This window comes from Wolffia australiana, chromosome 13 (assembly GCF_029677425.1).
Source record: "Wolffia australiana isolate 7733 chromosome 13, ASM2967742v1".
In the NCBI taxonomy this organism is placed as follows: domain Eukaryota; kingdom Viridiplantae; phylum Streptophyta; class Magnoliopsida; order Alismatales; family Araceae; genus Wolffia; species Wolffia australiana.
In genome coordinates this window covers 11,964,547-12,108,725 of record NC_135847.1, presented here as the reverse complement: position 1 = coordinate 12,108,725, position 144,179 = coordinate 11,964,547, and the positions used below count along the sequence as shown (strand labels likewise).

General features: G+C 39.0%; 7 protein-coding genes across 12 annotated transcripts in view; 6 read left to right on the top strand and 1 right to left on the bottom strand.

Moving 5' to 3' along the window:
• The window catches only part of BIO2 (Radical SAM superfamily protein), a 5,272-nt gene extending 673 nt beyond the window's left edge, over window positions 1-4,599 (top strand). Inside the window, exons 2-6 of the mRNA XM_078585061.1 lie at window positions 784-963; window positions 2,244-2,350; window positions 2,444-2,649; window positions 2,768-2,907; window positions 4,132-4,599. Of these exons, the coding sequence (XP_078441187.1) occupies window positions 784-963; window positions 2,244-2,350; window positions 2,444-2,649; window positions 2,768-2,907; window positions 4,132-4,440 (942 nt within the window). The 3' untranslated portion in view covers window positions 4,441-4,599. The remainder of the gene's footprint in view (window positions 1-783; window positions 964-2,243; window positions 2,351-2,443; window positions 2,650-2,767; window positions 2,908-4,131) is intronic.
• A 31,107-nt stretch (window positions 4,600-35,706) lies between these two features.
• Window positions 35,707-38,176, top strand: GPX3 (glutathione peroxidase 3). The gene is made up of 6 exons (XM_078585227.1): window positions 35,707-35,896; window positions 36,561-36,637; window positions 36,865-36,926; window positions 37,024-37,142; window positions 37,387-37,554; window positions 37,962-38,176. Exons 1-6 carry the CDS (start codon window positions 35,753-35,755, stop codon window positions 37,992-37,994), a joined length of 603 nt encoding a protein of 200 aa, XP_078441353.1. The 5' UTR covers window positions 35,707-35,752; the 3' UTR covers window positions 37,995-38,176.
• A 32,787-nt stretch (window positions 38,177-70,963) lies between these two features.
• Window positions 70,964-75,879, bottom strand: LOC144711409 (sister chromatid cohesion 1 protein 2-like). 2 transcript variants are annotated; one of them, XM_078585395.1, is made up of 12 exons: window positions 75,679-75,879; window positions 74,475-74,802; window positions 74,361-74,386; window positions 74,128-74,165; window positions 73,910-74,016; window positions 73,561-73,826; window positions 72,932-73,040; window positions 72,657-72,793; window positions 72,343-72,545; window positions 72,178-72,248; window positions 71,955-72,075; window positions 70,964-71,360 (listed from the first exon to the last, which is right to left on the bottom strand). In XM_078585395.1, the coding sequence occupies exons 1-12, from the start codon at window positions 75,800-75,802 to the stop codon at window positions 71,202-71,204; spliced, it is 1,689 nt and encodes a 562-aa protein (XP_078441521.1). In that variant the 5' UTR covers window positions 75,803-75,879; the 3' UTR covers window positions 70,964-71,201. The 2 variants fall into 2 exon arrangements, with proteins under 2 accessions (XP_078441521.1, XP_078441522.1); XM_078585396.1 differs by having other exon boundaries at window positions 72,343-72,539.
• Window positions 75,880-82,828: 6,949 nt separating this feature from the next.
• Window positions 82,829-85,741, top strand: LOC144711430 (Ribosome recycling factor). The gene is made up of 8 exons (XM_078585436.1): window positions 82,829-83,081; window positions 83,747-83,890; window positions 84,002-84,117; window positions 84,873-84,964; window positions 85,111-85,132; window positions 85,214-85,282; window positions 85,377-85,445; window positions 85,508-85,741. The coding sequence occupies exons 1-8, from the start codon at window positions 82,856-82,858 to the stop codon at window positions 85,586-85,588; spliced, it is 819 nt and encodes a 272-aa protein (XP_078441562.1). The 5' UTR covers window positions 82,829-82,855; the 3' UTR covers window positions 85,589-85,741.
• Window positions 85,742-98,111: 12,370 nt separating this feature from the next.
• LOC144711517 (proteasome subunit beta type-5-like) lies at window positions 98,112-103,047 on the top strand. The gene is made up of 8 exons (XM_078585541.1): window positions 98,112-98,262; window positions 98,489-98,614; window positions 98,702-98,831; window positions 100,950-101,056; window positions 101,742-101,876; window positions 101,940-102,043; window positions 102,120-102,220; window positions 102,764-103,047. Exons 2-8 carry the CDS (start codon window positions 98,498-98,500, stop codon window positions 102,889-102,891), a joined length of 822 nt encoding a protein of 273 aa, XP_078441667.1. The 5' UTR covers window positions 98,112-98,262; window positions 98,489-98,497; the 3' UTR covers window positions 102,892-103,047.
• A 595-nt stretch (window positions 103,048-103,642) lies between these two features.
• On the top strand, window positions 103,643-107,381 carry LOC144711516 (putative inactive leucine-rich repeat receptor-like protein kinase At1g66830). Its single transcript, XM_078585540.1, has 2 exons — window positions 103,643-104,980; window positions 106,607-107,381. The coding sequence occupies exons 1-2, from the start codon at window positions 103,672-103,674 to the stop codon at window positions 107,173-107,175; spliced, it is 1,878 nt and encodes a 625-aa protein (XP_078441666.1). The 5' UTR covers window positions 103,643-103,671; the 3' UTR covers window positions 107,176-107,381.
• A 4,440-nt stretch (window positions 107,382-111,821) lies between these two features.
• LOC144711024 (lipase class 3 family protein) lies at window positions 111,822-137,101 on the top strand. 5 transcript variants are annotated; one of them, XR_013583446.1, is made up of 14 exons: window positions 111,823-112,363; window positions 114,513-114,651; window positions 115,250-115,466; window positions 115,554-115,654; window positions 116,423-116,544; window positions 116,615-116,706; window positions 117,489-117,594; window positions 118,592-118,746; window positions 119,557-119,684; window positions 133,645-133,775; window positions 134,297-134,394; window positions 134,476-135,270; window positions 136,200-136,390; window positions 136,857-137,101. XR_013583446.1 is itself a non-coding variant. In XM_078584932.1 (14 exons), exons 1-14 carry the CDS (start codon window positions 111,968-111,970, stop codon window positions 136,285-136,287), a joined length of 2,427 nt encoding a protein of 808 aa, XP_078441058.1. In that variant the 5' UTR covers window positions 111,824-111,967; the 3' UTR covers window positions 136,288-136,518. The 5 variants fall into 5 exon arrangements, 4 of the variants coding, with proteins under 4 accessions (XP_078441057.1, XP_078441056.1, XP_078441058.1 ...); XM_078584932.1 differs by lacking the exon at window positions 136,857-137,101 and having other exon boundaries at window positions 111,824-112,363; window positions 134,476-134,753; window positions 134,895-135,270; window positions 136,200-136,518; XM_078584931.1 differs by lacking the exon at window positions 136,857-137,101 and having other exon boundaries at window positions 111,822-112,363; window positions 119,560-119,684; window positions 136,200-136,518.
• Window positions 137,102-144,179: the final 7,078 nt, after the last annotated feature.

The following is a 144,179-nucleotide window of genomic DNA, read 5'->3' as shown; positions in this document are numbered from 1 at the left end:
ATCTTATCTGTCACTCGGAATTCTCTTAGCACATTATCTCAAAAAGGTTATGCAGTGGCAGGAAGATGATGCCAACACCCTGAAATGTTGATCCTTGTACCCTACCAGGTGAATTTTGCCAAAGACCGTGATACTCCTTGTCGCCTGTTTGATCGTTAATATCTCGCAAACCACTGTAGAATGTAGCATTTTCAGAAGGAATAATAAAATACTCTTCTATGTGATATAGATTTTCAGATCGCCTGCTCCTTTCTTGTTCAATATTCTATCGATGTCAAAATGATTAAACCAAAATTTGTCTGAATTTCGTCTTAGCGGATCTTGATGACATAGAATGGATAAGAAATTTTATAAGGATGGTGCGATTACGGTCATTGAGAGGTTGTGTGTTGACTCTTTTGCATTCTCCCTTTTCATCGGCCGGGGCCTGGAGTTTTGATCAGTTATTTATAAAAAAGATTGAATTAAATAAAAAAACACGTGTGGGTGATTGATCAACAGGTTCAGTCTGTGAGTCAAGGTCACGAGTTCAGAACCTGTTCAGATCAACAGGTTCAGAATCTGATCATCCAGTATTTGAGTGGATATACATCGTTGACTAGAGTTTTCTAACTAGGAAAGCTAGTTCCACATTTGAAAGGGTCACTGGTTTTGTGCGATATCTCCTATCTTTCTTAAAAAAAAGCTAGTTCCACATGGAATTTGATTTTTGTTTCCGTTGAAACTGCATTTTCTTCTTTGACATTTCCCTATCTTTGATGTATATTACTGTTGCTTTTTTAGGCTCAAGTTCATAGACACACACACAGGTTTAGGGAAGTGCAACAGTGTACTCTTCTATCTATCAAGACTGGTGGCTGCAGTGAAGACTGTTCATACTGCCCACAGTCTTCTCGCTACAACACAGGGTTGAAAGCGCAAAAGCTCATGACCAAGGATGATGTTATTGAAGCAGCAAAACAGGTATTTTTTCCTGGATAGAAAATAGATCTTCCTTGTGCCAGAGTAATGGTTCAAGTTTATTCCTAAGAGGGAGCTGTTTATGTCTGACTGGATCCTAAACATGTACGTTTCATTAGTTTATTTCCTTGCGTTTAGGTGTGCCTCTGGGCCTTATCCAACTCACATAAGTTCAATTTTTACGCAAATGAAAGTCGACACTTCAAAACCCAGCTTAGGAAAACTAAATTTATCTCCCACGAGGTTTTCTTCCTCACAGAAAACATATCCGCTCCACTTTATTATTTATATTGGACAAGCAAGAGAAGATGATCACCTTTTCTTGGAACACCTGGCTTAGCTCTGGCCAAGGACTTCTTTTAATGCAACAACTCTTTCAGGAATTTGAGAAGGAGGAGAAAGGGTGAAAGGTGAGGATAGAAAGAAGAACCAGGTCTAGAGAAGAGAGATCGGACAAGAGGGGAAAAGAGATGAGGATAAGGAGAGGAGAATAGAAGAGAGAAATTAATCTCAATCCATTACAATCTTCTTCATGAATATAATGTGATGGCCCTGTTTAGAACTCATGATGTCACCAAAATCAAGAAAGAAAGAAATAAAAAAAAAAAGACTCGTGGAGTATGATTTCTCTCTGTTTTAATTTTTTACTCATATTTCTTTGTAAGAAAAATTCAATTTCCGAGTTAGATTTGTCTTTTGAATGTATAAAAATGTTTTATTTTTCTCATTCCTCTGTTTTCATCGTTTTCCATGCTTACTCAGCATCCTTTTTTTCCACATAGATGCGTTACTATCCATCTAAGTAATATTCAGACAGATACAGGCTGCATAGAGTAAGAAGATACATTACTTTGCCATATATCTAGCATCATAGTTCATTTCGAGGGAGATATTTCTGTAGTGTGCCAACCTCGCGGTGCTGCCCTTAATGTTGCTTTTTTTTTTATTTTACAGCATCGTTTATGCAGAATCAACATGAAAACAAGGCCCTGTAGTCCTTACCCTTGAGAAATGAAACATAATTCTTTTGTTGTTTGTGGGAAATCAAATCCTAACTCATCGACGAAGGATTAATGAAATAAATATTCCTCCCATTTGGTTGTGCAGTTGTTGATCATATGAGGTATAGAGTTTTTTATGAGAAACATTGCACTAGCCCACTGCCTAGCATCAACTAGAGCATAAATTCGTTTTTCTTTTGATAGTTGCCCTAGGCTTCAATGTCCGTTTTCACTATTATTTTCAGAACCGTAATATCAGAGTTATGCCTTGACTTTCCCTAGGCAAAAGATGCTGGTAGCACACGTTTTTGTATGGGGGCTGCTTGGCGGGATACAATAGGCCGGAAAACAAATTTCAATCAGATTCTAGAATACGTCAAAGAAATAAGGTCTGCTCTTTGGATTAAATTCAGTATAGTCCTAGCTACATTTACGGTTTCTATAATTATACCATTACCGTTAAGTCCAAAAAAATGATGCAGGGGGATGGGCATGGAGGTTTGTTGTACTTTGGGCATGCTAGAGAAGCAGCAAGCTGAGGAGCTCAAGAAAGCAGGACTTACAGCATATAATCACAATCTTGACACTTCTAGAGAGTACTATCCAAACATCATAACCACAAGATCGTACGATGAGAGGCTGGAAACCCTCCAACATGTCCGGGAGGCGGGCATTAGTGTCTGTTCTGGTAATTTTCTCTTAAAATTCGAATAATTCATCCTTGCTTTAATTTAAAGTCTTTCAATTGTTTGACACTTGGCACTGTGGTTTGATCCGCTGTTCAATATAACCTGGCCCTTTGGCAGGGGGGATAATTGGGTTGGGTGAAGCAGAGGAGGACCGTGTTGGACTCCTGCACACATTGGCCACCCTACCGTCTCATCCGGAGAGCGTTCCAATCAATGCTCTTGTGCCAGTTAAGGGCACTCCCCTTCAAGATCAAAAGGTTAGTTTGATCGTCGAAAAATACATCCCTTTCTCTCTGAGCCCCTTTTTATGGGAATCTTTTTTCTTCATCATGTTTTCATCTCTTAGCCTCCACATTTCTCTATCTGTATGATCCTCATTTCTGTATGATCTCTCCTTTCTATCTGTCTCTCTCACAAAGCCTTTTTCTGGGCATATTTTTTTCTGTTTTGTTCTTTCTCTCTCCCTCCCCATGTGTCCACATTTTGGGAAAACTATCCTCTCTCTCTCTCTCTCTATAAGCAACTTCATGGCTGGGAAACTCTTATTTTCACCTTTCTAACCCCCTGAACTCTGGGCAACTTTTCTGCTCACCTCTGTCTTTTCTATCTTTTTATCCCCCTCATCTCTGGGAAGCTTTTCTTCTAACCTCTCTCTCTCTTTTAGCTTTCTAACCCGCTCGTCTCTGGGCAACCTTTCTTCTCAAATTCTTTCTTTCACGCTCTACCTTTACTCTTTTTTTCCTCATTCTCTCTCTAAGGCTTCTTCCTCTGGGAATGCTTTCTTTTCTCCCTCTCAGTCTCTCGAGGCCTCAAAAGACATTTCTATTGTGTCTTCTTTCTCTTTCTTCTTCCCCTCCCTCTATTATATCAAAGCCCATTTGTCACGCGGCTAAACTTGCGGAGACCCAGGCGCGTGTCTGCTGGGGCACAGATTGGGGGCCTCATGCCATTCTTCTGCAATTTTTTCTCTCTCTTCCTGAGCAACTCATTTCTGGGCAACCTATCTTCTCTGACTTTTTTCTTCTCCCTCTCTCTCTCTTTTTCTCTCTCTCAGTGACCTCATGTCTGGCAACTGTTCTTGTAAAACGTTTCTCTCTCTCTCTCTCTCTCCCTATTTCTCACTCCAAGCCCACCTCATGTTTACAATCTCTCCCCTCTCTCTCTTTTTCTCTCTAAACGCACCTAATGCTCTTGTCAAACTCTTTTCTCTCTCTGGCACCAAAGATTTTTTACTCTGTAATAATTTTTTTTCTTCTCTCGAAACTCCTCATCTCTGGTCAAATGTTCTTCTCAAACTTTTCTCTCTCTGCCCCCTCTTCTGGGAATGCTTTATTCTATCTCTTTCTCTTTATTCCCTCAAAATGCAATCCTCACTATATATAAGCCCCTGAACCCCACATACACCTGTACTTCACCATCATCACTGTCATCTTCATCTCTTTATGCATCTCTAATAATCAAAGTTTGGCATTTCATAACAGCCAGTGGAGATTTGGGAAATGATCCGGATGATTGCAACTGCACGCATCGTGATGCCCCAAGCGATGGTGCGGCTCTCTGCCGGGCGGGTGAAGTTCTCCATGCCAGAGCAGGCCCTCTGCTTCCTCGCTGGCGCTAACTCAATCTTCACAGGGGATAAGCTCCTCACCACACCCAACAACGACTTCGACGCTGACCAGCTCATGTTCAAGCTCCTCGGACTCGTTCCGAAGCCTCCAACATTTTCTCACCACCTACCAGAAACGACAGCAGAGGCCCCCGCTCTTGAAGCAGCCTCAAGCTGTGGTTGAACCCATTAAGGTAGCATCTTTTTCCTCCTTTGTCCCCTCGTTTTCCGTTGACTTTCTGAACCCATGCTTGACGATGGTTAAATTGGTGGGGATAAGGTGGTATTTTTTGTAGTTGCACTCAAGTCCTCCAAGTTAGCATAATTTGTTCTTCTTTCTTCATTTTCTTTTTTGACTATGAAAACCCATAAGACAAATATATCAACTCTTGTGAAGTCGGGTTTCCGCAGCCTTCAATGTATTAATACACTGGTGTCTGATGCAACATTAAAACACTGGAGAATTGTGGTTGAATCCATAGACCCACTCGACAGAATCGGTTTCCCTGTTCTTTTCTTGTTTTAGATATTTTTTTTTGTAAATTAAATGCTGGTCTTTTTTTGGATGGCCTCGGTCGTCGCTCCACACCGGCAAAATTTCTGTTTTCCCCTTATTTTAATAATAAAAACCTTAAGATACATTTAATGTTGCATCAGACACCAGTGTATTAATTCTTTGGAAGCTGCGGATTTCATTAAAAAATTTTGTTTGAATCCACAAAATCGCCCCTTTTTCTTGTACTGTTTGAACTTTAGAAGTAAAGGAATCCACAAAGAAAGCATCTTTTTCCTTATTCTCTTCTCTTTTTTGGAGAAAAAGTGGGTAAGATGTCCCGAGATAGGTGATCCTCCATATATGATTAATTGGGATAAAATGATAAATACACCGTTGACCCATGGGATTCCTGCAAAGTCTGTTCACCTCTCTCTACACCAAACAGAGATCTAAACATGAATACATTATTACAATGTCGCCACATTGTGTACTATGTCGACCTGCGACACATTGCGGTGCAGCCATAAGAATATAATATCATATGTACAAATAAATGAAAAGATTTGGGTAAAAATAAATTTGATTATATCATCAAAAATTGAATTAAAAGCACTTTTCTTCCATTTAACAATCTAACTCAGAAAAATGAAAGAATAAATTAACTACTTCTGGATATGTTGCTCAAATTATGAAGGTAAAAAATAAATTAAATTTCTCTGTATCATTCCATTGTTCTGAAAATTGAAAAGGGACCTATCAGTTGCTATTTCTGTTAATTAAATTCTGAAAACTGAAACTAGATTGATATATTACTGTCGATATGGATTTCCAAATTTCAATTCGAATTTTGTATCTTAAAATTCTTTTGTAAAATTTATTTTGTAATAATGTATTCATGTTTCTATGAATATAACTACCGAAATAAAATCAAAGTTTTCTGCTTTTGTATCTGTTTGTCGAAATAGGAGAATATATAATTAAATTACTGCGGATTAAATTCATAAAATCTGATTATGAGGTTGAGTTCACCATTTCTATGTTTTTAGTTGAATTGATTAAATGTTATAATGAGTTCTTGGTTTGTCTTCTTCCTGTAAAATGAAAATTAAAAATCTAATTCAATTTTTTTCTTCTGTCATTTAAAGAAACAGTTAATATTTTAGTTTTATTATCATAAATAATAAAGTGCATTCTAAGAAATGGAGTTATTGTATCTGAATTATAAAGTTTTTAAAATCAGAATATGAAGTTTCCCAATTTCATTACCAATGATATATCAGAACAAATATGAAGAATTCATAGTCTACCACTTGGAATTTTGCCATATCAATTTAAGTAGAAATTGGTAAAATTATTTGGTGTTTTTTTTATCTTATGAATTTGGCCATATATTCTCACACTAGGGAAGAAAATAAGACATGAAGTTGGATTTTGCTACTCTGTCTCATCTTCGCACATTTAAGTTACTTATATTCACATACCTCTGAAATATTGATGTAATATCAAATCCCACAAAGCTAATCATTAGTTAACGGTATAGGTTGATGCTCTGGTAATTGATGTCCTTTGATTCATGAATGGTCATCTCAAAAATTAAGTATAAGGTATAACCCCAGATATTTTGAAAAAATGTTGGAACATGAGATGGGTCCATCATTCCCTGTATGGGTGTTATAATATTGTTCTAACTTGGTTTATTTTTTTGAGGTATAATCCTTTCAATCTTGATATACTTTTATTTCTTGCATTTCTCATTGATTTATCCACTTATTGAGATTAATGAAGACTAATAAAAATGACAGAATGAAATGTAAATAACTTTATTAAAACATTAAAAATTATATCTGGTAATCAAAATTATATTCAAAATGAAATTGGGGTTTTTTGTAGTGACTAACCTGAAGCTGAATATTTATCAAAGATATTTTAGTGAGAGAAATAGCTGAAGAACTGAGATAAAAAATGGACAAATGAATCCAACGTATCATGGGAATTATAACATAACTCACCATCTGGACTTGAAAAATTGTCAAGCCTCAAAAAGTGGAAACGTAGCACCACTTTATTGTGGAGGTGTGATTTGCAATGTTGAGTGAGAGGACTAGAGATATCAACACCAATTTCAAAAGTGAGAAAACATGCACCAGCTGTCACACCTATGGATACCATTAATATTGTACAAACATTGATATTGCGTGCTGTTACGACTGGGATAAATGTCGTTAGAATACCAAGTGTGTTTCTAACAACGTTGTTAGGGTGTTTTTAAAGGCTAGTTAATCTACATGAGAAATTTGGGGCCTATTAGTATGATATGCGTGGACTATGAGTATCTAGGTAATAGGAGTAATCTATATAAGATCTAGGGGTCTTCTCAAATCTGTATAAAATATATTTCAACTATTTTCAAACTCTTTATATAGATGGGAATATATTGGTTCATGAAATAAAATAAAAAAACTAAAAAATAAAAAGTAAAAATAAACATACATATCCTATTTCAACCTGTGTTCTTTGCCTATCCTTTGACCACTAAACTGATAAATACAAATTTTAATGTTAAATAAGGCTATTCTATTTATATGGATTTCAATGTTGAACTAAATGCATATTCTATATTTTTTTGAGCTCTTATTTTTAAATTTATTTATTTACCAAATATTATGTGAATTTAAAATTTGAAGTAGTTATAAAAGACGAAAAATTTAATTAATTAATAAAAAATATGTGAAAATGGTTAAAAACACATGAAATAGATTTTACAATTTTTCAAGAAATAGTGATTAAAATTTAATATGATCATTTACCAAATCATAAGATTAGCTTTGGATAAATATCTTGGACCAAAGTCTCAGAAATGCGTGACATTCTCTCTACTAGATGTGGCCCACAGATTATCGAATATATATATATGAGAGAAGATATACAGGTACTTTTTAATAAAATATTCTCTTTGCCTCTCTAATTTCTAGTTTGTTCCTCTAAAGATATCTTAAAGTGTATTTCTTATCCTACTTGGGTGGAAAACCGTTTTACAAAAAAAGAAACTTTTAATGCCACCAAAATTATATGAATTTGTATGTTAATAAGTGAGGCAGTTCTCCCCTATTATAAACAAATGATGGATTGAAAAAAACTATACAAGCATAGTTTGACTTATTTCCAATATATGTGATATGAAGTTTCCTTTCCTTAATTATACAGATATATTTATGTGCACCTAGACTACATTGTGTATCACGTGTGATCTGAATAATTTTGAAGCAAATATGAATAAAGGGAGATGAATGACTGTATTTAGACTTGTATTAGAATTAGTTTTAGGTATTTTGATATTATTCGATAATCTTAAATACAACACTTTATAATTGAAAGGTGCCTAATTTTATCAATGGAAAATTTTGGGATTTTGGCAAAAAAAGAGTATGCATACTCTATGGGACGAAGTTCAGGTGATTCCACAAATACACTTTATTACAGTACATTAGGAAGACGCCTCCAACTTTTACCCTTACAAGAACATAAACTATTGATAAGTATAATGTTTTTATGCTTTCATAAATTTAATGTTTCATGAACTATTGATAAAGAGATTCAGTTATCCTTCTGATGGTTAAAAATTTTAACAATTAAAGATCTCAAGTGTAATTAATTTCGATTATATTTCGTTTAGAATCCTCTATGATTATTTGCATGCAACTAAATTGAAGACATAACATAAATAATGGCAAGTATTCAACTTAAAGTTGTGATTTAATACTTCTAAGTTTTCTTACAAAAGTTAGATCCATGTCTCATCTTGATCTCACTTCTAGATATGCTTTCATTATAGGGGTTGAATGAGAATTTTAATCTACATTATCATTTGGTTTGAACTTATTTTCTACAAAAACTCTAGCTAGTTTCACAGAAATTTCACTTTTGTACAATTTAGAAGGTGTAAGAACAAAGATAAATAACTAATTTATTAATTTCAAAATGAATAACTTTACTTTCAGGACATTAATAGGTCAATTTATTAACATTTATGTGACATACATACCAAAATTAAATCATGCATCCAAGCTCATTTTACTAGTTTTTATGTATTTTTTAGACTCAGCATGATTACTAGATGGTATTGAATCATCATTTGTCATGAAAAGTCAATATTGCTATTTTTATGAATTCTCATTGCATTTCCATGTTAATGCTAAAGCTTTTTGTTTAAGTTTATGAGACTTTAAATTTTTATTTTACAAGGGAAGGTGTTGATAAATAAAGTTTTGGACATTTTTAAAAAGAAATAAAGCAGAGCCCTAAGTCTTTTGAGTTTTCCATATACCTCCATTTCCATGTTATTGTAACATTTGAGGTGATGTTTGTGAGGATTTTGATGTTTCTTGAAGCCTTTTAAGAGGGCACATATTTGAAATAAATTTTTTTGGCAAACTAATTTTTTTAAAATAGTGGCAATCAACAGTCACAACAGTCAAAAGCCTGCGAAATTTGTAGGCCAGGTGCAACCAAGTGTGATAGCAACTGCAGACCAAGAAGAACCAACCCCATCAGCAGTCACAAGATAAGTGTAGCCAGACATAGCAACATCCACGGCTGAATCATAGCAAAGCACAATAGCAGCAGCAACTGCTGTAACAGAAGAAACTAGTTACATGTATAGCCAAAGACCATGGGACAGCATACCATACCTTGAAGAGATAGTTTGAACACATTTTTTATATAGTTGTTATTTTTTAAAATTCTTTTATTTGGAGTTAACTACTTTTAGATTTTCGTGAAATGTGAGCTGGGATGCAGGCAAATAGAATAGAGACTAATCATGGCCCGTGGATTGCATCTTTTAGGGAATAAAAAATGAGACCTTTTTGAAATGATACATTTTCATCTTGACCTTTAGTCTTCTTAAAAAATATTTCACCAAGAGCAATGTCTGTACTTGATTGCCTATTCCTTTTTATTTCAGGCAGAAAATCAGTGGTGTTAGATGCTGATACAAACAAATCTGAAGGCAACAGCTGACACCGGCGGTGGACAGGGTAACACTATGAGGATGGAGGACCACCTCTAGTTAAGAGGGTCCACAGTTATGAATTAATCACAACTATTGAAGCCTCTATAATGGAAATGGGAAAAACCATCCATTTTCTCTCCTGGCCATCATCTTTGTCGCCAGTGAGCCTTTCTAGTGATTGAGAGACAAATCTATGCATTTGCCTGCTGAAAAGAACAAGAAAGGGTCCCACATTGCCACTCAATAATCATAGCTCACTCCCTTCCTTTGAAACAAGAATTTTTCTTTCCCTTTGATAATCCTATGGGGCCAAAATGAAAATCATAGAGATATAGCTACATCCTTGGGTAATATTAAGAACTCATTCTTTCTCTATTCACTTTAAATAGTCTAATTTTAGCTTAAAAACCTAGATAACGACTTCTGTTCTCCTTTTAAAAAATAAAAAACACTGATTTAAGTTAAAAAATTCTTGTAAAAATTGCAAAATATTTTAGGGATTTTATTAAACAGTTTGAGGATGGCTGATTTATTATCATTATTTTTGCTTATGTTATCTGAAAATTTAATTCATTAAAAATCGTAGAGATATAGCTACTTCATTAAAAAGCCCATGAATGCTCACAATGACTTTGTGAATTATGATATGATCATAATACAATGATCAGTAGTCTTTAGTCGAGTATTCTACAAATTCCTATTCATTTAATACCTGAGACGGACATTGAGTTATCCGGAATAGCACTATATGGTTCTATTAAGATGATAATTATGGCTGGTCCTGTGGCCATTAACATGTAGATACAAAGGACAGATAGTGGTTCTCTTTTGAAAAAGAGTTCATTGAAGTGACCATATGAATGATGCCGTGGTTGAGGTTGATATTGATGAGGTATTCTACCTAACTATCAATGAGCTTGATTCATGTCATGGTTATATCAATGGTCTGTTAACATGAGTCACCAATGATATCTTATGTATGGATGTCCATGTTATGACTTAGACGTATGAGTCTATAAACATGGAATTTAAATTTAGCTCATACATTGGAAGAAATACACGAAGGTGGTTGAGTGATCAAGATGGGATCATCCACTCTCAATATAAGAGGAGATTGTTTGAGATATCAGTGAAGGTATTCTCCAATGTTCACCATTATGCATCAGTAAAAAATGAATGACGGATTAGTATTTGATGATTAACCATACTCTAAGTCATTTAGACTACATGTTAATGTCAAAATTCATGGCACCACATGCCTTGAGATGACTCATTCAAGAACATAATGATTCTAATTTCAACTCCACGCAATGTGATTCAATGATTGAAATGCTTTGGTTTTATTCTTAAAAGTTTGATATAGCTCATATCTCTTTGGCAGTGCAAATATGATATCAGACAATTGATTGTGAACAAATATAAAAATAAATCCATCACCCAGTCTTTCCTATAGTGTGATGCTCACTACCCACATGTGAGGCTCTCTGAACCTGGGGCATCCTGGCTCCTTTGACCCACATCACTACTTGGCTACATATTGTCCATTGGCAGCCATCACAAATGGTGTCTCTCAAGCTCAATGTGGATGGTGAGATAAAAGGGAATCCAGACCCCTTTGGTGGAGGTGGTACCCTTTGAGATCACACGAGTATAATCTTTTTTTTTTCCATATTTTATGGAGTTCAAAATGATACATCAACCGAGGCTATGGCGATACATGAAGGCTCGCTCCTTTGTGAGGAGTGAAACCTCTGCAATATCATTGTAAAATCCGACTCCCATTTGTTAATTGATATGCCTCATGTAGGATCATGCTCCCGGTGGTGTCCCTAGAGTGTAAGAAAAGACATCGTGCAATGTCAAGTGCCTTACCAGAATTCTCCACCAGTCCCAAGAGGGGAACCATACGGCCAATGCACTTGTCACCAATGTAGTATAGTATTGCACCTGTCACTCTATAATACTTGGTAGGACCTTCCCTGGGAGGCCCATCATAGCCATAATGTGGAGAGACTCATAATGCCAGCTCTCTCCGTATGCTGGGTCCTAGTGCCCGACAATCCTCTCAAGTGGTGTATAGCGTGGAGCACTAGAAGTAGGAGTGCATGACGTCCTGCCTAGGTGATGTGTCCTTCACAGAAGTCTATGATAAAACTCAATGAGTGTGAATACGGCATCTGCTCCATGTGGTGCTAACTTTAGAGAACATGAATGAGCTACTAGAACCTAAGGACTCATCCGTGACCTGCAATGGTATCATCATTTTATCTTTATGCTTTGTGTCATGGGTGTAGGCAAGTCAGTCTGTGTGTCAGTAGGATATTTATGCTCATCCCATACCAATAAAGTCTTCCAAAAACTTAACATTTACATTTATAAAATCCCATGGGTGGCATCTAGGGCACGATTGGCTTGACCTCTGAGCACAACTCCTAGGCTAGGTTGTTGATGAACTCAAATTTTTAGTGTTTTAATTACGTCGTTGTTGTGATTGGAGCGTCATGCAATTCACATATATAATCTCATGTAGTATAGTATGTAAGGGTCATGATCCCACAAAACCTAGGTAATGAGGTTAAGTAAGTTCTGAGTGAAGAGATAACAATATCTTCTAACTATATGAAGGTAATTGAAGGTGAGAGATGAATACTTATGGAAGTTGAGAGGGTGTCAGAGAATAAGAGAGTGTAATTACTATGTAAATAAATATTAGTGGTGGCATTTAAAAGGTTTTGGAGAGAATTTGAAGGTAGAAATGAGAAATGAAAGAGAGATGAGGAAGAGAGACAAGAAGTAATGATTTCAGATGTCGAATTGAATTGAAATGATGATTTACACTAATTCAAAAGAGGAATAACACCTAAATTATCCATGGAAGTTAATTAAATGAAAAACCAGATCCAAACCTGCACACAAACCCATTTTGCACCATTCCTATGCTGGGTGATGCTAGGCATGCTCCTCTCGCAATCCTTCACTTGCTCTTGCTTCCACGACACTCTCTATGCATGAAAAAATTAAGATAATGGGCCTTGCACCTCTCCTTCACCTTCTGGTAGCCTGCTTATATGGGGAGAACAAAAGGCCACAAGGAGAGAGAAAATATGGGTTCTTATTGGAGTTACTTAGGGTTAGAGGTCATTTTTAAAGTTCATAAAATATTTTTAGCTCAAAATCATAATTTTAGCATTTAAAATTAAAGCTGCCATTAAAAATTTCAACCCAATCAGAGCTGTGGATAAAAAATTTATTAACGTTTCAAGTTGAAGAATTTTGGGCCGTTTAATCAAATGCTCCACCCGATGTGACAAATGTCTCACCCTAATTGAGCTTGACAATGTCCTGTATTTTATAATTACAGGGCACATTTTAAAATCCATTGGATATTGGTATGTACCTTGGACATTTTGCGGGGCACTCTATTATCCATTGGATAATACCATGTACCTTCAATACCTTGCGGAGCACTCTATTATCGATCAGATGATGCCATGTGCCTTCCAGACTTTGTGGTGCACTCCATTATCCATGGATAATACAATGTACCATCGTTTCATGTAATCTTTTGTAGAAGAAATATGGGAAATTCTCTCCAAAACTTAAATCCTCACATCTCTCTTATTCCAAGTCTTTTTTACTCCAACTTTTCTCCATTATATCAAGAAATCAGTCCTCTATATTCCTAAATATGTAAAATCATGAAGAAGAATAGAGGTTTAATCAGATTGAACTTAACCTTTGCTTGGAGTAGACTCGGATCTCACCACGATTCCCTACTGACAGGGAATTGAAGGGTTTGACTTCCTAGATTCCTGGATCATCATAAATTGACATCGATGACCCTTTAAACACTTGCAAGCCTGATTTTGCTCTAGACTAAAGTAGAGGGTGCGTCTGGCCCTCCTCATCTTTACATCGTATCCACACTGCGATCTCTTTCTTATTCTGTTGCATCCAAATACTCACCAAAAATGTGGGAAATAACCATTTGACTTCAGAAAAGTAAAAAGGGGTTAGTATCCGAAAATAAACACATTAAACCCATAAAATGATGCATGATGGGATTACAATGCATAACTCATGTAAATGCGGTATTTCATCATAAATAGAAGCATAATTGCACAATTTCATAATGAATTATCAACTAAAATAACATTTTGATACATGGAGGCAATAGCAGTTTTATGCTCATCCGTCGTACCCGGCACCATGTTTGTGCTATTGAAAAAGAACTTTTCTTTGCATAAAAAGGGGGTTTCCTAGCATCTAATCAAGGTTTATAACCCAAAATCATTAATATATCTGCAAGGAAGTATGGACTTAAGAATCAGGAAGGACTATATTGGTGATCATAATAGAGATTTATCAATCCTAATATTCACACACACTTCTTAGTATCCTCTTAAATTTTCAAATGGAAGCTTATACACACCCAGTAATGGGCCCAATGGGATGGAATGAAAAACTCTGAACCTAGAACCAAAAATTATGTCCTAAACATATGAATCATATATGAAGTATATATGCTTAGGATTAGGGTTGGACATTTAGGACTGAGGACCGGTGAGAATACCGAACCGGGTCTGTTGGTCCTCCATTTGAGAGTGAACCAATTGGTCGGGCAGGTTTATGGTGGCGTGGATGCCAACGCATCATCACCTGACGCGCCGCCACCATCAACCGAAGATAATGTCTCCGCTACGGACACACCGCAACAGTCAACCGAAGTCAACACCTCTGCCACATACACGCCGCAACCGTCATCTGACAAATTCAACATACCGGCATCACACATGTCTCCACGCACGCACACTCCTTCACGCATCATGACACGTCACCAACGACAAATCCACAATTGCCCCTTGGCGTGACATGAAGCACGTCTTGCATCTTTAATTTCTCATCTTTGATTTCTCATCTTTAAGTTGTATTTTCTTTTTCCTCCAAGGCCTATATGTATAGGCCAGTGTTTCAAGAAAAAGTAAGGCAATCATTATTGAAGAATTGAGTTTTTGTTTAACTCTTCTTGGAGGACTGCCCAGCCTCCCCTATCCTTCCTCTCACCCTACCACCGCCGCCGCCGCCTCGCGTCGCTGGCCTTCCACCCCTTCGTCCCTCCTCCCTCTCTCCTCTCTTCCCATTCTCTCTCTCTCTCTCTCTCCATCGCCCTCCCAAGGTTGCCCTAGGGTCCCCAGGCCGCCCCTACCAAGGCCGCCCAAGGCTGCCCCCAGGCTGCTTAGGCTGCCCGCCAAGGGCCGCCCAAGCCGCCCCCAGGCTGCCCGCTTGGGGCCGCCCAAAGGCCACCTAGGCTGCCCCAACCAGGGCAACCAAGGCCGCCCCAACCAGGGCAGCCAAGGCCGCCCCCAGGCCACCCCAGGCCGCCTGCCCAGGGCCGCCCAAGGGCCGCCTAGGCTGCCCGCCAAGGGTTGCCCAAGGGCCACCCAGGCCGATCCTGCCAGGGCCGCCCAAGGCCGCCCCCAGGCTGCCCGCTTGGGGCCATCTAGGCCGCCCCAACCAGGCTGCCAAGGCCGCCCCTAGGCCTCCCCAGGCCGCTTGCCTAGGGCCGCCCAAGGGCCGCCCAAAGGCCGCCCAGCCAGGGCTGCCCAAGGCCGCCCCCAAGCCGCCCCAGGCCGCCTGCCCAGGGCCATCCCAGGGCTGCTCTAGGAATGGCCCGTGCCCTGTCAGTCTGTGCGTGCCTGTCTTGCCCGTGTCTGCACTCATCGGTCTCGCTCTCTACCAGGGCCGTTCAACGCCTAGAACGCCCAGACTTTCTTGTCCAGTGGGCCTCTCAACTCCCAGATTCACCCAGCTTCGTCACGATCAGAATTCCCCGTAGCCTCTTCACGCACTACAGTGCCGAGGTACACCTGAACTCTTTGGTGTCGAAGTGTTCTCCGTCCAGTATTCCACGAGAAGTCTCCACCGCCGTCAGATTTGATTTGATTTGGATTCTCCTACAATCCTCTTCGAGAGTTTCTTTTGTGACGTGAATTCGGATATTGATTTTGGTGCTTCGGCATCATTGCGGTGGGTGAAGACAATACTCCCGCCCTCGACGAGGATCGGAGTTGCACCACTAGTATTTCACCGGTTTTAAACTCCGAACTAGACTGTGTGGATTTCTGTGGTCTGTTTTATCCCTCCCTTACCCAATCCATCCATTGCCTTCCATCCGTCCTTATCATTTCTCCATCCCTCCAGTCGCCCTTCTCCATAGCTGTCCTGCATTAGTTTAGGTCCAAGAGTCAAAATGAACCAGAATTAAACTATTAAATACTTCTTATATATTATTTTGTAAAATTTAGGAATGAACAGAGGAGATGAGGCATAAGTTCTAAACCTTGATTATGTTGATATAAGTTTCCTACCTAACTGTCAACATAAAATTCTATTTTGTCATTGAGATTGACTAGTCAACCTGACCAGACCAGACCGAACAGGGACCAAACATGAACAGACTGGAACCGGACCGAACTTGAGGTAAGGTTTAAGTCTTTGCTTAAAACCCAGACCAAGCTGGGACTGTTAAACCCTACTTAGGATATTGGTATTTATAAAAGCAAAATTTTCATGCAAGAAAAAAAAAGATCCTGGTTCAAAATTATGTGGGATTTCTATGACATATCTTTTAAACCTGGTATCCCAAATTCCACCATTTTTTAGTGTCATAAATTGTGTAACCTTTCTATATTTAACTGGGAACTTAAGATTCCATGATAAGAAATTTAAGAATCTCGATTATTAGTAATATAACTTTCCCTATGAGAAATCCTAGCCGTTTATCCTTCGGAAAGCATATCAGTAGGGATTTGTGGGACCTTGTTAAAAAAAGCTATATCTTGTTTTTATAAAACACCTTTATTTATAACCAAAGTAGAGTCTGAATAATTAAAATTTAATTTATGCTACAAAAAGGTATTGGACATGATACAATTTAATTGCTAGTCGACTTATGATTAGCAATAAAATGAGGTTAGTGGTCGTTACCTCATTTCCCTCCATAAATATGAATACTGAATTCTAAGAATAAATATTTATTCACAATATTGATACTGGAGATCATCATTATGAAACCCTCATACACTTCAAATAATCCACATTTATCTGCATACAATCATTACCATATATTATTGTCTCCATATTTCTTGATATATTTACTCAAACTATTCTTATTACTATTTCATTATATCTCCTAGTACCCATTTGTAATATTACTCTCCTCTTGTACTAAAAAATTATTATTGTTATGTAATTAAAGTAAACTACACAAATAGTGATAACATGCCACATGGTTTTTGACATCTAAAGCATTAATCTGCCATGTTAACAAATAAATTATATGAATATACTTGATTTTTAGTTAACTAAAATTTCCCCCATATTATGACCTTGGTAGGTTAGTGAAATAGTTAATATAAACTAAGAATAGAAAAATAAAATCCTCAAACTATTTTGACTCACGCTATAAATTTCTATAATGTCACCAGGGATTTTCAATATGGATGACACTGACTTTGTCCAGCTCCTCCCATCAATTTCCCTCATCTGCTCTTATTGTCTTCATATGGTTTATTTATGAAACTTCAACTTTATCATACTTTAATTTTTTCAGTAATTTCAAGTTTTATGACAATTATGTTTTTTTTAAGTACCCCAACCTAAAATAACCAGATCCTATTCCCAATATGATAACTTGTCTTACATTTTTTTCCATGATATCCATTAATGAAAATATTTAAATGCTAAAATAAGTCATTTCGAGTTAAGTATTTAAAGAGAAAATCTAGATAAGTAGAGCATAATTCCTTCATAAGTAGAGTATTTACATTGGTTTGATGATCATCAGTAAAAAATATTTAAAAATTTCCATATGAAAATTAACATTATGTATATTAAGCCATGAAAAGGCCAAAATTTACATATTTTTAAAATAAATTAAAATTGAATTATCATTCGGGTGCACATCTCCATTAAAATTTTCATTCTATATAAGATGAAGTCTCCTTATGAAAATTTCTTAAAATTTCACCAGAAGGATGCAAATGAACTATTCAAAAGCTATTCTATCAGATGCAAACTTTCTAATCAACCTAATATTTCTGCAATGAGGAATACAATTCAGCACCCATCAAATACAGTCAGGTCACATCTGCATGCCTATTTACTTTAAATCAGATATTGTTGAATTATCCATAAGACTTACAGCTGCATTTAAATCTGATGCTGAACATTTGGCTCTGCATGGAAGGACGTAGTTGATGTTTTTGCATGACCTTCGAATAGTTGAATTTTGAAGAAGTTGGAATACCATTGAAATAACTTTCATGTGGCGGGATGATTTCAGAGATTTAACTTGAAAGAAGGTTCTAGAACAACTATGCTAACCATTTGGCTACCTTAAAACTAATATCTTGGAAGATGGGTGCAAGTAGTTCGATTGGTGGTAAAACCTCTTGCTCTAATACCATTTTGAAAAACTAGAAAAAGCTTGTATACAGAAGCTAAGAACAAATACCCCAAGTTTTGAGGAAAAATATAGAGTCTTCTAATAAGCATAATTAACGCCACACAACAGAAATGTATAGAAAAATTCATAAATAAAGTCAAAAAGGAAAATGTATAATATTTACACACATATCAATCATAACTGAAAAGAGAAAATATCTATGTGCAGAGGGTGATAAACATTAATATTATGATTTTTAATTGTAATATCATGTATTTTATCTGATTATTTTCATTAAAATGATCATTAATCCATGTTATAATCAATTTTAGAATTTTACATTTTTAGAATGCTCTGGTTTTTCTTAATTATATGACATTGTAATGGAATTTTATGAATTTAATTTGAACATAGACTGAGAAAAGTTTTCAGCACCTTGTTGGAAAATGCACTACAATGTGGCTTACAATGCATAATTTACAAGATTTCCAATTAATGCATGGCACGCTGGGGATCCACAACAAGGAGAGAAAAAATATTATATATGATTATATTAAAAGTTGATGTATTTAAGGAGAGATATTATGATCAAGTCACACCGACAAAAATCACCACTTGACATGTTTGCAATATGATGATGAGGTTAGTGTTATCTTCATTTTTTATTACTCACGTCTTCATCATTTTTCTTAGGCTATTATTCTTTATAGCCTAGGCTTTCACCATCAGGAATGCATCTACCAACTCTGATACTTGTCGTCATGTATCCGCCTCAATGTCTTTTGCTATCCATCATGATTAAATCTTTACCACTCACCATGCTCCGCCACTCATCAAAATGTATCTGCAGCCATCTCCATAGTACTCGGCGATGGTAAGTCTCATCGACTCACCCTATTCATGATACCGCTATAAATGTTTCCCACTGATGTCATAGATCCACGTAAGGTATTTAATTTGAATGGATTAGGATTTATCACCAGGAAAATCCGAAAACTATTCTATAATTTATAAATTAGGCTAAAAAGGATTAATAGAGAATTCAAGCAATGACTCTATTTTCTAGTACCTTTTGAAGTAATAAGTCTTCTCATGATGGTATGAAATATGGATTTTGTAAGTATGATGGAAAGTATACAGGCAAAATAATTTCTAAAGGAATAATATCTCTAAAATAATTCAACTAGATGTATGGATGTATCTTGCACAGATAATTTAATTCGAATCGTGCATACTGTGAGTGAATCCCATATAATTTGTAAATGACATTTAAATTTATTTATTTTTTCCAAAAATAGCTAAAATGGGCTGGAGTTAATTATTTTCAGAAATACATTACAAATAAATGCTTGTGTACGAACTTATCATTATATTTTTATGGAGCACTCTTGATTATTAAAATGTGTATTCATAGCACTATCTGATAGTATCATTAATAAAATATAGAAATATTGATAAATCTCTATTATCTATGAAAATAAACTCATAAATATGGAACCAAGCTCAAATTTTCTTTGCTTGAGAAATTTTTTGGTATACATGTATAAAAGTAGGAATTTGTTTACATAATACTTGACTTCCTTATTTTTAGGAAAATTTCTGAGAGCAAGGAAAAGCAGCTGTCCAAAGTATGTAACGGGCCATCTCAAGGCTCATGGGACCCATCAAATGAAGTGCATCATCATAGGAAACAAATCAGGTAGCCTCAAAAGAGGGGAGAAGAGATCTCCATCTCTCTTATTTTGCCTTCCTCAACTTTTTCTCTCTACCTCTATAATTCTAGACTTCCCTCTCTTTCTCTCTTGCTGGATATGTCTCTTTTTCATTTTTTGGAGGTTTTTATTTTTAGTTTCTCTCTCAATTCCATTTTTCTCTCTCTTCCCCTTCTCTCACTTTTGATTTCTTGATCTCTTTCTTGCCATCCCTTTCTAAGTTTTCTTCGGCCTCTATCCCCATCTCTCTCTCTTTCACTTCTGTCATTCCCTCTTTTCTATTTTCCATAATCTCTCAGTTCTCTTCCTTCTGTCTTCTCCTCTTCCATGCTATCTCTCTCACTCTAATTTTTCCAATTTATTATTATCTCTGGTTCTTGGTGTCACTCGTTTTCTCTCATGTTTTTTATCTCCTTTTTTCTCTCTTGATTTTTCAGTTGTCTCTCTTTCTCCCCCTCTTTTTCTCTCTATTTCAATCCTCCTCTTCATTATCTCTCAGTTTTTCTCCATCTCATTGTCTCTGTCTCAGATGTCCTTGTTCTTTTTCTTCTTCCCTTCTTTGTCCCACTCCATCTTGATTTCTTTCCCTCTCTTTCTCTTTTCCAATCTCCCTATTCCTCTTTTCTTTTTCTTAGATTTCCGTATTTTATTTCTCTCTCTCTTTCTCCTTCTCTCTGTTTCTCGTTTCCACATTTTGATTTTGCTTCCTCTTTCCCTCTCTCTTCCATTCTCTCGTTCTCTCTCCTAAGATTGTTGGACGAATATATGGAAAAGGATTTTAGATGGATGGAACTGGTTTGAACATTCTTCCATTTAGTCATTTACGCACAACATTTCATTTCGTCTTTTTCATCATTTATCCGTCAGAGAAAATGGAACTGATGACAAATGGATAAAATATGAAATGCATTATATTTAACTAAAAATATAATTTGTCTTTTCTATCTATCTATCTCACTCTTTGTTTCTCATTTCTGTATTTTGATTTTGCTTCCTCTCTTCCTTTGTCTTTTGTTTGCTCTCTCTCTCTCTCTCTCTCTCTCTCTTTCTCCATCTTGCTATCCTAGGATTGTTGGACGAATATATGGAAAATGATTTTAGATGGAAGGAACTGGATTGAACATTCTTCCGTTTAGTCATCTGTCCAGAACATTTCATTTTATTTGTTTCATCATCCGTTCGTGTTTCTTCATCATGGCAACTCCATTATTAGTCTAGTTTGATCATTCATCCATCAGAGAAAATGGAACTGATGACAAATGGATAAAATATGAAATACATTATATTTAACTAAAAATATAATTTGTCTTTTCTATTTCATCCCACTCTCCCTCAGTCTCCTCTCACTCTCTCTTTGGTTCACTTCTTTTCTGCTTGTCTCTTTTTTTCTCTTTCCACTATATGTCTCATTCAGTTTATAATGGTATCAAGATTGTACACTGTCTCTGAGATTGAGGTACTTATAAACCCATGTTTGTATTATGCAAGGTGGGTGGTTCGAATAAGCTCAATACTTAAATATTTCAAGATGATACCTTTCTTTCTCTCTCTAGTTGTGTGTCATTCTTTTGGGTAATGGTCACTATATAGGAGTAAATTGGATTCTATATCTCAGTCTCTCTCTGATGGCCACTCTCTCTCTCTCTATCTATCTATCTATCTATCTATCTATCTATCTATCTATCTATCGATAGATTGGTATGCCCTATCCTTCTCTCCCACCCTCTTCCCCTCTCCATCTATCTTCATTTTATTCCACTCTTGGATATCTTCCAGTCTTTTATGACCTTTATCTAAGTCCAACTCTCATCCTACCTCTCTTTCTTATTAATAGCTTCCAGTAATTGATGGAAATATATGTGGCCGGCAAGCCAATCACACATTCCACATCTCGTTTCATATTCATTAATAGAACATATTCATTATAGGGCACGTGTGATGCGTATAATGAAGTCCATGAATACATGATCGAACTTAGTGAATTACGATGAGATCGTAATATAGAGATCACTAGTCTTTAAGCATATGTTCTAAACATTCCTATTCAAAGGATACGCGAGAAGGACATCGAAGTATCTGGATAGAATAGCACTATCTAGCCTCACTCATATGATGAGTATGGCCGGTCCCGTAGCCATTAGTGTGCCGACACTAAGGATAGATAGTGGGTGCTCTTTAGTGGAAAGAGTTCACTGAATTGATCCGTACGAATCCCTGAATGGTATTATACCGAACTGTCAATCAGGTTGATTCAGGTCACGATTGTGTAAGTGGTCCTTAGACCTGAGACTCCAAAGACGTCTTGTGGACAGACGGTTGTACTTTGGCTATGGCCAATGAGTCTCTAGTCATGGGATTCTAAACGGTCTCAGTTAGGGTGCATCAAGAAGTACACGAAGTCGATTGAGTGGTCAAGATGGGATTTTCCACCCTCGGTATAAGGGGGGTGAAAGCTCAAGGAAGATGATGCAACGAAGTCCTTGGCCAAGGCAGTGAAATATTGGAGAAGAATTCTCCGATGATTTCCAAATGCATCAGTACTAACTCGGATGACCGATTAGGGTTTGACAGTTGACCATACCCTAAGTTGTCCAAGGAGCATCAAGTGGATGATGGATTATACATACACGGTAACCGATGATGAACAGGTTCCATGAGTGAGTCGATACACACTCCTTTGTATCTTCTAGGACACGAGGTGTAGCTTGCCACCCCATGTGTCGGAGTCTCGACCTATCGATTGGGTTAAATCGATCCGACATTAATTAATCTATATGATGATATAGTTAATTAATTTGGAAGGCCAATAAAGGTTATTGGATCGCTGGAGTCGTTAACTAGACTGATACATGGGCCTAGAGGGTCACACGCAAATGGTCTTTTGGACGTTGGAAGATATACTTAAGTTTTGGGGGTTTTATGAAAAATACCCACTTAGTATAAATAGGGGAAGGCCCTGAACGAAATTCACCCAGGCCAGAATTGTTCAGGGGCCTTTCCCCTTCTTCTCCACTCTCCCCACACCCCCTCTCCATCCCTGATGTGATCGGGATTACTTAATGATGCTGATGGAGAAAGAACGGGGCTCATCAATGAGAAGGAGGAGATCCGACGTGCCGAGGACCGCGTGGATACGTCTAGAGGCTGCACACTTGAGCAGCTCTACTCCTCTCGCTCCGGGATCGAATAAATCACGAATGAGATTCGTGCAAAGGGACATTATTTCAATGTTTTTGTTGATGCCGTTCGATTCGCAAAAGACTTCCGCTGCGCATCGTTTTAGATTTATTCATCCAAGTCAAGGCCCCTAGAACCCAACAAGTACAATAGACACCACTATAGGCCATCACCTTTTGAGGTTTCCCTCAGTCAAGGATCTGTGGGACTGAGTACATCAAATGCACTCTAAAGAAATGATAACTCCCACATTACAAACCTATTGATGAAGTCCATCAGTCTTACTCATGAGTGTAGTCAAATATGTCTCTAACTTGGAGTCAATATGGAATGAGTTAGACTATTATCACCCCATCAAAAACCCAGATTCTGAGGAGTGGGCTCATGTGCTAGAAGACTGAGTTCATAAATTCATTGCTGGGCCCAACTCCCAATTCGATACTTTGAAGACCACGGTGCTGAACAAAGATATTACACCTACCTTTTCAGAAGCAATCAAGATGGCTTTACGAGAGGAGAGTCAACTGAAATCATTAGGAGGACATGATCTCAACATGAAGACCACTACTTCTAGATCCCAGTCCATTAGTCAGAATACTACCAATCTGGCTTAGACTTTATCTAATGGAGGGGAACATACCAAGCTCATCAAAGTGCTACGGGAACCATCAGCCCAATAGATGATCCCATGGCAAAACTTTGGTGTTCATATTGCAAAAACCCAGACATGTTCGGCATACATGTTGGAAACTACATGGGAAACCTCAATTGAACCCAAGGAAGGCCTTCATAAGCCAAATTGGTGATAATCCAGCTTGGCAGTTTGCTCACAACCAAGGCTTACTTCCAAGGTCTATCTCTGGTGAAACAACTTCAATACAAGGTATCTCAACTACTCCTTTTGTTGCTGGACCACCCTCAACTGCATCAATAGAAGTGGACAAATTGTGCTGGGAACTGGAACATCTTCAACAACTTTTGACTGATACGTCCATTACAACTCCATCTGAAGCTCCATATGGTAAACCCTCTACTTGCCTTCCTATTTCATCTATTGAAATACCTGTGCATAATTAAAATAAGTGCTCATTGCAAGTCAAGCAAACCAATCAATGCACTAAAATTGTCGCCTTTACAAGTTTCAATTCTATATATCCTGGGGCTAATAGTGGTTAGTGGATCCTAGATTCAGGTGCAACTGACCATATGACACCCACATACAGTTATACATTGATTATAAACTATTTCCCTTAGATAAGAGTGTCCTCACAGTTAATGGGAATTTAGTTCCTATTGCCGGTTTAGGTACCATACTTACTTCATGTTTGAAAGTGTACTTCATGTACAATGTTTATCTGCTAACCTCATCTCTCTTAGTTGCTTATGGAAGTTCCTTACACATGATTTACTCATCACAAAGCATGGGTGTTTTCTGGTGAATAAGATGACAGGGTGGCAAATTGAACTCCTCACTAAAGAATGACATGGCTCATACTATATTGTGGATCAACCGTTGGAGAAAGCTATTCATGTAATTCCGACAGCTCTCCACAGCAACACAACACCAACACAAAAGGCCATTTTACTTCATCGTCGTCTGGGGCATCCCGGAGTGTCCACTTTGTGACTTCTATTTCCCTAATAAGCTCATGTACTCAATAGACTTCATTTGGTTTGTGATGCATGTTAGAAGGCTAAGCATACACATGCTTGTTACCCACTCTACTTCTCATCGATCTCCTACACCTTTCATGTTAATTCATAATGATGTTTAAGGCCCATATCCAACCTCTATTTGTGAAGGGAAGCACTAGTACATCACTTTTATCGATGATTGTACGAGGATGACCTGGGTATATCTAACGGCCCATAAGGCAGAATCAACCCAAATTTTCATTAATTGCTTCTAGATGATTAAACTTCAGTTTAACAAAGTGATGTAGGACAGATAGGGAAAAGGGTGACTGAGGGGATGAAGGGGACAACGACGGAAGGAGGGGATAGACAGGTTTGGAGGGATGGATAAAACAGACCACATAAATTCACACGATCGATTTCGGAGTTTAAAACTGCTGAAATGCTGGTGGTGCAGCCCCGTTCCTCATCGAGGGCGGGAGTAATGTCTTCAACCACCACGACGATGCCGAAGCACCAAAATTGATGCTCGAATTCACGTCACGAGGAAACTCACGAAAGAGAGAGATTTTGGGGAATTCCAAATCAAATCAAATCTATTGGCAGTGGAGACTTCTCGCGGAATACTAGATGAAGAACACGTCAACACCAAAGAGTTCAGGCGTACCTCGGCACCGTAGTGCGTGAAGAGGATGTGGGGAATTTCGACTCGTGACGAGATTGGACGATTCCGGGTGTTGACCGGCCCAGTGGGCGAGAGAGTCTGGGCGTTCCGGGTGTTGTACGGCCCTGGCATAAAACGAGACGGATGGTTGCAGACACAAGCAAGACAGGCGCGCACGTGCCGGCCAAGGATGGATAGTCCTAGGTCAGTCTCGGGGTGGCCCCTTTGGGCAGTCCTGGTTGGGCGTCCTGGGCGGCCTTGGGGCGGCCATGGGCAGGCAGCCTAGGGTGACCTTTGGGCAGCCTTGGGCGGGCGTCCTGGGGCAGCTTTGGGCGGCCCTGGGCAGCGGCCTGGGGCGGCCCTGGGCGGGCGGCCTAGGGGCGGCCTTGGGCAGCCCTAGGTGGGCGGCCTGGGGCGGCCCTTGGGCGGCCCTGGACGGGCGGCCTTTGGCAGCCTTGGGCGGCCTTGGGCGTGCGGCCTGGGTCGGCCTAGGGCGGCCCTGGGCTGGCGGCATGTGGTAGCGTAGGGCAGCCCTGGGGGGGCGGCTTGGGGGCGGCCTTAGGCAGCCCTGGGTGGGCGGCCTGGGGCGGTCCTTGGGCAGTCCTGAGCGGCAACCCTGGGTGGCCAAGGGCGAGCAGCCTTGGCAGTCTTGGGCGATGGAAAGAGAGAAGAGAGACAAGAGAGAAGGAGAGAAAGAGAAGAGAGAGATGGAGAGGAAGGTGGCCGGCGACGTGAGATGGCGGCGGTGGCGGCGAAGGCGGCGGCGGTAGGGTTGGAGAAGGGGTAAGGGAGGCTGGGCAGTCCTCCAAGAAGACTTAGAAACAAACTCAATTCCTGTATAATGACTGCCTAACTGTTTCTTGAAACAATGGCCTATATATATAGGCCTTGGAGGAAAGAGAAACTACAACTTAACGATGAGAAATTAAAGATGAGAGACGTGCTTCGTGTCACGTCAAGGGGCAGTTGTTGATCTACCATTGGCGACATGTCATGATGTGTGAAGGGGCATGCGTGCGTGGAGACGTGCGTGATGTCAGAGTGTTGACTTCGTCCGATGATGGTGGTGGCGTGTCTATAGCAGTGGCATTGACTTCGGTTGACGGTGGTGGAGTGTCCGTAGCGGCGGCGTTGACTTCGGTTGACGGTGGTGACGCGTCCAATCTCAATGCGTTGGCGTCCTCGCCATCACAAAGGAATATGCTTATTTAGATCAGACAATGCAAAGGATTATATTTATAGCAATCTTAAATCATTTTTTTCCACGCATGGAGTAATCAAAGATATGTCTTGTGTCAACACACCCCAGCAGAACGAGGTGGTAGAGAGAAAAAATTGCCACCTTGTAGACTTAACTAGGGCTCTGATACTTCAAGGTAATGTACCAGAACTCTTATGGGGAGAAGCCTTATTGACCGGTACTCACTTAATTAACTAGTGGCCTACTAAGGTCCTCGAGGGGGGAAGTCCCATTCAGGAACTTGGGAAACATGTTCCCATGGTCCGAATACAATTCAAATTATCTCTCAGGGTATTTGGTTTTGTGGCATACATAAACTATTTTGCTGCCTTGAAACTATCTCCATGTGCACTGAGGTGTAATTTTCTAGGTTACTCACTAACTCAGAGAGGTTATAAGTGTTATGATCCCCTCGGGAAGAAATATTATGTTACGAAAGATGTCATGGTCTATGAACAACATTATTACTATGGATTTACTGGACATAAAAATGGGGATTCCACTAAGATTGGAGCAATTGAGGGCAACTCATCAATTGAGGGGGAGCATGGCTTGGATCACATTCTTTCTACACTATAGAGTGCCCCTTGTGATATAGGGAGAATCCTAAAACCCTTGAACTCACCTGATAAGCCAAAGATAGGGGTGAATTTTGCAAAATTTTTAGTCCCTTGTCGTTGTTAATTTTAGCTTATATAATAAAATTTATAAAACCTTAACTTAAGATGTATAGAGGTATCGTCCAAGGGAAGCTAGTAAGGTAATTCAATTGTGATCTGCGTGAGTAATTTGACCCTAAATAGAGTTAATTTGATCTTCAATAAGATCATATCACCCCAATTAGAGGAAGAATTTACAAAGGGAGGTAGAAGAGATGGGAAGAATAGAAGAAATAGGGAGCTCTAAATTGAATTCTTTGATCCAATTAAAAGGATCAAAGGAGTCAAGTAGACGGATTAAGAAGGAAATTTGATTTGATGTTGGTTGGTTTTGGGCATTTGGTAATTCAAAAATGTACTAACTATTAGATCATTAAGGGAAATTTAATATCTCCAAGAAATTAAACTTTTTTTGCAATTTTTTAATGGTGCACTTGGAATATCCAGGTAAATCTCACAATCTCCTCTCAATCCCAGTAAGGGCTTGTACATTTCGCTCAAGCCTAGCGATTTAGAAGTTCAGAACAAGATTGACAAGAACGATAAAAAAATTCTCTAACAGATCATCCAAATTACACTAAAATTCAAATACAATGAAGAAAAAAAGTACCAAACAGGGTTGATCCAGGATGGAGCTCTTCTTTGTCTTGCAGTGGTGAAAGAACCACCTCCAGAATGACCTCCTCCTCTCAAAATTTGACTTTTATACTTAGGTTATATGGTAAAAATTACCTTTGTACTCTCATTTAGTAATTAATTTTTATCAACCTGTGTTTTATTGATCTGACTAATCCAACCATATAGATAGAAAGAGGAGGTCAAGATGAACAAATCCTTAAAAAATCATTTCAATCAGACTTCAGGATCAAAAGTTATTAATAAATGAATTTTGACCAATCATAGCCATTGGATCGAAACTTATTTTTTTAATAATTTTTTTCTTCATACACAATGATGTGTTGATGTCCCATTGGCTGGAGAAATTTGAATTCCAATTTTTGAGTTGATTCCATTAGCGCCACGTACCCCCTGGCGAAAATAAGAATAAAGAAGAAAGATAAAAAAAACCACTGGTTGTACATTAAAAATGCACTCAGCTGTGCGCCTTCAAAGCGTGACCCAATAGAAGAGAGCCACATCACCGCCCGTGCGTGAGCTTTGTATGTGTAGCGCGGGCGGTGAGCTTACCGCCAGGGAATGATTCCTCGAGGGCCGTCGGATTCTCATCCAACGGCTGCGATTCTGCCATGTGGGTCACCTGAAAATCCCCTTGTTATTTTGCATTTAGGTCCTTTCTAAAACATGCCACTTGACGCGGCCCAAAAGTATTCTCTCTCCGCATTTCTGCATTCTCTCTCCTCCAGTTTTTTCTTGAAATCATTTAAAAAATTCCTAATGAATTGCAATTAAACCATGTACTTGTTTTAATCATATTTTTACGCCTGCAGTTATGACTGAGAGCTGTTTTTAAGGGCCTAATTGCAATAAAATGTTAAGAAAAAACCTTCCAAGTATAGAAATTGCTTTAAAACTCATATTCCCCTTATAAATATATCCTTTTCCTCTTTAAAAATTCATTCCTTACTCGAATAAATTCCCAAAAAATCCAATAAAAATCCTAGAAAATTCAGTAATTCGTCCCCACATTGATTAGAATTAATTTTTTAAACTGCCATTTTCATTTGAAAAATTTTATTCAAAGCTTAAATAAATTCCATAAAATTCATAAATTAATAGAAAATTAGGGAAAAATCAGAATTCTCTTGGGAAAATTAATTAACATGTAATATATGATAACAACCTAATTTTAAACTCTTTAAGTGCATAAAATTGTTCTAATTGCTTGAAATAAATACCAAATTTAGGGTGTTATCATATACCCCCTACTTAAACATTGCTAGTCGCTGAGCAACATCTATGTGGTTTGCTAAATTTTCAATTTTCATCCTGTAAGTGAAAGAAAACAAGTGTGGAAGTGGTAGACATATCAATCACAAACTGAGACAAAACATGAAGTGACAATTTGAGCGTTGACCTTTTCAGGAATGTGGGATTCCTGACTCCATGGTTTGGATGCCTAAGTAGATGAAAAGGGAGTATACTTGTCTTTAGGTATGACGCTATACTCCTAAGGTAATCTCACTTTACTCAGCTGATGGCCTCACATCTCTCACAAGCAAGATCACTCTCTCCCGGGGTGGCGGCCACCTAGTACTCGTCTCTCTATTAGCTTTCCTCCTACCCAAGAATAGAAGAAGCCAGTTTCCTCCTCCTGTTGAGCACAGGATATGGAAGATAACAAGAAGAATATATGGCAGAATTGTCGGGACTGTGATAGGAAAGATGGAAGTCTCATGAAGGGGGTGGGGTAGGTGTTAACAATGGGATGAATTTATCATCAAATGGATGTGGTGCTACCTAAGATAACCTAACTTGTGGATGACCGAGGTAAGTCCCCCTATCCCCTTTACAAGCATGTTTCTCTGCAGAACCCGTCTGTTCTGTATCAAGCATACATTTCTAAAGTGGGTTCCATTAGGATTCCTACAAATGTTTCAGAGGAGGTTCAGAACCCTAATTGGAAGGCTGCAATGAACACATAAATGCAAGCTCTAAATAGGAATGGAACGTGGACCTTAGTTCCATTATATGGGGGAAATAAACCTCTATAATGGAGACATAGAACGGAGACATAGAACAGTACAAAGCCTGCTTGGTAGCTAAAGGGTATACACAATAATATCGGATTGACTAGGAGGAAACCTTTGCACCTGTGGCCAAAATAACTGCAGTATGAGTCCTCCTATCTCTGGCAGCAATTAAGGGATGGACCCTGCACCAGCTTGACATTAATAAAGTCTTTCTCCATGGACATCTAGAGGAGGACATCTATATGCAAATCCCACCGGAATTCAAGAATGACCAAAAGCAGAATTTAGTCAGTAAATTGAACAAGCTCTGTACGGGCTTAAACAATGTACGCGAGGCTGGTTTGGCAAATTAACAAAAAACATGAAATCCATGAATTATCAACCCAGTAATGGAGGCCATTCACTATTTAGAAAACATAATCCTAAGGGCATTGCTTTACTACTTATACATGTGGACGACATGATCTTGACAAGAGATGACACTAAAGAAATTCAACAACTAGATGAATGACTCTCCAAGGATTTTGAGGTCAAGAGACTAGGTGGATTAAAGTAATTCTTAGGAATGAATGATGCTTACTATGCACATGGCATTGTGCTCTCCTAGTTAAACTATACATTAGATCTATTACAAGAAACTGGTTTGTTGGGGTGTAAACCAGCCTTTACACCAATTGACCCCAATCATAAACTTGATCTGGCAAAGGACAGTCCACCTATAGATCCAGAAAACTATCAAATAATGGTCGGTAAACCACTCTACATAATCCACCCTCGACCAGATATTTCATTTGTGGTCGGATTAGTTAGTCACTTTAAGCAAGATCCAAGGGAAGTCCATGACAGAGTTATTTGTCACAAACTTAGATACCTGAAGAGTTTCCTGGGACTTCTCATATTTTTCAAGTCAAATACTACTTCTGACATTGAAGTTAACATTGATGTTGACTATGCAGGTAACATTGTGGATCGATGATCCACATCAGGTTATTGTGCTTTCCTTGGGGGTAATCTGATCTCATGGAAAAGCAAAAAGCAAGTGATCGTCTCCAGATCAAGTGTAGAAGCAGAACTTCGGGCCTTAGCCATGGGCATTTGTGAAACATTGGGGATCAAACATGTACTTAATGATCTTCAGATTATCAGACCAAACCCATGATGTTGATGTGTGACAATCAGTCAGCAATAGTGATTTCTCACAATCCAGTTCATTGTGCACGCACCTAGCATGTCGACGTCAACTGACACTTTATCCAAGAGAAGTTAGAAGGGATACATAGCATCTTCAGCACTTATCATGTCTAGTCTACATAACAATGTGATGATCTTCTTACAAAAGGGATACATAGCATGTTGACCAAGAAACTTATTTTCAATCTCAGAATGATAAACATTCATTCACAGCTTGAGGGGTAGAGTAAGATTTCAGAAGCTGACTCTACTGTTTTTCTTTTTTTTGCATATGTAACTTTCTTGTCGGAGTATTTAGAAATATGCCCTTCAATAACATCTATTATTTTTTACCGTTGTAAATGGATTCCATTTAATGACCCGAACCCAATATGTAACTCTATAAAAGGGGTCTCTAGCTTATCAAATACAATAGCATGATTTTTCTCAATCCTCCTCTTTTCTCCCATTATTCCTCGTTCCTCCTCTTGTTCATTGATACCCTAACCAAACATGCTCGAGAGAACTTCAGGAGGACCGTACATTGAACATGGGAAGAAACTAAAATTTCCTATAGCAATTTAATTTCTTTGGATTCAGATAATTATTTTTCCTTCAACATCTAGGTCAGCATCATTTTTAGATTATCACCAAAAATTGGATCACGTATCTAAGTTCAGCCATGGTGGCCTTGTTGATGAATATATAATTCTAATAACTTCATCTGCCATTCTGTGTCCATAAACCTTAACAAACCAGAAATACACCGTAATTTTGATGAACACTTCAATGTCGCCAAAAAAACTCCATCCACCTTAATCTCCAAACATTCAAACTGTGTCAGTGTATGTTGTCAATTAACGATGATGGTTCTAATGCCAAGATCCTCTCATCTCTTGGTGTTATAGGGTATCAACGAAAATGAGAATAGTTTAGTTCTGTTAAATGTACCTCAAATGTACTAGGATACATACCAATAAAATAAATCCCATAAATGTATGGAATCCAATGCCCATTTTTATGTTCAAATCATCACTGAATTGGCATAAGGTTTAAAATATTGAAATTTCTGTGTGACTAGGAGGTTAGTGCCACAATAAATTTGCATATCACTATTTCATGTTATCTCACTACAAGGAAAACCTCCAACCAAGAGTCTTTCAATGTCAATAAAGAGAGAAATTACAATATGATATATGGAAACATATTAAAATGGATTGACAAAAAATATAAACTAAGTCATTCTTAAGAAGAACCACAGCCATAATAACCACTGTGACCTGGAGAATAAGGGAATAGAAATGGCAAAAAGCACTTCACGCCTGACTAAATATTAGTCCAATTGCAGAAAACCATTCACAAGGGATAAAATTCACATAGTTTTTAAAGGGTTGTGGCCTTTAGCACCTATGGGGTTCACATAAGCAAAGACAAAAAGGGGAGATGAATGGCTAGCACAACAAACTCCACCTTAGTAGCTGTCCCACCCAAACATATCCCCTATCTCTATCAAACTTCTCTAACCAAACAATTTATATCATTCAAAGATGGCATTTCAGCATTAGTTTTTCTACACCATGTCATCCCAATTCCCAGTTGAAACCTTCCACATTGGACGCCGCTGCTGCCATCACTTAAACTGCCAACAGTGCCACTTGCACCATCATTTACATCTACACCACTCCCAAACACTGAGACACTATCAACTATGTTACCATTGTCAATGTCAAATTCGCCACTCCTAAATCCTAGATCACTATTGGCCTATTCACAGTTTCCAACTGTGCCACTATCATTAATGTAACCTACACCACCACCAAGACAACCTACATCATCACTGATTTTATCAATGCCATCATTGTTGCCATCAATGTTTTCAATAAGGCCGTTAAAATCATCTCCAATGCCAATGATGCTCTCATTAATGCTACCAATCCAAAACACATTTACATAGAACAATACAGCCTTTAAGTTGATAAATATTTCATCCTATGTTTTTCCTTATTTGAAGATGAAAGATCTTTCATAGACCATAGTAATACCATTAATTACTATGTATGGAAAACCATTGGATCTCAAAATTCCTAATGCAATCAAGTGTTGAGACAAATACCGACCATGATGAGCATACACAGATGTTCAAATCCAGTCGTCTTATTTATAGAACTTCATATAACCAATATTAAAAGCATGCAAGTAGCATTTCTCCCATAAAAAAGATCTCGTATCATAGTGGTGATTATAAAACCAATCAGCAAGTGAGCAGGTGTGGAAATGACACACAAAATATATAATCCAATAGTCCACCAACTCTTTTGGCACAAGAAAGAGTACGCATCTCCCTCATCAGTGTTCTCCAATGGAACATTGTTTTTAGAATTTGATGCACCATTCTTGGCCTATTTTTTGAAATTTGGATAAATACAAAAAAAATAGATTTTTTTGGCACTAGGGTTGTTGTGTTTGGTGATTGTGAGGACTAACTACTATGGTTGGTGTTGGTAAGTGACAATGAAATGCTGTGGAATATTTTGGACCTAACTTTTCCTCAAGGTGGAATTTTGAATGTGATTTTGGTGATGGAAAACTTAGCACCTTTGTTATTCATAGAACTGATAACCTAGTAAAACAATTGATAATATCAGGTTAAAAAGAATGGATGCTCACAAGCTCATCTCAATCAACTACTCTAATGGGAGTTTTGTTCTTTCCTCAAATAAATTTTCAGCCTCTCTGAAAATCTTTAACCCTCACTCTTGATCTCAAGAAATGACCCAAGGACTCTTGTTTAGCCGAATCACTTTGGGCCAACAGTAGTTGGGAGCAAAGTCCAAGGATGAAAAATTAAATGAGAGAAAGGGGTTTAAATAGAGGTATTACAATTATCCTAGCCTTTGATTTTAATGAATTCAAATAGGAGGGTCAGGATGTCTTAATTTGTAGCCCTATAACCGTCCCTGGAAATATGTCTCCAGATATATAAAATAAAATCCAGATCAGAAATTGGCTCACATGAAAAAAATATGCCTCCCTTTAATGTAGTTTCGAAACATAATTGATTTTGGCTTTAACTGATTTTTGTGTATGGGGACTAATCTTCTGATCAAAGTTGTGGCTTGGGCTTCCTTCTTTAGCCCAGATTGTGGTGTGGGCCTCCCCGTTTCTATCACTTGACTTCATTAATACTCCTCAAAGTTCACCTAAATCATTACATTTAAATATGCTCAAGTGAATATGAGAACATTACAGCTAGACATCAAGTGGGGTCAGTCTCAAAACATCAATAATTACATTAAATAATCAAAATGAATACATATAAATGGTTTTTTCATCTATTTCAATTGTTATTGATAAATAATGCAAAATATATATTTTTGTGGATAAAATTTTGGCACAATCTTTCTATGCAGCAAAATCATCACAATGTGCTAACATGACTCGAGGAGAGATAAAGAATTGGCACAAATCTTCTAGCATTATCAAGACATTAACAAACACATGGTGTTGTAGTTGATCCAGGTATCAATCTTCTTCACATTAAATATTTGGTCTGAGAAAACCCTATTCTGATACCATTTTCCGGAGAATATCAGCAGATGTAGCATGATACTACTACTTAACCCAATAACTTCCCTAAAATTAAGGTTTTCGTTGCATCTTGTACACCTCCAAATCATCATTGCTGATGTACAATGCAAGCCAAATAAATCTTATCATGGGTCCAAGAGATCGCAATCAAAATAAAGGAGGATCCCACAACTTCAACAAATTTCTCTACGAGAAAACCCCCAACCAATATTCATTCAATGTGGGTAAATGAAGAAAAAACTATGGAGATAAGCATTACTAGAACAATCAGCATTACCATTCTCTTACAAAGGGGAGAGAATCAGCAGCTGAAAAACTCTTCAAATTTGCAGTACCATTCAATAGAAAGTGGTGAATTTTTGTGGGCCCCACAAATTGTTGTGGGCCCATGTGGTAAACTCCAGATATAGTGCAGGGACCAAAAAATCATCCCGTCCGTAAGGTTGGATGAAATCCGAGAGGGGAATTCATCCGGGGACGAATGGACAGGACGGTTTTCGTCCAGTCGGAAGAAAAAACCGTCCCGTCTGGAGGTCTCGGACAATGGACGGTAAGGGATGGACGAAAATCTGTCGGCTTCGGTTCTGACGGTTGAGATCTTGCCACGTGGCATCGCTATATCAATTCCTTGACATTTTGCATTAAAGTCACTACTTTTTTTCTGCGTCCCCCAAACTGACGCCGCCCAAAAATAATTGTACGCATGTCCCTCTGCTTTCTCTCTCCTCCATATTTCCCTAAAAAACTTAGAAAAATCCATATTAATTCAATCAGACCTTGGAACTATTTTTATTGGATATTTCGTCCGGGATGAGGGACGGGATGAAACTGGAATGGACGGGATGTGGACAAACTATTTCGTCCGGAGACGAATTATTAGACCGGACGAAATTCGTCCCGTCCAGTTCATCGTCCACGTCACCGATAATAGGGGCTAATGGAACCCTCGTTTATAATAAAGTCCATTTAACGCCATTTAATTTGTCTACGTCTCCTTTTGTTCTTCCACAAATAGGCAGCTGATTTGCAGTCGTAGTGCCCATACAAATGTCCAGATTCTACGGTGGGATTTATTCCTTGTTCTTCCTAGCTCTCTCTCTTCTCCTCGCCTACAAGCAGGGTCTGATCTCGCTTTCCGGGAGTGAAATGGCGGAGGGCCTTCCCAGCAGCATCTACGATATCTCTGTCAAGGTTCTGATTTTGACCTGGGTGGATTTTATTCTTAATTGGGTGTTCTTTTTTTTGACTTCCAGCGATTCCCTGTTTGAGTTTTCGCGTGATGAATTTGATTTCGGATGTGGGTTTAAGATGTTAGTCGGATTGGAAGATTTTGCGGATTCCAGTGCAAGATTTTGTTTTTGACGTGATTATTTTAATTTGGGTGTTTTTTCTTTCAGCGACCCCTGTTTGGGTATTCTCAGGACGAATTTGATTTCGGATGTGGGTTTAGATTCTTGATTGAATCAAAATATTTAGTGGATATCCGTGCCAAGGTTTTCCTTTTCGCAGGATTGTTTTAATTTGGTTCTTTTTCTTTCCAGCGATTTCCTGTTTGAGTTTACTCGTGATGAATTTGATAACGGGTGTGGGTTTAAATTCGTAATCCTATCAAAATATTTTACCGATATCACTGTCGAGACTTTTTTTGGCAGGATCGTTGTTTATTTTGGTTCTTGATTATTCTTCCGGCGACTCCCTATTTAATTTTTCTCATCATGAATTCGCTTTCGGATTTGGGTTTATAGTTTTTGATTGGATCGAAAATTTTTTGAGAATTTAGTCTAGTATCCAAAATACGCTTTATTGATGAATTGGGGATTCTTTTGGATGAAAATTGAGATGTGTCTCTTCGCAGGATATCAACGGCGAGGATGTGAATCTACGTGCATACGAGGGGAAAGTTCTTCTCGTCGTCAACGTTGCATCCCAATGGTACTTTATTTCTGAGATAGAATTTCTGGTTTGTAGTCCCTAAATATAATTTTGTCGAGAAATCCACTCAGTTTTTGTAGTTCTTATTGGATTTCAATCTTCACTAAGCTTTTTGGTCTCGTCATCATCACTCATACTAATTTTGATGCGGATAATTTATTTTTGAGATACATATTACAGACTAGTATTGAGTCTTTCAAAGTCTTACTTTCTTTTTTTGTTTTCAGTGGATTTACACATTCCAACTACAAAGATATGAACACCTTATATGAGAAATACAAAAATCAAGGTCAGTGTCATCCACATCATATTTCTTACAAGAGAAATGCTTCTTCTGTTTTTTTTTATTCAAATTTAATACCAGCTGAACATATTTTCCGCCTTAGGTTTTGAGATATTGGCGTTCCCTTGCAACCAATTCATGAGCCAGGAACCCGGAACCAGTGACGAAATCAAGGAAACTGCCTGCTCGAGGTTCAAAGCAGAATTCCCCATTTTTGACAAAGTGAGTAAGAATTGACGGCATTAAACAATTACTTTAATGAAATTCTCTACCATTTTCTCTCTAAATTATTTTCCTTTGAATTTTTTGAGTCTTGTAATTATTGCAGTTTTGCATACCATTAAAATCATATGGTGTGATCACTGTTGACTTGATCAATCATGAATCTTGTTATTTTGTTTCTTTTTCTTCTCCACACTCGAGAACAAAATTGGAAGTTCTGATGCTAGTCATCTGACATGTGCAGGTTGAAGTTAACGGCAAGAACGCCACTCCCTTGTACAAGTTCTTGAAAGCCCAAAAGGGTGGTCTTTTCGGCGATGGGATTAAATGGAACTTCACCAAATTCTTGGTGGACAAGACTGGCAAAGTTGTGGCGAGATATGCCCCCGTCACTGCTCCTTTGAAGATAGAGGTCCTCTCTTTCTTTCTCTCTAAAATTCTCTCGTTCCGTACATACTTTCCGCCTTTATATATCTATTCATCCATCCGTTCATTCATCCATTTGTCTTTTTGTTTCTCAGAATAGTTGTATTTTGTCTCTATCAATCTATTCAACTCTCTATTCCTCCATCCTTAAAAACGTCCATCTATCTATAAACCTATCACTTTCCCTTTTGGAGACAGAGGTACAACTACTCTCTTTCTCGCACTGTATTTTGCCTCTAGCATACAATCAGCTCATCCATCATCTTCCTCTATGAATATAGTGGTACAAGTCTCTCTGTCTTACTCTGTTTGTATATCTATCTTTCAATTCATTTATGTATATAAGCAAACTCATACCTAAGTGGATAGCTTAATACATTCTTCCTCTTGCAGAAGGATATCAAGAAACTTTTGGAGGCAGCATAATAATAAGGATTTCATCTGGTGAAGTGATATGGAGCCAAATGTTCTCTTTCCACTATAACAAACAACCTTTTCTTTCCCATGAACTAAATTTACTGAGGTCAAAAAAGGAGCCTTTTCTGTAATTGCTTGTAACTGTTCTCAGGACTTCTTTGTCCAAGCTTTACCTGCTCATGATTGAAAAATCTGCCTCTTTTCGCTTTCTAAAAGAAATGCAGGGAAATTTGAAGATCTGAAGATCCTTATTTTACCTCTTCATGATTCTCTCTCAAGGTCGCATACAGGTTTTACCTGAGTATAATAAATGGGGTGGTAAAGATAAAATCTTCCAAGAATTTAGTAGCTCCTTAGAGACTACATTTGTCAGATACATGTGAAATATTTTTATCAAGTTGTTCCTTTCTGCTTACAGGCTAAAGGTAGTCTCAAACTGTTACTTTGGCACATTTTCAGTAGAGGTTTTGCCACACCATATTAAAGTCAAATTATTTAATCCGTTTTTGTGTTGATGTTTATGCGATCATGGGATTTGTGAACCATAGAAAGATCATTAACTTAGTGAAGAAGAAGCAGATGGGAACCCACGAGTTCCGATTGAGGAGAGGACAGGGAAAGAGGGAGAATATGCCAGAGTGGTCAAAATAACTAAACTAGTGCTGGATACAATATGGAGAGGGGATTGTATTAGATGCCAATGTTCATTTATGTATATGAAAGGTGAGATACAAAAACATATTTATAGAGATAGAGAGTAAGAGGGTAAAAAGGGGGATGCTGAAAGAACTTGCTAACTCCTGGTGAGGACCTTGAGTTGGCAAGTGGGGAAGATGCAGTAGTAGAGAGAGAAGCCCATGTAGTGGCGGGCCTAACTTGCACTCCCCTCAAGCTGGAGCTTAAATGTCATGCAAGTCCAGCTTGATGTAGAGAGTAATGTGATTGTATTGTGATTTTAATTCTGTGATTTTCAGTTAAGTCGTAATTTTCAATCTAGATCGTAATTATTGTATTTTTTAATTTAAGTACATTTTCTAAAGAATTCAATTGTTAGTCTTTTTATAGAATTTAATTGTTATTGTTTTTATAGACTTCAAATGTTAGTCTTTTTATAGAATTCAATTGTTAGTATTTGTATAGAACTCAATAGTTAGTCTTTTTATAAAATTCAATCGTTAGTCTTACGATAAATCTTCAAGTTTAAATTATGTGTTGGACTTGGGTATGCTGTTAAATATCAAGTAATGCTACAAAGGAAGGATATGGGCTCTTATTGGAGCTGATTTCAAGGTCTGACAGACCTCGTAGAGAGCTGAGCCAAGAGCCAAATTTTGGTTCGAGGTTGAGTGGAAAATTTTTAGTTCCCTTGCATGAAATTCTCCAATGTCTCTCCTAAAAGGTGGCACAGAACTTCAGCTTAAAGATATACTGGTTTAGGGGTAATTTTGGATGTAGGAAATGGAATTTTAAGGAAATGTAAGCTCTATACAGAAAAAGCTTCTTTATTTAGTCTCTCATTGTTTTTGGAGCCTTCCCCTGGCAGCGGTTGAATGAATTAAAAAGGCTCTTCTCAATTCTTTTGAATATTTTTGTGGCTCCTTTCCTCCCAGCTCATTGTTGCTTCTTGGAGTAAGTGCCATGTCTAGGTGGAAGATACAGACAATGGTGAGTGTGTTTTAGTTTTAATGTATTCACAACATTTTTAATACATATTAAATACGCAAAACATGTTTCCTTACCTAGCTATGTTTTTTTATTCATCATATTTAATTTTCCTTGCTTATCTCACACTCATGAACCCTTATGACTCCATTTCCATTCAATCATTGCTCTCATGTCACTAAGCCAAATCCACTAATTTGACTCTTGATGTTTTGTCCCGTTGAATTAACATATAAAGTGTAACTATGGCAAAAAATGTATTAACTTCTTTTGCAAGTTAAAAAATGGTTTTTATATATTCTTCTACAGTCAACTATCTGATACCATACTCGTAGTTTAAATAGGTATGAATAAAACAAAAATACTTCAATCATTGAATCACATTGCACAGTGTTGAACTTACAACCATTTGGTTCTTGAATGAGTCATTTCAAGGTATGCAATGCCATGGGTTTGGACATGTCCTTACCACATCATATCTTTTCATCTTTGAGTCAAATTGGTAATTCTATCCCCAACCAGACAGAGGAGATTACCAAAGGAAAACTTTTATGGGCATGTCTCAGGACATTGGATCCTTTTATACCTAAGATAGTTTTTATAAAAAATTTCACCCTTATATATACCTTCCAGCATCCAATTAAACTTATTGGCACAAACTTCTAGGCCAATGTAGTGGTATAGTTGATGAATCCATTAGCCATATGACTCTCTATTGGTTAGTCTGATTAACTAACAAAAAAGGACACATAGATTTATCAATCACATATCAAAATAACTCAATCAGTATGTTGAGTCATCAACACAAGAGCTCCAAAGCTAGGCCACATTTTTGAAATGTAAAAATAAATTCATCAAATCTTCCATGAAATATGTCTGTCATTTAGTTTTAGCGCAGAGAATTTCCTCTTTCGTGCAACATCCATAGAATGATTTAGGTAATGTCAACTATCAAACCCTAAAAAATATTCATTTTTTTATTCTTCCAAACATTTGTTGTGTTCTTGTCCATGATTAAACGCTTGGAAAACAATTCTTCCACACAACGGAAGATGAAATAAATTCAGAATTGATCTTTATAATATATCTAGCTTTAAGCAACTTGTGGGGAGCTTGTTCCACCCTTGGCCAGTTCCATGGAAGAGTGCTTTCAAGCCATTAATGTGCCTGTCATCTTCACGTATCCACATGATCAAGGGACTATTGGATTGTCTAATTTTCTTGTCCAACTCTCCTTCAAGATCTATTTGATCTTCCCACCAAATAACACATAATTTATAAGATTTTCATTGCTCTTTCTCTAATGAACACCCACCATTTTGTTGGGTTATGTGCCTTGGTTCATCCTTGGAAAACATGATTCCATGGATGCACAAGCGTGTTAATCGATTTGTAATCAATCTTTAAAACATGCATCAAATGCACCTTGTGGGGAACTTATTCCACCCATGACTTTTCTGCTTTGAGATCGTTATGAAGCCGTTCACACTTCTGGCTTCTAGACGTATCCACACAATCACTTGGCGCTTGGATCTCCACCTCATCTTCTTCTACTCTTCTTGAAAATATTTAAGATCTTCTCACCATGAAGACACTCCCCTTGGTTGAGTGGAGAAGAGGATGGAGAAAGGGGACTCTAAATTCTAGCTGGCCTGGGTGCTTGAAATGAGGGCCCCTTCCCTATTTATATCTTACTTTAGTTTTTTTCTCAAAAACCCTACAAAGTAAAATGTATCCACCAATGCTCTTATGACCTTATGTGTGTGAGTCTCTAGGCCCATGTATCATTCTAATTAATAATTTTAGTCACCCAATAACAATTATTTGACAACTTTATTAATTAACGATATCAGCATAAATATTAATTAACTAAGGATTGATTTAACCCATTCGATAGGTTACTTTCCACCTCGTGGGGTTCAAGCTACACCTTGTGCTCAAGAAGATACTTAGTAGTCTTGAACTCTCATAGAATCTTTACCGTCATCGAACAACTTAGGGTATGGTTTACCATCAAACCCTAATCCGTCATTCGATTAGTACTGTTGTGCAATGACAATCATTGGAGAACGCCTTCTCCAATGTCCTCACTACCCTGGCCAGGGATTTTTCTGCATCGCCTTTCTTGAGTCAATCTCCTCTTATATTGAGGGCAGATGATCCCATCTTGACCACTCAATCATCTCCGTAAGCTTCTTACTAGATCCGACCTATAACTTGTAAGTCATAGTCAAAATGTAGCCGTAAGTCATAGTCATGATTTGAATCCCATGATTAGAGGATCGTAAGTCATAGTCAAAATGTAGTCGTCCACTCACGAGATGTCCTTAGCATCTCAGGTCAGTGGATCACTTATACAACAGTGACATGAATCAACCTGATTGACATTTATGTATAATACCATTCAAGAATTCATAAGGAATAATTTTCAGTGAACTCTTTCTCCAAAGAGCGCCCACTATCTGTCCTAAGTGTTGCCACACTAATAGTTGCAGGATCAGTTATACTTGTAGTATAAGTAGGATCAGTTAGTAATATACTATCAGGATAATTTGATGTCCATCTAGACTATCCATCGAATAGGAATATTTAGAATACATGTTAAAAGACTAGTGATCATTTTATTATCATCTCATCATAATTCACTAGGTCATCACACGTATTCATGGACTTTATAATAAATATCACATTGGAATAATAATGACGATAATATTTTATTCAATGAAATTAAATAAGCATGATGATGTTATTGGCTTGACGACCACATAATATTCATCACATTTTTCCTTATAGTCTTCTATGAGATAAATCAATGTCCATTTCAAGTATTTAACAAATAGGAAGATTTAGCATACAGGCTTCAAGACTAGATTCCCAATGTCCTTTATCCCAATCTTCCTGAATCAGATTCCCAAAAAAAAAACAAGATCCAGGAGCTCGTTTCATTACATGTGAGATAGGAGGCATGATGTTTTCTAGATCGTTACTAGATTCTGGTACTACTGTAAACATCATGCCTAAATCTCTTTACAATTCCAGTTTGGAGACTTAGAACCTATATTTTTAGAATTATAGCTTGCTGATGGATATATCGACAGCCGTATAGAAAATTAGAAGATATCATTGTGAAGGTTGAGAATTGTCAGTTTCCTGTAGACTTTATTGTGGCAGATACAAAGGAGACTCAAAATGTAAGTCATTCTCCAATCATTTGTGTCGACCTTTCCTTCCATAGTAAAAGCTACAACAGATTGGGATAAAGGAATTGTGGAACTTAAAGCAGGAAATGAGAAGGTAGAGGTCAATATAGCTAGACTTATGAAGTATCCTCATGTTGACCAAGAGGAACTTCACTTGTGTGACTTTGTGGGAGGAAGTGATGATAGTTTTATGTAAATATTCTTGGTCTTAGAGAAAATGATAAAGAGAGAATTATCTTTGAGCCTTTTGAACTTTCTTCCAACCAAAATCCTGAATTAAAACCTTTACCTTATTCACTTAAATATGCTTTTCTAGGTCCTAATGAAACTTTACCTGTCATTATTTCAGCTAAATTAACTAATAAACAGGAACAAGATTTAATGGATGTGTTGGAGAAGAATAAATCAGCTATAACATGGACATTTGATGACCTTAAAGGAATTCCATCTCATATATGCGAACATAGGATTTTTGTTGAATAAAATTCCAGGCCATCTAGAGAGATTCAAAGGAGGTTAAAACCTCACATGCTAGATGTTTTAAAAGCAGAAATTCTTAAATGGTTGAAAGCTGATATTAGTTATGCTATTTCAGATAGTTCTTGGGTTAGTCCAGTGCACATGGTACCCAAGAAGTATGGAATCACTGTTAAAACAAATGAAAGAGGAGAACACGTTCAAACACGGTTACTTTCAAGATGGAGAGTATGCATAGACGATAGAAAACTTAACTTAGTTACAAAGAAATACCATTATCCTTTACCCTTTATAGATCAGACTCTAGAAAAACTTTCTGGACAAAACTATTTTTGTTTTCTTCATAAAATAAGCCGGTGGCCATATACTATGCTAGTAAGACCTTACAAGATGCTAAGATCAATTACTCCACTACAGAAAATGAATTACTAGCTATTATTTTTGCACTAGAAAATTTTAGATCTTATTTGCTCGGTAATAAGGTTATAGTTTTTTCAGATCATGCTGCTTTAAAATTTTTTATTTAAAAAGAAGGAGGCTAAACCAAGACTAATTAGGTGGATATTACTTTTGCAAGAGTTTGATATTGAAATTATAGATAAAAAAGGATGTGAGAATTTGTTGCTGATCATTTTTCTAGAATTAATGTAACCGATTTCCCCCCTATTGACGATCGATTTCTTGCTGAGCAGTTACTAACCATTAATGGTAAGAAACTTCCTTGGTATGCACATATTGTGAATTTCCATGTGACAGATAAGATGCCTCAAGAGTGGACATCCATTCAGAAGAAGTTCCTTAAGGATTGCCGCTTCTATTTTTGGGAGGGGCTAGAACTTTTTTACCATGGAGTGGACCAAATTTTAAGGAGATGTATTCCAGAGGAAGAGCAAAATAATATCTTAGATTTCTATCATTCACAGTTAGCAGGTGGTCATTATTCAGAAAAGGTAACAGCTCATAAGGTATCTTAAATGCCTATCTTGTCAAGCATCTTTAAACTTGAATAAGAAAGATCACATGCCCTTAAATCCCATCATAGAAGTTGAAATTTTCGATTTATGGGGAGTTGATTTTATGGGGCCATTCCCTAACTCTCATGGATTTGAGTATATTTTTGTGGCTTTTGACTATGTTTCTAAATGGGTAGAAGCTATAGCTACTATGACAAATGATAGTAACATGGTAAAAAGTGTGTTGATAAATATATTTTTGCCAAGTTTGGTTGTCCTAGAGCTATTATTAGCGGTGGAACTCATCTTACTAACTTTCAATTTAGAGCCTTCTTAAATAAATTTGGTATGCAACACTGAGTCACTACACCCTACCATCCCCAATCAAATGGACAGGTTGAGCTTTGCAACAGAGAAATTAAGAAAATCCTTGAAAAAGTAGTAAGGTTGGATGGTAAAGATTGGTCAAAAAAGTTAGATGAAGCTTTATGGTCATACAGAACAGCTTATAAAACTCCTTAGGGTATGTCTCCTTTTAGATTATTTTTTGGCAAACCATGTCATTTGCCTGTAGAGTTGGAGCATAAAGCATATTGGGCAATTAAAAGGTTAAATGTTTCCTTATATGATGCAGGAAAAACTTGTTTGCTCCAACTCCATGAATTACAGGAAATCAGAAATGAAGCCTATGAAAATTCATGGATATATAAAGAAAGGATGAAGGCCTTCCATGATAAGAGCTTGAGAAGAAGAAATTTTGAAGAAAATCAAAAGGTATGGCTTTATAATTCCATGTTAAAATTATTTCCTGGTAATTAAAATCTGGATGGGATGGATTGTTCATTGTTACTAAAGTGTTAGAAAGTGGATCTGTGATTATTATGAATCCAAAGACAGGGCAGGATTTTACAGTAAATGGACAAAGACTGAAGCCTTATCTAGAATCTGAATCACTTCAGGATCATATCTCCATCCACCTTTAAGAACATCTCGAAGAACCCAAACAATCACTTAGCAAGTCTTTATAACTTCTTCACTTAGTTATTCCCTCATTTACTTTCATTTCCATTTATTTGGGTGGGGTTTATTTTTATTTTTTTTCAGATATTGGACTCATAGAACCTATGATGCACTAGGATCCACGACTACAAGTAAAGGTTGCATGAAGAAGAAGATTGCCCCTTGGTATGCATGCTTAAGATAATTTTATTTATTAAGGCATTAGGGACGATGCTTATATTCAACTTGGGGGTGAAATTCATATGATATATTTTTAACAAAAGTAGTTTTATTCATGCATCATTTTTAGTAGGGAGAGATTTATTCTATTATAAAAAAGATAAACAGGGAGCCCCATCTTGAGGAATTTATTCCATCTTTGATCCAAAAAGAGTGAGTTGATAAGTTAAACTCTTTGAGTGCATCATGAGCTTTTCGCAATGATACCAACATTCATTTTAGACAGCATTTATGATACTTTCTAAATAGTAAGGATAACTAGTGGACTGAGTTGGGGGGTTGAAAAATCAAAGAGTAGAAATTTTATGGGTATGAGTGATGGGAGTGAGTGAAAGTAGTATAGGAACACCTCCACCTCATGTGATGTACAGCCAAATCTACTTCAAGTGTCTAATTCCTTCATGAAATGGAATATTGAGTAGGGAAGGGGTTGGTACTTATTCAATTATTGAGCACAAAATCCCTTTTTCTTAATTCACCAAAATATAACTTTGAAACCTTTATATATATCCTCTTCACCCATATCCTAGCCTACCTAAAACCATCCCCTATATGATTTTATTACCTATAGGAAACCATCTCTAAACCTTTGAGATATCCTTGTGATATTTTTCCTTGCTATCCCTCTTTCTAATTTCACTCTTCGTATTCTCAATCTTATTCTTCTCTCTAATTTTTCTTCTTTGACATTACATTCTCACTAAGAATATATGCTTGATAGTCATGCATAAATTACATGGATTAACTTATGACTTTGGGCGTGTCTTTAGAATTTCAGTTTTTGATGTACCCCTTTAAAAAAATTCTTAAAAAAAAGTCTTCAAAAAAATAAAAAGGAAAAAAAATTACTACTGGGGTTTTAATACTGAAACTTTAATTGATCATGATTAACTATCCATCCAATTCTGGTGACAAGTATTCTGAACATTTTCCTCAATATTTTTTCTACCTCCCCTCCTTTCATCTAAAACCATCCCCTATATGATTTTATTACCTATAGGAAACCATCTCTAAACCTTTGAGATATCCTTGTGATATTTTTCCTTGCTATCCCTCTTTCTAATTTCACTCTTCGTATTCTCAATCTTATTCTTCTCTCTAATTTTTCTTCTTTGACATTACATTCTCACTAAGAATATATGCTTGATAGTCATGCATAAATTACATGGATTAACTTATGACTTTGGGCGTGTCTTTAGAATTTCAGTTTTTGATGTACCCCTTTAAAAAAATTCTTAAAAAAAAGTCTTCAAAAAAATAAAAAGGAAAAAAAATTACTACTGGGGTTTTAATACTGAAACTTTAATTGATCATGATTAACTATCCATCCAATTCTGGTGACAAGTATTCTGAACATTTTCCTCAATATTTTTTCTACCTCCCCTCCTTTCATCTAAAATCTTGGGAGTAAAGCTATCCAAGTAATATTTCCCTCTGCACATGTTATCATTCATCTTACCTTTCCCCTTTCTTTCGAGCCGTCCATCATTTTCTTCTCACTTTACCTATAGCTACCATACATAACCATATCCTCACCACCTCACTTCATTGGCAGCCACTTGACATTTTGTGCTCAACAGGAGGAGAGAAGTATCCTATCCCTAACTAGGTTGGGATAAATATATCAGAGGTATCTAGCACCAAGTAGCAACCTATTGAGAGAGTGTGTGTCCATAACCTTGAGAGATGTGAGAGTCACCTATTCGTTGAGCATTGTAAGATCATTGTTATCTATAGCATCATACCTGGAGAAAAGTAGATTCCCTTTCTCATCATCATCAGCTCTTTCCAAGCTACAAGGGGGTTGACTTACATGTCTTTTACAGGTTTATGTCTAAATTTTCAACTGAGGTAGCATGTAATGATATGTGTTTGCTATTTTTAACATTCTACTCTCTCTCTCTTTGTTTTCAAGGATGATAAAAAACCTCAAGAAAACAATGTTATGGACATTGTTAAGGGACTGACAATGATTTAGTTGGGGGGGTATTTGATAACGTAAAATTATATCAGTAAAACAATGGTTTTATACTTAATTTTTACCTCATATTTTTAGATTTGTACTAGCATTATTCACCGTTTAAGGATAAATGAGAAATTTATTATTTATTTTCCTAAGTTCTATTTTTATATATTTTATTGAAGATGTGAGAAATCCACTTGACTCTTTAGAGTCAAGTGGGGTTAGTCTCAAAAATCAATAAAATATATAAAAATAGAACTTAGGAAAATAAATAATAAATTTCTCATTTATCCTTAAACGGTGAATAATGCTAGTACAAATCTAAAAATATGAGGTAAAAATTAAGTATAAAACCATTGTTTTACTGATATAATTTTACGTTATCAAATACCCCCCCAACTAAATCATTGTCAGTCCCTTAACAATGTCCATAACATTGTTTTCTTGAGGTTTTTTATCATCCTTGAAAACAAAGAGAGAGAGAGTAGAATGTTAAAAATAGCAAACACATATCATTACATGCTACCTCAGTTGAAAATTTAGACATAAACCTGTAAAAGACATGTAAGTCAACCCCCTTGTAGCTTGGAAAGAGCTGATGATGATGAGAAAGGGAATCTACTTTTCTCCAGGTATGATGCTATAGATAACAATGATCTTACAATGCTCAACGAATAGGTGACTCTCACATCTCTCAAGGTTATGGACACACACTCTCTCAATAGGTTGCTACTTGGTGCTAGATACCTCTGATATATTTATCCCAACCTAGTTAGGGATAGGATACTTCTCTCCTCCTGTTGAGCACAAAATGTCAAGTGGCTGCCAATGAAGTGAGGTGGTGAGGATATGGTTATGTATGGTAGCTATAGGTAAAGTGAGAAGAAAATGATGGACGGCTCGAAAGAAAGGGGAAAGGTAAGATGAATGATAACATATGTAGAGGGAAATATTACTTGGGAGTAAATGAGAAATTTATTATTTATTTTCCTAAGTTCTATTTTTATATATTTTATTGATTTTTGAGACTAACCCCACTTGACTCTTTAGAGTCAAGTGGATTTCTCAGATCTTCGTGGAATTTTATTTGATAGACAGGACTTAGGTTAATGTACTGGTGAATTTGAAATACAAATGGGAGGAAATTAGAAATAAAATAGATTATGAGAGGAGGCCCAATACACAAGAAGCCCATTCTAGAAGTACATTCAAACCTCCTTAAAGACTGGGTCAACTAAAGGCAAGAATTGTGGAACTAACCCACAAGTTGAGTTTTAATGATCTATTTTTAAATCCGAGAAGGAGGGCACGTGGGTCCAGGTTGGAAATCAAGAAATCTTAGCCCTCCAATCCCTTGGAATTAAATACGATAGCTGCGAGAGTTAGGTCACTTCTATTTATTCTCTTCTCCCCTTTTTTGTATCTCATCTTGGATTTCTGCTCCCAACATGTTGATGGAGGCCTAGTGCATCAGATTTCTTTGATCCATTCTTGTTCTACAAGATTGTGGGAGAGAGAGTTCACGGGTGATCAAGATTCTTGGAGAAAGAGCATCACTTGGCCCTTGGGGGATGTGACAACAAGGTTCGTGTGATCTCCTGAAGTTTGATTTGAATTTTCTCAACATTTTTTCTAACATTCTAAGGACATCCTAGACTTCAAGCTTTCCAACGCATCAAACGGCACTAAAAAATTCCTCCTGTAGCAAAAGTTATAGCAATTTTCGTCCACTACTATTTCTAACACAATTTCACTGCGGGAAATGCAGCCTAAGGTTCTAGTTATCTTTAAAGTTTTTCTTGCCCTAGAAATTTTTTAAAAATCATAATAAATTATTATAAGTTAAAATAAACAACACAAATACTGATTTTACTTATTTAAAATAGTTTTGACTAGTTTTCTATCATTTAGTTAATTTTCTCTTTACAAAATAGATAAAAATCCAAAAATATATAAAATCACCAAAGAAAGTTATTTCAAATATATATTTGAATTACAATTTAGTTTCTCATTACTTGCTCATTGAGGATTCAACCCTTACTTACCCTATTCTAAGTAAGGAAAATTTTATAAATATTTTTTGCATAAATCAAAGCCTTAAATCACTTATTTAACGCAAATTCTGGTTTATCGATAGGGATTGACGAAACCATACTCTCTGAGATCTCAATAACTTGGAAAAATGAGAAGACATATAGAATTACTCAGTACGTGTCTCTTTCATATATGATGGGTTATGATTATACACTACAGGGAGGGATGCATAATCAGATCTAGAAAGGTGAGTAGTTGAGGGATGAATACTCAATTTCTTAGAACAATAGATCTCCTCCTGTTGAATGAACTCGTCTAGCTGAGCACCCATTTGCACCCAATGTTGCCAAGTGGAATCTGTCCAACGAGCTTGGAATAGTATGTCAATATCCATAATCTCCTTCTCTAGTGTCTCAACCTTGGCATGTATATCCTTGAATATAAGCTGATTCTACCCCTTGAGCTGGAGTTTGAGATTCCTGAGCCCATAGATGAGGTCCCTCAAAGGAGAGTCATAAATATTTCCTCCCCACATGTTTCACACAAAACCAAAAATTCCTTGTTCTGGAGTCTCATACTTGGAATCTGAGAGGAGGCCTAGATGTACTAGTACTTTGATCTGTCAATATGAGAAGGCATGAACGATCAGAGCAATATCTAGCAATGATCTTGACCAAAACTTGGTAGTTTAGTAAGGAAATGGTCAGTATGCAGTGGTCGTGAAGCAATGGTCAATAAGGTCATGAGGCAATAGGGGTTCCAAAAGAGCCATTCAGAAGATAGAATCATTAGACACATCCATGTTATTGGCTTGGGGTATCCACCTTCTAAATTTTACTAACGAAGCATGCATAGTTGAAGTCTCCGGCTAGAAATCAGGGAGTGTGAACTGAGGGGAGTCTCTTGTATATTGGACAAGTTCCTGCCAAAAGGTTTTAAGATCTTGGTGTTTATCCAAGGTATACATAAAATAAATTGTAAAATCTTAGTTAAGACCTTGTACATCAGCATGATGTGCTAGGACCCCTTCAAGAGCAGTTGTGGAGTATATGCTCTTGTTGATAAGGCTATTATAGAATTTGAATGAAATTGATCCATATAAAATAGGTAAAGGAGTAGTTGGATATGTAAAGAAGGGATTATGAGTTCAATAAGCCTGATGGAGACATTGATATGGATGAATAACTAAAAAGCACCATTCTTCTTGGAGGAGGCTTGGATTTGTTGGGTTATAAAGACCTAGATTTGGATGAAGACGAGGATTCCACGCATTGGAAGAGATGTAATGGAATCGATTGGCATCATTAAAAATATTAAACTAAGAACCTGTGAACTGATCACATCCGTGATTCTGCTGATCCCTGACCGAGTTACATGGAGCTAGTCATGTGTGTAGCATCAAGAAGTATCAACATGGTCCTTTGCATATTGTATCTCCTCCTTCTCATTGACAGCCTCATTCATGCTCCGTCATCATCGTTATGTCATTCCAATTGCATCAGAAGTGGAGAAGAAGTGTGAGGAGAAAGGAGAAGAAGGGGAAGGCCCTTGAACAATTTTGGCTAGGTGAAGTTTTTTCAGAGCCTTCCACTATTTATACTAAGTGGGATTTTTTCATAAAACTTCCAAAACTTAAGTATATATTTTGACGTCCAAAAGACCATTTACATGTGACCCTCTAAGCCCATGTATTAGTCTAGTTAATGACTCCAGTGGCACAATAACATTTATTGGCCTTTCAAATTAATAAAATTTATCATTATATAGTTTAATTAACATTGGATCAATTTAACCCAATTGATAGTTCGAGTCTCTAACATGTGGGGTCCCAAGCTATGCCTTGTGCTCTAGAAGATACAAAAGAGTTTGTATCGAGTCACCCATAGAACTTGTTCGTCATCAGTTATTGTGTATGTATAATCCCTCTTCTACTTGACGCTCCTAGGAAGACTTTGGGTATGGTCAATTATAAAACCCTAATCGGGCATCCGCATTAGTACTAATGCATTCGAAAATCCTCGGAGAACTCTTCACCACTACCTTGGCCAAGGACTTGATCGCATCGTCTTCCTTGAGCTGTCACCTCTTATACCAAGGGTGGATGATCCTATCTTGACCACTCAATCATCTTCTTGAACTTCTTGATGCACCTGAACTAGCATTATTTAGAATCCCATGATCACGGACACATAGGTCATAGACAAAGTACAACGATCCGTTCACAAGACGTCTTTGGTGTCTCAGCTCTAAAGACCACTTACACAACTGTGATGTAAATCAATTTAAATTGATAGTTTGGTATAATACCATTCAGGGATTTGTACGAATCAATTCGATGAACTATTTCCTCTAAAGAGAACCCATTATCTATTCTTAGTGTCTCCACACTAATGGCTATGGGACTGGCCATAATCATCATATGGGTGAGGCTAGATAATGCTATTTTATCCTGGTATTTTGATGTCCTTCTTGAGTATCATTTCAATAAGAATATTTAGAACACATGCTTAAAGACTAGTGATCTTTGTATTATGATTGATGGCCTTCATTATAAGCATCACACATGCACTATAATGAATATGTTCTATTAATGAACATGGAACAAGATATGGAATGTTTAATTGGCTTGTTACACACATACATTTCCATCAGGATTGCCCAGGTACCATGGCACCTTTCACTTATCCATGGGACCATTTGCTTATTCATGGCACCATTCTTCTTGGAGGAGGGTCGGATTGCGCAGGTACCATGGCACCTTTCGCATCCACAGCAAAAGACTTATATAAAATCGTAATGGAATCACTAACATATAAAACAAAAAACCTCGACATGTATCATATTCATGATTTCTTCAATCCTCAAGTGACTCATATGGAGCTGCTCATGTGCATAGCCTCTAGACATATCCATGTGATCCTCAGCATGCCAAAATATCTTCCATCTTGATAAGCTCTATTCAACCTCCGTCTCTATCGTTATGGCGTCCCAATCACATTTAGAATGGAGTGGAGCTATGAGAGAAGGAAGAAGAAGGGTAAGGCACCTGAAAAATTCTGGCCTGCATGATATTCGTTCAAAGCCTTCCCCTATTTATACTTAGTGGGTATTTTTTATAAAAACCCTAATGCCGGACGTCGTCTAGAAGGTCATCTTGTTGGTACCGAGACGGAGCGCGGTTACCTAGATAGTGGTGTCGGATGTCGTTAATGATGTCGTCTGACAGATAAACCCTAAAGGGTATGTAACTATGAATGATATGATGCATCCTACGTGGTCGTACTTGTATGAATGATAGATGCGTGCCGAACTTCGAGCTCTAAAGGGGTCGTCGGGTGACGGCGATGGTGGCCTCCTGAACCTTGTCAAAGGGACGACGACATCTATGGTACCTGACGAAATCAATTCGTAGGGGCTCGCACGTAACGGACGGGCTTGATTCGTAACTGTGAGACGCTCAATTCTCCTAGTTCTCTCAATTCTCTCACCTATATCTGGCCTAAGCACGGAGGAGGCAATCGAAAATATCCTACAGAAGATGATGTAACTGGCGAGCGGGAGGACGATGTACCTCATCAGTGAGTGCTCATCATTAAGATCTTCGTCGAATGCAGCCGGTGCAGATCGCAAGCAAAGTGGAGAAAAGAGACGCACCCAAGAAGGACCTGGTGTAGCTCAATTGGCCATGGTGGCACGACACGTCAGCATCATTGGAGGTTGGAGGCGAGGCGAGGAGAGGGAGGACAGCATCCACATAGTTCAAGCAAGGTGTAGATCGACAACAAGAGTGCAATTACAAGTGGTACCGAGTCACTACACCCAGCGACGGCGGCATTGAAGGACGCCACAAGGCTTGATGCCACCTGGCGGAGCACCCCACGGCGATGCTCTAGGTCGGGAGCTCACAAGCATGATGACCAGTGGCAGAGGCTACAGCTCACGAGACCGGCGTGGCGATCGGACGACGAACGTTCTCAACAGACAAGGTTAAACTGCGAGGCGTGGGCCCGTCCATGGAAGGATCCTTGGAGAAGTTTGGTCATGGACAATCGCGCACCCGGAGGCGCAATCTGATCGATCGAATGGGGTGACAAAATCCCATTGGTAACCACGACGATCCTCTTTTGGATTGGTCTTCACGCATGGGTGAGAATAGCTGGTGGAGGCGGTAGACGTGGTGTGGTGGAGTCGTCGTCCACTGACAACTGGTGATGGCTTGACCGGGGATCTCGCACAATGGTAATTTCACTGAGGTGGCAGGCAGTCGCAAGCCAAGCCTTTGTCTGAGATGCAGACCTAGGAGGGGATACTCATGATTCCTGACTTGGGTGAGTTTCTTGTGAGCCGTGCAGCCTGCGCGCGCCAATTGGCACCCAAGCCTGTCGAGGGCGTGATGACTGGGACAGACGAGGTCTCATCGGACGCTTGCACGATGGTGGAGACTGTGAATTGGACAACATGCACAATGGCTTTCTTGGCGGCAGATGACCCTCCTTGGACCCCTCCCCCCTGCTTCTCGTTGACCCTTCCCTTGCCCCTCGACCTCCTTCTCCTTTCTTCTTGGGGCGAGACTTGAACTTCTCAACAAAATCACAATACGAACGAAACAACAAGTATGTCCTTCATAGGGCGCCACCCCTTCCCTTAAATAGGGAAATTGAGATGGGCCCTAAGGAGGTACATTAGGAGGGAAAGCATCCATTAAGGGGGCCCTTATGTCATGGGACCCTATTACAACCAAATAAAAGGAAGAAAACATGAAAGGGATGGGGGGTTCCAAATAACTAAGGACCCCTTATAAATAAAATTAAAGGACACACACAAACAACGGACGAAACGATGGACAATGGACAAAATAAAGAAACAAAGAAAGACACGAAGTAGACGATGACGCAACGAACAAAACAATGGACAAACACACAAGCGGAATGATATTGAAAACCCGAATGATCATTGACCCGGGCGCCTTCACAGTCTCCATGGCATGCTGGTTGGGTTGAATGCAAACCAGCGGAGGCGTTGATGGCAATGACGGCGTCACCAAAGACGTCTCTGGGGACTCTGGCTGTCGCACGCCATCAAACCCCCAAACTTATGTATATCTTTCAACATCCACAATACCATTTACATGTGCCCCTCCATGCCGATGTATTGGTCTAGTAAATGACTCCAATGGTGCAATTACTTTTATCGGCCATCTAAATTAATTAGTTATACCATCATATAGATTAATTAATGTTGGATTCATTTAACCCAATTGATAGCTCAAGTCTGGAGCCTATGGGGTTACAAGGTACACCTTGTGCTCAAGAATACACAAAGGAATATGTATACTCATGGAATATGCCCTTCATCAGTTCCCACGTAGGTATAGTCCCTCACCCACTTGATGCTCCTATGATGACATAAGGTGTAACATCTATCCATTCCTAATTGGTCATCTGAGTTAGTACTCATGCATTCAATCATCTGATAACTCTTCTCCAATATTTCACTACCTTGGCCAAGGACTTCATGGCATCGTCTTCCGTGAGTAGTCTCCTCTTATGAGGGTGGATGACTCAATCTTGACCACTCAATTGTCTTCATGAATTTCTTGATGCTCCCAAACTAAGATGGTTTAACATCACATAATTAGGAACTTTTTGGTCATAGTCAAAGTATAACTGTCAATCTAGAAGATGTCTTTTGCATCTCAAGTCTAAGGACTACTTACACAAACATGATATGAATCAACTGATTAAGAGTTTGGTATAATACCATTCAGGTATTTATAGGGATCAATTCAATGAACTATTCCTGCTAAAGACCTCCCAATATCTATCCTAAGTGTCTCCATAGTAATGGCTATGGGACCAGCCATATTCATCATATGAGTGAAACTAGATAACACGTCTTTATCCAAATACTCTGATGGCCTTCTCGAATATCCTTTATACATGAATATTTAGAGCACATGCTTAAAGACTTGTGATCTTTGTATTATGATCTTATCATAATTCACTAAGTTCGATCATGTATTCATGGACTTCATTATAAGCATCACACATACAATATAATGATTACAGTCTATTAATGAAAATCAACAATATATGAAATATGTGATTGGCTTTAGAGCCGCATAAATTTCCATCAGGTTGACTATGGGATGGAGCTTGGGCTTGCTTGGGAAATGTGATGTCATTGCAAGGTGTTGCAGTTTATGAAACTGTCATGTTAGATGTGGCGACAATATATGTTGTCATCTCGACGATTTTGTCTTGTGTGAGTCCAATTTTTCCAATGGCTAAACCATAATCGTCCATGATCTGAACATTTGGAGAGTATATGTGTCCTATGTGCACCACATCCCCCTTAGGTCACGGGGGTGAGTGACCTCTGGCATGTGGCTACTCTTCATTTAATGAGACTCTTTGGATAAAACCTTCTTTCATAAAATTAACTTTTTCTTCAAATAGGATGGTCAAATCAAATTATATCCAAAAGATAAAATGTTAAAAATGTTAATCTGGTTCCCATGAGCTAAAAACATAAAACTTGGCCAAATAATGGCAAACATATGATATTTTAAGGTATATTCAAAACTAAAACATACAAACTTGTCCAAATTCCTCTTATCGCTTATAAACCTTAAAATAATGAAAATGTACATGCAAAGAATCCGAAAGTATGAAACTGGAATAAGAGATGAAGGAGAGATCACTGATCTAGTAAAGTCCTGGAACTTATCCCGGTTTCCAAAAATACCAACTTAATCCATCATTGGTGATACTTTGTAGCTCAATTTCTATAGATTTTTGCCTTACAATGCTTCTGTGACTTACTTTAGCTTGTTAGTTGTTTGATACAAAACCATAGAGGAATTTTAATAGATGAAATCATTTAACTCTTTCCCTAAAGACAACCTACTATCTTTCATTCTTTCCAAAAATGGCTATGGGATCAATGACATATCAAAAGTCATCCAAGGTCCCAACAGTTTATAATTTTTAAGGTAAAATCTTGTCTTCAAAGTTGAATTAAGAAGTGTATAACTTTATGTTTAAGCAATAAAGCAGTTTCATGCATTGATTCACATTATATAAATCCTTTCATATTTTTCTGGGATTTGCATGATTCACATTATCTTAAGTATTTTTTTTGTGTAAATTTTATATTCAAAAATTAAAAAATATTTTTTGGATTATGAAAACAAGCAAAGTAGCAAACACAGCCACAAGTGATTGAGCTTCCCCACCAGCCGTAGCCATAGCCATGGGCCTTAATATAGCTCGGTAGGCCACCACAGCTTGGGGCAGCTAAGGAGCACCATAGGCAGCTGGTGCCAGAGAGAAAGTACTGATAATTTCAAAAATACGAGTTATATGTCGTTATTTTAGTGGTTTTTTTGGACTTAAGCAATAATATTTATTTTATCCCTTAGTGTTTAAGTAAGGGGTCAAACCCTAGGGAGGAGATAGGGAAATTCAGTTTTCCTCAAATTAGGGATTAGCACTCTAAGTTTTAATACCTATGATTTTTTAGCTTTTAATAGATTTAATGATTAGTTAGCAATCCTTGATAAGAATTACTAACTAATCCCCTACTAGATTGTTTAAGTATCCAATGGATCTTAAATTTTTAGGATGTGGGTGTAACAAAAATCTAGATGAACAGTTCTCTTGAAGCGCGCTTTACTTGTTTATTTAACCTGAATACTTAATTCAGCATGAATAGTTTTTTTATTTTTATTCTATTTTGTATTCACTCAGAAATTATTTAGAGAAGAAAATTGATCCCAATCGTTACCAATATTTTTATAAAGGTTGATCCAAATTTCTTATGGACTAGAGACCCTAAACGAATAGTTTCTAATGTTTTGCATTTTATTTTAATTTGTTCTCGCGCATTTTAGAATGTTAAGAGTATTTTTATTATATTTTTATTTTATCGTAATTAGTTAGAAATTGTAAAAATGTCCTATGATAGCAAATCGTGAATATGATTCATGATTTGCTGAGTTTCAGAAGCACGAGACTGAGTTTGATGATCTAAGGGACAAATATGATTCGAAATAGGAGATTGATAATCGATCAATGCTAACTGATTTGAAAACGAACTAAAATTTAAGAGTTAAGATGACTAAAATTGAAATTTGGAAAAACGATGAACGTGAACGTGATTGCGAATCTGAGAACAATAGAATGTAAAATTAATTATAAAATGTGTTCATAGTGAACCTAGAAGTACCAGGGATGCCAGAGAATCAATCTGGGGGACCTTCGAGCAACGAACACAGAAAATTCTTCACGAATCTGACTTGAAATAGCCAAAAAATGCGGCGACGGATCTGCAAATTTGTTCCCCAAATTGAGCTCCAAATCCTTTCCGGTTGTTTCTTGAGTCTTCGAGAAGGCTAGGCGATCACTCCTCAAGCTTAAAAATCAAGAACAACAATAAAATTTCAGTTTTCCCACTTTTATCACCGTGGAATCGGAAGAACAGCTCTTCCGATTCCGTTATATTCTCTCTTCTTATGCGCATTGTACGCAGAGCGTACAAGGCGTCCTTATTTGCTAACGGGGTGCCGTGTATGATTCTTCCTCCGTGCATACCGCACTGTGTGCATGCGCTTTGCATGGTGGAAGACCCACCCAGTGCCATGTATGCGCTTAACTCACTGCGTCGCACGCAGCGAGTTAAGCGCATACATTTTGTAATTATAAATAACTAGATAAGCGCACATGCGTGTGTGGTGCGTGTGGTGTGCGACACGCACGGCGCTACGCATGTGCGTGTCGCGCACCGAAAGTACCGATATAAGCCTTGATTGGTCCGCGCTTGTCTTGCATGCCCTGCGCCATATAGCACCCACGTGAGCGCCAAAACTGGACCAATAAGGGCCATTTTAAATAAAAAACATTTTGTAATTATAAAATAACTAGAATAAATCCTAAAAAATGTGTATTAATGCCTAAAAAGATTTTATTAATTTCTAAAAATCGTTTTATTTGTTTATTTTGTGTTTGTTCATTGAAATTGATCAATTCAACATTTAATTCCTACCAAAATTCATTTTTAAAAATGTTTAAAATGTATAAATTGACCTAGTTATTTATAAAAAGTATTATTTAACTTGAAACTTAAGAAAATTCTTCTTTTAACCAGAAATCATGATAATATGCATTAAAAATAATTTAAAGCATTAAAAACCCAAAAACATGATGAAATTAGCACTTGTTTAGCTCCTATTTGTATGTTATCAGGTACCATTGCCAAGGCCCATACATAGACGTGCGAGGAGGTTAGTCTTTTAAATTCACATGAAATATGATCTTGATATTTATACAGTGTTGATTATTTTCAAAAATATTGATATGGGATTAAGAAACTCGGGACTTTCAGATACAATGCAGGATGAGCCAAGGCACATCTAAAAAGTTAACAAAGGCCCGCATGCCATTGTGTGAACAATCATGTAGATAAACTGTTTGTTGCACTTTGTTTGAAAGATTTGTTTTAATTGTAATTATTGATCATCTTAAATAAGGTTGAACGGTAAAGATCAAGCCCTGCATTTACTATGTTTTTTTATTATTTCTGGCTGTGAATGGCGCATAGGATGCTGACATGGACAAACACGCATATGGCACGTAGTCACTGATGCTTACCAATCTATGCTGAAGTGAATAGAGGACCACAACTACTTATGAGAGTCCACGGATGTGACTTAATCACAGCCATTGAACCCTCCATATCATAAATCAAAAGTCCAGGAGCTTTCTCATTCATTTTTGCTCCTGGCTATCACCTCCATCGCCGGTGATGAAATTCTAGTGATGAAGATGGAAAAAGGAATGTATCTATGCCTGAGAAGATATTGCATTAATCCCACATCAATCACAGACCCTTATCTAGTGTTCCTCCTTAAAACTTGAATTTGATAATTTTTAAATCATTTTTTCTGCTGAATCCCAGATTTGATTTTTGGAATATTAAGTGGAGGAAGATCCTCCTTTGTGTCTTCCTCCCTTTTCCTTGTCCTTTTTTAGAATATGAGGGGTTTCCAGATCCTTACTCCTGAGGGAAGGGCATTAAATGAAGGGACGTTGTAAAGGCTGCTCGTCAGAGGAATCTAAACCTATGGTGTATCTCACATGTCAATGATATGTGGTAGGTCAGCTACATTTATATAAGGTAACACTTAGGTATATGGACAACATAAAATGAAAAAATAATACATTAAATAAATGTGAATGAAAAAAGGTGAACTTTTTTTCTTAAGCATTTCATCAAACAACCTATGCCCATCTGATTTTTGAACTGATCTTATTCATAGTTCTCTGCATTTTAATTCCATAAAATATTGTTTATTTCTTACCCATCCAGCTTCAGATATATCTTACTGCATTTTTCATAAAAGAATAATAATTAAATTCTCCACTACTATTATCACCCATTTGTCTCCTATCCCACTCTTCTAACTCCTCAATCAATTCTACCTCTAAGACCCAATCCCTGAGGAAATGACCCTTATCTCTGCTATAGTATTTGAATAAAGTTAAGATTTCTTAATATTATTTTATTGAGGTGAATTTCAAAGTAAATATATATATTATATATTCACCCAAATTCAGGATATATTGATATATCTATTGATTATCATGTGAAATAAATATTTAGAAAACATGGTAAAGTTATGTAATTATCATAATATGATATTGTCCTGATTCAGTCATTACTTCTGATACCAATGGACATCATTCCGGAAATCTCACATGAAGAATACTACATACGACTTGTATCAATGAATTAGAACTAGATTTATGTGTATGGTAGATTGATAGGCGCAATAATTCTATCACTAATAAGTCATTAAAATTCCCTTAATATTAGTACAGTAACTTGGAGTGCAGTTCTTATTACCTTTGATAGGTGATCTCAGCTAACATCATTAATGTGCTTTGAGTAACATATATTTTCATATTATTCTTAGCACTTACATCTTGAACATATCATGATATAAATAATTTCATGATATTCCTACATTTCCTATTAATATTATTGCTTGCACAATATGGGAATTTTATACAACCCATTCCTGACATCATATTAGCCAAGTTATTTTACTGCTGATAACTTTTAAATTTTCATATCTGCATAGTTAGAAGAATTGAATGGGATTTACTATCTATGGGATGAACAAATTTTTGAAAGCGTAAAGCTAATCCACTGGGCAAGTGGGCAAAAAAATCATTTTGGTCGTGAGAGGAGCAATTAGTGGACTTTGGGCGACAACTTGTCTCCATCCACTAACCCCTTAACTTCCCTTCGAAAGGGCATGAAAAAACATAAATAAGGATATCTCAAAAATGAGAAAGTAATAAGAAGTGGTCAGGAGATATATTAGGAAAATTCATGTCTAGGGTTTGCCATTTTTAACCTAAATTCTATAAAGCCAAACCCAGCCAATAAATTCTATAAATTATATAAACTGATACTTTCGGTTTTGGAATATAGGGTTTACTGAAATTTTGGTACCAAGTTTGTTTTCATGAGAAAACCGAACCAAAAACCAGAAAAAATATTGTAGGGAAAAGTATTATAAAATATGCTGAAAGTTGGATTTGAGCCTGGTTGGTCATGCTTGAACAAAATCTTGTACCAAGTGCGCTACTCATCTTTACTTACAAATGTAACTAAAATATTTAAAATCCATAAGATATTAAACATCATAAGGACACAAATAACATGTAAGAAATATACATAAATATACAATTAACACAAATGTGTAAATAACATATACAAAAAATACATAAATATGCAACTCAGATAAAGACACAAATAACATATATGAAAAATACATAAATATTAAAATAACATAAATACAGAAATAAAATTAATTTGAAAATAAGATAAATATACAAATACACAAATAATATAAACACAAAAATACATAAATGACATGAATATGTTAATATGCAAATATATAACTACACGGTGTCACTTATGTATCTTTTCCCTTTTCTTGCACATGGGCGTGGACGAGTGGGATCCGAGTGTGTAATTGGGATATTTATGCTCCCTCCACACCTAAAAATGTTGATAAACAATCAACTTTATATATAAAACCCCCTTGGGTGGCATCCAGGGTACGGCTGGATCGGTCTACAGGCAGAACCACAGGGTTGGACGTACCCGGCACAGTGTTTTTGCCAATTAAAAAAAAACTACACAGCAATGTAAAGACCTAGATATGTAAATGTGTAAATACCTAAATATTTAAATATGTAAATATCTAAATATCTAAATATTTAAATATGTAAATCTATAACTATCTAGATACATTCATTCAAATATAAATATCTAAAAATGTGCAAAAATACAGTTTTGCCTTTGATTTTGTAGCGAATCCATGGCAAAAATGGAATCTTTACGTAGTACAGTTGTTTATTTAACTGTTTTAATTAGTATTTTTACCTAAATTTTTACATTGATTTTTACACTTTCAATATGATTTTTTTCAGAGGCATGTGACTGAACTTATAGTTTCTACTGAAACGAAATTGAACTCTAACTGAACCGAGACCATACCAAAGTTTATGTATAGGTATAGGTATAGGTATAGGTATTGGTCAAAAACCAATACCGAGACTGAAACCACCATTCCCTAATCATTTCTAAGTAAACATCATTTTTATCTTCTCTTTCTCCTCCTTGACATTCTCTAAAAGTGGTTTTTTGGGTATAAGGCTTTATTGGGGACTGAGATTGATAAAATTAGTTGACGTAAGTATTTTGAAGTGGTTTCTCTTTCTCTAATCGCTACTTAAAGTTGAAAAATTCATGAACTTGATGGAATATAAGAATATGAGTGATGGAGACATGCTTGGAGCTCAAGGCACGAGATTAAACACCCCCTGAACTTAAATCTCATCCATCTCCATTATAAACATACATTTCAGTCATTTTTCATGTGTATCCCTTTCTATCCACACCCACATTGATATTTAGATTATCCTACAGAAGAACCAACATGTCCATCATTTTTCTTATTAAGTAAACCCTTTCCTGATAGCCCGCTTGTGTGCTTGTTGCTGACATTAAAATCTGTTCCTGTAAATGCTTGTGAGGCAACTATTGCACACTTGATAACCCCAATGCCAGTGCTTGCACCTGTGGAAATCACTGATCATCTGTGAAAGAATTTTTATAATTTTTAAAGGAAAATAGTAAATTTAAATTAAAATATCCGTTAGTATTATAAATATCATCGCTAGTTTAATATTAGAAAATTGAGACATAAATTTACAAAAAAATATACATAATAAATTAAAATTATATTTCTCATTAAAATCCTATTCTAATTTTTATAAGGATCTCTAAGAACTAAGAAACTAATTTCTTCTCTCTAGATGAAGTGATCCCTCTCTTCATAAAATCTAAAAAAATAGTTGGAAAAGGGGGATTTAGAGAAAAATATCTCATTTATCTGACCGACTATAATAAGCAAGTATTCTCATTAAAATTAATAGTGGTGATAAAGCTAATATATACTAAGTATATAAAAAGATTATAAGGCAAGTGTTATAAGGTAGTAGATAAAAATATGATCAGAAGTAGTGAGGAGAGAAGGTAGTGTTAGATAAGTATTGATGGCATTATGGTATATATAGATTAAATATATAAATATGAATTTACATGAATCTAGATTTGTATAGTATGAGAGAGACGGAGATCTTCTTCGATCAGTTGAAGCTGCACAAACGTGCAAGGACATGGCTTTCAAGGATGTTGAAAAAGATGATGGGGTTTACTAATGGATGAGGTTCAGTTATGAATTTCCTTGGGAATTTTAGTTGGAGGACATGGAATCTCAAGATGATGATAGTGGTTCTAAATTACTGTTGGATGAGTTTTAGATATGAATTTCCTCAGGAATTTTAGTGCACCAACCCCATTGAATGTCAATCCCAGGGTGGGTGGAGCTCAGACTCAGTTTCCATCATTGCCAGCTCCTACGTCTCCTCTAAGTATGTTTCTCAACCTTGTTGTCCACTTCCCTATAAAAAATATGAAAATCCAAACCAGTTGAATTTCCCCTAGTCAACAACTTGATTCATCTCAAGCTACTTCTCCTGAAGAGTCACTCCCCTAACTCAGAGGGAGACACCTGTTAATTCTCCACATGTCATAACTACAAGACTCTTTTATGTCAGCACCGAGACACTTCTTGAATCAAATTGATCTCATTATATTTCAAAAATAATACTGAGTGTATTTTTTAATCTTGATTCTGAGTATAATAATATAATTATTTTAACTTTCTCATTTATGATAGAAATGGAATTTTCTATCACTTTCAAGATGATTATTAAAATCTGAATCAATAATTCAGTGTGAATCAAGTCCAATTTCTCAATTCACTATTTTAAAACTCAAAATAAATCAATACCAAATTTTAATCTACTATTGATATCGCTTTATTGCTTCACCAAATCTCAGAATTTTCAGAACTGAGAAATCCAATCTTTCGAGCCATCGTCTCTATTTACTAATTCCAAATATATTCAGAGATGATTATCAACCAATAAGTTACTAATGTATCTCAATATAGTGGCTAAGATACTATTATTTCAATATCTTAAATCAAAATAATCTCCCTAAAATAATTTAGTGTATCTTTTATCCATAAAAAAAATCTCTCTAAAATATTTATCTAATTCAAGTCAACCAACTCACCATTATAGATCAATTAATATACAAGTATCATTTAGTTAATTTTGAATCAGTATGTTTTTATTAAAATTTATTAATTCAATAATTATTATAAAATATTCATTCTATAGTAGTTATTCAAGAATTTTAAATTTTCAGAATTTTAAAATTCAAGAAAGTCAGAGATACTATGACTATTTTCAAGTAGGGAGAGAGTCGGTGTAACGAGATCACAATATATTATTTATGTTGGGTTTTCTGAGGATGAATTGATAAAAATAAAACGTGTAATTTGAAGTGGAGTCAAGAAATTTTGACTATGAATGATAAAAAAATCACAATACAATTATCACCCTAAAGTCTCTCAAGTGGAGTGTGGAGTGATAAGAGCAGAAGAAAGCGAGGGTAATCTGGTTGGCGTAGGCACCTAAAATGGTATTCCCCACTATTTATACTTATTTAAGGATTTTTCATAAAAGTATTTACAATTTAAGTATATCCACAAACATCCATACATCTTATACATCCAAACCTATAGGCCAATTTATGTCTAATGAATAACTTTAATGGTCTAATAAAATTTATTGTCCAACCTTATTAATTAATTGCATAGACATATAGATTAGTTAACTACAGAGCAGTTTAACCCTATTGATAGCTTAAGTTTCTATCACGTGGGGTGCCAAGCTACACCTTATGCTTAAAATGATACAGCAAAGTAATTGAACTCTCTGATGAATTTTTCCTCTCATAAGTTACCATATATGTATATTCCTTCGTCCAAGAGAGACTCCCGGGTTACTTAGAGTATGGTCAACCCTCAAACTTATTCTGTCATTCAGCTATTACTTATTCCTAATGAGGGATGTAAAGCATCCCATCTTGACCACTCAATTGGATTCTTGATCAAGGGTGGACGATCCCATCTTGACCACTCAACCACCTTCACGCACATACCTATTTATCTGAGCTAAGACATATTTGACTATCGTGGTTACATACTTAGATATCTTAGTCAAAACATTTTCATCCATGCACAAGGTGTCCTTCGGTTCTCAGGTCAATGCACCACTTGTACAACCATGACATAAATCACTCTGATTGGCATTTAGGTGTAATACAATTCATAGATTCATACAGTTCAATTCATTGAACTATTTCGCAAATAGCACCCATTGTCTACTCTTAGTGTCTCATACTAATGGCCATAGGATCAGCCATTTGTATCATATAAGTAGGATCAAATAGTGATATCTGAAGATTAAGCTTTAAGGGCATTTTTAGCACAATGCTTTAATATGTATTTTGATGAATGTTCAAAGTGATGCATGCCTCAATATGGGTTGTGATCAAAGCACAATAGCCCCTCAGTCAAGTAGTTGACTGATTTTATGTGAAGATAAAATAGGAGTCTTAGATATATCAAAAGGATGTATTTAAGACTTGTATTTTTTATGACATGAACATAAATATAGTTTTTAACACTGTTCAGGTATTTGTGAGAATTTGTATTCATTTGATTTGTTGAATAACTTATCCAAAATTGTATTTACTACCTTCGAGTATTTAAGGCTGAATTTATTGATGATATATGAAAATGAATTACATGAAGATATTATTATCGAATGCTGATATCTTTATTTAAATGATGTAGTAAACATACATAAAAGTTTAATATTATTTTTAAAACTCAAATCGTTGGCATAACGATTAGTTTTTGCTCTTAACTCTTGAAAGGTATTTTGAAGTGATGGCAAAATTGTAAATATAAAAAACAGAAATTAAAATGATTATTATTTTATATTGCTTAATCATAATCAATGCATATGACTGGTGGACTTTTGATAGATTACCATTATACCCTTTTGGATTTTGAAGTCCATATATACAGTTTTGAGCCCTACTTTCAAATCCCCCTCTCCTTGCCCTTTGAAAATTGCAGTCCAAAAGCTAGAGAGATCTCTCAATTCCTGAATCAATTTTCAAGATGTTTTTTAGCATTCTTTGAAGAGATCATTTCTTTATAACATCAATCCAAGTGCACAGAAATTGGAATCATATTTTTGGTGCAGGTTATTTCAAGATTAAAAGAAAAAAAGGCTGTGATCCGAACTTCGCACATCCTCGACGCTATGATAAGTTTATAATTTTTAGCATATTTTTTATACTGATTTTGAGATTTTTTAAAAAATATGAATTATTTCTAACATCCATGAAAAACCAAAGAAATTTAAATTTTATTATTTGTTTTAGTTTGGAAAGAGTTACAGGATTTTAAAGCTGGATATGGAGGAATTGAGAGGTAAACTAAGGAAGTTGAAAGATTGATCTCTAGAGATTTATCTTTATCTGATTTTTTTTTGAACACTTTGTGTGAGATTATAGTTTTGTGAAATTGTGTTATGATACTGTTCCAGGTAGAATCATTGCATTCGGTGCAGGATTGAAAAGGATATTTGAGTTTTAAGCATTAAAAGTCAAAAGTGAATCAAGAATTTCATCCAAAGAAAAATGTGGAGGAAAAGAGGACTGAAGAAAGGACCACAAACAAGGAGGTATTATTGAAGGGAAGTCATATTTATATTTATGAATCTTCATCTCTAAATTAATAAAATTTTGACATAAAATTATTCTTATTGAAATACTTAAAATTGGTCCTTGTCTTGAATACTGTTTTATGTAGCCATCAATACTAAGTGCTGTTGCAGAGAATATATTATTCAGAAATATACAGTTATTGCTAGATCTTTTTTATCACTCGGTTAAGTCTTTGGGGACTGTAAGAATAAGTCTTTGGGGGCGAAGTTTATGTAGATCAAGCAACGTCCTTCTGCGGAAGCCTTTGAAGGTTGAGGACGACAAAGCTTCATCAATTTTTTCTTTCTTGGTATCATTGTTCCACCCTATTTCCAAGAGATTTTCTTGGGGGGCATTCACACAAACTTGGTTAGGGCACATCATCACCTCAGGACAGATACCCCCGAACAACATTAAGGATTAGCCTAAGCTGTCTAAAAAAAATAATTGTCTCCCATTTATCCTACCTCATTTCTTAGGTACAAAAATCCTAGGCTAATTAAAAATAAAAATATAATATGAATAAAGAAACTAATTCACCCCCCCCCCTTTATAGGTTATTCCTTGGCCACCTAAACTAACAACATCCTTTCTGAATTGCTTGAGAATCCTTCGAATAAGAATATTTATAATGCATGTTTAAAGACAATTGATCATTGTATTGTGATTGTATCATAATTTACTCCGTCATTGCATGAATTCATACACTGAATTATAAAATTACACAGTAATAATAATGAAAAAATATTTCATTCAACAAACTTAAACATGATGTGGAAGTGTGATTGGCTAGAATGACACAGTATCCGTTAACTGGTTACTCCTTATTGGCCTAATCAAGATTACATGATTTATTCTCTTGGCAAGAATTATAACTAATCCATGATTAAAAATGATGTTGACTCAATTAATATATTTTAAATAAGTATATTGTACATTTATTTTATCAAAATATAAGTGTTACTTTTGATAATTTTAATAAAAAATTGAAAACAATAAATGAAGAACTAAATCGAGGAATCTATCTCGAACTACTTGAGAAAAATTTTCCACTCATGTAGGCCCAACATACGTATCCTATTCAATTTTTGAATAAAATTCATGCATATTAAAATACACTTCCATATGATTACATATCATTAAGGCAAGCATGATATTGTGCATAGCATTATTAGTTAGTATATGTTTCATAAAGTTTAAATCAACATAGAACTATAGGTAATGTCATGGAAACTGAATATCATTGATTATTGCATAGCTACTATGGTAGGATCATCTATTAAAACAGTCATATTAAAATTTTAAATACATTTACAAAATAGTAATTAGTTTACCCTCCCTCCTCCCCCTCTCTCTCTCATCTCGCTCTCTCTCTCCTCTCTCTCTCCTTTCTCTCGCTCCTCTCTTTCTCCTCTTTCCTCTCTCTCTCTCTCTCTCGTTCTCTCTTGCTCTCTCTCTCTCCCTCTCTCCTCTCTCTCTCCTTTCTCTCGCTCCTCTCTTTCTCCTCTTTCCTCAATCTCTCTCGCTCTCTCTCTCTCCCTCTCTCTCTCTCCTTTCTCTGACTCCTCTCTTTCTCCTCTTTCTCTCCTCTCTCCCTCTCTCTCCTCTCTCTATCTATGTATCTATCTCACCAATTCCCTGACATGGCTCAGTGGTCAACTTGTCCATGCGATTGCCACAGCAATATGACTCAGCGTTTTGAAATAATGTGGTAATCAAGTGGCAAATAGTTCATCAGAAACCACCAAAGGAGATTTAGGTTGAAAAGAGTTCCCCAATGATCACAACATGTTGTGATGGACAACTGAAGGGCAAGACAAATTTTTAAGTTCAAACAATTTTTTTTTAAGATCCTACTTTAGACTTATTCATAGAGGCATTCAAGCATAAATGAAAATTCATTATAACTTTACTATTCCTGGCCTGCCATACATAAGGTTTTGCAGTCGGGTTGTGATGGATCAGTCAACTCACTTTGGTTCAGGTCAACCCACCTGTCTGGATAGACGACCTGACTTGTAGGTCCACTAACCTAATCCATCTAACAGATCAGGTCAGGGGCCAAATCATCCCAGATTGCTCTACATCATCCAAACAAACCTTTGGAAAAACTAACCTGAAATGTCCAATAGGACAGACGACAGGTTAGGTTAACAATAGCTAGGGTCAACCTAGGCAGCTTTACATCAGCCCATCCGATCCAAAAAGGGTTGCTTCAGATCGGGAGTAACAACTAGTTAGAGGGCAAAGGAGGAAGGTTCCGAAGGTTATTCGAGATGCCTACATTAAATCAATTCATTCGTCAGGAAGAAAAGAATGACGGCACACGGATCCGAGAGGGCAGGCGGCAGGTCAGGTTAACTTTGGGTCAGGTCAACCTAGGCTAACCTACATCAGCCTGTAAGGTGCTACAGTTCAGATAACAAATACAAAACTGGACGTCGGATAACAACATCGGAAGTTGTTTTGTCTCGCTTTCGTTCGTTATCAAAAATGTCGTATTTGATACCCGTTATCTGTTATCGGATAACAATAAGGGATAACGGAAATGTTTCGTACGTTCCCCGTTATAGTATCCATTATCCAAGAGCGTTTCTCAGTTTTGCAGATTATTCTGTTTCGATATCCAATATCGTAAACGGATATCGGATATCGAATAATATTACTTATATAACATATTAATATTCGTTATTATAGAATACTAGTATTCGCATATCGAATAAGAGTATATGTCTCTATTGCGAGAGAGAAAGAGATAGGGAGAACGAGCGACAGTTAGAGACAAACAGACGAGTGGGAGAGAGAGAGAGAGAGAGAGGGAGATTGGGGAGTAAAGCGAGAGAGCGAGAGAGAGAGAGCGAGAGAGAGATTGAGGGAGTAGAGCAAGAGAGAAAGAGAGAGATTGGGGGAGTAGAGCCAGAGAGAGGCAAAGAGAGCGGGAGGGAGAGAGAGAGATTGGGGGAGTAGAGCCAGAGAGAGATAAAGAGCGGGAGAGAGAGAGACTGGGGGAGTAGAGCAACAGAGAGGCAAAGAGACCGGGAGGGAGAGAAAGAGAGAGAGCAGGAGAGCGAGGAGAGAGTCAGAGAGAGGGAGGAAGAGATAGCAACCGAGAGAGGAGGGCGCTTGAGAATGAGCGAGAGGGAGGGGGAGGTGGGGAGAATGAGAGAGAGAGAGAGAGAGAGTGGGGAGAACGAGAGAGAGGGAGGGAGAGTGAGAGAGGGACCGGGAGAATGAGAGAGAGAGTGATGGAGAGAGAGAGAGAGCGATAGTGAGAGAGGGAGAGAGCTCAATAGCGGGAGAGAGAACGCGAGAGAATGAGAGAGTGGAAGAGCGGGAGAGCAGGAGGGTGAGCGAGAGAACTGGAAGGAGAGCAAGAGACAGAGAGGGAGAGACACCAAGAGAGAGAGAGAGAGAGAGAGGGAGAGGTACAGAGAGGGGGGGAGGGGGGGGATAACGTTATCGGTTGTCGAAAACTTTATCATTTCATAATCGATATCGTTATCTAACTTAAAGATATCGGTATCCGTTATCGTTATCTGCTTAATGATATCCGTTATCGTCATCCGTTTTCTACCCTTAACCGTTATCCGTTATCATTATCAGACAGGTTTCGAATTTTTCCAGATAACGGACATCGTGATATCCAATAACGGATATCGGATACGGATATCGTCCCGACAATAGGACAGACCAACCAAAGGTCAGGTCAGGTCAACCTTTGGCAAAACTAACCTAAAAAGTCCAATAGGACAGACGGCGGATAACGTTAGCTCGGGTCAACCTAGGCAGTTTTACATCAGCCCATCCGATCCAAAAAGGGTTGCTTCGGATCGGGAGTAACAACTAGTTAGAGGTCAAAGGGGGAAGGTTCCGAAAGTTATCCGAGATGCCTACATTAAAACAATTCCTTCGTCACGGAAGAAAAGAAAAACAGCAGACGGATCCGAGAGGGCAGGCGGTGGGTCAGGTTAACTTTGGGTCAGGTCAACATAGGCTAACCTACATCGGCCCAACACCCCGTTGGACCAACTAAGCCGAACCATCCAAGAAGGCAGATGGCGGGTCAGGTTAACGGGATGTTTGGGTCCACACGTCACCCCAATCCAACCACCTGACCCTGAGAAAGGTCATACCAAACCCAAGCAACACCTTAAGTAGAGGCAGATAGACAGAACAGTAAAAATGAAACTTTAGATCAGGACTAACAGACAGAAACAACAGTTTACAAATGTGATCATGAAAGGAAAAGGTGAATGGACATGAAAGCTAGGTTTATAACCTTATAAATAGTAGGGATTTCTAAGCCCAACTGTTGAAGAGACAAAAACTTGGATGAGCTTAGGAATTGGTTTCTAGCCTGGAGTATTTACATGGGTTTGGGATTTTTTTACAAAAAGTTATTAAGATTAGCAGGTTATACGCATTTCCTAAGATTACCGGATTCTTCAACTTCACCTGACCTTAAGTTGCTGTGGGAGACAAAGATCTGTTGCATTGCAGGCAACACCGAGAGAAAAATTTCTCCATACGGGTTCTCTTGATTGACATCAATGCATCCTCGGCTCTTAAGAACCTGAATTTTCATAAATTTAACCAAAATTAGATACTAAGTTTAATGAAAAATCCTAAGTTTAAATTCTTGCAAGGAGTAGGATGGCAGAGGATGACAAATTCTGCATTCTCATCCTCGTCCATCGGCGATTTGGACGAGAACGGCACATGACGACGAAGAAAAAAGTGATGGCTGGATGGCAATGATATTGACGATGATGAATTGTCGTCTTCCGCTTACAATCTTCATTGTTGGCGACGAATTCCTTAATTCACTGTCATCCTTTTTGGGATTGGAAGAGCGATGATACTGATGATGATGAATTCATCATTGATGTTGAACGGCAATGACAATGACAATGACCATGATGAATCATCACTATCGACTCAACATCTTCATAGGTGATGCCCAAGTAGGGTTGAGTCGCGAAGATTCATTCATTATGGTCATCATCAACCATATTTGGCCTTAGACAAATGAATATGATGACGACAATAATGATTGTCATAGTCATCATCATCGTCCATTCATCGGTGACAAGGAAGCTCTAAAAACCAAATTCATAATTTTCAGATGAGATGTTAAGAATGCATGAAGAGATTATGGATGACTAACCAGAGTCTCATAAAACATTTGCGCGCTCTTTGTCCTATTTTTTCCTTGCAGAATTCTCGATGTAGGCAGAGTTTCTTTCCTATCTTTCTCAAAGCACTGAGAAAGATAACGGGCGATCGACCTGCATTGGAGACCACAACCACACAATGAAATAAAATATGAACAAGAGCAAATAAAAGATTAAAAAATACATGATAATCAATATTCCCACGAAGATAGCAACCTTGTCCTGTCTGAAAAGCCATCTGCTTCTGAACCGTTGCTCTCAGATTGCTCATTTACAAAGCCAGATTCCTGAAAAAGGTAGAATAATCAGACTATAGTTTTGCCAAGAGGGAAAAAAAAATAAAGAGAAGGAAAATCGAGACATCCAATGATCTGCACGTACAATATTCGGGAAACTGAGTTCTTCGTCCAAATTCTCTGCTCTGCAAGGGACTTTTTGAAATATCTCTCCATTAAGAGAACGAGTCTCAACAGAGAATTCAGGATCCTCATGACCCTCAGATTTCCCAAAATCTAGTTTACGTGCTGCTGTGGTTGCACGTTGCGCACGTACTGAAAGGGAATCACTTTTCTCCAAGACTGGAGCTTTTCCAGGGAATAAGAAATATTAAGGGTAAGACAATGGATAACGAAAACAAATAAATAAATTAATTTAAAGACGACGAATAATTTGACAAAGGAGAGATGCTCGTTTACATGGGATCAACGGCTCCGCAAAACTCGCTTCTACATTCAAGAATTTCTGGGCTCTCCAAATATCTAGAGATGAGTGCGGAGCTTTCTTCCTCTTGCTCATGAGCCCATTACTAGAATGAATCCACTGTCTCAAGACCCTATTAGGGCACATAATTGCAACAAAGTTGTTTAAGAGGGTCAGTTGAGTACTGAGCATTGGATGGATTGAAAAATAGCACGAGACAAAGATTCTCTTAATGGGATCAAATAACATGATCATGGGCTATTGGACTTACTGATTGGACAGTACAATGGTGTCATCAAAAAGGCATTTCCTTTTGCTTGATGTACGATGGTGTTCCTTTATCCCAGGGGTAGAAACTGAGATTTCAGGAGACCTAACCCCTGGATAATACCCAAAATATCAAATGAGAATCAGGGATAATAGAGCATATAAATAACTTCAACAGTATATAAATATGATAAAAATATAATACATAAAATATATTTAATTCATCCAAGTTTTATATAGAATACAAGTTAAAGAAATATAAATATAATTACTGAGATTAACGTATGACACTGGCTTTGATATTGGTTGACAGTTTTCCAATGACATTGTCAACATCATCATCAACTATGCAATTTTATATAAATTTCCATCATTTTCATCTTCAACTTGACCGGGTTACCCATTACAAGGATTTCACCATGTCAACATCGAATGTAAATGGGTAGCATCAACCATCAACAGTAACCTCATCAATGTCATCATCATCAACAACACCCTAAAATTCAGTAATGTCTAAATCGACATCAACAAGGTTCAATGACGTTGATGACGACGTGGACATTGACAAGTATCGAACCCAACTGGCTTATGAAGGGAAAAGAAAATTAGACAGGTAACAGGGAAAAAACCAACCTAAACTAACAGCTAATTTCTGGCCGGTTGACTCTTTCACTGGTGTTTGAAACTCTGGATTTCTTTCTTCCTGATGGGATCTGCATGACAAGTCAGCTGACACTGATCCACCAGCTTCTCGACTATCCTCTAATTCCGCTGGATGAACACGAATGAAGAGTGATCTTCTTGTGCAGGAACGCTTCCCCGCTCCATCAAATTGCAGAAAGTCTTCCTCGAAAGCCTGGCTCACCTCTGGCTTGCTTACATTTTCATCTTCGTTATATCTGAGATTCAAATCCATCAATCCAAAAGAAAAAGTCCTGACGTAAAGTTGCTTGAGTTGTATGCCATAGATTAAGAGACTTACTCTTCAGCGTGAGTGGAACAGCCAGGAAAAAGATCAAAACGGGCTTCCCCAGGAGTAAAGCATCCAGAGTAAAAGTCAGAACGAGCAATCATCTCATCATCGTGCCTCTGGAAAAATGAAAAATGCACAAGTAATTGAAAATGTATCAAAAAATTGTCATTTACTGAAATAACTACTAGAGACAGGAGGCCTAAGCAGAAGGTTATGCAGTCCTTTACCTTGTTTGGAAAAGCAAATTCTTCAGGCTCATCTTCAACTGAAATAAATGGAAGGTATTATGATGGAGTATGGAACCATAGAAAAAGTGGAAAATGAGAACAACAATAATTTTAGGATATGATATTTCGAGTGACTCTACAAGAACTTCTCGTCTGCCTTCTTTTTTATTTTATTTTTTTGGTTGGAGGAGGGGGGCACATGTATTCGACGTGAAACTACCCCCAAAACATACCTTCTATCCTGGGATTGTCAAAACACCTGAAAGTTTAGAAAGAAAATTATTTTCAAGAGAAATATGCAAACAGACAAACTGTAAACGGGGGTTCTGAGCATGAAGTGTACTAACTGTTCATCCGGGACATCAAGGTCAAAAGCGTCAAGTTTAAAAGTTTTGGGAACCGTGAAAGAAGTTTCATGCTTTCCCGTGCGGATCATCTCGGGGATAGCATTAAAATCTTCAAAACCCAATCTCATAGTATTCGTTTTCTGTTGTTCGCCTTCCCTTTTGGATGTCGTATTACACTGAGCAGTAAGAATTACTTTTCTCAGACATGAAAGAACTTCATTGCAATCGTGAAAGAGATAGTCGACTTTCTTTGAGAAAATTCTGACGACGCCTAGAAGAAGGTATGCCAACACGCGATAAGAAAGCTGAACATCTGGTATTATTTTGTCTGCAAGAAAAAAAAGGTCATTCAAGGGAACAAGGTTATGTCAAAATCACTCTAAAATCTATAAAAAGTTCGACCTTGTGCAGGCAAGACAGCAAAACAAAATTCTTACCCAAAAAAAATTAGATAAAGAAGCTGACGAGTGTAAAATAGGTACGAGGGTCTTCCTTTCAATAAAGACTGCGGATGTTTCTCTGATAAACTTAATGAAATTTCAAAAAAAAAAGTAAGAAATTACTGGACGCTGATAAATTCATAGACTAATAAGAGAAGAAATTCCAATATTTTACGAGCATGAACAGTAAAAAGACCCTCGACAACCGAGTTGAATAATAGGTTCTAAATCTACTTAAGAATCCAAAAATCTACTTACCCTCGGGAAAGGCAGAACAGGATAACCAAATTATTATCCAAAAAATTAAAATAAAGTCGTAGACGATTGTAAAACAGGTGCCGAATGTCTTCATTTCAAATTGACTTCGGATGTTTTTTTGCGAGAAAATGTTTGAAATTGAAAATGATATGAACTTTCAAACTGGACGCATCTATAAATTCATGGAATAATAAAATAAAATAAAATCTGACATCTTAGAGCCAAAATATTAATTTGTGCCTTCCCTCCATAAACGACTGCGGATGTTTCTCTAATAAATACGATGAAAATCCAAAAAAACTGACGAAACCTCAATCTGACGCCGACAGATTCATGGATAAATAAAATAAAGAAAAATCTAATACCATACAACCATGAACTAACCAAAATGCAGAATCCAGAAGGAAAAAACACGAAAAATAGAGCAAAATGATCTGATTATATCAAAATGAAGCGCATCCAGTTAATAACCAAACAGATTGTTGGAAAGGGCGCGGCGAACAAACCGACGGTGGAAGAAATGTTAGTCCCGGTAATTTGATCTTTCCTTAGCCTCTTGTAGCAGTGAGCAGCGATCCAGATGGCTCCCAGCGGCCCCTTCCTCGACAATAACGACTGCGAATAGAACATTCTTCTACTCGCACTCTTCCTTCCTTCCGCTTCTCTAAACAGTCTGCTCAGTTTCTTCCCTCCCGTTGGAGTTTTAAAGCGAGAGTGAAGAAAACCGACGTAACTTGCATTTATAAGGACACCAGACACAAATGTAATGACGAAATTGCCCTTCAAATGGCCGGTGTAAACTGTCATTTCACCACAGTAAATAAATGATTAAAATTATGCAAGGCATTTTTCAAAGACAATATTGACTTCACAGTGGTAGTTTAAACTGATGTAAGTATATGCGGGCAGCAAGCAGATCTTATATTCCGTATATATGTAAGTATCTCGTTTCCTAATTATTTATAATGTACTCATTGTAGTGCATTTATGATGCTTATAATGAAGTCTATGAAAATATGATCCGACTTAAATATTAAGATGAGATCATAATACTAGGATCACTAGTATTTAAGCATGTGTTATAAATATTCTTTTTTTAAGTATACTTAGGGAGGGCATAGAAGTATATGATTGAATAACACTATATAGTCTCACGTATATGATGAGTATGGTTGTTCATGTTGTCATTAGTGTGTAGATAATAAGAATATATATTGAGTATTCTTTAGCGAAACGAGTTCATTGAATTGACCCATACAAAATCCTAAATTATAGTATATCAAACTGTCAATAAAGTTGATTCACTCCACGTTTGTGTAAATGGTTTTAAGATTTGAGACACAAAAGACGTCTTGTGGACAAGCATTTGTGCTTTGATTATGATCGACGAGTTCTGAATCATTAGATTCTAAACAGACTTAGTTAGGGTGCATCAAGAAGTTGATGAAGACAATTGGGTCATCAAGATGAGCTCATTTGCTCATGGTATAAAAGGAAACAACTCAAGGAAGACGATGGAATGAAGTCATTGGCCAAGGTAATGAAATATCGGAGAGAAGTTACCCAACAAAAGGCAAACACATCAATACTAACTCGAATGATCGATTAAGGCTGTACAATTGATTATACCTTAAAGCATCTTATGCTCATCTAGTGAATAAGAGACTATATATACATAGTAACTTGTGATGGACATGTTCCATAAGTAAGTTAATGAACACTCTATTATATCTTCTAGAGTACTGAGTATACCTTGATAGCCCATGGGCTAGAGAGTTGACCTATCAATTGAGTTTAAATGAGCTGACATTAAAAATTTATATGATGATATAACTAATTAATTTAGAAAGTTAATAAAGATTATTAGGCCAATAGAATCGTTAACTAAATTGATATATGGACTTAGAGGGTCGCGCAAAATGGTCTTTTTGGCATAGGAAGATATACTTAAAGTAGGGATGGGAAAAAAACTTTTGTTCATTTGCAAATGTCTGAACGAACATGAATAGGAAAAATCCAATCCGAATGGGTTTGTGAATGGCTCGCGAACAGAAGAACCATTTGCGAACATCTGGGACTCTCGAGGAATTTTTTACAATATAATAATAATAATTATTATCTCTCATATATTGGGTACCAGAGGCCTAGATATGGACAAACAAATCAAAACATTCTGCAGCGGAAGACTTAAACAGAATCGAACGCCATCATTAAAATCATTCAAACGAAGAACCTGTACACGGATCGCATCTATGACTCTATTGATCTCCGAACGAGTCGTTTGGAGCTGCTCATGTGTGTAACCTCTAGAAGTATCAATGCGGTCCTTGGCATGTCGGATCTCCTCCTCATTGACAAGCTCTGTTCATGCTCGGTCGTTGTCGTTATGACATCCCAATCGCATCAGGAGTGGAGAAGAACTGTGGGGAGAAAAGAGAAGAAGGGAAGGCCCTTGAACAATTTTGGTATGCGTGAATTTTGTTCAAAGCCTTACGCTATTCATACGAAATGGGTATTTTTTATAAAAATCCCCAAAACTTTAGTATATATTTCGACGTCCAAACACTTAAGTATATTATAGGCTTATGTATCAGTCTAGTTAACGACTCTACCAGCCCAATAACATTTATTATCTATCCAAATTAATTAACTATATCATCATATAGATTAATTAAAGTCGGATCGGTTTAACCCAATTGATAGGTCGAGTCTCTAACACGTGGAGTGCCAAGCTACACCTTGTGCTCTAGAAGATACAAAGGAGTGTGTATCGACTCACTCTTCCAAGTTAATACTGACATGTCTTCAGTTACCTTGCACGTACAATCCCTCATCCACTTATCGCTCCTAGGATACTTAGGGTATGGTCAACTACCAAACCCTAATTGGTCATCCGAGTTAGTACTGATGCATTTGGAAATCATCGGCGAACTCTTCTCTGATATTTCATTGCCTTGGCCAAAGACTTCATTGCATTGTCTTTGTTGAATTGTCATCTCTTATATCGAGGGTATAAGATCTCATTTTGACGACTCAATCATCTTCGTGAACTTCGTGATGCAGCCAAACTAAGACTATTTAGAATCCCATGATTAGGGACACGTTGGTCATAATCAAAGTACAATTATTTGTCCACAAGACGTCTTTGGTGTCTCAAGTCTAAGGACCACTTACACAACCGCGATGTGAATCAACCTAATTAATAGTTGGGTAAATACAATTCAGGGATTTGTACGGATCAATTGAGTGAACTCTTTCCATTAAAGACTGCCCACTATCTATCCTTAGTATCTCCACATTAATGGCTATAGGAACTACCACACTCATCATATGAGTGAGGCTAGATATTATTATTCTATCCGGATACTTTGATGACTCGAGTATCCTTCAAATAGGAATATTTAGGACACATGCTTAAAGATGAGTGATCTCAGTATTACAATCTCATCATAATTCACTAAGTCCGGTCATGTACTCATGGACTTCATTATAATCATCACACGTGCACTATAATGAATATGTTATATTAATGAACATAGGACGAGATGTAGAATGTCTGATTGGCTTGTCGACTTCATATATTTCCGTCATCCTCCCCCTAACCCCTCCCCTCTCAAAGAGAGAGAGGGAGATTGGTGATCTCTCTCTCTCTCCCCCTACCCCCTCTCTTGTCTCTTGTGCCCCCCTCCCCCCTGGCCCTTCAACTCTCCCTTCCCTCCTCTCTCTCTCTCTCACTCTCCTCGTCCCCCTCTCCCGTGCCCCCTCTCTCTCTCTTGTCACCCGTCTCCCGTGTTGTCGTGCCCCAACCTCTTTCTCTCCCCCCTACCCCTTTGTCGTGTAGTAGTGCCTCCCCACCCCCAACCCCTATGTCGCGTAGTAGTGCCCCCCTCCCCCACCTCCTCCTCTCTCTCTCTCTCTCTCTCTCTCTCTCTCTCTCTCTCTCTCCCCTCCCCCTCTCTCTCTCTCTCTCTCTCTCTCTCTCTCTCTCTCTCTCTCTCTCTCTCTCTCTCTCTCTCTCTCTCCCCCTCTCTCGTGCCCCTCCCCCCTCTCTCTCCCAACACCTCTCTCGTGTTCCCCTCCCCCTCGATCCCTCTCTCCTCTCCTCTCTCTCTCTCACTCTCTCCCTCTCTCTCTCTCTGATAATACAACTTTTTACCATTTTTTTCAAAATGTGTACCATTCGCGAACGGCTCGCAAAAGAACATGAATACGAACCTTGATTTTGACATGTTCTTTTGTCATCGAACAACGTTCGTTTGACACCAAACAAGGAATTTCCCAACCCTAACTTAAACATTGGAAGTTGTTACAAAAAATATCCGCCTAATAAAAATATGGGCAGGCCATGAACGAAATTCACCCAGGCCAAAATTATTCAGGCATCTTCCCCTTCTTATCCCTTCTTTCCATAGTTTTCTCTACATTCCTAATGATATCAAGATGGTGTAATGACAATGACGACCAAGCGTGAAGAGAGCTCATCAAGGTGAAGGAGGAGAGTCGACGTGCTAAATATCACTTGGATACATCGAGAGGTTGCACACATGAGCAGCTTGATGCAACTCACTCGAGGATCAAAGAAATCACACATGTGATCTATGCCTAGGTAACTCACTTCATGATTTTTGTTATGATAGCAGTATAACTTTCGCTAAAAGAAATCATTGTGTTTCATCTAGATAACAGCTTAAGAACCCAACACAAAATACGTTTCAGGGTTCCAATCAAATTTTTATGGTTATTCGATGCAAACCAATGGTTTAGATCGAGCCTGGATCGATTTTCTGAAAAAAATTATTGAAGTCCAGATTAGACTGATCGAAGAAACGTTCCAACCAGACATTCAATTGATCAGATGGAATCCACAATAACTAGTTTGAACCAAGGGTTTTTGGATGTTGTCGAATGGAGTTTAAATTGTCAGACAACACTTCACACATTTGTCCCACCAAACTAACCCTTAGGGTAGAGGGGTTGTGTGATACCAGAGCAGCTTTTTTTTGTTTCCCTCCTTTTTAAATCTATCTTAATATCTCTCTCCCTTATTTATATTATCTTTGCTTTGTTGCTCAGATATCTCTTATTTGTATATATTCATATCAGCAGTTTTAAAATTGTCATTGCAACATAAATCAGAAAATTCCCCAAAAAAGCCGTAAGAGAAATTACTTTTTAGATGGGTTTTCAGCAGCCCATCAGAATATTAAAAGTACTCATAAAAATGTAATGAAAATGCTCCTAGATATTAGTTTAGACCATAATTGCAAAACAAGAAAAAATTAGCCCCTCCAACAATAAATGATCAAATTACCCTTCAAATGGGTTGTTTTGCTATGTAATTGTGATAATTAAAAAGTGCCATCCCGCATTGTAATGAGGAAATTCCTTTCTAACAGGCTATGTAAATTTGTAATTGCTACAATTTGAAGGATTAAAGTCATGACCAAATTCCCCTTCTAAGGGTTGTTTTAAAAATGTAAATTGGATAAAATAAAATAAAAAATATAATGATTAATTTACCATTTGGACATTTATTTGAATTTGGTAAACCATGTTGCCCAAAATTACCCTTTAAAGGGTCTGCAGAAAATTGTGAACAAATTATTGAAAATTTTGTGAACCAATTAGGCAGACGGTCAATTTAAAAATATGGAACTGGGACAATAGAAAAATTACTTCAAGATTAGGTATTGGTTGTCTTCATCCGTCGTCGTCTACGGACATCATTAGTAGACTGCGATAGTGACAGTGTTAATAGACAAAGCCAACTATGAAGTTGACAAACAGCGTAGACAGTAGGGATTGATTTTCCGATATCCATCCGATACCTGGTATTGGACATTCGATATCCGGTATCCGAAAAAATGGGACGGTGTCTGATATCGGATATCGGATATCCAACGATATCAGTCCGATAGTTGAAAACGGATATCAGAGATAGATATTGGATGGGTAAGGATGAGACAGATATCGGATATCGTATTTCGATTTGCGATTATTGGAACCGGTAGCCGGATATCGATATCCAGTATCTACTGAAAAAATCAATATTGATCAACATTTTAGATGATTTGTATTAACAAAGCAACATGTTTTTGATTTAAATTCTACTTCGTTTATACTCTCAAACTTTTTGTTTTCTTCCATATTGTGTAACAGGATTCGGAGTTTATCATTAAACTTTTGAACTGTATACATTAAAATAGAAATTTTGAGCTGTATATATTTAGCGAGGTAGGATATATATTAAATAATCTAATAATATTTTAATAAACAATTACTATATTGTTAAATCATTTAATACGTAATATATATATATACACTATATAACTATATCGTTCAATAAATACAGCTCAAAATTTATGTTTTCTTCCATATGGGACAATAGGATTCCGGTTTAAACTCTGAATCTTGTTATCCCCTATAGAAGAAAACAAAAGGTTTGAGCTTTATATATTAAAGGAGCTACTTTGTAATTTAGAAAGCTCTCTGCTAAACCGCTGGCCCACGTAAATCCTCTCACAACTGTTGTACTGTGATGATTAAATTATATTTTTACGCAACCCTTCTAAGTTGGATATTGAATCCAATATCCAATATCGTCATCCTCCGCGAGAGACGGAGGCGGATGACGACATCGAGACGAATACTGATATCGGATATCCGTACAGTAGCAACCAATATCCGGTATCGTTATCCGGATATCAAAAAAAATGGCTGCCAAAAATTTGATTTTTGGTATCTAGTAAAACATCCGTCCCAATACCATAATCCGATACCGGTATCGGGACAGACGATCCCTAGTAGACGGTTTCCTTGCTGTCCATAATGACAAGGACAAATGATGGCAATGTTGTCGTCATCATAGGATGAGGAGTCCTTCGGCAAGTGCCAATTGGTGAGAGGTAGTGTTTTTTTATGGCAGAACTGACCACAGAGGGTAGCAACTTGATTCAATAGCTATGGTGGTGATATTTGGAAGAAAGAAAAATCCTCAACTATAGCCACAACTGTCATTGACAACATCGAAGTCGACTCAAATGACAACGAAGTTTAGGAGCTCTACAGACAAATAAAGTTGAAAATGATGAAGCACGTTAATGACAACTCCATCGTCATCATGATTTCTTCATCCGTCCGTCATCATCAAATCATCGTAGTTTAGATCGTGTCAAACCCTACATAAAATGCAGTGACATCATTGAGATGTATATGATTAAAAAATGCCCTCTAAAATCTAATGATTTTGTCATCCTTCCGTCATCGTCAAATCATTTTCGTTTAGACGTGTCAAACCCTACTTAAAATGCAGTGACATCATTAAGAAATACATTATTATCAATGTCTTTAAGATGTTATTGACATCATTATTAATTCATCGTCGTGATTAAAAATGCCCCTTTAACATGTAATGATTTTGTCATCCGTCCGTCATCATCAAATCATCATCGTCTAGACCTGTCAAACCCTACTTAAAATGCAGTGACATCATTAAGATGTACATGATTAAAAATGCCCTTTTAAAATGTTATGATCAAACTAATCCTTCAAACAGTTAGAGTAAAAGTGTAATAGCCATTGAAAGGTAATTACGAAAATACCCTTTAAACAGGGAGTATAAAATCCCTTTCTTGTTCCCCTCTGACCGTTGGGGTTCTTCGTCAGTGGCAGAGAAGGCTGGCCATGGCCGGCTGCTTGAGGCGAGCTCTTGCGGGGAAGAGTCTTCGATTGCTCTCACAGGCCAGTTTCCATTCCCGTGGCGTGTTAGAATCTCCCCTGAATTGCAGCTTCTCGTTGAAAGAAACGCGGAAGAGTTGTATTACCTGCGAGGCTTCGCTAGGTGTCGATCGCCGTGCAGGAAGCTTCTTGCTTTGGAGCTCCAGAAGCTACGGGAAGGGAAGGAAATCGAGTGAGTATTGGATTTCCGGATATTTTAGAAGAAGTGATTTTTTTTTTTGAATTTGCGTTTATAGACAGGCGGAGATCTAGGTGACTTGTGGTTTATTTTTGTCTTTTTTTGTATTTGGTGAGTTGGGGGGAGTTAAAAGATTGGTAATTTGTGCTTTGAAGGAATCTTGATGATATTCTACGCTTCAGACGTTTTTCTGCCTCCGTTGGCGGCTAAGTAATCCGTGAGAAACCCGAAATATTGTTTAATCTGATGTTCCGCCTAGAAGACTTTTGGCTGGCTGCATTACTTATCTTAGTTGCTGCTGAACGTCGCGAAAATTTAACTGCCTATTGAACTTACACCTAAAATAAAAATTCCGCGTTTCTCAGTTGCGTTTCCTGAGAGGAGATGATTTCTTCGTTCATTCATTGTTTTTCTGTTGATTCGGAGGGCTAAAAGTTGAAATTTCGGAATGATTTCTTTCTCTTTCGAGGGTACCTTTTTCTGCCTCCGTTGGCGGTTAAATGATCGGTGAAAAAGCTGAAAAATTGTTCAATCTCGTTTGTGCCAGTGAAAAAGCCAAGAAAACGGTTGTTGATTTCTGCCGAACGTCAACTGAACTGAAAATTGACCCGAAACTGAACTTTAAAAATGTTGAAGCTCTCAGTTGCATTTCTCTGTAGGAGATGAAGATGATGAAGGCTCAGTACAAGTTGTCCCTGATATCGGGCCCTCAGTGAAATCCACAGCGACGTCGATGATGGATGCTGCCATATTAGCTCTATCCAAAGAGCTGGCGAAACTGAGAACAGGAAGAGCATCTCCTGGTAATTGTTATACCTTCATAAACCATTTTTTCCCTTGCTGTCTTATTATCATATGAAATATTTTCTTAGAAGTTGGGTTTTCAAGAATTACTGTTTTATTTTATTTCTCAGGCATTTTGGACCACATCATGGTGGATTCAAACGGTGGAAAGGTTCCCCTGAGCCGTATTGCTGTTGTTTCTGTCCTCGATCCTAAAAGCCTCTCAGTCATGCCGTATGACCCTGATGTAAGCAGATACTCCAATATTAAGTTTCGGCACGTCCTGAGGATGTTGACATGTCATGTTGATGTTGATGTCGACGTTGAAGTTGGTTGAGTGTTTGTCAATGTCGTCGTCACAGTTGTCTGTCAAGAAAATTTCCATCAACATCATTGTCATCGTCAATTTGGCTGGTTGATGTTGATGACGAGGACGTTCATGTTGACATTGAGGTTGATTATTTTTTTACTAAAATTTAACTGAGTTGTTTCTTTCGAAAAAAAAACTAAGTTGATGGCTGATGTTGATGGACAACATCAACAGTCTATGATACTGGCATCGTCAACATCAACCATCAATGGTAACCCCTTCTGCCTCATTGCCAATCATCCTAAAATTCATCAACATCTACGTCAACATGGATGGGGATCATGGAAGTTGACTCTAAAATTGAGTGCCTAAACCGACTCGACACGACGAAAGTAATCATTGAAAACTGTTCATTACGATGGATTATTTTACTTAAATTAGCATATTTTGGTTGACACTTCTAGGAACTGAGTTAAAACCCTACTCTGTAGACCCTAAACCTTAAAACTCTGAATCCTAAACCCTCCACCCTAAGCTCTAAAGCCCTAAACCAACCTATTTCAGGTACTGAAATCGGTAGAAAGCTAAGTGAAAACCGTATAGTCTTGACCCTAAACCTTGAAATAAGAAATCTAACCCTACCCCCTTTGTTGTAAAAACCCAAATCAACCTACTCTGTCTCGTTCTTTCAGGTACTGAAATCGCTAGAAAGCTCGATTGTATCTTCTCCATTGGGCCTGAATCCGATGGTGGATGGGCAGCGGCTGATCGTCGCCATACCACCGTAAGTATTTCCTTCAGTTTGTGGGTCTGTGATCGACATTCTCCATCTTATAAAAATTGAGCTTCGGGGGCATTAAAATATTTATGCTTTGTGGAATTCTTTTGAATACGTGCTGATTACTGCAATTTCTATTTAATGACATGCAGATTAACGAAGGAAAACGTACAGGCAAGTCCTTTATTGAGAGGTTGTTAAAGTTTTCATTATCTACTTTCTTCTTAGGTGTAAGACTTGTCGTTCAATCCGCAGGCATTGTGCAAGGTTGTCACCAAATCATCAGAAGATGTTAAGCAGAGCATAAGAAGAGCACGCCAGAAGGTACTTTAGAACTATTTATCTTCATTTTTCTGGCTAACTTTTTAGGCGTGAAACGATATTTAACTCTTAGGTATAATTTTCCTGTTAAATTCAGGCATTAGATTCAATAAAGAAAGCTTCATCAACAATCCCCAAGGATGATGTGAAGAGACTGGAGAAGGAGGTGAGAATTTTGATTGCGGTTAGGAAGTTGTTTTAAGTTCCAATGCATTTATTTTTTAACAGATCGAGGAAATTACTAAAAAGTTCATCAAGTCTGCGGAGGATCTCTGCAAAGCAAAGGAGAAGGAGATAACCAATTCTTGAGATATTTTTGCAATGTTTTTTCTGCGAGGAATTTTGCATCAAAGGCTATTATGATTTTTGATCTAGATAGAGGAAGATGTCTTATTTCCAATGTGAACTTAGCTCTCAGACGCGGCTTAAATTTAAATTTTTACTTCTTGTACTTACATAAAAGGACTGTAGTCCCATTTCAGTTAAACAGAAACAAGGACAGAATTTTTAACTTCTTTGTAATCTCTCTTTCAAATATTTTTGGTGTGACTGCTGCTGTCACCATTGTTTGGAGTCCAGGTAAAGTAGTAAATATAGTTCCAAAGTGGTAAGCTAGTTAGGTATCAGCAATTGGCAAGAAGAAAAAGTAATACCATGTGATGATGTTTTTGTTATTATAAACAAGTAATCATTGACATCATGCCAACCACCAACAAGAATGAGTTTTTTCTTTACTAGTTGTAATGATGATCTTTACTGGTTATTCGACAATGATCTTGATGTTGGCAGGTTCTCAGGATGTGTGATGTTATGTTTCCAATAATTGATGCAAGATAGGATCACAAGAAATAGCACGGGATTATGGATAATTATTTTTTAACATCATTCATTTATTATCATGCAAATTATCTTGTGGGAACGACAATTTATTATTGCCAAACATCTAATTTATCAAATGAAAAAATACTTTTATTGTCATTTGGTGGGTGCTCAAACTGATTAAAGGAGTTACTAATTGTGAGATGATAAATACTAGTTGTATCGTTTTATTTCAAATAAAACATTTTGATGTTGGTTAAAAAATATAGGTTTAAATGACTCAATCATGAAGTTAACACTAAATCGGGGAAATTGTTATGTAAAAGAAATTCCAAATATCACACATCTGTTTGCATATCTGTTGCTTATGTGACACTATCAAGATCCAGCAAACTCAATAATATCCCTTGTGTAACATTGTCATCTCTTCGGTCCCCCACATCATTTGAAAAGTCACTACCTTTGATATCATAGCCTAAAAATATATCACCGAGACACTTAACTACGCGAGGACCAAACATTGGACTACTAATTATTATTAAATTCATCATTGTCAATCGGCCATCTGAGTTAGCATTGATGAGTTTGAAAATCTTCAGAGAACTATTCTTCGATATTCTACTATTTTGGTGAAGGACTTCATCGCTTCATCTTCCTTTACCTGTCTCCTTTGATATCAAAGGCGGACGATCCCAATTTGATCGTTCAATCATTTTCATGATTTTCTTGTTGTAATGAGCTAGGATGGTATGGAATTCTATTAACAAGAACTTGTAGGTTGTACTGAAAGTACAATTGTTCATCCACAAGACGTCTCTAGAGTCTCAGTTCTAAGGATCAGTTACAACCATGACGTGAATGAATCTGATTAACAATTTGGTGTAATATCATTCAATGATTATTGACAAACATTTCAGTAAAGTATTTCCCTAAAAGAGCATCCACTGTCTATCTTTGGTGTCTCTACACTAATATCAATGGGATCGGCCATACTCATCATATGAGTGAGGCTAGATAATGTTATTCGATCTAGATATTTTGATATCCTTCTTGAATATCTTTTGAATTGGACTATTAATATGTTTAAAGATTGATGATCTCTAGATTGTGATATTGTTACAATTCAATAGGTCACTCATATTCCATTATATGTATTCGTGGGCTTCCTTATAAGTATCACACATGCATTATAACCAATGGAATTGCATCAACAAACGTTGAACGATATATAGAATGTATGATTGGCTTGTTGGCCACATATATTCCCATTAGGGAAAACATAAGATTTGTGGCCTTCTTCATTATAAAGGTAACACTTCCTTGCTAATTGGAGCATACAAGTTATTGGCACTTGACGACGTCCTAATTGAACCACTTGGTCTTAGAATACATGAGTTTGATCGCCTAGTCTGAGCTTGGTTCCTCTACCTTGTCAGGCACTCTCCTGTATTGTATGAGGTATTCTTTGGAGAAGGTAAATGGACTTTTGCCTTCTTTCCATCATATGTAAATACACTCAATTTATAAGACAATATTGATTGTTTTATGGAAGGACTGAATTCTAGGACAATATCAATCTTTTTGATGCAATATTCATCTTCATGTAAGTTTTTCAAGGTTTTGGACCTTGAAAAATTAAAATCATCACATAGTTTGTTCTGTGTTGGATCTTCACTAAAATATATCACATCAAGCCCTCTTCTAGTACTTAGCTATTGTAGGTTTGTTCTAAATCAGATATGTGTGAAAACATTTGCTTCCAACTATTGTCCACCTTATCCTACTACTCTTGGAACGTATCCTTCAAATCATAGAAATTTTATTAAAATACGAAGCATACTTTGGGAGAGGCATCTTCATGAATCTGTACGACTTTCCCTTTTGACATCATTTCATTTTGATACTAGAAGGATGACCTTGCTTCACGATAAACTCATATTTAGGATTTACTTTGTGTCATTGATGCTTTTGAGTTTAACCAAGAAAATTATATAAATTGATACTCATAGAATTCATTCAAGCTAGAGATGAGTATGGGTAGTCTTGACAAGGAACAATGTTTAAGGGATTTGATGTTCTTTAAACGGTGATCAAAGAGAGGAGAGAGGATATATGCATTACAAAAAAGATAATAAGAGGTGATGGAGATAGTAAAATGAAAAATTGAAAAGTAGGGGGGTAAATTTAACCTAATAATTGTAATGGAGATAAGATAATTCAAGGGTAGAGAACTTAGACTAGGTCCTTACGTTCCACTAGAACCACAACATTTGGTTGATAAAGACAAGCCTCTCCTCATCTCTATGATGGAAATAAATGTAGTTGGAAAGCAAATCACACATTCCATATATTGTTCCATGTTCATTAATATAATGCATTCTTTATAGTGCATGGGTGATTCTTATAATGAACTCCATGAATACAACATCACACTTAGCGAATTGCCATGGAATTCCAATACAGATATCACAAGTATTTAAGCATGTGATCTGAATATTCATATTTGAATAATACTTGAGAAGGGCATCATGTATCCAGATAGAATAACAATATCTAGTCTCACTCATATGATGAGTATGGCTAGTTTGATAGTCATTAGTGTGGAGACACTACAAATAGATAGTGGGTGTTCTTTAGGTAAATAGTTTACTGAATTGATATGTACTAATTTCTAAATGGTATCATACCAAAATGTTAATAAAGTTAATTTGCTTCACGGTTATGTAAGTGCTTTTTCAATCTGAGACACCAAAGATATCTTGTAGATGGATAGTTATAATTTGAATATGACTTATGAGTTCCTAATCATATAATTCTAAATAATCTAAGCACATGTCTATAAATAAGTTCACAAAGACGATTGAGTGGTTAAGATAGAATCGTCCACTCTTGGCATAAGAGGAGACAACTCAAGGAAGATGATGCGCTGAAGTAGTGGAATATTTGAGAAGAGTTCTCTAATGATTTCTGAATATAGCAGTACTAACTCGGATGATTGATTAGGGTTTGATGGTTAATCATACCCTAAGTCATCCTTGGAGCATCAAGTGGATGAGGGACCATACATTCATGGTGATAAAGAGGTTCCATGAGTGAGTTAGTAAACTCATTTTTATCTTCTAGAGCACGAGGTATAACTTGGCAACCCACGGACTGAAGACTCCAGATATCGATTGGGTTAAATTAATCTGACACTAATTAATCTATATGATGATATAGTTAACTAATTTGGAAAATCCATAAAGGCTATTGGCCACTAGAGCTATTAATTAGGCTGATACATGGGCTTAAAGGGTCACACACATGGTCTTATTGCCATCATAATTTATACTTATGAAATTCTTACTTATTATAAATATGGAAAGGCCCTGAACAAAATATGCCTAGGCCAGAATTGTTCAGGTCTCTTTTACCTCTTCGTGTTAGCTCATCTCTGTTCTTGATGTGATTGGGATGGTGTAATGATGACCAAGCATGAACAAAGTTTTTCAAGATGAAGGAGGAGATTCAAACTGCCAACTATGTATCCACATCTAGAGGATGCACATATGAGCATCTCAACATGCATCACTCAAGGATCCAAGAAATCAAGAATGCAACTCGTGTCCAGCTGATTCAATTTATTTAATTGGTTGCTGTCATTTTGATTCCATTCTGAGTCTTCCATAGCATGAATCTGTTTTGTTTCATTCAGATCAAGGCCATATAACCTAAAACTCTACTGCACTTCTACGAGAAATCCTTGATGTATCTTCGAAACCTCAATATATTTTAATCATCATATCAAGATTCGTGGTTCATCATATATACCCAACCACATGGATGTGGACAAGGGATAAAGAAGAAGCTACCCCTAAAGTTTCAGGCCGATTGAACTTTAGGATCATCAGATATTAAGTCCTGAAATTTGATGAATCTTGGTTGTTGACATAGATTAAATATTGATCTCTCTTCATTGATGTTGCAATCACAATACATCTAGGCTTTTCATCATAAATTTTCTTAAAATTCATCCAATGATAGGTTGTGATTTCCTTTATATTCTCAATAAATGATCCAGAAAGTGCCTTGTGTCCTTGCACATGAAAAGGTAGATAGAATCGAAGTAAATTATTAGTGTGTACACCATATCTATGCATGGAGACATCAGCGCACACCATCCACAAATTTTATCTCTTCCACCAATTAAGCATAGACATGTTGCACCATGTGCAACATTTCTATGCTTGATTGTGTCATGTTACATGGGCATATCTGACCAACTAATTACAAAGTAAAAAATTAATGATTTTTTAATTCGAACTTGATCAGTCTTCATAATTACTTTTATTCAAATTTAAATAGGGTTTTCTTTCATTGGTCAACATCATCCATGTGATTAAAAAATTAAGAAACTTTTCAGTTATTGATTGACCATTATGGCATTGTAATTCACAATGGCATTAGGGAATCTTTTGCAACGATTAGTAACATAATAATTGTGGAAAGCAATGATTGTTCATCATAAGGCAAATCATATGGAAACATGTGGCTGGGCACGAATATTAAACCCCAAAAATGGTAATTAATTCATAAAAATCAGTTATAATCCAGAAAATACATAAGATATATTCTCAGCTTAGAACAGTAATATCTTTAACAAGTTAATGTCAGAAATTTTCTTATAAATGTTCTAACTTAAAAAAATTATTTTCCTTCATAATACGATGTCAAAAAATCCCTGGAAATACCTAAAAATCATAAAATTCAAAACATATTTATAAAACTAAATTTATTCTTTTAGTATTGACAACACACACGTAGAATCATTTAATCCAAGTAATCATGCAAATATTGTGATTCTTGTTGTGTTATGTACCTTGGTTCAACCATGGAAAACATTGTTTCCATGATGCAAAAGCGTGAAATTGATTCTTAATCGATCTATAAAACAATGCATCAAATGTACCTTTTGGGGAACTTGTTCCACCCTTGACCTGCTCTCGTTGAGATCGTTCTGAAGCCATTGACGTGTCTGGCCTCTAGAAGTATCCACACAATCACTTGGTGCTTGGATCTCCACCTCTTCTTCTTCTTCACCTTTCCTTGAAAATCTTGAAGATCTTCTCACCATGAAGACACTCTCCTTGGATGAGCGGAGAAGAGAGTGGAGAAAGGGAGGGGCTCTCAAATCTGGCTTGCATGGTTGCTTGAAATGAGAGCCCTTTCCCTCTTCATATTTCACTTAAGGTTTTTCTCAAAAACCCTAAAAGTAAAATATATCCACCAATGCCCTTATGACCTTATGCGTGTGACCCTCTAGGCTCATGTATCATTCTAGTTAATAACTTTATTGGCCCAATAACAATTATTAACCAACCTTATTAATTAACTATATCAACATATATATATTGATTAATTAAGGGTCGATTTAACACAATCGATAGGTTAAGTTTTTAGCTCGTGCCAAGCTACACCTCGTGCTCTAGAAGATACCGAGTAGTGTTTGAACTCTCTCATGGAAGCTTTACCGCCATCATTTACCGTATATGTATAATCCATCATTCGTGCAAGACTCCCAAACGACTTAGGGTATGATTGACTCAAGGAAGACGATGCACCAAATCTCCTCTTATATTGAGGGCGAATGATCCCGTCTTGACCACTCAATCACCTCTGTGACCTTCTCACTACATCCGAGTTATGACCTATTTGAATCCCATGATTAAAAGCTTGTAAGTCGTAGTCAAAAAGTAGTCGTCCATCTACGAGATATCCTTAGTGTCTCACGTTAATGGATCACTTATACCATCGTGACATGAATCAATTTGATTGATGTTTAGGTATAATACCATTCAGGGATTCCTATGGATCAATTCAGTGAACTCTTTCTCCAAAGAGCACCAAACATATGTCCTTAGTGTCGCCACACTAATGGCCATAGGATCAAATATACTTATCGTATAATTAAGATAAGTTGGTGCTATTCTATCCTGATAATTCAAAGTTCATCTTGACTATCCATCCAATATGAATATTTGGAATCATGTTTAAAGACTAGTGATCTTTGTATTATGCTTTCATCATAATTCACTATGTCATTGCAAGTATTCATGGACTTCATTATAAACATCACACTGGAATAATAATGAACGTAATATTTTATTCAATGAACTTAAATAAATGTGGTGATGTGATTGACTTGATGGCCACATAATATCCATCAATTCTAACCCTCTATTTAGCATGTTATCATACACATACCTTAAATCATTGTAATTCCCATACCAATGACCTCTTATTTTTGTTACCAAACATTGCTAGTCCCTAAACCTAAAAACATGAGTATGAAGCATTACTAATATAAACTACACCTCTAAATATTAATATACTAATGTAATGCTAGAGTACATGTGATAGACTCCCTACTTGTCACCATTCTATCTATTGTTGCTTATTCCTTTAGATACCCATCTATTCGCTGTCAGTCTTAAGTACTTGTGATATCCATAAGGTACACATGTAATGCGAGAGCACACATCATCTCCACTCCACTCAATTACAAACCCTAATTTAATAATCTATGCATTTCCACTTCTGTACTCACTTTCGTGTCCCATCATCACTTGTTCGCGTTATCCTCTACGTACTCTCTTATTTTTGCTCTCTTCATTCAAATCCTACTATATACAACTATCATTAACCTTCATATTTATCTTCTTGAATTTTGATTTTGATATTCTTTTTGTGGGGTTCCCATTGCCTCACTATCTCTTATTTTATATGTAGCTCCTCTTGTCTCTCTTTCATCACCATTTAATGATCATTAAATCCATAATAACTTTTCTATGTGGAGATGACCCAAACTCATTGCTATCTAGAATTCAATACATGACTATCAGTTTTCATATATTTTTTGGTTAAACTCAAAAGCAAAAATCACATACTATGACCCAAATTTTGATGTTATCAATAGTACTCTTGAAAATATAGCTCTAAACATTGGAAAAAATGAGACTAACAAGACAAAACAGGTAACCTATAGAATCATAATAGATACTATGTCACTTAAAATATTCTGACAAAAAAATTGAAGACCTCCATCTCAGAGAAGAGGTAGTAGATACATTCCGCATATTTTGGTAGAAAAAGAATCTTTTAGAGGATTTGTGGGTGATTTTTAGGTGATTTTTTAGAAATCTGGTATGTTTCTAGAAGATTCTCCATCTTACCTCCACACCTGTTAATGGGATTCAAAAATGGGCTGATGGGCTACATCATATTACAAGTTGATAATAATGAATATGACTTACATAGATAAATATTAACAAGATGTGTAATACATGATTGACTCATAGAACATATAGCCTAATCATCGACTCTTTATGGATTTTCTTATATTGTTGATTTTATTGAGTCAACTCCTTTATTCTCATGATTGGGGATCTAAATCAAGTGACAACATCCAAGGATCAGATCTATGTTTTAGAACATATTCTCATCTTCACCACTTTGTCAATAACATTAAATATTTGTTTCCAACTTTTTAGATAGTGTCGTATTGAGCATTTCAATGGCGCAATCCCATGGAGACACAAAGAGACCTTAAGGCTTATTTAATTATGACTTTCAACATGTGAGCTTCACATGGAACAAATCATTTAAAACTGAATTTTTCATTCACATCCCTTAGATATTGAGAAAGAATCACCATCATGCTTTTGATGATATTTTTATTATCTTTATTAATAGTATGAATCTGTATGAACCCTTAATGATAAACTTAAACATCCATAATATTTATTTATTCCACAGTCATACTAGTAGTTCATTAACCTAAGACGCCAAGGACATATTGCATATGGACATCCATGTTTTGACAATGATGTATATGATGGAAATATATGTGGCCGGCAAGCCAATCACACATTCCACATCTCGTTCCATGTTCATTAATAGAACATATTCATTATAGTGCATGTGTGATGCATATAATGAAGTCCATGAATACATGATCGAACTTAGTGAATTATGATGAGATTGTAATACGGAGATCACTAGTCTTTAAGCATGTGTTCTAAACATTCCTATTCGAACGATACGCGAGAAGGACATCAAAGTATCCGGATAGAATAGCACTATCTAGCCTCACTCATATGATGAGTATGACCCGTCCCATAGCCATTAGTGCGGCGACACTACGGATAGATAGTGGGTGCTCTTTAGTGGAAAGAGTTCACTGAATTGATCCGTACGAATCCCTGAATGGTATTATACTGAACTGTCAATCAGGTTGATTGACATCACGGCTGTGTAAGTGGTCCTTAGACCTAAGACACCAAAGACGTCTTGTGGACGGACGGTTGTACTTTGGCTATGGCCAACGAGTCTCTAATTATGGGATTCTAAACGGTCTTACTTCGGGTGCATCAAGAAGTACACGAAGGTGATTGAGTGGTCAAGATGGTATCGTCCAACCTCGGTATAATAGGTGACAGCTCAAGGAAGACAATGCAACGAAGTCCTTGGCCAAGGCAGTGAAATATCGGAGAAGAGTTGTCCGATGATTTTTGAATGCATCAGTACTAACTCGGATGATCAATTAGGGTTTGACAGTTGACCATACCCTAAGTCATCCAAGGAGCGTCAAGTGGATGAGGGATTATACATACACAGTAACTGATGATGAACAGGTTCCATGAGTGAGTTGATACACACTCCTTTGTATCTTCTAGGACACGAGGTATAGCTTGGCACCCCACGTGTCGGAGTCTCGACCTATCGATTGGATTAAATCGATCCGACATTAATTAATCTATATGATGATATAGTTAATTAATTTGAAAGGCCAATAAAGGTTATTGGGCCTCTGGAGTAGTTAACTAGATTGATACATGGGCCTAGAGGGTCACACGCAAATGGTCTTTTGGATGTTGGAAGAGATACTTAAGTTTTGGGGGTTTTATGAAAAATACCCACTTAGTATAAATAGGGAAAGGCCCTGAACAAAATTGACCCAGGCCAGAATTGTTCAGGGGCCTTTCCCCTTCTTCTCCACTCTCCCCACACCCCCTCTCCATCCCTGATGTGATCGGGATGACGTAACGACGCCAACGAAGAAAGAACGGGGCTCGTCAACGAGAAGGAGGAGATCCGACGTGCCGAGGACCGCGTGGATACATCTAGAGGCTGCACACTTGAGCAGCTCGACTCGTCTCGCTCTGGGATCGAAGAAATCACGAATGAGATTCGTGCAAAGGTACTTCGTTTAATGTTTTCGTTGATGTTGTTCGATTCGCAAAAGTCTTCTGCTGCGCATCATTTTGTTCTGATCATCCAGATCTAAGCCTCTATAGAACCCAACAGTATATCTAATCATGGAATTCAAACATGTCTCAGATCAGAAATATCAGTAAATACTTGAATGGCCGCCCTTGGTGTAAGAGGAGATTAACTCGAGAAAGAAGATGCATCAATCCCTTGACCAGGGTAGTAGGGATATTGATGAAGGCATTCTCCAATGATCCCCATTACATATTAGTACGGACTAAATTTAAACTTATCAGAGACATTCTTCAAAGATTAGGGTTAGACCGCTAACCATTCCCTAGGTTATTCAAGGGTCTTGCGTAGATGAAGGATTTTACATATACCGTAATCAATGTTCAAAAATGTTCCACAAGAGATTTCAAGAAGTACTATTTATCTTCTAGAGCACACCACAAGCTAGAAACTTTACGTATTGATTGGGTTAAAAATCCATCATTGACTATTTAATCTATATGTTGATTTAGTTAACGAATTAAGTTGACCAATAATTATTATTGGGCTATTCATTTATTAGTCACCAATACATAGATTGATAAATGAACTTAGAGGGTCACAAACATAAGACTAAAAGGAAATTGGTGGATGTAGTTTATTCGTAAGGACTTTTGTGAAAAGTCTTTCAATAAGTATAAATTAGGGGCACCTATTTTAGGTGCCCATGCCAGCCAGATCTTCCCCCTCTTTCCTTCTTACTATCATATTCCACTCGCTCCTCTAGAAGTCCTGGATGGTGAGAAGATCAATTAGATTGTCAAGAATATTTGGAGGAGAGAAGATCTGAGAGTCCGTTTGTTGTGTGGATATGTCTAGAGGTCGGGCACGTGAATGGCTTGAAAGTACTATCCTAGAGAGCAAATCAAGGGTGGAACAAGTTCCCCATAAGGTAATATGATTTTTTTCTGTTTTAGAGATAACTTGATAACTGATTTCCACCTTCCGCATCATGAAAATAGTTTTTCAAGCATTCATTCAAGGGCAAAACCCAAAAATGTCATCATCCACCATTCTTGTTCACATTGACAATCAACAATAACCTAATCATTTTTAATCCTGAACATGTGATGTGGATGTTGGTGTCTGTTGACATCGATTGTATCAATGGTACTCCTTCAAAAAATTATATATGTTATCGTCAATGTCAGACATCATTGTCATCCACATGTGACGAACCATAAAGCTAATAAAGCTGCATAACTCCTACTATCCATGCATATGGTCAGATTGATTAATATGCAATTATATAGTCATAATGTTTGTAACAGAAAATAATTTGTTTTGATGTTTAATGAAATCATAATTTTGATTATCAAACACCACCAACTTGGTTCTCAGACTTTGACCACGTTGACCTTAGTAGTTTTCTCCCATCTATATACGTCCAACCACTGATATCTGACAATTCGATATCCAATTTCTGGATGAAATCTAGATGATTTCAGATGCCCGTACCATATGTCAGACAAGTATTAAAGACTTTCATGATATCAGAGATTGTGATGGACACCGAAGGGGTCAAGAAGATGGTAGATGACAGTGGCGGATATCATATATCAAAATAAGTACCAAGTATTGATATCCAGGATCCGAATATCGGTTTATTTTGAATGAAAATGAAAGAAAAAAGTATTCATATTTTATTTGGAATACCTAGAGTAAGAAATTTCTACGACCTCAAAATTACAAATATAGCAGTATTGACTATTTTGCCCTGATTTAGAGTACACAATAATCACACATTTTGGGCCGGGCGGGGCTAATAAATCTCATTATTGACTTCGACCCATTAGTGTCCCACTTCTATCTTTTGGTATTCCGTCAACAATTTCAACTTGTTCGACTTACATAAATATCGATTGATTAACTTAATAGTGATTGGAATTATTCACACAAAGACAAATATGAAAGTTCAATAACTTAATTACATATTGATTTGTTTCATACTAACATGACAAAATATTTAAATTATATTTCAATTTATTTGTCAGACATGGAAAAACTGATACCCCGACATCGATATTCGATAGCACTCAGGCTTTAGGTTTATTGGCAAAGGGTAGCTAGGATACTACTTGTATTGGAAGAGGAGAGAATTCACTCCTTTACAACACCAAAGAAGAAGAATATGTCGAAATTGGGACGGATAACAGCATCAGATATCGGTACTATCACAAAGTATATTCAATATCATCGTCCAATATTACGATACTGGTAGAGCTGAAAAGCGGATTTCCCTTTTCTAATATCTGCTGCAGCATCTGTCTCAACATTGACACCATTATCGTGTGCCAACCCAGCAAACCCCCTTCAAAACCCTAATTTCCTCCCAGCTTGACCAGCCAGCCCAATGGGCTTTTAACCAGGCCCATCATACTATATCTGGATCTCGGTAAAGCCAGAAAGGAGATTTCCCATTTCTGATATCCGGAACAGCATCCATCTAGACATCAACACCGATATCGTGTGCTGACCCAGCCAACCCCCTTCAAAACCCTAATTTCCTCCCGGCCCGACCAGCCTGCCCAATGGGCTTTTAACCTGGCCCATCATACAATATCTGGATCTCGGTAAAGCCCCAAAACAGATTTCCCATTTCTGATATCCAGAACAGCATCTGTCCCGACATCGACACCGACATCGTGTGCCGACCCAGCCAACACCCTTCAAAACCCTAATTTTGTCCAGGCCCAACCAGCCTGCCCAATGGGCTTTTTAACAGGCCCATCAAAGCTACTGTATTAACTCTTTAACTATCAATCTATTCCTGTCTTGCTTCCCAAGCTTGAAGTTCTCGCCTTCCGCCAAATCGTCGACCTCTGCTGCCGCTCTGCCGATCGACCTGAGAAGATCAACGCCAGGTATCAATCTCGTTGCCCCGCTAGTTCTTGATCTTGTTTCATAACTTGTTTTTTTATCTAAAGATAGCGTTTACTTCTTGATCGAACCGAGAACATCGAGACTTTTTTTTTGAGAAATACGAGACATCTGAGTGTTACGAGTGAAGAAATCTTTCCATTGACAATAAAAAAAGAAAACGGCAACGGTGATTCTTACCTGCGTCTGATCAGATGTTTTATTTCCTAGGTTGAGAAAATGAAGCTGGATACGAGTGGTTTGAATTCCATGGTGCCCTTGTACGGCGCGGAGGAGGATTCTGAAGAGAGTATTCTTTCTGTACCGTCATCGTTTCAGCTTCCTAGAACCACTGATGTGAGTGAAATCATGGTTATCACAATTTTCTTCAAGCGTAGCGCTTGAATTGGCGGACTAATGATGTTGTTGGATTTTCTTGGCTAGTTTGATGGTTTCCAGAAGAAAGCTGTTCAGATGGTGAAACCGGCGAAGGGTACGACAACTCTTGCATTCATTTTCAAGGAGGGTGTGATAGTTTCCGCGGATTCCCGCGCCAGCATGGGAGGATACATCTGTAAGCTTGTTTCTCTATCGTTCTCACTTGGATTTGACAATTATAATTTCTGTTTAAACTATTTCTGTTTCATTTTTTTACTCATTTCCATAGTGGTTTTTTTGCAAATACGGACCTTCTTGGTAGAGAGTTGCCTTTCCAGGTGGTCTTTTGAAATTTCTGAGGCGCTTTGTAGATCAATTTCTTGAGATTCCTAAGAACTTGGGCTATCTGCTATAGAATCAAGCTAATCTTCATAAAAGAATTCGTTATTTGAATCTTCATACAACCCATTTAAAACATGTCTCCACTCCTTTATGTTAAAGAAAAGATCACGTTCTTTCCCTCACAATCCAGATTCTTTCTCACATTTATGAGATATTAAAGAAAAAAAATTTTGGGAGTTATTTTTTAAATCAGTTAAATGCTTCAGAACCAGACTTTGTTTTTCTGGTGTAAGCAGCTCCAGCTTTACTTTTGTTTTCTTTATTTGTGTTAACTGTGGAATGCATTGAGTAAGAATTTTCTCAGCTTGTTCTCTGATATTTGCTTGTATGATGGGAATGATAAATGGTACGTGGATTCATTGATAGGGTATTCGGGTTCAACGTCCATTTTTAGAATATGGTGTAGTTTGTGTTCTCGTTGACATTTCGAACATGGCAAGAATGTCATCTACAGGGGATGATGATGGGTCGTCATCATCATCTTATGCATCCACGGCCAGAATATCAACAAAAAATTCATCATCATCATCTTAGTCGCAGACCATTAGCGAGGATGACGCTGACTTGGCATCCTCCTCATCTAGAAGTGAAAAAATAGAGAAAGTGTCGACAGGAGATGACGAACCAGCATCATTGTCCTCATCATCAGTCATCATAGTTGTGACATTTTTTGTTCAAAAAAAAAAGTGTTTCATTTGGATGAAAACAAATGGCGTGGGCAATAATGAGTTGTCATCATCTCTTGACCTCATCTGATAACAAAACCAGTGCAGAAATACGTTGTGGAAGACAGGAAGCGCCAAAAAGACGGAATTTGTCGACATTGTTTCTTTCGGCATAGAAAAATAAATTAAGGCCCACAACCCTTTTTATTTGACGCCTAACTGTGTCATGATTCAAAATTTAACATGGTCCTGATATCAAAGAACAAGCACATCATCGGATATTTAAGCACATTCTACAAGATTCTTTCACGATACCTAGGATTACATACAAAATAAAGAAAAAAGGAGGAGGACAGAGAGAAGATAATGTGAATGAATCTGCACGTGGGACTGCCCTTGGGTCCACAGGTGTGGAGTCAAAATAGTCCAAGATCCTTGCTGCTCGGGTTAGGAGCTAACTGCCCGGGTTACGAGCAAGGACTTCTTGCTCCTATATAAAGAAGCCCTTCTGGAAGGGAGGGGCATTGGCCATTTGGGTAAGCTTGGGGAGTGGGAGGCGTTGCTGAGCTCAAGCTGCATCTGGCTGGAGAGTTTGTGACGGCACGAGTGATCTGGAGATTTCCCCCTTTTGTCTGAAGAGTCACATTTCTGCAACTATCATTGTGAGTAACTTCTTGCTTTCAAGAATTGGTTTCTTGATTTAGTTGGAGTTCTATCAGATTCTTATAGGTGAGTAGCTTCTTCATGCTGGGGCATGCTCCCATAGATGTTGCTGAGACGTGCACAAAATGAGTATCACGTGCAGCGCCAAGAGTTGACTATGATACGGGACGACACCTCTGACCTAGATTTAGTGTCAAGCGTAGGGTTTGGATTCGTTCATAATTATGATGATGCCAATGGTGATAAACAATGGTGATGATGATGGCAATATTGATTCTTCGTCATCCTCTCTCATTTCCCTGTATCAAAGATGGACGACGAAATTTGGGGATGGCGCTGATGAATGCATGAATTGATTTTAAATCGTGGTCTTTTTTGACTTGATAATTTCTGCATGTTTATCTGCGGCAACTTGGTTGGTTTGTTTTTGAGATCCCTAATATAATTCGGTGCCTTTACTGGTTTAATTTCATTAAATGCTGGCCTCGAACTATTGATTTTGACGCAAGTTAATTGTGTTTCTTTCTTTCATATTGATATTGTCCTTATTTCTTCTTTACATTTCTTTTGGGTCATACAAATAGCTTCTCAGTCTGTGAAGAAAATCATAGAGATTAACCCGTACATGCTTGGCACAATGGCTGGCGGTGCCGCGGACTGTCAATTTTGGCACAGAAACCTGGGGATTAAGGTGTGTCGATTCTCTTGGTCCTGGGTAGGGTTAATCTCCATCCCGATCGAGATCAAATTATAAATTGGACACACCGATTGATCCAATCATCGATTGACCCAATCTATACTTGATCCCGTTGGTTATTGATCAGCCAGGCGATCGAGATATTATCAAAGAATAAACTTCGCTTTCTTCCAATCTCTCTCTCTCTCTCTCCAATCCTGATTGATTCACCTGGTCAATTTGATGATTGGCCGATTTCTAACCCTAGTATCAGGGTTTCTTCTACCTTAAATATGCATGGATACCATGATCAGGTCTGCTGATTGATCAGTTCATCCATTGACCAGATTCATATTTTATCCAATCATCAATCAAGTACACTGGATCGACTTTCACCTTAGACCGATCCAGACTCGATTCGTCCTTATGATCAAAGATTGATTTGATCGTCGGTCAGCCTGAGATGAACCCTCAACTTGATGAATCAAGAATCAAAGAAGCAAAACTCCCTTTCTTCTAAGCTCTCTCTCTCCCCCCCAATCCAATTGCCGATCAAGGTCATTTGATGGAGCAATTCGATTCGTCTGATCTAGATCCAACCAATCTGATCAGATCCTCGTAAACTATTCTTGGGATTCTTCTCATTAAATTACATATCTCTACCATGTTCTTCTTTTTCACAATTTCCTTATTTTTATAGTGTCGTTTACACGAACTAGCAAACAAGCGAAGGATTTCGGTGACGGGTGCATCAAAGCTGTTAGCCAACATTCTCTATTCCTATCGGGGAATGGGCCTCTCCATCGGAACAATGATCGCCGGCTGGGATGAAACGGTGAGATCTTTTCTTCCGACAACCTTTGTTTTAATGAGTATTTAAATTTTAATCATTTCCCAGGGTCCTGGTCTATACTACGTCGACGCCGAAGGAGGCCGGCTCAAGGGGAAAAGATTCTCCGTTGGATCGGGATCGCCCTACGCGTATGGTGTGCTAGACAGCGGGTAAATCTCTTCAGGAATTATTCATATGTTCTCTCCCCAGAGTATGTTTATATTAATATCATTCTCCAAAGTCCAGGTATCGCTATGATATGACAATTGAAGAAGCCGCAGAATTGGCCCGGCGGGCCATCTACCATGCCACGTTCAGAGACGGCGCCAGTGGTGGAGTTGCCAGCGGTAAGTTAAGGCCTGTGCTTTGGGGTTTGTCTTGATCATCATTGAGATCGAATGATCTATCTGACCGGCGATCCAATCGTATCGTCATTCTACCCGCTACTCTTTGATTAAAGATCATCTTATCCTTGATCAATGTGGGATTATAGGCCGTTAATTGTCAACCCATTGGTCCATTCCACTTAATGGGCTGATCGATAATCTGGTCTTACTGTACTCGTACAGATCACGATCCCTCTGGGTCGATCGATAGACTTTGCCAATCCAATCCCTGATTAAGGCCATCCGATCAGATCTCAATCTGGTTGGATCTTTCAAACTGCACTCTTGATTGGATCTCTGCCAAAGTTGATCTCAATCCAGTTTAGTAGATTGCTGAACTGGGCCAATCCAATCACCGATTTAGGCTATTTAATCGATCTGATCTCGATCTAGTCAGAGTAGTGCTTCTTTCATATTTCTGGTCGTCATATATTACAAATGGAACTTATGTTAATTATCTGTCAAAAACATGATACATGAATGTGAATTTCCCTTGTTCTTCAGTTTATTACGTGGGCCCTGATGGGTGGAAGAAGCTCTCTGGCGATGATGTGGGTGACCTTCATTACCTGTATTACCCGGTCACGGCGAGCCCTGTCGATCAAGAAATGAGCGAGATTCCAGTATCATGAGGAGAGAGAGAGAACTCTCTCACTCTTACATTCCTACTACTTTCAGGCATGTTCTTCCTACCAAACATTTCTCTTCGAATTTCCTCTTTTTTCTGTAGATTTCCACTTTCGAAGAAGTTTTTATCTTAAGTTTTAAATTTTATGTTTTTCACTGGATTCATCCGAGCATAATCGATCGTCAGAGGTCCGTCGCGCCAAATGGCAGTCTGGCCGTGTCATCAGTGCAGTGACGATCTCAAAACCGTCCCGTCCATTCGTTCTGGGACGAATTTCCGTCCCGTCCGGGGAAAAACCGACCCGTCCCTTGTCCCGGACGAAAAAAAACCCGATTTATATTTTTAATATATTAAAGGTCGTAAACTTCAATGCAAAATGTCGCAACGAGGCCACGTGGCTAGATTTCAACCGTCGGATATGAATCCGACGGTTTTTCGTCCTTCTCCAACCGTCCATCGTCCGAGACCTCTGGACGGGAGGGTTTTTTCGTCCCAGACGAAAATTGGTGAATGGATGAACGGATGACCGAACGGAACGGGTCATCCATCATACACCGGAGCTGGACCACCAGTCAACACCGGTCAACAGTCAACATCTTGGTCAACACCACAATCATTGCCGTCCGAGGGTGGGCCCCGCCCACCGCGGATCCCTGCCACTGACGTGTCAGGCCGTGTTAATGCGCGCCCCGTCGAGCACGACAGAAGGGGATAACAGAGTGAACTGCGGACTTGTTTAAACTCCGCCGGACCAGCGTACCAAGAAGACGAAGAAGAAGAAGAGATGGACGGGCGGCTGTTCCTGCTAAGTCTGGTGTGCTGCACCGGCGCGTTCTTAACGTGCACCGCCATCTCCGCCGACGGGCTGAGCTTGCTGACGTTCAAGTCCGCGGTGGCGGGGGACCTGGGCGGGTGGAACGAGGGCGACGCGGACCCCTGCGGCTGGCCGGGCGTGTCCTGCGCCGCCGTCCCCGGCGGCGGCGCCGCCCCCCGCGTGGTGGCCCTCGCCGTGCCCGGCCGCAACCTCTCCGGCTACATCCCCTCGGCGCTGGGCTCGCTCCTCTTCCTCCGCCGCCTCGACCTCGCCGGAAACCGCCTCTCCGGCGGCGTCCCCGCCCAGCTCTCCAACGCCCGCTCCCTCCACTCCCTCCTCCTCTCCTCCAACAACCTCTCCGGCCCCCTCCCCCCCTCCCTCTGCGACCTCCCCCTCCTCCAAACCCTCGACCTCTCCCTCAACGCCATCTCCGGCCCCCTCCCCCCCGATCTCCGCCGTTGCCGCCGCATCCAACGGCTCCTCCTCGCCGGTAACCGCCTCTCCGGCGAGATCCCCGCCGGGATCTGGTCCCAGCTCGCCGCCCTCCGCGAGCTCGATCTCTCCCGCAACGACCTCTCCGGCGGGCTCCCCCCCGATCTCGGCTCCCTCCCCACCCTCTCCAGGAGCTTGAATCTCTCCTTCAATCGCCTCTCCGGCGAGATCCCGCCGTCGTGGGCGGCGCTGCCGCCGTCCGCCGCCGTGGATCTCCGCTTCAACAATCTCTCCGGCGAGATCCCCTTCCTCCGGGGGAGCGCCGATGCCTTCGCGGGGAATCCTTTCCTCTGCGGGGAGATCGTCCGTCGTTCTTGCAACGGGACGGAGCGGCCTCCGCCGGAGAACCGCCGCCGCCGGTGGGCCGCCGTCGTCGGCGGCGGCGTTGCCGCCGCCGCCGCCGCGGTGGCGGTGGCGGTGGCGTGGGTTTGGTGGCGGGCGAGGATCGGGCGGCGGAGATCGGACGGCGGAGATCTGGTGGCGGTGGATGAGGGGTTCGAGTGCGAGAAGGAGGAGCTGTTGGGGGCGTCGGCGTATGTGATGGGGAAGGGGGGGATGGGGATAGTGTACAAGGTGGTGCTGGCGAGCGGGGAGGCGGTGGCGGTGCGGCGGCTGGGCGGCGGCGGCGCCGCGCAGAGGCGGCGGGATTTCGCCGGGGAGGTGGCGGCGATCGCCCGCGTGAGGCACCCGAACGTGGTCCGGCTCAAGGCCTACTGCTGGTCAACCCAGGAGAAGCTCCTCGTCAGCGAGTTCGTCTCCCACTGCTGCCTCGCCTCCCTCCTCCGCCGTAGCCACCTTCCTCTTATCCTTCTACCATCATCATCATCTACATAATTGTCATTGCCATCATCATCATCGTTATCGTCGTCATCATCATCATCATCATCGTCATCATCATCTACATCCTCATCGTCATCCTCGTCATCATCAACATCATCATCACTATTTATTGTCATCGCTATCGTCATATTAATAGTCATATTAATCGTAATCATAATCATAATCATAATCATAATCATAATCGTAATCGTAATCGTAATAGTCATCGTCATCGCCATCGCCATCGCCAACAACATTGTCATCATCGTCATAGTCATCGTCATCATCATTTTTATCATCATCGTCATCGTCATCGTCATTGTCATCATCGTTGTTATCATCATTGTCATCATCATCCTCATTGTCATCATCATTGTCATTGTCATTGCCATCACCATCGTCATTGTCATCATCGTTGTCGTCGTCATCATCATCATCATTGTTGTCATCGCCATCGTTTTTGTCATCATCGTCATCATCACCATCGTTATCGTCGTCATCGTCATCATCGTCGTCATCATCATCATCATCATCGGCGTCATCACAATCGTCATCGTCGTCATCACCATAGTCATCGTCATCGTCATCATCGTCGTCGTCATTGCCATCGTCATCATCGTCGTCGTCATTGCCATCGTCATCGTCATCATTGTCGTCATCATGGCCATCATCGTCGTCATCGCCATCGCCATCGTCATCCTCATCAACATCATCATCATCGTCATTGTTATCGTCATCGTCATCATCATCTTCTTGATGGTCATCACCATCATCATCATCGTCATGGTCATCATTGTCGCCCTCATCATAGTCATCATCGCCTCATCCTAGCCATCGTCATCATTGTCGTCCTCATCATAGTCATCATCGTCCTCATCCTAGCCATCGTCATCATTGTCATCATCATCATCATCATCGCCTCATCCTAGCCATCAACATCATTGTCATCATCCTCATCCTAACCATCATCATCCTCATCCGAGCCATCGTCATCATTGTCGTCCTGATCATAGTCATCATCATCCTCATCCTAGCCATCGTCATCATTGTCGTCCTCATCATAGTCATCATCGTCCTCATCCTAGCCATCGTCATCATTGTCGTCCTCATCATAGTCATCATCGTCCTCATCCTAGCCATCGTCATCATTGTCGTCCTCATCATAGTCATCATCATCCTCATCCTAGCCATCGTCATCATTGTCGTCCTCATCATAGTCATCATCGTCCTCATCCTAGCCATCGTCATCATTGTCGTCCTCATCATAGTCATCATCATCCTCATCCTAGCCATCGTCATCATTGTCGTCCTCATCATAGTCATCATCATCCTCATCCTAGCCATCGTCATCATTGTCATCCTGATCATAGTCATCACCATTCTCATCCTGATCATAGTCATCATCATCCTCGCCGTCATCCTGATCATAGCCATCATCATCAATAACAACATTGTCATCGTCGTCATCACCCTTATCCTCATCATCATCATCATCATCATCATCATCATCATCATCATCATCATCCACATTGTCATCATCATCATCATCTTCATCGTCATTGTCATCGTCTAATTAGCATGATCATCCTTGTAGAGAAGACGCCACTGTCACTAGCGGAGAGGCTGCAGATAGCGAGGGGGACAGCGCGGGGGCTGGCCTGCATACACGAAACAGGTCCTCGGAGGCTCGTCCATGGGGGGATCAGGCCATGCAACATCCTCCTCGATGGCGAGCTCAACCCACGGATCTCCGACCTGGGTCTAGCTCGGCTGGCCGGCTCGCACAGCCCAAGCCACTACCTCCCACCCGAGGCGCTTGCCCCAGTGGCCCGCCCAGCCCAAGCCTGGGATGTCTTCTCATTTGGAATTCTCCTTCTCGAGCTCTTAACGGGCCGGGCTCCGGACGCGGGCTCGCTTGAGCTGGCTGTCGAGCGGCTAAACTCGCAAGCGCCAACTTTACAGATTGGGGGTCTCACACTAGCGGCTTGGGCCCGGAGTGCCCGCACAACAGACCAGCTCTTAGATCCGGCCCTCCGTGCCGAGCCTGGCCTAGGGTCTGCCGCAGCGGCAATAGCGGTGGCTCTGGGCTGTGCCGAAATAGACCCGAATGTGCGGCCCAAAATGAGAGTCGTCACAGAGGAGCTTGATAAGATGGCGGTCTGAGGGAGAGCTGCAGGTAGATAATGTCAACTTCGACGCCGGTAATCAACGTCGATAGAAGGCCATCGACGTTGACTGCCGGTTGGGTTTGTGGTGATGACGATGATGGTGATGACGAGGATGATGATAGTGAAAATTTCTTGTTAGAAATCATTCTTTTGTCCTCTATTTCCTCTCTTTGTCAAGAGCCAAGATGATTGACTTTGTTCTCTCCATTCTTTTAAAAACCTTCTCCTGGACAAAATGAATATTTTAAAGCATTTTTAATTTCTTATCCAGTAGTTATCAAGAGTTGTCATCTCGTCATTTTCATCCAGTTTTTGGTAGTCGTCGTGGTCAGAGTCATCATTATTCACCATCTTATCCTCGTTATCATCATTTACAATAGTCATCATGGAGATGAATAGGATACTGATTATTTTCTGGATTATGATGATGATATCATCCTCTCCTCCTAGTTGGACAGCCAAATCAATAATATTTCATTTAATTCATTAACCTACTATGTTATAAATATAATTTTCAATTAATCTATCAATCAATAATCATACTATGTTTTCTCCTATCAACCTACGTAATTATCTTTCGATATGTATATCATCTATTTATGCATCGTTTGATAAATTTGACCATCCACCTCGTTAATTGCTTGTTAATCAATTGAATCCTTTATATCTCTACTATATACATCTACCTACCTATTTACAACTGTCAATCACCCATATAATTGCTAAAAATCTATTTATCTACACACCTATTAATCGGCAAGTATGCGTACATCCATGTCTATCAGTGAATATAAATAACAATCAACCTACATTGCTCTCTATTAGTCAATCTAGAAATCTAGCTTACAAGCAGAGCATTTGATATGTTGATATATCTATCCACACTATATATATGTATTGGTGAATCTGTACATCCATCAATTTGTCTGTCTCCTCGTATATCTATCTTTGTATGCATAATATATCTGCCAATTTATATGATATTTTTAAATATATCCATCTATTCATCTATCCAACCATCATCAGTCTATCAAACGATCAACAATCATGTCTACCTATTTACTTATCCATCTAGCTGCCTTTGTGCTTATCTATCCGTATATCTTGCTTTGTCTATGTTATCTGTGAATCATATGCCTTTCTTCGAATATCTTTATCTATATACCTACCCACTTGTATGTTTGTCTATATGTGAGTCAGTCTATTGGTTAATCGACATATTTATCACTTTTATTCACCTATATAATTTCAAATAGCTTTAATTGTGTCAAAATATATCCATGCGTGCAGACAGCCTGCATAATAACTTAGAGAGATAAATTCACTGATAGACAGCAATATGATGGGTTGAAAGTTTGGTTAAAAAAATAGAGAAATCACAAATATAAAGGATTATTTAATAGGTAGATTAATTCACATCTATATATTTTTAATGGTGTATGCTTAAATTGATGTGATTGTAAATTCAATAGTATGATTTTAGATACATGGAAAATATGCAAAAAAAATTACACGTAGACATAAATGTAATATAGCCAGTTTATGAGCAGGATAATGAATTTGCAAATAGATATAAAGCTGATAGATTGGTAGTTTGTTTCATTTATAGATAAATGAAAAATAGATAATTCAATTAATGGCTGGATGACGTATACAATAGATATATCAGTGATAGGCACAGTTTTTTATCAATGGGTCAATAAATTCACAAATAGATCAAGTTATAAATATCAGGATAGATTGACATGAAAAATTGACAGCTATATAGATTAATAATTGGTTTGATTTATAGATTAGTTTGATCAGAGACGTCATAGATGAAGTCAATGATGGACACATAGATGGACTAGAAGTATAAAGTAGGAAAATTTGTACTTAAATATAGATTGAATAAAAAGTGCTTTGATATATAGATTGATATAGAGAAGAAGAGGATCTATACATCCATCCATCTGTTCATCAATGCATATGTCATCTATTTCTCTCTATTTGCTTACGTGTCCACATTTGTACATATCTCTAATTAAAGTTTGGATACAAAGGTGTACCACAAGATGTATTAATACAAATCACCTGAAAAACTTTGGACTACAGAGAAATTTCAATAACCAATAAAGTTTTCAAGAAAAAATATTGATGTATATATCTATCTTTTATTTTTTGACTAATAAATTTATTGATAAATAACTTGACAAAACATTGTTTAATATACCTTCTGGGCAGCCACCCTTGAGATCATCATTATAGATATGGTGGGTATTTGGAAATAAAAGGGATGCTGTTGGGGATAACTTGTGGAGAGGTCATTTAATTTTGAGTTCCCCGTGCTTCTTCATTATAGTTGGGTTCTCTCTTATCAGAAAATCCTTCCTGCTGTTGGTAGTAGACCATCGATGTTCCTGGTTGCTCCTTTGCTTCTAGTAGGTGTCTTTCCAGTTTATGAGTCAAATGTAGCTATGGGTTGCTTTTTTGTTCTCAATTTGGGTTCTGACGTCTTCATTGGCTGTGTCTCCTTCTTGGTTTGGTTATTGTTGAATAATGCGGTGATGATATTTGTTTACACTGTGCCATTTCATATGATAAGTGCTTGGTATTTTCACTTGTATAGCTGGAGTGGGTTGACTTGGCCAGTGTAGTTCTTGATCAGGAAGTAACTTTCATTTGTGCTTCCACTTCTTTCTAATTTTGCACTCTTCCTCTCTATTTTTCTGGATTTTCTTGTGTCAAGAAAAAATTTTGGGTGTGCCTGCACTGAAGTCTTTGGAGATGCAGTATGCTGCAACAGAAAAGAAAAAGAAATGTTAAAGAGACCGTTTGCATGTTGATTCCTGATTTTTCTAAGAAAATAAATTACTTGCAACAGAAGACACATATTTAAAGTAAATTGTCACTACTGATCTATCAATCCATCAATCTATTTGTCAATCTATCTAACCATTTATGTATCCATCTATTTATTCCTCTATCCATCCATCAGTCCATCCGTCAATGAATCCATCTAATCTACTGATCTATCTATCTATCAATCAATCTATCCATATTTTTTTTAATAATAAATTTTTTCATCGATGTGAATGCCAGAAGAAGGTAGGTTTAGGCAAGGGCTTTTAAAAGCAGTGAAGTTGGTGTGTTTCTGATAGTTTAGGATGCCCTGTGGGCAAATACCATTGATATGAGATTTCTAGCGCTGGTGGATTTGGGACTTTGAAAATTGTGTGCTCATGGCAATCATTGTTGTGAATCATTGACGATTGCATGGTCAATACTCCATTCTTATTGGTTTCCGTCTTGTATGAGAATCTTTTCTCCCATTGATTTCTTGCTGTTAAATGTTGCTGCATGGATCCTTTTTGCCAGTACTCTTCATCCTGTGTTTTTTGCCTCTCTTGATGGTTGTCTCGCATACAATGTTGGATTTTCTTCTTCACCCGTATCTTCTTCTTGTCTCATATGTCAACTAAGGATGTCAATTCCTTTTGCTTGTTGCCTCCTTCAAGTACAGAAAGATACTGCAACAGAGGCGCCAACGAATTAAGTGGAAAGCTGAAAATTAGTTAGATACGAGTAAAAAGTAATAGCTCTTCACCTTTAAGTGAATGGATGAATTCATGATTTTGTATAAAAATATATATAGATGTATATTTACTAAAAATAGATCTTTATTTATTAAATAATCCAAGGGACAATTGGACCAGGAATTGGAAGTAAATTATCAAATATTTATTTAATAATTTTTATTAAATTCTAAAAATATCAAATCCAACTCGGTGGGGGAGATTTCTATGGAGCTCAACATAGCTACCATATATTTGACCATCTGTGGGCACCCTCTTGATGTAGAGGATATTTAACATAACTTTTATGCTTTGACTTTGACTAATCAGCCTGACCAAACCTGGACTGGTTTGGACCGGACGTGGACCAAAGAAGAACGGACTGGAATTGGACCGAAGTTTAGATAATGTTTATGTCTTTGCCAAAAACCCGGACTGGACCGGACCTGGATGGATACCGAAGAAGAACGGGCTGGAATCGGACCGAAGTTTAGATAAGGTTTATATCTTTGCTAAAACCCGGACCGGACCGGATGGATATCGAAGAAGAATGGACTGGAATCGGACCGATGTTTAGATAAGGTTTATGTCTTTGCCAAAAACCCGGACAGGACCAAAGTTTAGGTAAGGTTTATGTCTTTGGCAAAAACCCGAATCGGACCGGACGGATACCGAAGAAGAACGGACTGGAATTGGACCGAGGTTTAGGCAAGGTTTATGTCTTTGCCAAACCCCGGACCAAACCGATCGTATACCGAAGAAGAACGGACTGGAATCGGACATAAGTTTAGATAAGGTTTATATCTTTGCTAAAATCCGGACCTGACCGGATGGATACCGAAGAAGAATGGACTGGAATCGGACCAAAGTTTAAGTAAGGTTCATGTCTTTGCCAAAATCCCGGACAGAACAAAAGTTTAGGTAAGGATTTTGTCTTTGGCAAAAACCCCGACCGGACTGGACGGATACCGAAGAAGAACGGACTGGGATCGGACCAAAGTTTAGATAAGGTTTATGTCTTTGCCAAAAACCCTGACCGGACCGGCACCGTCAAACCCTATATGTATCCCAACAATTATTAAAATCTACAGGGCCCAAATTAATTAATGAGCTCAGCGGAGCAATTGATGAGCTCTGGCGTGGGCCTTCCATCTTCATCCGTCTCTCTCTTCCAAACCGAGTCAATTCCGAGAGAACGAAGAACCAGATCGCTCATGGTAAGATTTCAGAAGTATGCCCGAATCGCCCAAGCCCAAGTCGCCAATCTCTCATCTCATCCGACATCTTCCTCGTAAAATTTACCTCTTCCTGGCCCGTTTCATGGCGAATTTAGCCGTGGAAAGATCTTCGTTGATGTCCAAATTGCGAAGTCTCAGATGGGTCTGCGTGGTAGTGGGATTTGGGAATTTGGGAGTTGCGTTAGTTGGCGTTTACATGCTTTCTTCGATGTCTTCGACGTGTTCTTTCGGGGAGAAGCTCACTTTTATCACGATCATCGTCATCGCCAGCGTGAGGATTGTGTCCATGGTTGGCGTAGCGCTGGCTCAGATGGAGACGGCTTCTAGTGTGGCGAATTGCTTGTCTGAGGGTTATGTTGCTGTTGATGCATCCGTCCGCCATGAGAGACGGGTACTTAATTTCTGACTTTCAGAAAAATATCGATGGATTGATTAAATTTATCGTTGAATGCCGACATTTGCATATTCAATTCGATATTTCCTCGTCTTTGTTGCTTGTTGCTTACTCTGATAATTAATAACTGTAATTAGAGAGATCGAGAAGTTCCTTTTTTAAAATAATGAGATTGGACCGATGATAAAGTGACCAGCCCTTCGAACTTTGGTTCCTGGAAGATCCATTTTTTTCTCTAGATCTCAGTGGGATGAACAAAACACTGAAGTAATTTAGTCGTCATCTTACTGTCCTGTCTCCGGTAGTGAACACATTTGATTGAACTTGTCCGACAAAGAAAATATTGATGGGTTGTTTTCGGGGTCAGGAGTAAGCCGATCAAGTAATACGATTTTATCATTAATTATCACTGGAACCGTCATTTTTCTTTCTCAGTCAAAATGGGAATGAATGTGAAGATGATACTGGGGCGTCTAAAATTAAAAAAATGCGATAAATCCGTCGAAATGTAGAGAGAGATAGAGAGAACTGGTTACAGGCCATTAGCTCCTCAACCCCTCTAGGAGAAGCTCCTATCTAATTCAACTTCTCGTCTATCCTCTCTACAAACGTTGAAAGGGAATTACAATAAATCCAAAAAAGTGATTAAAATACCCATGAATGGGGCTGGGGATCCTTGAAGATTTCCTCCCCCATGGTACCAAAATATACACCACAGGTGGGTTTAGCCTTTGACCTCCCAATTCCGCTGTTCTCCTCCTTTGTGTGGTTGTCCTGTGATTGATGCCGCCACCATGACTCCCACATCTGATCTTCATCTCCCTGTCGCTCTCTGCGATGTACCTCACACTTGTACTCGTCATCTCTTTTTCAACTTTGTCGCCTATTTTTCATCTTTCTCTATGATAAAATGACTTCATCTCGAATCTGATTGATGTATCATTAGCCTTGGTTCATACTGGCTGGCATGCTGTGATGAAGGAGGGCATTAGTGTGCTAATGCCAAATGCAACTTGATGCCTGATTATAATGTTTAACATCTACGGTAATTGTGGAATGCAAATGGGTGTTTAAAGTTAAAATCCGACCGGCTTTGTTGATCGCCTGGTTGGACATGGAATTACTTGAACCAATGGTGAAGACTATTCTGAGACATTTTCTCCAGATGCAAACCAGTGGGCACTCCACCAGTTGGATCACTTTGTTTTTTGGCTTTACTTCTGCTGGATACATTTTGTTGGTAGTCTTGGCGGATGATATTATCATCATTCGGGATACTTCTTCATATTTCTTTGTTGCACTCATGGGCGAGCCACAAATATTTAACTGAAAGGGAGAAACTAATATAGCAACCAAAAGACTAATATGCCCTAATTAGCTGCAGCACCGAACGTTACCTTGGGGCTATAGGATCGTGTCAGTCCTTCCTCCTAATCAAAGATTCTCACAAACTATTTCGCAGATCCATACATGCGTTTTCATTCGCCGTCTTCACTGATAGTCTTCAGTGGCTTTCTACAATCTCTAAATTTCACTGTTTTCAAATTGATTTTTTAAGTTTAAGTTTGTGTAACGAGCTTTGAGCTCTTATATGTGATTCAGCTTTTGGGAAGATGTTAAGTATTTGTAGATGTGTGTCTATGATGCTGATCTTTAGGATTTCTAAAATTACCAAATTTAAGTCAGCTGTGGATCTTGAAACCATAGTTTCCATTTATTATTGAATGTCTTGTCTATTATCAAACCCCAAGGACAAGTATTATATAAACAACCCTCCGTGTACATCCCATCTAGAAATAGTGCTGCGTCATGAAAATTGTGACTCTGGCACGTGGTGGTTGAAAGGTGAAGAAGACAACTTGAAATTGGTTTTCTCTGTTGTACTGATTATTAACGAGTGAATGTCATACCATTGGGTCTTTTGGAGGACATTTTTCTATTCCCTTTTCGTTTTGACGTTGGTTTGGGAAGTTATCTGTGAAAGGGCTTTCTAGAGTGTACGATATAAATTTTAATTTCGACATTGTCATTGTATTTCTTTCTATTCGCAAACTATTATCTTTGTTTGAAGAATTCCAAAATTTGATAAATGCTGAAAAAAAACAGGTTCATGTATACCAACTCTGATTTATTCTACCATTTCCAGGTTAGGTACAGAAGATGGCTGTGGTGGACAAGATTTGGAATGGTCATTACTATATCACAGATTGTAGGGGCTCTTTATTTGTCTGTCGTAATTTTCAACGTCATCTCTTCTGGTCCCAATTCAAGAAGATGCTTTTTAGGTGCTAATTTTTTCTATACTTTTCGGATAACACTATTATCTGTTACAGACATACTGGAAGCCAAGAGAAACTTCCACAGAATTCATGCCTCCTCCCAGCGGGAGTACAAGTCTTTAAAAGAAAACATAGGGAAGGGAAATAACCAACGAATCTGGTCTGTGGAAGACTTTTTAAAATCTAGATTTATAGCTGATATACAAGAAAACACCTCTCGTGGTGTTCTTTTGTTATTTCCCCTCCCAATGTTTTCTTTTAAAGACTTGTACTCCCTCTAGGAGGTGGTATCAATGATGTGGAAGTTTGCTATGAAGCCACTGTATCCCTCTTGATTCTTGATTTCTTCATTTAGAATCTATATTTATCGTTTCCTTCTCCATGTTGCAGAAATTCTTTTCTTTATAGATTGATTAAGTATTTTTATAAGTTTCTATTATTTTTTCTATAAGTAAATAGTTTCTGTTCATGAAACTTTAGTTCTTACTGTATCCCTCCTGAAAGTTTAAAGTTTTCTCTTTGTTGTGCCTAAATACCACCCTTATAGATACGAGCTAGAGCTTTAGGAATTATGAACTAATGACATTACTTGACTTTTGTTCAGCCCAGGAAAGGGGGATGAGTTCAAAATGGGGTCTAGTGATCTTCTTCCCTGTTATAATCTGGATTGTGGCTATCTCCCAATGTTTTACTGGTTCCGATGTTCTTCGATGGAGGTCATTTTATTCAACTCATGATAATGCTTGGAAAGCCCACTATCATGAAGTTTTTGACCATGGAATTCGAGAGTTCTTATGCTGTCTTGGTCGCTCTAAATACATGTTGGCGTTCTTCCCAATAACTTAAAAACTATTTTTTTCAGTTTTAGATTTCTTCTTCTTTTATCTTTTTCTTTCCTCTCCGTGCAGGAGTGTCTTAGGGGAGGATGAAGTTTATTCTGTTGCGAGGCTATTAGGAGATCTTGTTGCATATAGGGCATCGGGGACGGGACATCTAGAAATTTTAGCAGGTTTTATCCTCACAGAAATTAATTTGCATATATCTCAAGTTCGATTATAAACTTCAAGGAACATTTCATTTGTTTTATAGCAATTAATATGAAGAGTCTTAGAATATATTTATTTTCAAAATATCTGTCTACACCTTAAAAGTTCATTTATATAAGCTGAGGCTGGAGTGCGGACTCTTCCGCGACCAGAGGGGGAGAGGGAGCCATCTCCATTCTCCATTTCTAGCTATCTCCACACCTATCTCATCTACCGCATATTGTCCAGCTCTTCTCGGCCACATATAGTTATTCCATCTGTTTGTTCCAGATACTGGCATTCAACATTTGATTTTAATTACATTTTCCACTCCAATTAATATTTTGTTTGATACCAGTGACAGACCAGCACTCTAGCCAATTGAGCTATTTCCCCCTTTCATAATTACTGTCGATTCAAAAGTAACCCACCCGTTGTAACTATAAGAAAGTTTCTGTTCTGAGAAATTGAGGAAGGAACTGAAGTCACGTAGCTCCAATTAGATAGCTTATAGAGAAGATAGAGCATGGAGCCCCATTTGAGTCAAAGCAAGCAAAGCCACTAGTTTCTACCGACAATATTTTTGTTAGAGTGACCACGTTTGTCCCTTCATCCATTTCTTCACAGGTTCTGATTCTTAATTTAGAGGCAGCCGTCTTGAACTATTATTCATGGAGAATGATATAATTGTTATTTTTGAAAATCTTCAACTCTTTGTTGTGGCATCTAATCAGCGATATTTTCTGTCTTAGGTCTATCTCTTTTACAAAGGCATAGACAAATGCCAAATCACTGTAATGAACCCATGGAGGCTCCAGAAAATGTTCTTCAAGAGGCTGTTGCGCTGCATCCATTCGCTGAAGCTGCATACACGGTGTTCATCTGGGACTTTGCTTCCATTCGTCTTCAATCAACTGTACTCACTCAAGCTAGTTATTTTACAGGGCCCACTGCTTGATTTTGGGAGAAATCCGATTTGGTTTCCGTGCTCTTGGCTTCATAGACAGGGAATTCTGACTCCATGGATGCGTCGCAGGTATATCTTTTATTGGGCTGTGAAATGAATTTCTGGTGCCACCTGAATCTATTTTTAACTGAAGAAATCGATTGATGGCGGACAATGTGATTGAGAAGGAGGCGAGAACAGAAAAACCTCAAATCTTGGTTTACTCACAATATGGTTGCAGTCCGAGATACCATCAGTTGATGCGATAACTAATAAGTTTAAGAGATGAATAAGGGCCCATTCCTACATTAAGCCTTGCACTACGTTTGTTTCAAAGATTTAAATTCTGTCTGATTGAAGGCATCTTCATTTCGGTATCTCTAGAAATATATCACACAGAGAACTCAAAGTGTACAAGAATTTTCAGCTATTGTTGTAAATTGGATGCAGTTACCACGAAAGATCGTTTTGTTTTGAAAAAGATTGTGATCCTTTAAACTGTTCAGATCAAATCTAAGTGAAAATAGCTTGGCATCATTACTTTTTTCGTTGATGAATATTCACGATTTAATCAGATGGTTGTACATCCAACTGATAGATAGGAAATGATTTACTGTTCATTGACCATATTTGCATTTACAAGAAATGTCATTTACGCTAGAATATGAATGAAAAAATACTGAAACAAATATAAAAAATGGAAAAGAGAAGTAGACAAAGATACAAATGAAAAAATATGCCTCTGCTTCACTGTTATTCTTCTTAAAAATCACCAATAGCTATCATGCATTTATATTACCAGGGTGCTGTTATTTATAATTTTTATTGCAAAAGTCATATGTTGATCACCAATAGGTTGATCATCCTCACAGGCGTCCCATGCTGGAGGGTGATAACTGGTGGCGCGGCCATGCGGCAGCGTTTCTGAAGTACATTAACATGCCACCTGAAGTACTTCGACGAGGACGTGTCTCTCAAGTAAGACAAGGACATCGGAGCCACGTTTCCTTTTGCATCTAAGCTTTCTCTTTTTTTGATTTCTGCTTTGTACTCAGTAAGTTATAAAACTTTATTTTCAAACTTTCCTGCAGAAATCGACTGTCCCTCAATTCATGATTTCTTTCTTTCTTTATTTTTAACTCCTGCACAATTTAATAATTGAATTGATGTAGATTTGTGATTGTCCTTGTTTCTTCCTTTTTTAAATAAATGATTCAAAACATTTGGTAATAGAGATATTTTTTTCATTTGAACAGTACAATTTGTATTCAGAATGAAAATAAAATGGTTTACTGGAGGCAACTTTGTGATACGGTTCTCATGGAGATTGCGTCTAGAATTCAAGAAATAGGACAAAGGGGAGTGAGAGAGGATAAGAAGAAGGGAGAGGAAGAGAGATGAATATATATAGAGAGAGAAGTGAATGAACCTTCATGAATTCTTGCCTCTATGACACTGGAATCGGGCTGGTGTATCCAAACTTCACTTGATTATTTCCTTCCCATTGTATGGGTACATTTGGGATACTAACAGATCCCCAGTTATTTCTGTAGGCGGTTATTTCTCGCCATGAGTTTAGCCAACCATGGAGCCCTCTTTGACCTCTTTTGACCTCAGTGATACAGTCGTTATTTAGTATTGTATCAATTTGTGCCTCCTGAGTCATGTTTGGACACAGAAATGTCTGATCTCACTCTTTGTTTGACATCTTATCACTTCTATTTAGTTTCCAATTTAATATTATTTAGTTCAGTAATATCCCAGTTCATAATTGCCTTTTCTTCTATTTAGCTCGTAACAGGGTGCCATTTAAGAGTTTTGATTCTATTTGATAGTTTTCTCAGATTTTTTGCATAATTTTTATCTGTTCTAGCGTCTGATCTTGTGTCCCAACCAGTCTCTGTTGGAACGGAAGATAAGAAAATTTATGCGTATTCAAATTTATTTAATAATTTTTATTGTCATCTATCTACAGCTAAGGCGTGAGGCAGCATATTTCGTCGTTGTTCTGCATCATACAAAGACAGTGGTCATTGCTGTTCGCGGAACTGAGACTCCTGAAGACCTCATAACGGATGGTTTATGCAGAGAGTGCCTCCTTTCAGCTGATGACCTAGACGGCGTGTTGAAGTCATTCTCTCTCTATCCTTCTTTCTCATTATCAATTGAAAATTTGTGGGAACATCATCATGATTATTTTCACACGTTTATTTTATTCTGAATTATAAATCACTCGAATGTACCATTGCATACCATTAGAATTATCTCAGAAAATGTAGTGACCTCTTTTACTTTTTCTTTTCACCATACAATATGAAGAGCTTAGCTTTTCACGTTCTTGTGGGGATGTCCAATTTCAAAAGATAAATAAAGCTAAGCTCTTCTATGAAAGTACATCTAAGAAATCATATCTTTTTTTATGATAGTGCATCACGTGCTTTGTAACATCACGTACATTTTAGTTTCACGCTCTTGGGGGATTCCTCTTTCAAAGATAAAGTACATCTTGATGATGTTCTTCATTGAAAGTACATCTAAGAAGTCATATATTTTTTTGTGAAAATGATGCATCACATACTTTTTTAAAGATACATTTATTTGTTTTCTTATCCGATCCTCACAATCATGTTCCTGTTGAACTTAGGTCCCTTTGCGTTTGTTAGACTCTGTCATTTACATGTTCTTGACGTCCTTATCTCATTATTGTTTCCACTGCGTTCTTTTTTCCTTTCTCTGGTCCCAATTAAAAATTAATCCTAATGAACCCAGTCTTCTGTAAATTGGTATTTATACTAGTCCTTAAGTCGTGTTAGCATGAATTCTTTTTAGTAAACGTGTGCTTTATCTGCTGATGGCTGGAAGACTGCTGCTGGTGTAGCAGCGGACAGCATTTAAAAAATGTTTTCCACAACTAAGACCACACTCCATTCTTATTTTCAGTAGTGATGCCTTGCCACCAGAGGTGAAGCAGCAAGTTCTCATATCTTTTCCGCATTATGGGCATTCAGGTATCGTGGAATCTGCTCGAGAATTATACTCACAACTTCAGGGAAAAAATAGCAATGAAGGTCAGTGTTCCATTTCATTCTATAATAATTTTAATTTTAACTTAGCATCAATTGACAGTAAAGTGAGACAATTCTAAAATTTTTGGACGCTTCATGGATGTTGCATTCTTCTCTCCAAAATATCTATCTTATTTGCTTTTTTTATTTTTTGTGGCAGAGGAAAACTGGTTTTTTATACCTTTAAAAATTGCATATTTGAATTATAACCTTCAAGGGCACTTGACTGTTGGACTTGTGATTCCCTGATCCACCATCCATTGGATAGTAGATCAGGAATAGCCCTGTATAAATAGCTGTATTCTGAGAAATAAACGTTTGCTTTTTTCTGGTCACTCGATGTGCCCTGTCTATCTCAAAACGGTGACCCAATGTGCTGTATTCACACCCTGCTGCATCAAATGGTGGCTCTTCTCCTGGTTCAACCGTGCTATCTACTATCCTTTCTTCCTTCAATTTTCAAGTGAAATGTTTTGTACTCTAATTGACAACTTGATATCTGGTCTCAGGAGTTAAGAATGAATGGTTCCCTAAAAGCAAGAAAGACTTAAAAGTTAATGGTTAAACATTGGACCATCTTTTCTTGCTTGAGTTTCCAGATTGTAAGGTGATAGGATCCTTGAGAGGATCCTCAACCTATCTTGGGGTAATTTTGTCATATTTGCCCACAGGGGCGTTCTAGTCAATTGCTATTATGTATTTCCCTTTAAATAGGGATGCCCTCTCTTTAAGAGGGCAGCCAAGAAGAAGAAGAAGAAGTTGATTGAAGAAAGGTCTTCTTGTCTCCCCTCTCCTCGTCTAGGTCTGTCCTCCCTCTCTCCCTCTACGATCCCCGTCCCCGTGATTGTCTCTACCTCACTGCGTCTTCAGGCGGCTCGTCCCTGGCCCATCCCTACTCCCCTCAGCTCGGCCTTCCCCCGACCATTCCTGTTTATCCTCTCTACCCCGGGAACTTCTACCTTACCTCGTCCTCCAACCTCCTTCCGATACAAGCCCAGAGCAGGATCGTATCATAAGTCTCGGCAGAAATTTCCATTGTATGTGTGATAATGGTAATCCGAGGAGAGAGAAAGTAGAGAGAGAAAGTTGAGAGAGAGAGAGAGAGTGCACAAGATTGGGGCAAGAAAAGATGTCTATTACTGCATCATAGTTCCCCTTATATACAGAATTAATCCAGGGAAAAAAGCCCTTTCAGACAGAGTTACTTGTTTAACAAGTAATTCCTTACTTGTTAAACAAGTAACCCTCCAACGGTTACTTTTGAAAAGTGACCGTTGGAGGGTCCAACGGCTAGTTAAAAAACTAGCCGTTGGAGGCTGGGCCTGTCCAGAACAGGCCCAGAATATATCAGGCCCTGATTGGGCCTGATATTCAGTGGGCCCTTAGTGGGCCCATAGTGGGCGTGTAATGAGCCCTTAGTGGGCCATTACTGGGCTGATAATGGGCCTTGCAGAGGTCCATTAGCAGCATCCTAAGGTCATTAGTTCTTTTATTAAATATCCTAAAAGTTCTATTACAATTACATGGCCTTAGGCCCATGGTTAGTGCATTAATCCTTAACAGTATGGTGTTTACTATGTCATGATCATATATGTTAATAGTATTTCTGGGTTGACCACCGAATTCCCGGTGGTCTTCCCTCTTTTAATTCAAAAAAAAAACTAGGCATTAATAGAATTCTGGATTCTGTTTGATACAAATCACTGCTTCTGTGATCCTCCAAAACTAGTGTCAGGTTAGATATCTGCCTCCAAGGGTTGACTCTGTAATAACATGATATCATTACTCGTGTACGCCATAGCAAATGATCAAAATGGTACGTAGCCTACAGGTGTGCTTTACTTTGTTGATGCATAAACTGGCAAAATATGCGAACTGCGTAACAAATGTCTGGTTGAATTTGTGTCTTGTTGATCTTATGAGTGAGCAGTTTTTAATATATTCTGTTTAGTCAGAGAGAGTGCTTCACCAGTAAATTTAGCCAATTCTATGGGATCGCTGTAAACTCATTCAGGGCAGAATTTAAGCGTCTAGCAGCCAACTTACCCCATGTCACAGATTATCCATAGAGGACATTTATTTGAATACTCTCTACCCTGAAATTCAAGCCAATATTAAAGGCTGGAAACCACTGGAATTTTAAGAAGTGAATGATTTCTCTTTCAAAGCAGTGATTTATTGACCCTTTAAAGGGAGACACTGCAGAGAATGGATCAGACAGCTGAAGTCAGGAAAAAGAAACGTTCACAAGCTTCCCATCTATTCACAAAAGCTCCCCACCTTCACACCAGAAATTCTCAAGCTCCTCCTAGCCAATAGGGAAGGTACAAGTCAAGAGAAATATTGCAGACAGATGCATTTCACAGATATAGAGTATCAGGCTTGAAGAGAGGATAAATTCAATGAGACATTGTGATCCAATGAGAAATTCAGCCCTAGGGCACAGGTGAAAATAAGAGACGGAGGTATGGAGTGGCGCAGAGAACATGGAAGCAGGTGGAAAACCACTACCCTGGGAGTCAGGTTACCAGATGAATAAAATTGGAAATTGTGTAAAACAAGATTCAGTCAATGCCAGATGGGTTCCCTATCCTTATATAAAAATAGGAAACTGTTAGTGATAGACTATCCCTCATGGGCTAATGGGCCCTATTCTATAAGCCCATTAGCCCTATTATCCTCTCTCCCTCTTAGGGTACATATACCCTTACATGTACTCTGTTCAAGTTATGTCATTATCTTCTTCTTCTCTTCCCCAACATGGTATCAGAGCTCCAGAGCTCCTTCCCTAGGGTTTGACATCGCCCACCTACAGCCGCCAAGACGCACAGCAGCCGCAGCCCGCAGCCGCCGCGCAAGACGCACAGCAGCCGCAGCCCGCAGCCGCCGCAAGACGCACAGCAGCCACAGCCCGCAGCCGCTGCACGCACAGCAGCCGCAGCCCGCAGCCGCCGCGACGCACAGCAGCCGCAGCCCGCAGCCGCGCAAGACGCACAGCAGCCGCAGCTCGCAGCCGCGCAAGACGCACAGCAGCCGCAGCCCGCAGCCGCCGCAAGACGCACAGCAGCCGCAGCCTGCAGCCGCCGCGCGACGCAGCAGCCACAGCCCGCAGCCGCCGCGCACGCACATCAGCCGCAGCCCACCGCCGCCGCGCACGCACAGCAGCCGCAGCCCGCAGCCGCCGCGCACGCACAGCAGCCGCAGCCCGAAGCCGTCGCGCACACACAGCAGCTGCAGCCGCAGCACTACCGTAGCAGCGCCGTAACAGCACCATGCCGTTCACCGAGACCGACTTCCTGGAGAAGCCACTGTCCTACAAGGTGGCTCATCCGCGGCCGCCGGTCCCCGAGACGACACTCTTACGGGGCCCGAATCTACTCCCGGGGGTGCGCCTCGTCGAGACCACCTTGAAGGCGCGCCAGCTCTTCAAGCATTGCACTGAAGACCCCCTTACCATCGACCACCCACATTATGCAGCGTGGGACGTTGAGGACCAGTTCATCCTCGGCTGGATGTATGCGTACACCCTGGCTCCAGATTTCCGCGACCGTCTTCCGCATCAGAAAACGGTGAAAGGCTTCTGGGATCAGGTGCGCTCTTTCTGTGGCCGGGAAAGCGACTGGTGGCGTCTTTATTCCCTTGCAAGTCAGGCCAGCAATCTCCATCAGGGGTCGTTGACGATCTCTGAATATGCACTTGCCCACAAGAAGATGTGGGATGAAGTGGATTACTACCTACCGCCCGACGATCCGACGTCCAAGACGTTCCAAAATGTGCTTCTTCTGCGGATCATGGGCTTCCTCAATGGCCTGAACCGCGAGTATGATGACGTACGTCGTCGTGCCTTGCACCGCAAGGAAGGTCCTCCTGCCCTCGAGGAGTTGGTGAAGGAGCTTCAAGAAGAGGAAAGCCACTTCCTCCTCCATGGGACTCCCTCCTCCGGCCCCCCGGGTGAGTCGATTGCACTACTTTCTGCCCTCCCTTCAGGCGGCAAGGCACCGTCAATCCTCCCTACGCCCACCTCCGCCGCTCCTCCAGCTGGGACGACGATTTGCTCGTATTGCGGCAAACTGGGCCACGGGAAGAACAAGTGCAAGAAGCGCCTGAATGACTGGCGAAAGAAGAAAGAGGCCGCAGAAGGCAAGGCCATGGTGGCCCATTCTGATTCCTCCTCCGCCAGCCCCTCCGCAGTGACTATGGACCAGCTTCAGGCAGATTTGGCCCGCCTCCGTGACCAGATGGCTGCCCTGCAGAATCCGTCCACGGCCTACTTCGGCGGCTTTGGTGCGTCTTCCCTTCCTTCATCTTCAGATGCATGGTACTGTGGCCATACGGCCTTCCACTCACCTGTCGTCTCCGATACGACTTGGGTCCTTGATTCGGGGGCTACCGAACACATGACCCCGAGCAATGCCCGGTTTGTATCATATGAGCGGCATCGTGGTGGCCGCACTGTCCTCACGGCCGGGGGTGGACGTCTCCGTGTGGCCGGAATCGGGGCAGTCTATGTGGACGGCCTCGGTGTGGTCCACAACGTTCTCCATGTCCCTGACCTGCGGGCCGTGCTTATGTCTCCGCAGCGCTTAGTTGATGCTATCTCCTGCTCCTTCCACCTACAACCTGACGGCATGTTTCTGTCTGACAAGGTGGGCCGGACTACACCGATTAGGCGGGAGAACGGACTGCTGATGCTGGACGATGGAGGCCGCTCCCAGTGCTTCATGGTGCACCGGACTCTTCTCTCGGTGGCTGAGCAGCGTCGGGACGCCTTCTGATGGAGCATCAGCAACTTGGACACCCACCTTTCTCCACTTTACAGCGTCTTTTTCCCTCGTTGTGTTCGGGCGTGGACCTTAAGACTATGCTTTGTGAACCTTGTCAGTTAGCCAAGCACCGCAGATCCTCCTTTACTTCATCCTCGTCTCACACATCGACCCCGCTGTTCCGAGCCCACAGTGATGTTTGGGGGCCTGCACCGCAGATCAGTCTGAAAGGGCACCGCTACTTTCTACTCTTTGTGGACGAAGCTACCCGCTATACGTGGGTCTACCTCCTGACTGCGAAGTCGGAGGTTGCGCAGAATGTTCGACACTTTTGCGCCATGGTACAGACACAGTTTGGTCGAGGCATCCAGCGTTTTCGTTCCGACAATGCTCGGGACTTCTTCAACGCTGACCTCGCCTCCTTCTTTGGCGACCGGGGCATCCTCCACGAGTCCTCTTGTGTGGCCACGCCCGAGCAGAATGGCATGGCTGAACGTCGCATCGGCTATGTTACCTCGACGGCGCGGACATTGCTGTTGGACTCCAAGGCGCCGGGGCGTTATTGGGGAGAGGCGGTTTTGACGAGTACTCACCTTGTTAACCGTATCCCCACCCCACTCCTGGAGTTCTCCAGCCCCTTGGACCGGATGACTGTGGCATTCCCGAATGCTTCTTTGCGGACGGGACTCTTGCCTCGTTTCTTCGGCTGCACCACCTACGTCCATGATACTTCTCCCACACGCACGAAGTTTGATGCACTCGCACTCTGGTGTGTGTTTGTGGGTTACTCTTCCCTCCAAAAAGGGTACTGGTGCTATCATCCGCCTTCTCGGCGGTTCTTCATCTCGGCAAACGTAACCTTTGCCGAGCATGAACCCTATTTTGGGGACTACTCTACCTCATCACGCCTTCCGCTGGATGAGGCTCCCTCGGCCCCCCCCTTGGGGCCCATTCCGATCGTGGAGTCCACCACTCCCACTCCACCCTCCTCACTTCCGGATCTTTCTCCCCTTGATTCCTCTTCCTCACTTCCTCCTGCGGGGTCCTTGGACGTGTCCTCTACCTCTTCTTCCTTACCTGCCCTTCCCCTTTCGGCAGCTCTCCCTCTCCCATTGGTCTCCGTTCCTCCTTCCGGCCCCCCATCCTTGTCAAACCCCGGTGCGTCACCCTCCTCCTCTCTCAGTGACCAACCCTTGTCACCCCCCCCTCCCGGTCTACCCTCGCCCTCCGGTGAGTCTCCTACGACTCCCGGTGTGTCGTCTACTGCTCCTCCCGGGGAGTCCCCCATTGCTTCCGCTCCTTCTCCTGTCGATGGTGACGATCAGTTGGGGTGGCCTATTGCTCTACGGAAAGGGGTCCGTCAGTGCACTAAGGCCCCCCTCTACCCTCTCTCTCATTACCTCTCCTTTGACCGGCTGAGTCCTCCCTACCAGTTGTTCCTCACCTGCATCGAGTCGGATCCCGTTCCTCGACGCTTAGCCGATGCTATCGCTTCTCCCCATTGGAAAACGACGATGGACGAGGAGATGCAGTCTCTCCTCAAGAACCACACGTGGGACGTCGTTCCACTACCTCCGGGCAAGAGGGTAGTGGACTGCAAGTGGATTCATGCCAAGAAGCATCATGCGGACTGTACTCTCGAACGCCTCAAGTCTCGGCTTGTGGCTCTGGGGTTCACTCAGTCCTATGGCGTGGACTACTTCGAGACGTTCTCTCCCGTGGCGAAGATGGAGACTGTCCGGCTTCTTCTAGCGCTTGCAGCGCACTTCCACTGGGCCATCCGCCAGTTCGACGTCAAGAACGCCTTCTTGCACGGCGACTTGACGGAGGAGGTGTACATGCAGCAACCCCCGGGCTACTCACTCGGCCCCCCCGGTCACGTGTGTCGACTGCGGAAGTCCCTCTATGGACTCAAGCAGTCCCCGCGCATGTGGTTTGGGCGGTTCTCCTCTGTTCTGAAGACCGAAGGGTACACTCAGAGCAATGGGGGGGTGTTGGACCGAGCCCAGCAACCATTAACTCTTTCTCTCTTTTTTCTTTCTCTGTCTCTCTCTACGGCCTAAGTGTAGGTGGGCCACAAGCCTATAAGTGGCCCACCAAGAGGCCTCCCCCTCTTTCTCTCTCTTTCTCCCTCTCTTTCTCTGTTTTATTCTGAGCGCAGGACTGTCCCACGTGGGACCTTATTTTAAAGAACCTCCCACGTGGGAGGTCACTTAAAATCTTCCCACGTGGGAGATTGTAAAGGGGCCCCTTTAAAGGGGCCCCAAACCCTAGCCGCTTTAGTATGACATTTTCTCCTTTCTTTTGTTCCAAAAAGCGCCGCCTGAGGCTGGAGCTCTTCCTCCCTTCTCCTCTTCCTCCATTCCTCCCAGTTTGCTCTCTCTCTGCTCCCTTTGGCTGCCTCTTTCTGACATGGTATCAGAGCAGTAAAGCCTAGGGCTTCATCGACCAAGGATAGCAGAGAAGTTTTGCTGGAGCAGCAAATCCAGAAGTGTGTTTTCTTGGCCTGTCCCTACCACCTGCCTTCGAGTACAACCTTTCTACCACCTCCTCAGACATGGCAAGCTTTGAAGAGGCGAGTTCAAGTCAAAGACTCCCAGGGGTGGTCCAAGAAAACTCTGAGGCAAGGATAGGAGAAGTCAGTGGGCTGGTTACATCCCAAAACTCAGAGGTTGGAAGAGGAACAATTGTGTTTCCCCCTGCAGAAGTAAAGTTTGATGGGGGAAACATGTTTGAATGGTCAAAGATGGTGACTTTGACAGTTTATGGATTATTTCTGGGGGATCATCTCACTGATGAACCCAGAACTCCTGCAGATCCAGATTACAAGCGATGGAAAGCAGAGGAGTCTCTTATTTTGCAATGGATGCTGAGATCAATGACGCCTGAAATGAGGAGGGACTTTCTCTATTGTACAACAGTGAAGGAGCTATGGGATGAAATCCAGAAGTACACGTCTGAGCAGTCAAATGATTGGAGAATCTACGAGTTGAAAGTGCAGGAATCGATGGCGCGTCAAGGCGGGGAGAATATCCGTCAATACTCCTCCCGGCTGAAGGCAATTTGGAGAGAAATTGACTACTTATGGCCAGTACAGAATCCACAGTCAATAGAGCGGCAATACATCCTGAAGCAGCGCATTTTCACGTTCCTCATGGGACTTAACCCGGTCTTCGAATCGGTGAGGAGTCAACTCTTGCATCGAGAGAGGCTGCCGTCCCTAGAGGAAGCCATTGGCGCCATCCTACAAGCTGAGAGCAGACTGGCTGTCTCACAGACTCACAGGGCCAGAATTCGGCTGCCCTACTTACAAAGCGTCCTGAGGGTCGGACGAATCCTCCTGGGGGTGGCACTGCCCGACCAACCCCATCGAGCTCAGCAGTAGGTGGCGACGGGGAAGACAATCGAGACTCTCTTTTCTGCAACTACTGCAAGAAGCGTCGTCATACGAAGGAAACTTGCTGGAAACTTGCCTGGAAGAATCAAAATTCGGGAAAGAAGGCTCTTGTAGCAGCGTCGCAACCACAACAATCTGGCCCCACTGTTATCAGTCCCGGAGTTGAGGAGGTGCAGGAGAAACTCAGTTCTACTGCCCTCGCTCAATCAGGTACATCCTCTCCAAATAGTTGGATAGTGGATACGGGGGCCACAGATCATATGTCTCCCGATAAGTCGTTTTTCAATCATTATTCATCCACTGCCATATCTCATAAAGTTCAGACAGCCGGAGGAGGATTATTGGCGGTCAAAGGGTTGGAAGTGTTTTGCTTCATCCACTTGGCGAGCTTAAAGATGTTCTCCATGTTGAAAACCTGAGAGCTAATTTGATATCCATTCAGAAAATTGTTGATGACTATGGATGGAGGTTTACTTTAGATCGTGACGGTGTTTTTATGTGACAAGGACTCGGGAAGAGGATTTTATCCTTTAGAAGGAAGGCGGCTTGCTCCTCTTGGATGGTGGAACCGGACAATGCATGCTGTCCCGGAGGACAAGCTTGAAGCAGGAGAAAGTGATCCGTCTCCACCAGCAGATGGGTCATCCTCCGTTCGATCTCCTTAAGACTTGTTTTCCCTCATTGTTTCGAGGAATTTTTGTTAAGAACTTATTTTGTGAAGCATGCCATATGGCAAAACTTCGGAGAAGTACGTTTAAGTTAATGGATGATCGTTTTCTTTCGCCATTCGATTGTGTCCATAGTGACTTGTGGGGACCGTGTCCAGTGGAAAGTATGACGGGGTGCCGTTACTTCATTATTTTTGTTGATGATCACACAAGAGTGATGTGGTTATACTTATTGAAGTCTAAAGGGGAGGCTCCAAGGGTAATTGTCGAATTCTGCAAGATGATTGAAAATCAGTTCGGGAAGCGGATTAAGCGGCTCAGATCAGATAATGGGTCAGAATTTCAGAATTCTGAAGTTAGATCCTACTTCTCAGATGTGGGAATTGTTCACGAAACGTCGTGCGTGAATACACCCCAGCAAAATGGGCTGGCAGAGAGGCGCTTGGGGTATACACTTGCCACAGCCAGGACGCTATTGTTTCAAGGTAATCTTCCAAAGAGATATTGGGGAGAGGCTGTCCTGACAGCAGCTCATCTGATAAACCGAATTCCTATGCGGGTGATTGGTTATGAAAGCCCTTTAAATTTGCTTAAAAAGTTCTTTCCCAAGGTGCGACTCTTCTCGGGACTTCCTGCTCGTGTATTTGGGTGTGTGAGTTTCATCCATCAGAATATGGGAAAACTAGATCCAAGGGGACTTCGGTGCGTGTTTGTTGGTTACTCTAGCACACAGAAGGGGTATAGATTTTATCACCCACCATCTCAGAAATTCTATGTCTCCGCCGATGCCGTGTTCAATGAGTCCGAATTTTACTTTCAGGCAGAAAATTCACCTCCAAGTGCCTCCTCAGATGACAGTATTCCGTTTTTTGAGTTCCTTCGTCACAGGGACACAGTCATGGCCACTCCGGTCCCACTAATGCCATCGATCCAAGATGATCCACCTGAATCTCCATCAGCTGATGAGGTCACCAAAGTACAGTCAAAAGAAGACGGCCAAGTGGACCAGCCTGTGGTAGAAGATGAGCAGGTGAGTGAAGCATCAGCAGAAAGTGAAGAAAAATCAGATGATATTGTTCCCGGTCAACCAGTGGATGATGATCTTAGTTGGCCGATAGCACTTCGAAAGGGAGTACGAACATGCCGAGTACGGGCTAAGTATCCTATCAGTCACTATGTTAAGTATGGGCGATTTAGTGAGCCATATAAGAGTTTTCTGTCTCAATTGGGAGATTTCCGAGTTCCAAATAAGGTGGAGGAGGCCCTTCAAGATCCTGGATGGAAAGCAGCTATGGATGAAGAGATGAGTGCCCTCATGAAAAATGAAACATGGGAGATCGTGCCATTGCCCAAAGGCAAGAAAGCAGTTGGGCGTCGCTGGGTATTCACCCCGAAGTTTTCATCCGATCGAACATTAGAGCGGCTCAAGGCCAGATTGGTTGCTAAAGGGTATACCCAAACGGAAGGCATAGACTATAATGAAACATTTGCCCCAGTGGCCAAATTTGACACGGTGAGAGTATTGATTGCGCTCGCAGCCAAGTGTGATTGGAAAATTCTCCAACTCGATGTGAAGAATGCTTTCCTTCACGGGGAGCTGGAAGAAGAAGTCTATATGCAGCCTCCCCCCGGATATTTGCTGACCAATAGTCCAAATCAAGTTTGTCGACTCAAGAAGGCACTGTACGGACTGAAACAGTCCCCCAGGGCATGGTTTGGACGGTTTACTAAGGCGATGGTCGAATTGAACTACCGCCAGGCGAGAGGAGATCATGCACTGTTTATAAAAGGAGGCTCGACTGGTGAAGTAACTCTTTTGTTAGTATATGTGGACGATATATTGATTACCGGAGGGGACCGTGAAGAAGTTGGTCAGCTGGTGGCATCCTTATCCAAACAATTTGATATGAAAGATCTTGGGCAGTTGAGGTATTTCTTGGGAATAGAGGTGGCATACTCAAAAGAAGGCATCATGCTCAGTCAGCACAAATACATTCTTGATCTCCTTCAGGAGACAGGGCAATTGGGGTGCAAGCCATTTTCAACCCCTCTTGATGCAAATGTGAAGATTGGAAAGGCTGATGGGGGGGCAGCAGTTGATAGAACATCATACCAAAGACTAATTGGGAAGTTAATCTACCTCAATCATACCAGACCAGATATATCGTATGCTGTCAGCCTGCTAAGTCAGTTCATGAGCGAGCCCCATGAAGTTCACCTACGAGCGGCGTATCGCATACTTGCCTATCTGAAATTTACAGTGGGGCAGGGACTCTTCTTTGCACGTGACGGAGGCTTATCTCTGGAGGCTTATACGGATTCTGACTGGGCGGGGTCTGTTGTCGACAGTCGATCCACGTCAGGCTACTGCACATTCCTAGGCGGTAGTTTGATCACATGGAGGAGCAAAAAGCAGAAAGAAATCTCTCTGTCAAGTGCAGAGGCAGAGTTACGAGCTCTTAAACGGGGCGTCTCAGAATGCCGGTGGCTGAAACACCTCCTGGAAGATATTGGTTTGTACGACGGTGGTGGAATCGTACTACATTGTGATAACCAGTCTGCTCTGGCCATTGCGAAAAATCCTGTTCAGCATGACAGAACCAAGCATATGGCCTTGAATCGACATTATCTGGCAGAGAACATTGAGCGCGGGATCATCAGACCAGTCTTCATTCCTTCTGCAGACCAGAAGGCGGACATCTTCACCAAGCCGCTGCCGGGTCCCAGATTCCAGTTGCTGGTGTCCAAGCTAGGCATGGTCAACATCTACACCTAGCTTGCGGGGGGGTGTTGGACCGAGCCCAGCAACCATTAACTCTTTCTCTCTTTTTTCTTTCTCTGTCTCTCTCTACGGCCTAAGTGTAGGTGGGCCACAAGCCTATAAGTGGCCCACCAAGAGGCCTCCCCCTCTTTCTCTCTCTTTCTCCCTCTCTTTCTCTGTTTTATTCTGAGCGCAGGACTGTCCCACGTGGGACCTTATTTTAAAGAACCTCCCACGTGGGAGGTCACTTAAAATCTTCCCACGTGGGAGATTGTAAAGGGCCCCTTTAAAGGGGCCCCAAACCTAACCGCTTTAGTATGACATTTTCTCCTTTCTTTTGTTCCAAAAGGCGCCGCCTGAGGCTGGAGCTCTTCCTCCCTTCTCCTCTTCCTCCATTCCTCCCAGTTTGCTCTCTCTCTGCTCCCTTTGGCTGCCTCTTTCTGACAAGATGCCTCTCTCTTCTTCCGTCACCGCCCGAACGGTGTCTCCATTCTTGCCGTGTACGTCGACGACATCCTTATCACGGGATCTGATGCTGCCGGCTGTCCGCCTCAGCACTGCCTTGGCTAAGGAGTTTGAGATCAAGGCCCTAGGCCTTCTTCGCTACTTCCTTGGTCTTGAGGTAGCCTACTCCCCCCGTGGGATCTTCGTCTCGCAGCAGAAATACGCCGTCGACTTACTGGCACTGACAGGGATGACCGACAGCGCCGGTGAGCACTCCCATTGATCCCAACGTGAAGTTGGGCAAAGGGAGGATTCGCCGCTGGCAATTCCCACCGGTATCAGCAGCTGGTGGGAAGCTCCTCTACTTGACGACACTCGGCACGACATCGCCCGCCAACCTGCTCAGTCAGTTTATGCACTCCCCACGGAGATTCACCATCAGGCCGCCACCGGGTCCTTGCGTACCTGAAGGGCTGCCCCGGAAAGGGCCTGCTCTTCCCTCGCAGCACTGACCAGACAGTGAAAGTCTACACTGATGCTGACTTTGCCGGCTCCGTTGTGGATCATCGGTCTACCACGGGCTACTGCACGTTTGTTTTTGGCAGTCTCGTCAGCAGGAAAAGTAGCAAGCAGGACAAAGTCTCCCGCTCTAGCGCCGAAGCTGAGTACCGCGCACTCGCCGATGGGGCCTCTGAGGGCCAGTGGATTTACGGCATCCTTCACGATCTTTGCGTGGAGTATGCTGGCCCGATTCACTTCTTCTGCGACAACAAGTCGACGATCGCGTTGGCCAAGAACCCTGGACAACAGGGCCGCATCAAGCACATGGAGCGCAACCGCTACTTCTTCAAGGAGCGAGTTGACGAAGGGATCTTTGACCTGGACTTTGTTGCATCCGCCGACCAGGCAGCGGACGTCCTTACCAAGGGACTCTCCCGCCCTCTTCTTCAACGTGCCGTCTCCAAGCTCGGTATGGAAGATATCCATACTTCGCTTGCGGGGGGGTGTTAGTGATAGACTATCCCTCATGGGCTAATGGGCCCTATTCTATAAGCCCATTAGCCCTATTATCCTCTCTCCCTCTTAGGGTACATATACCCTTACATGTACTCTGTTCAAGTTATGTCATTATCTTCTTCTTCTCTTCCCCAACAGAAACCCCAAGAAAAATGACAGAGAATTCACCAATCTTCTTACAGATATCTGCAAGACTGTTGGATGGAATGGAAAGATGATGCAAAATATATGCAAGACTGTTGGACCAAAGTTTACGAACTACCGACCTACTCTTCTCCCTCAAACAAAGAGTTGGAAGACGGAAGACAGAGCCAGAAGACTAAGAGCCATCTTGCAGAAGAGTAAATAGAAAACAAACAGAAGACTCCGAGGATCCTCACAGGAAGCTGCTGGATGCCAGAACTCTGTCCAACAAGCAACAAACTGGGCCTGACAGGAATCAAGAATCTTCAACCGCAAAGGCTCAGCCCGGAATAATGGTGACCTTATGGTTTAAATACGACCTTACTAGGTTAAACTCTCTCTAGACTGACATCTGATCCCTACATAGATAAGGGCTAATTGAGATTTCAATTTCTAGTTTCTAGGTGAAAGCATTGTCACCAATTTGTACACGATCCTGTAAACTTGTGATAATAGTAAATAAATATCATGAATGATGTACTTATTTCCAAAAAAAAGAATAATGTACTAGTTATTTTGAGACGATAAAGGCCAATTACTAAATATGATTAAAATTATTGTTGACTCCCAATCTTATCCTTTTTAAATGTTATTTGAATCTTTTTTAAACGTGAAAAGTATATTTTATTCATTGCAGGACCAATATTTTTACAACTTATTCTATCATCAATATTTTTAATAAATTGCAGGACCAATATTTTTGGAATTTATTCATGTTAATAAATTGCAGATTCTTCATCATCAGAAAGCGGAGGGTTTCTTCCATCATTACTTGGCGATGGATGTGAATGCCAAGGTTACAAGATCTGTATTGTTGGTCATTCTTTGGGCGGTGCTGTTGGCACAATGCTTGGAATAAGAGTGGGCTCTGCTTCTTCTTTAACACATTTTCCTCTTATGCTCCAGGATATCTCTTGTGTATTTTAATTGTGTCATCATTTTTTACTTGTTCTTAGTGGCACAATCTCCCTGGAAAAGATACATCCTGTATTTAAGTACCTTTCATCTATTAATTTATTTACTAAATTAATAAGGCAAAAAGTTTCATTCTTCATCTTATCTTCTTCTAGCCACACAATTTGGCTGTCAGATTTCTGGTCTTTCATTTCAACCTAAGTGTTCGTTCTTTTTATATCATCAACTATTCAACTATTTAAGTGGCTTTTGCAGTCTTCTTGAATGATACAGAATTGGAAATTTCATGCTATCATAGCTCTTTTCAGAGGCATTTATTTTTTATTGACGCTTACACGTGTAAAAGACTGTTTGGGGCGATAATCTTTAGTTTCTATTTTTGTGTTGGCCCTTGCTTCCAATTTTTTTGTAGAAATTAGTCAAATGCAAAAAATTCTGTTTAACCGATGGAAACTTTCTGTCTGCAGCTATTTCGGCAGTACCCGAATTTACACGTATGCTCATATGGAACACTTCCATGTGTCGATAAAGTTGTGGCGGACGCCTGCTCAGGCTTTGTAACAAGGTCCTCAAGATTCCAAAATTTCAATTGATTTCACAATCTTAATAAAACTCATTTTTTAACAAAACGGAGCTCTCTCTGCAGTATCATCTACAGTGATGAGTTCTCTGCACGGCTTTCAGTGAACTCTATTATTAGACTTCGTGCGGCTGCAATCACAGCTCTCTCTGAAAATCCCCCGGCCGATTCAGCAATAATGTTTAACATCGTCAGACGGATTCTTCAGTCAACCAGAGCCCAAGGGAAAGGGGCAAATGATAGCACTTCCTCCTCTCCTCATCCACCTTCTATAACAGTGCACGGGAATGGAAATCAAAGAGCTCAAAGAACTCAAAGAACACACTTTAAATTTACTATAAAAGGTGGGATTTTTCTCTGTAGCCATGCTCTCACCTGCTTGTTATATATGCCTTCCGGTAGCCCTTGCAAATCCGTGAAGACTGATCTCCATATACTTGAGTCTCACAGTCAGATTGATTTGGGGGCCTGTGAATTCAATGCAGGGCAGGGGGACACTTCTCTGCATCGAGAAGAAACTCACCTGATTGTTGGAGATAGTTCAAAGGCTCTGGAAGAATCTAGCAGTGAAGAGATTCTTGATCAGATGGATGCCATCAGTGGATGTGATGGATTGAACCATTTTGAGGATCATCGTCCCGATCAGACACACTCTTCTGTGCAGTTGAATTTGGAGGAAACAGTGGAGATGTTTCTTCCTGGTCTTGTTGTTCACATAGTACCCAAAGAGAGAAGGTCAATGTCTTTATTGAGCTGGAAGATACGCTGGAGGGACGATCATCGAGCTCTCCTTGCTGACAGGGAGGCTTTCAGAGACATCCTCGTCACCCCATATATGTTTCTTGATCATTTGCCTTGGAGGTACTAACATTTAACAAAATTAAAGCTTTATATCGTTCATAAGCGCACTTTGAATTTGGCCTTGCTTTAGTAGCATTTGAGGGGGATTCCCTTATTTTCATCAAAATTTAAATTTAATTTAACTTTTATTTGCTCAAAATTTTGAGACAATGTGAGGGAGATTTCTTTGTTTTCACCAATTTTTGATTCGAACTTGGTGTAGATCACCAAGACGTGTTGAATTTGATGTATATTTATCGAATCTATTAACTTATGAGGGGATTCCTTTTCGTCATTTTCGAATTGAATTTGATATGCATTGGTGGACCATACACTCCAACAATATCGTCGACAGATTCACTGAAATTCTCAAAGTATTGGAAAATTTTCCTATGTTTTCTTGTTTTGTTCACAGTTTTATTAGAAACAAGATTATATATAGCCATTAGAAAAAATCTGAACTATCATAAAGGCTATTACTGTTGTTGTACATTGCTTATCACACAGAATTTTGATCGAGTCCCCTTGTAGACAGGAAATGGACAGACCCATATCTTGGATCAATAAGGGAGTATATACCGCTGAATATAATGGAGAATCATGGATAAATTCATCACTGATTTTTCCTTTGTGACTTGTATTTTTTTCCAGTTGTTTGGGTGGCAAGACTATTGTATCCATTATTTATTTATCTCTCTCTCTCCTCCTCTACTAATGTTTTTCCTTTCCTCCACCAAATTCTCTTATTTTTGATTTAGCTCCTTCTGGGAACTCATCAGATTATCGTGTGATGATCTTCGTGGTTTATCATCTTTACTAAAGCTCTTGGAAGATATAACAATCTTCTTCATTCATATGTTTTTTTGCACCAGGTTTATTCTTAATGAACTTTATAGTTTAAGTTATTCTTTTGACTTTGAAACGTTGTATGTATCTTTTGTCTTTTCTAGGTGCCACTATGCAATGCAAAGAGCTCTGGTGATAAAGAGGACCAAAAACCAAACTGATGAAAACATCTCAAAGGGGGAAGTAGTCTAAGTTGAGTGTACATAGATGTATGTGTTATTCATATACTTTTCGTAGCATATTGCTACTAAAAGAAGTGAGTTTCCAAATTATTGCAACTAGCATGTTTCTACAGGTACCAAGCTCCAACCCTCAGGTGTATTTAAATTTCTCTGTCTCATATGGAAGTCTGGATACTAAATTACTAGACCTCTGTAATATCCCCGTTGCTTCTTATTTATTTAGTCTGAAGTTTATACTGCATATCTTGTTATATTTCATGATATCCTATTTCGTGAATGTTACAAGAAGGCCTGCTTTGTAATTTTCCCCATTTAGGTTTCCAATCATATATAAGGGGGCAGTGAACGTTAGTCTTTCTCGAGTTGGTTATATCTTTATCTGACTACCCGCTCTGTTCTCTTCTCTCTTCTTCATATCTTTCCCATCTATCTCAATTTTCTTCCTCCTTTCATAAAAAGAATCTCATTTATCATCACTTTATCTTTACAGTTTTGATCCTATGGAGTTCAACAAAGAAAATATTTGATGATATTATGTGGGGGGAAGATAAATTCAGTGTTTGAATTTTTTCATTTCAGACATTCTTTTCTACAGTTTATGAGCTGGTGAAAAGCAAGTCCAAGAATATCGTAGCAAGACATCCAGCACAATAACCTCAGAACATCTTTCGTATACAAAAATGTTTCCATGATAATAAGGCAGTGTATATGCAGCCATATAATGCTGTTTATCTCCCGATAATTTATGGCGAGGGTTTTCCTCTGCAGGGAGGAATATTTTTGTTACAGCATTTGATGTATTATGAAAAGCATTTGTTATGTGAGATTTAATTATAACTTGAAAAGATGGAGACCTCAAAAGCAAGAGAGATCAAAGAAAGAGAATCATAGAACAAAAAGCGAGAGCAGTTGGAGAAAGAACGAGATAGATGAAAGAAGGAGAGGGAGAAAACAGAAAAATAGAGAGACCAAATGCGAGAGAGATCAAGGAGAGAGGTATAGAGGGAGAGACCAAAGGATGAGAGAGGGAGTGATCTAAGAAAGGGAGAAAGAGAAAGAGATTATTGAAAGAGGGAGATTGGAAAAAAACGAACAGATCACAGCCCTTTTTAGTGGATGCCCCACCTTTCTTGTGGGATGTCCCTCGATTAACTCCATTATGAAGTTTCTCTTCCAGTCCAGGGTAGCTGTTTGATGTCACTCCGCCCACCGTGATGAAAAAAGGTATCATCCCTTCATTAGTGGGCTGGAAAGAGGATTGAAATCACTTGACAAATTAATCACAGTCGTTGACAGTTGTCCGTGTTATCCATCATCCCTGTCCCCGTCATCTACGGTGGCCGTCATTCACGTCTTTTGCCATCATCATCAACATCATTGAAGGTAGTTGTACTCATTGTTCATGGTTGTCTTTTCCTTTGGCATCAGTCATCCTCACTGGTCCTTGTTCAAGCCTTCAGTGATCGTCATCCCATTCATTGATAGATGTCAGGGATCATCATCTGTATCTTTTCAAGACATTCTCGGTTTCATCGACGGTAGTCGTTTGCGTTGTCGGCCATTATTGTCCCCTTCATCGACAGTTGTTATTGGTGGCCGTTGTCTACGCGATTGATGGTCGATGTCCATGTCTTTAACAAGCATTTAATAAGTTATGGAAGACGATCATCCTCATTGTCGATGATCATTGTCCAGCTATCAGTTATTGTTGCCTGCATCACAGGTGATGCTATTCTGTTATGCAGATAGCATCACCTTCCAGACCATCTTACCACCGATTGATAGCAGTTGACCATGTCTTAATCTGCTTGTAAATACACTGACAACACTCTCGCTCCCACTTTTGTACCTAACATCGATGGTCGTCTCATCCACCAGCAATCGTTGTTGAGTCTGTCATAGATGATCCTCATCCACAATCATTGTTTGTGTCGTCAAAATTTGTCATCTTTGTTGCCAACACTTGTCATCCCTGTTGTCGATGATTGTCATCCTCATCATTGCTCGAGATGATGGTGGATAAGAAATTGCAAGAACAGGTGATGGGCTGTCATCTATGCAGTAAACCTGTTTGTGACGGATGGTGGACTACGCCTAAAATTAGAGTTTTTTACGGAAAGAAACCTAGAGAGATCCATACCAAGAGATGTTGATATATTATACAATGATCGACTGTTCAAGATCCATCTGATTCTGATATTGGACAGCCGATGCTGGATATTCGATTTCAAGATGAAGTCAGTTACTAGATACTGGATATCAGACATCAAATATCCACCTACTATCAGATATTGGGATAGATATCCCATAGGAAAGGACATGGTGGATGCAATTACCAGATATCAGATGTCAAAACCCATTGATAAACTCAAAAATCAGGGGCAGCTGCGTCAGTATCAGATTTGGGTTTAACCAATAAAATTTATAAACCAGTATTCACATGATAATTTCAAATTTTAGATGACTATGGACTGTCTCCCCTGGCAACAGATCTTACGGATTTAACACTTCATATGTAATGGTTCAAAGGATGAGATGGGATACACATAGGATACAAGATAGTGATATAATGAAACTGTAATGATGAGATGTGATATGGATGTGATGAAGAAGAATAATAAAAAAGATGTAGATAGATTAAATGAGATAAATGGAGATAATAGGTGGACGAAGATATGTGAGACGGTGATAGTGGGATGAGATAGTGGATTAGAGAATGCGATGAAATATATAATTTAGGATTTATGTTTAGTAAATGTGAGATAGAGATATGGAAAAGGGGATGTAATGGAGATGATGTAAGCATGTGGGGGGGGTAATGATGATGGATTGAAATGCAAGGATGGAGTGATGTGGATCTATGTTACGGCAAGAGACTAACATTAGATCCCTATATTCCATCAGGAAAAAGGACATTTCCAGATGCAGATCAGCCTCCCCACTTCTCTTCAGACCTTCTCTAAACACTCGGGGCACCAACAAAGCCTTGATGGATCTTAAAAAAATTCTCTCTTTCAATCAACCTCTGTAGGAGGAAATGAGCTCAAATATGTTTTTTACAAAGATTGGGGTTGTTTGATAGATCCAACAACATTGTTAGATAGAGGATATTAAGACGAAGCTGCCCTCAAAATTTCAGCTTGATTGAGTTTCTAGTATGTTAGATATTGAACTCTGAAGTTGGGCGATTCCTGGCTGTTGATTTAATTCAAAATTTTCTCCCTCACGCTTGCCTCCAGTGTCATGTCACATCTAGGGTTTATTACTCAATGTTTATGAAGGTTCTTCATTGATTGGCTTCGATTTTAACATGTCATCCTTAATCGGCGGCTTGCATCATGCCGCATACCCCTACATATATAAGACAAAAGAACGGAGCAAAAAAATCACCAAAAATGTGCTGACATGGTGATGCATCAGTGCGTTCCACTTCCACTCATTCTCATAATGTATCAATCATTTCTTAATGACATTGTTGTGACATATACACATGTGCGTCACATGTATACTTTGGGGCGCTATCTCATGACACATTAGCATGCTTCACTGTTGATGACTAGTCCAAAGAAATAAAAAAGTAGGACTGTTATATAATGCAACATCATTGGTCAACATGACACACTTATTACAAAAAGTTCAGTCTTTCTTGATTGGGCCATGTCACCCCCTATAATTTAAAAACTGATGGCACATTTTGTGATTTGCAATGCCTAATGGCAGTCTTTTGCAATATTTAGGGTATCAATCATTGCAGAAATCCCTAATTGATCGCCATTTGATTAATCCAAAGGTGTAAGGTTACATGCCACTAATAAATCCCAAAATGCCAAGGAAGCATCTTCTTTTAATCTCACCCGGAAGATATTATTTCATGGTTACCGTAAGAAATAGACTCCTTTTTTAAATTGACCCACGGTGGGAAAGGTTATTGAGATTATAAATCTTCCAGGCGTGCTATAATATAGGCCTTACAAAATTGACCAGAAATTGATCCTTATGATCGAAGTTATATACTATACGCCTTATACACACAAGAAAATAATTTGAGATATTCATATTAAAACAAATATAAAGCCAAAAATATAGATAGAAATACTTTTTGACTTAGAAAAATCTTATTTTCATGAATATAATGTCAAAATTCAATATAATCATATTAAAGACTTTTTAATTAGAACCCACTAATAAAATATATTCTGATTTTCAGAATAAAATATTTTAAAAATCCCTAAAGATACCGAAAAGTTTGAAAAATTCAAAAAACCATTCTAAAAATAGTTTTAAACATTTTAGCCTTGATAACATGCATACATAATCAATTTTGTACAAATAAATATGTAAATATCCTCATTTCGTCCTTTTAGAAATTTGGTTATCGGATATGTATATTCAGATATCCGGATGTTTTAGGAAAGTAGATCCATTATTTCACGTGCAAGATTATTTAACTAAAAAAGTTGTATAGGGCTTCAAAGTATTTAGTAGAGAATAACTATTGCGTTTAGTGTATTGGGCAAAAAATGCTGTAAACCAAGCTATACTGGGCCTTTGTGTGTTTGTTTAGTCAGTTTGGTTCGAGCCACACCAGAGGAGTTAGTAATTATTTCAATTTCAGCCACTCAACTCCATTGACTATTAATGAAATCTCATAAGAAAAATTATTTCTACTCACAAAATGAATACATATAACTCCCATTGCTTGATTACACATGTGTTTCCCAGTAAAATGAAATAATTAAATAATATTTACATTTATGTGTCGGGTATCAAAAAATCTGATATCCAACATGGACGTCTGATATCATCTTCCAAATTGTTAGATGAAGATGGATGCCGATATGGGAATGGATAACAAAATCTGATATTGGTAATGTAGCAATCACTATCTGATATCATCATACGATATCCAAATATTGCTTAAGATGGATATCATAAATTCCATATCAGGTATTTGGTTCAGAATGTATCCCAATATCACCAACTGATATCGGGTTGGGTACATGTGAACAATAATAGAGAGAGAGAGGAGGGATAATAGTGGGAAGTGAATGTCTATTTGACAGCTGATGCACATGGCAGTATATTGTTATTCATGTATATTTTCAGAGAGGAGAGTGAGGTAATGGGCATAAAAAGTGATTGGGATCTCTGAAAATATGCCTGATTTTTTAAGTGATGCCAATAACCCATGATTAAGAATACAAAGAAGAGGAAGGATATCTTATGCACATGAAAAACTAATGATTATTCATATAAATTCAATAATGGCTTATTTTTAATAAACTAATATATGATCAACCCATTAAGCTCCCAAATATCCAAATAGATAGCTAAAGATGATATCTAATTTATAAAGTAAGCAATGGTTTAAATCTCCAAAAAATATAATTTTCATTAAAAAAATTATTTCAAATAAGAATTCTGACATAAGAAATATGTATCCACACAACTTACGTGAAAGAAAAATCTAAAAAACTCTATTTCAACAAAAAATCATTTTCTACATGAATAGAATGTTGGAAGAATCCATAAAATGCCCAAAAAATATAAAAGAATCAAAATGTCATTCTACAACTATCAGTTTCTAATTTGAAGCTTAATAAAATGCATATATAATAATCTTTGCAATGCAAAAAATCATAATAATAATAGAATTACTAGCATGTCATCATTCATCCCTAATATGTAATGAACTTATAATCTGATGATTGAGTTGATTACATGATTATAAATTCACAAGGACATCACTTTTTCATTTTGGGAAGAACAGATCTTCTAATCTTCATTTTTCATTGGCGGTCGTGGCCACCTTCGACGATGCTCATCCCCATTGTAGATAGACGTGATCGCCATTTCTGGAAATTTTCATGCCTGCCGTCAGTTGTTATTATCTACATTGTTGATGTCTCATCCCCATCATCCACTATTTTCTTCCCCTTCTTCCACAATTTTCATCTCCATCTTCCTTGGTCATCATTTACGGTCGTACTTCCCTGAGGTCCATGGCTGCCATCTGCATCCTAGGTGATCATCGGCCTTATGGTCTACATTTAAAACATTGGTCATCATCTACATTGTTTATGGTTTTCATTCCTAGAAAACATACCTGGCGATCATCTATGTCATCAGCGGTTATTATCCTATTCACCTTCAGTCGATGTCTACTGTTGCCATGTGCATTATTATTGATCTTCATCCCTGTCTTCCATGGTCATGACCTCATCATCAATAGTCATCGATCCTTCCATCCATGGTTGTCATCCGTGCCTTTTGGTGGTGGTCGTTAGCATCACCAATGGTATTTACGTGTTGTTGATGACCCTGTTCCTCTTTGTTGATAGTCCACATCTTTGGCACTCATCGTTTACATCTTTGGCTTATCACGACGTCATAATGAAAATTATTGCTAATGTAACATCTTTCTTATTTGTTAAATCAGAGTGGTGACGTGGCCCAATAAAAAAAGAGGAGCATTTTTTTCGCAATAAATGCAACACAGACTGAGGCTCAAAAACCTAAAATAAGATTTTTTTCTCCTTTTGACTGGTAAACTATTGGGGCTCAATATACATGACATGAGATACTTGTTGATTTGTGTATACAATGAGCCTCTATGCGTTACTCTCATTAACCATCACAGAGGTGCACAAACATGGTGCATGCTGACATGCCACAACATCACACATCCTCTTTTGACTTAATAATACAAATATAAAAAACTAATAACCTTACATTTGAGTAAGTTTATATATTTTATCAATATTATTTGACTGTAGGCAAATTAAATTTACAACAGCATTTAAAAAATAACTACGCAATTTGCCTCCATCAAGAATGACATTTTAAAAATAACTATATGATAACCCAGAAAAAGAGTATATGTTGTCATTAATTATTGGATTAAACAAAAAATTTAGAATATTTCCTTTTTAAGCATAGATTTGAGTAAGGATTGAACCATAGAGAGCCATGAATCCAGTAAAATATTTTTCCATGTGATTGGAAATTTTTATTTTTTTAGATAAAAAAAAAACTAACTCTAAGAGAACCAATAGTTTTCTTGTTGTTTAAGCAAATAGAATGAACAAAAACTTAAATAATGTCGAGAATAACCTTAAAGATAAACTTTATTGAAATCTTTTAATATTAATAAACCAAAGAATAAATACTTAAGTTAGCTTAAAATATTTGTTTTGGCAGAGGGCGCTAGGGTTTCCCATAGGAGCAACCCAGACTTGATGTGTTGGGGCCGAAAAACATGTGGCGGATGTCTTGTTTTTTTTGGTTCAGAAAAAATCTAATAACTTGAGCTGTAGGGTGAATTGCTGGGCACCGTTTGTGGTGTTAAAAAGCCCTGAGCCTTAGATATCTGAGAATCAATACAGATAAATTGAGTGTGAAAGGCAGGAGCATTTGAGAATGCATTAACCTGTGGTGTCACTCCCTTTTGGGCTAACAATGCATTGTTCTTTGGTTTCGTCCAAACCTGATGATATGATTCCCTTTTTCACTCAACCATACGTTTTCAAACAGAGTGGATCCAATAAACACTGCTGCACTCAAGGCTGAAAAAACAGAGTTTGGGACAGAAATTCAGGTATAGTTACAATGTGGAAGAAAAGGGGTTTAAATAAGGATCCTAGATTCTCAATGTGAGAAATCTAGAATTTGTGGAGAGCATTTGGTAATTTGATATGTGAATTTTGTGCCTCCTTTATAGGAAAGAAACAGAAACCACCCACTTGAATTTCTCCTTAAAAATAAGCCTCTCCTTTGATTGGGCTTAAGCTCCTTTTGGGATCCGGATTTGGCCTGCTTCATAGCGGGCTTCATTGTGCTTTAGGTCCCTCTCTTCTCTTGAACTAATATTCCAATTACATAACTCCTGTTATAAATGAAGCT

Coding starts and splice junctions, on each gene's coding strand:
- GPX3 (XM_078585227.1), top strand. CDS start 35,753: ATGTCCAGATTCTACGGTGGGATTTATTCCTTGTTCTTCCTAGCTCTC. Junction 36,927..37,023: donor TGAGAAATACAAAAATCAAG/GTCAGTGTCATC, acceptor TTTCCGCCTTAG/GTTTTGAGATATTGGCGTTC. Junction 37,555..37,961: donor CTGCTCCTTTGAAGATAGAG/GTCCTCTCTTTC, acceptor TTCCTCTTGCAG/AAGGATATCAAGAAACTTTT.
- LOC144711409 (XM_078585395.1), bottom strand. CDS start 75,802: ATGTTCTATTCGCAGTCGTTATTGTCGAGGAAGGGGCCGCTGGGAGCC. Junction 73,041..73,560: donor GAAATTAGCTGTTAGTTTAG/GTTGGTTTTTTC, acceptor GGTATTATCCAG/GGGTTAGGTCTCCTGAAATC. Junction 72,546..72,656: donor TGCGGAGCCGTTGATCCCAT/GTAAACGAGCAT, acceptor TCCCTGGAAAAG/CTCCAGTCTTGGAGAAAAGT.
- LOC144711430 (XM_078585436.1), top strand. CDS start 82,856: ATGGCCGGCTGCTTGAGGCGAGCTCTTGCGGGGAAGAGTCTTCGATTG. Junction 83,082..83,746: donor CGGGAAGGGAAGGAAATCGA/GTGAGTATTGGA, acceptor ATTTCTCTGTAG/GAGATGAAGATGATGAAGGC. Junction 85,446..85,507: donor TGAAGAGACTGGAGAAGGAG/GTGAGAATTTTG, acceptor ATTTTTTAACAG/ATCGAGGAAATTACTAAAAA.
- LOC144711517 (XM_078585541.1), top strand. CDS start 98,498: ATGAAGCTGGATACGAGTGGTTTGAATTCCATGGTGCCCTTGTACGGC. Junction 98,832..100,949: donor CAGCATGGGAGGATACATCT/GTAAGCTTGTTT, acceptor TCATACAAATAG/CTTCTCAGTCTGTGAAGAAA. Junction 102,044..102,119: donor TATGGTGTGCTAGACAGCGG/GTAAATCTCTTC, acceptor TCCAAAGTCCAG/GTATCGCTATGATATGACAA.
- LOC144711516 (XM_078585540.1), top strand. CDS start 103,672: ATGGACGGGCGGCTGTTCCTGCTAAGTCTGGTGTGCTGCACCGGCGCG. Junction 104,981..106,606: donor CCTCGCCTCCCTCCTCCGCC/GTAGCCACCTTC, acceptor TCATCCTTGTAG/AGAAGACGCCACTGTCACTA.
- LOC144711024 (XM_078584930.1), top strand. CDS start 111,968: ATGCCCGAATCGCCCAAGCCCAAGTCGCCAATCTCTCATCTCATCCGA. Junction 115,655..116,422: donor ACATCTAGAAATTTTAGCAG/GTTTTATCCTCA, acceptor TTTCTGTCTTAG/GTCTATCTCTTTTACAAAGG. Junction 116,707..117,488: donor ACTCCATGGATGCGTCGCAG/GTATATCTTTTA, acceptor TCATCCTCACAG/GCGTCCCATGCTGGAGGGTG.